This window comes from Theropithecus gelada, chromosome 1 (genome assembly GCF_003255815.1).
Source record: "Theropithecus gelada isolate Dixy chromosome 1, Tgel_1.0, whole genome shotgun sequence".
Classification (NCBI taxonomy): Eukaryota; Metazoa; Chordata; class Mammalia; order Primates; family Cercopithecidae; genus Theropithecus; species Theropithecus gelada.
This window is the reverse complement of record NC_037668.1, coordinates 8,565,479-8,687,374: the sequence shown is the minus strand read 5'-3', so window position 1 is coordinate 8,687,374 and position 121,896 is coordinate 8,565,479. Positions and strand designations below refer to the sequence as shown.

At 43.5% G+C, this 121,896-nt stretch overlaps 2 protein-coding genes, 1 long non-coding RNA gene and 1 other non-coding gene across 8 annotated transcripts; 3 read left to right on the top strand and 1 right to left on the bottom strand.

The window, feature by feature from the left end:
* Window positions 1-532: 532 nt before the first annotated feature.
* Window positions 533-57,175, top strand: LOC112609018. Its single transcript, XM_025361301.1, has 4 exons — window positions 533-625; window positions 1,250-1,370; window positions 52,394-52,506; window positions 56,986-57,175. The coding sequence occupies exons 1-4, from the start codon at window positions 533-535 to the stop codon at window positions 57,007-57,009; spliced, it is 351 nt and encodes a 116-aa protein (XP_025217086.1). The 3' UTR covers window positions 57,010-57,175.
* Window positions 57,176-62,043: 4,868 nt separating this feature from the next.
* LOC112623043 lies at window positions 62,044-80,459 on the top strand. The gene is made up of 4 exons (XR_003119078.1): window positions 62,044-62,166; window positions 73,432-73,700; window positions 74,476-75,030; window positions 79,549-80,459. It is a non-coding gene; the product is annotated as an uncharacterized LOC112623043 (long non-coding RNA).
* On the top strand, window positions 66,743-66,846 carry LOC112615502. The gene has a single exon (XR_003117387.1). It is a non-coding gene; the product is annotated as a U6 spliceosomal RNA (small nuclear RNA).
* ATP1A1 (ATPase Na+/K+ transporting subunit alpha 1) lies at window positions 75,867-107,692 on the bottom strand. 5 transcript variants are annotated; one of them, XR_003119076.1, is made up of 23 exons: window positions 107,149-107,692; window positions 96,542-96,652; window positions 95,816-95,875; window positions 93,147-93,350; window positions 92,398-92,511; window positions 91,878-92,012; window positions 91,628-91,745; window positions 90,947-91,215; window positions 90,246-90,444; window positions 89,780-89,889; window positions 87,695-87,829; window positions 86,942-87,134; window positions 85,376-85,551; window positions 83,939-84,075; window positions 82,636-82,786; window positions 81,884-82,052; window positions 81,588-81,742; window positions 81,137-81,260; window positions 79,674-79,819; window positions 79,420-79,550; window positions 79,021-79,126; window positions 76,672-76,763; window positions 75,867-76,225 (listed from the first exon to the last, which is right to left on the bottom strand). XR_003119076.1 is itself a non-coding variant. In XM_025383173.1 (23 exons), the coding sequence occupies exons 1-23, from the start codon at window positions 107,158-107,160 to the stop codon at window positions 76,197-76,199; spliced, it is 3,072 nt and encodes a 1,023-aa protein (XP_025238958.1). In that variant the 5' UTR covers window positions 107,161-107,502; the 3' UTR covers window positions 75,867-76,196. The 5 variants fall into 5 exon arrangements, 4 of the variants coding, with proteins under 4 accessions (XP_025238958.1, XP_025238966.1, XP_025238975.1 ...); XM_025383173.1 differs by having other exon boundaries at window positions 79,025-79,126; window positions 107,149-107,502; XM_025383181.1 differs by lacking the exon at window positions 107,149-107,692 and adding an exon at window positions 106,426-106,801 and having other exon boundaries at window positions 79,025-79,126.
* Window positions 107,693-121,896: the final 14,204 nt, after the last annotated feature.

Below are 121,896 nucleotides of genomic sequence, written 5' to 3'. Positions count from 1 at the left end.
AGCAACATGTATGATTGTTCAGAGGATAGTATGTGATGTTCAGTGAGCTTTAATTAACCTGGCCCATGACACTATGTACACGCTTAGATCGAGAAATAAGAAAGGAAATTCAGAGCCCTCTTGCACTGACAGGTGATTTCAGGAGAGACAATGACATTAACATTGAGCCAGCTCCTGACTGTACAAAATACGAAACCATTCTTTTTTTTTTTGAGACCGAGTCTCGCTCTGTCGCCAAGCTGGAGTGCAATGGCACGATCTTGGCTCACTGCAACCTCTGCCTCCCAGGTTCAAATGGTTCTCCTGCCTCAGCCTCCCGAGTAGCTGGGACTACAGGCACGTGCCACTATGCCCGGCTAATTTTTGTATTTTTAGTAGAGACGGGGTTCCACCATGTTGGCCAGGATTTCTAATGTGACCAGGTAAAAGTAATTAGTAGGAGAAGGGAATGCTTGGCTTTGGAGGATTCATTTGCATTGCAAAGTATTTCCCATTGGTGGCTTGGCCAGGCATTTCTCTGTCCAGCTGCGTAATGGTCTCAAGACTGCAGAGCATATTCACGCACAGCATGGACACCACTTCATGTAGGGGCACTGGACTACCTAAAGTTGGAGGAAGGGACCCTGTGAGTAAGCATAACCTCCCCCTGGGAACTGCATGGCGGTGGGCCTGCAGGTGGGGAGGAGAGGGTGGGCGCTCACAGGGCAAGACAGAGGCTCAGCAAAAAGAATGTGTATTGTGGCTGATGCCACTGTCACCTTTCCAAACTTGTTTCTGAAAGGCATCACATGAAGAGGGGATGGTGACAGGGATGACACAGTCCCAGCTCCAGAAACACCATCAGCTGAACACAGGGGTTTTTCATTTCTGTGTTTTTTTATAGAGGTTTAGGGGGCTTAGTAAACCCCTAAGTCAACCTCTTTATGTGTTTTTTTTTTTTTCTGGGGATAAACCCCAAACCTTTTCTCAAATCTTTGAGGTCCATGGCCTCCCAATATGTAGAACCTTATGCTAATAACTGCTCCTGGGAGACCTCTCCTCAGGAACTGACTTGACCCACCTTCCTACCAATGTCACCGTGGGCAGAAGGAAGTCCCTAAATGTGCTCGAGCCTGTCTGATCCAGCTCCTGTGGGAGTCCGTGTTCCTCTCTTCACCCTGTCCTTCCCTTGTTCTTCTCTTCCTTCCCTGTCCGTCTTTGGCTTTGCCGCCTCTCTTCCCTTCCCATTGTTTTTCCTCCCTCCTCCTAGGTTCTCACATCACTTTCCTGTTTGCCTCTCCTACAATATGGATTTGACATATTCATCATTACAGCAAGTGCTAAAATTCCACTGTGCTTCATTAATCTGGAGGAAAATACTATGTCAGCTGGTAAGTGCTGTAGGGTATGCTCATATGTTTTTCCCGGGGTCCAGGATAGTGGAAATTTATCCGTTTCTATGAGTAACAAAACAGCAGGCCATATGGAAGGCCACAGTGAGCACGGGTGGTGGACGGACACAGGGAGGGTGGGAATGTGGATGGGCACCAGTCCTTGAAGCATTAAGTCACCCATCACGGACCCTCACAGACCCTGCGCTATTCAAGAACTCTAGTCAAGGAGGTTGAGTTGTAAAATCCTATTAGGATTGCCAAGACCAGAACAGTGTGACTTTAATAAGGTTAAAGTTTGGCATTTTTATGGCTTTCATTATGATAAGGTTTTCAGTCACATGACAGGGAAAGAGCTAGAGAGGGTCCGTGCAAACGTAGCCGGTCAGACCTTAAGGTGTGTCCAGGCATGGCCTCCTGCCAGCTCCCCAGGGGTTCCTCATGCTGCAGCGCCGGCTTTCCAGTTGCAGTTTCTGCCCTGCACGTGGAGAAAGCCTGCTTCTATCTCTGGCCTCTGGGACTAATTGGGGAAATGAATTCAGGCAGCTATTTTCAGACAGAAAGAGTCCTTGGCTGACTTAGAAGCAAATGCCCCATTCTTTGGCCAAAGGTGTCACCCTGACCTTGGTCAGCAATTAGGCCACCAGCCACAGTGAGAGCAGAAGAGATTGTTCCACTCCCAAAGAACTGAGGGGGTTCGATGCTTTGGTTAATACCCTCCAGCCTAGAATACATACTCTATGGTCCATCTGGATCTGTCCGTCCTTCAAACATCCGCTCCTCTGGGAGATCTTTCCTAATTTCATCCTCCCTTTCTGGCCCCAGGAAGAATTCACTGCTTCTCACGCCCATGGAGCTTAGGTCATACTTCTCAAGCAGCAGCTCTTTCAGTGCCGTGAGTTCCTTGAGAAAGTGCCTTTAGCCCCATTAGACCCGTAGCTTTCCATTCACGATTCACCTGTGCCTTGTTTTTCTTTGAATACTCAGCCCATAGTACAGTGCCTAACACACAGTAGCTGCCCATAAATGTTGACTGAGAGAAAAATTTAGCTGGAGACACATCCCTTCCACTGGGAAGAGGGCTTAAATGTCACGTCCTCCATGCTTGGATCATCTTTGCCCATGAAGAACAGGAGAAAGTTTAATTTCTAAATAGGTTACTAGTTTCTCGAAGTTGGAATTTACATGGGTTCATGTATCTATCACATCTACCATCACGTGTCCACTAGTGTAAATTTCAAATGCATTAGTAGTCTCATCTATGTCCATTGTGTCATGATGTCGACTTATTTAGAAAATTCTTTATTCAAACTGGACAATTCAAACCAACACCATCAATTATATACCTACCCTGTGTCACAGCCAGCACTAGGCCATTCAGAAATACAGAATTAAGAAGTCCCTGTCCACGAGGAGCAGAGTCTGGTAGCCAAAGAGATATAGTCAAGTGTTAAGTGCATATGAGGTCATGGTTTGCATGCTGGCTGTGTAAAGATAAGGACACAGCATGTTCCCTTGAGAAGTTTATGGTCCAGCTGAGGAGCTGAGCCACTCACTAATGAAAAACCCCAAATCGCAGCTGAGTATGTACCAGGTATACAGAGACCCCTTAGACCACAGCTCCCAGGATCACGGTGGGTAGCCCCTCTCTGGATCCACAGGTGTGTGAGAACCTCCAACGGCAGAAGGGCTTGGCCCTTCCTATTGCATGGAGTCTGATGGACTCCAAAGGCCACTGTGCTTTGGTGCAGAACTGGAGTTTTTCTTATGGGCCTGAGACTGATCTGAACCATCAGTGCTGCTATGGAGTGGAACTGACTCTTTAGCTAGGCCCTGGGAGAACCCCCAGTCAGGGTTCCTTGGATGAGGGATGCCCAGGGCTGGGCTTGACCTCCCAAGGTTATTTTGGACCGTAATGGGCCCTGCTTCCAGCACACCCTCGGCTCAGAACCAGGGCAGAACTGCACTGGATGCTACAGGAGGCAGGAGCATTGGTGGATGACCTTCAGAAGTAGGCAGTGCTGCTTAATGGGGAGGAATCGCCCGCACTTCACCTCCACAGCATGTCTCGTAAGCTCTGCAACTGGAGACCAGGGACCAGTAGAACTTGGAGGACGGCAGCGTGACACTGGAACTGGCCTCCCATGCTGCTCTGACTGGCTTCCCCCGAGTACTCGAGATGTGAGAAGACAGCCAAAGTCACAAGCAAGGGGTTGGGGGCTGAAAAGTGTCCCCTGCGCTTGACCAAGGGTCAAGGGACAAAGTAGCAGGGTCCAAGGAGGCACCTCTCTCACATAGAGGGGAGTCAGGCTCTATAAGAATAAGCGTTCTCAGTTGGAGGCCCTCCCTGCCAGGGGGAGGGAGATATCCTTGGCAGTGCTGCTCCCGGCCACCACAGTTCTCTCAGCTGAGCCAAGAAGCAATTCTCCTTTGCCCCTGGCCACTCCTCACTCGTGAGTGGGGAGCGTGACTCACATCTGTGGGGAGGGCAGGCGCAGTTAGGTGAGCCTCATTCAAATGCCAGGCAGACGCAAATAGCACGCTTTCCTATGAATAGCTTCCCCAGCTGTTCTGCGGGAGGCTGAGTGCGTCCTTATCCAAAGTACATTTGCCCTGTTCTTATTTATGAGCCGCATCGAGAACCATGGGCTGCCTACCTTTGGCCCCTCAAGGCCAGCTTTGTGTTCTTTGTTCCCTAAAGTCTCACCCAAGTGAAATATTAACTGGCGGTGGGACACAAGGGCCTGGCGCCTCTGAAGGCAGGGCAGGTGAAGAAGGATGCCTGGAGGGGGTGTTGTTCCCTGACCTGGAATTTTCCATTCCCCTTATGCTCGCATGACCAGGGCAGTGTTTTCTTCAAGTCACAAAATGAAGATGGCTGCCAGGGTGGCTGGTGCTAAAAAACCAGATAGTGGTGGCCATGGCTGTTAATGGCACCATCATCACTGATGATAATAATCTCAGTGGCACAGCGTGATGGAAGCTGTTAGGCCTGAGTGCCAGGAGGCCAGGGCCCTGGCCATGGTTCTGCCTCCACAGCAGCCTGGAGAACCTTGGGGAAGCCACTAGATGCCTTGGCCCTGTACTCCTCAGCTGTAACACGGGGAGGCTGGGAGCACAGAGGTCCTTTCCTGCTCTGACAGTCTCTGCGTTTATGAACTGCATTGATAGCTGGTCACAGTAGCTGTATTATCTGTGAGGAGTTATTAGGGTGCACCCTCTACTACCTTTGTACCTTTCTTTTCCTTCTTTCCATCTGCCTCACTGTTTCTTGGCCTCATTCCCTTTATCTTACTTCCTTCATCTTTATCTTCAGGCCAAGGACTTCTAAGCTAGACTACACACTGATTGAGTGTCTTTTGAATCAAGAGGGCCCACCTCTGCCACTTGCTAGTTCTGCCACTTCCTAGCTATGTGACCTAAGCCAAATTATTTTGTTTCTCTGCATATCAATATCTATAGAAAGGGAATCGGGTTAGGGCTTTTGTAAATATCACACATAGTGCCTTGTATATGAAGGTTCCATGGATAGAAGGCATGACTTTTTTTTTGTTTTTTTGTTTGTTTGTTTGTTTTTTGAGACGGAGTCTCGCTCTGTCGCCCAGGCTGGAGTGCAGTGGCCGGATCTCAGCTCACTGCAAGCTCCGCCTCCCGGGTTTACGCCATTCTCTTGCCTCAACCTCTGGAGTAGCTGGGACTACAGGCGCCTGCCACCTCGCCCGGCTAGTTTTTTGTATTTTTTAGTAGAGACGGGGTTTCACCGTGTTAGCCAGGATGGTCTCGATCTCCTGACCTCGTGATCTGCCCGTCTTGGCCTCCCAAAGTGCTGGGATTACAGGCTTGAGCCACCGCGCCTGGCTGGCATGACATGTTTAACACGTGAAAGCTGGCATGCATAAGGAACTCATCCTTCTTCCTGGAGACCTCCTTCTGTCTCTGTTTCTGTTACCAGGGATACTGTCCTCCAAATTACTGGGGTTTGGGCTTGATGTCAGCTTGCCTTTTTTGTCACCTTGTTCCCTGCAGTACGTGTCTCCAGAAGCCTTCCTTTTCATTCCTGTGAGGTCTGACAGTTGTGGGCAGAAGGCCTGCAGGTCCAGGGCTGAGCAGGGGCCTTCACCGTCTGCTGAGATGGGGGTACTATCTTTGGGAATCGCTGGAAGTTTTACTTACACAGGCACTTTGCCTGGGAGTGGTGAAGGAATTGGTTTAAATCATTGTTGACTGACCAGGATTTCCTGAAGGTGAATGTGGACCTCATTGACTGGGGTCAAACAGACCTGAGTACACTTTCTTGGACTTGCTGCTGACCTCCTTACTGTCCAGAGTCTACCTGGTGCATTCATGTTCCCTGCACACTGCAGGTTGTACATGAGGATATCTTTCAGGGTGACACTGGCTTGAAAGTTAAGGGAGGCAGCCAGGTGCAGTGGCTCACGCCTGTAATCCCAGCACTTTGGGAGGCTGAGGCAGGCATATCCCTTGAGGCCAGGAGTTCTAGACCAGGCTGGCCAACATGGTAAAATCCCATTTCTATGGGTGTGGGAGCCTGCACTTGTAATTCAAGCTACTTGGGAGGCTGAGGCATGAAAATCGCTTGAACCCAGTAAGTGGAGATTGCAGTGAGCTGAGATCACGCCACTGCACTCCAGCCTGGATGACAGAGCAAGACTCGTCTCAAAAAAAAAAAAAAAAAAAAAGAGAAGAAAAGAAAAAAGAAAGAAAGAAAAGTTAAGGGAGGCAGGTACTTCCAGAATAGCCCATATTACTCTTTGGGAAAAAATTTTTTTAAATTGCTTCCTCTGGAAGATGTTGCTCTGTGGGCACATAGCTTAGTGGAATATAAGCTGGGTTTCAGTACCCACTTGCCCCCTTAGTGCAGAGCCTTTGTGCAAGGTACAACCTGCCCAATCTTAAGTGAGACCTTAACTCCTATTCCAGACCCTGGCACTCACTCATTAGATTCCAAGTTCCATGAGGATAGGGTCCATGGAACTCATTAGATTCCAAGTTCCATGAGGACAGGGTCCATGATGAACCTCACTTCATCAGTGAGGCCCCAGGGCCTAGCAAAGGGCCTGGCACAATGCAGGTGCTCAAGAAATATTGCTGGATGTTGAATGTATGGATGAATGAATGAACAATGCCTTGTAGCTAGGAATGCCTGGTGTAATTGGTGCCAGAGAACTCTGAGGGCAATAAAGTGGGGCAGTTAACAGCATGTGCTTTGGAATCAGAAAAGACTGAGTTTGGATTTTGCCCTACCTCTTAATAGATGTATGATCTTAACTGAGTCTGACTTCCTTCATCTTTAAAATAGGGGTATAATACACCTAACCCATTAGTATTATAATGAGGCTTCGATGAGATGATATGTGTAAAGTACATATATTAGTGATTGGCCAAGGGTGAAGTTGTAAATGATGCTTCCTGGAAAGCACTAAGGATAGCATTTCCCCGGGGGCCTCCCCATCCGAACTGCTTTAGGGTTCCCATACCAAGTAGCCTTTCCAGTCATTCTCAGTGTGCATCTCGGATATGGAGTGAGGCGGCTTGTGGCTGCGGTGATTTGTTTGCTCTTGGCACCCATCCACACAAACTAACCGGGGCTCCAAAACCCATTAGGCACTCAAGCATTCAGTGCTTCATGTATTTCCCAGAAAATGCTTGATTTCTGTTGGTTAGATTACAAGTATCTCCCACGATTTACTGCTTCCCATTACTGTACCCCTAGTTGCTCTTTTTCTTGGTTTTGGAGACCTGCCACCATCGTTTAGCTGATCTCATGCTATCAGCAAAGGCAAGGAAAACAATAGCTTCTCTACAGGACTTTGCCCTCCCACAGGCTCAGGGGCCACAGATCCTACATGCTGGGCTAGAAAACGCACGTCCCCAGCTTCTGAAGATGTTCAGTTGAGAAATATAATACAGGCACACACTCACTGTTGCTGCATCTGTGTTTTTGAAGCCCACAGCAGTAGTCCAGCTGAGAGCACATCAGGAGTCTATCCTTCAGCAGTGCTGCAAGTGGGAATTTGTGAAAGGCTCTGCTGAGGAGCTGAAGAAAAGTTGCTAAATCAATTCAGACTGGAGCGGGAGAAGTGGGAGAGGATTTTTCTATCACTGGTTGCATACATCCTTGGGGACTTAAAGATGATCTTGACTTCTTTAAGCCTGAAAGTTTGCTATTTTAAAACATCAATATTGGCCCATGCTAATTCATCAAGAGATCAAGTGACTTTGCAGGGGTGGGCAGGTGAGGGGGAACTAGGGTGTGGTAGAGGGGAATGTTTATGGAATAATGAAAAGGACACAGGATGGGGGGCGGTGGGGGCTCAAAAATGTAGGTTTAATCTCTGTTTTGTCCATCAGTGGTTCTGTGATCAGTTGATGTGACTTATCAGCCAGGGCCTCTGTTCCTCTATCTGTCCTATGGGAGCAACACAGGGATGTGCAGAAATTATTTCAGGCCATAGATTTGAGTGCGTGTGCAGCACACAGAGGGTGGGAAGCCACTGCCCCTGCAGTTGGCCAGTGCAGGCAGTATTGGTTCTATAGCCTCTGCGGGGCCCAGGGGATGCTTCTGAAGAAGGGAAACAGAAAAGAGAGCTGTAGAAGATTCAGAGCCTTATTCCAGGCAGGTGCTCTCCTCTTGATGATTCAGCCAGGGAGCTTGTCCTTCCTGCCCAGATGACAGGATTTCATGGCAGGCATTAAAAAGCTTCTTCCATTATAAAGCAAGTCAGTTGTGGGTAGAAGGGAAGGGAGGAGGGAGACAGAGCAGGCTCTGGAGAACATGCAGCCCTAGTGTTGATGTTGGGTGAGATGGCATTGAAGCACAGGGACGGGGAGGTATAGAATGCACAGACTGCTAGAGGAAGAGGGGAAGGCAAAACAGGAAAGGGAGGTGAATCAGGCAAGCAGAGTGAGCCCTAAGGATACGCAGCTGAGCCCTGTTGGTAGCTGACATCCAGCTCCCGCAGAGAGTCTGAGTTTCCCCTGTAATCTGTGTACTAGGAAGGCAGAGCTCACAGGGTGGGGGCCCCCAGGGCTGGGAGCTGTGGGGGCAGGCTGAAAAAATTGATCAATCAAAATAATTTATATTTTAATAAATAAAAATTAATGCAATAAATCATGATGCACTAAAAAAGTTAAATAAAGACAGAATGTGATCCTGCAACTTGTATGACCTGGTCTCACTCATCTCACCCTAGTCTGAGCCCTGTTGGCTTTCACCTCAGCAACTGAGCAGCTTTTTGATGAAAACTTTCCTATTCAAGTCATATTTCTCAGAGACCCTACCCATGGTGTCTTAGTCCATTTTGTGTCGCTAGAACACAATAGCACAGAGTGGGTAATTTATTTATTTATTTTTTTTAAAGAAATTTATTTCTCACAATTTTGGAGGCTGGAAAGTCCACTATCAAGGTGCTGCCATCTTGTGAGGGCCTTCTTGCTGTGTCATCCTATGGCAGACAGTGGAAGAGTAACAGGGTGTGAGAGAGGGAGAGGACTCATCCTTTAATGAGGAACCTACTCCTGCAATAACTCATCCACTCCCCCAATAACAGCATTAGTCCAGAGCCCTAATGACCTAATCACCTCTCAAAGGTTCTACATCTCAACACCGTTGCATTGGAGATTAAATTTCCAACACATGAATTTTGGAGGACACATTCAAACCATAGCATGTAGTAACTTCAAAATGATTTACTCTTTACTGGGGTAATACCATTAGTGACTCCAAGTAATCCTCTGATATTTTCTTGTTAAAGAAATTAAGTATACATAACATTTACACCCATTTTATCCCTGCTGGGGACAGTCCACGGCTCCCAGGAATATGCGTGCTGGGTAAAAAAGGTGCACTTTAAATATTGGAAAGAGGATGCTTCATGATTTGATACATTGAAATATTGACTTGCACTTAATTGTTTGCAAATGGTTTTATTTGTATATGTTCAGTTTCCTGCCTCCTCATCAACCAGATATTAAAGGTTAGGGGCATTCATTCATTTGTGCATTCAGGAAACATTTTTTAAGCCTCTAGTATGTGCCAAGCATTTGCTTGGTGCAGGGAATACGGGGGTAAATGACACAGGCCGTGATCTAGAAGTACTCAAAGACTGATGGGGGAGATACTTGAAGGACAGTGAGGGTGATGAGGATGATGTTCAAGCATTTTCACAGGATGTCGCAGTGCACAGAGGTTGAATATGTAACAATACAGAGAGGGTTCCCTAGCCTGTAGGGATGTGTGGGCACTAGAACTTAGCTAAGGGAGGAGAGGAAGGAAATATTTCAGGCAAAGGCAACTAAATGTGTAGGTTAATGACTTCCTAGTACGCTCAGGGTGCCAAGGGATAAAGCGGCCAGGAGCCATGCCATCAGCACACCCCCTACAGGCCACTCCCAATAAATCTACATCCATTTAAAAATATTAGGCCTAATATGCTGGCTGACTGGATGCCCTTTGTGAGTGTATGTGCCGCACCCTGCCTTTCCCGCCCACAGCATTTATCACACTGCCTGTGGCTGCCAGCATCCTTGTTAGTGTCTCCCATTGGGCTGATAGCTCATGATGTAGGGATGGTTCTATCTTGCCCACTATTGTAATACCAGTGCGCAGCACAGTGTGTAGTTCCAGTAAGTGCTCAATAAAACAAGTGTTCAATGAATGAATGAATGAATAAATAAATAAATAAATAAATAAATGGAGGTAAAAGCACCAAGTTCAAGGACTCCCAAGTCACTTAGCGCCTAGATTCATTTACATTCCTTTTATGTTCTTTTAATATTATCTAATGTGTAGACTCTGGATGTAGCCAGTGTCCAATACACAATTTTGATGAATTATGATCCATTGACTGGGAACACTAGACGCACGGGCTAGGCCTTACCTAAGATCTGGGAGACCTCTCATCTTTCCTCTCCTGCCAACAGGGTCCATATGACAATCATTACTTGTGGGATGAACCTACAAGGTTAATAATTATATTCTTCTCAACATGACAAACTGCTATTGTCTTTATGTTTAGCTTTCAAAATAAAACTTCGAGGAATTAAGAACAATATTATACAATCATAAATAACATCAATGCAATAATTAAAGGGTAGTTTAAAAATTCTCTACTTCAATATTTTCTACCCATTCCAAGCAGCTAAGTAATAGATATTTTAATGAGGCAAATGTATTACTTATTAGTTTGTAACATTCAGACTATAGGGTTGACAATACCACAGCCTAGAGAAGTGCAACCTTAAGGCAGAGATGATGAAAGAATCTGTAATTGTTAAATCCTAGGACTTCCATTTACTTTTTATAAATCCTTGGCAAGTTACTTATTCTCTCTGAGCATTTCTTCATTTGTAAAATGGAAACAGTAATACCTGGCCTATTTACCTTAACCAAAGCTATTGTGGAGATCAGATGACACAATGAAAGTCAACATATTTTACGAACCACAAAGCGCTATACTAGTATGAAGAATTATTATTAGTTATTTGCTGGATCATATTCTTACAAAAAAGAAATGTGAATAGTAATCATACAAGATTCAAAATTGCTAGATTTCTAGGGACATGGCGTGGTAGATAAATTGCCCTTCTGCAACCCTTCTTCTTCCACCAACCCAGACCTAAAGACTAAAGAGTTGGGAAAATTGATAGTCTTCTAGAAACTTTGTTTAGTAAACCAAGTAAACCAAGACAGTATAGCTATTCGACTGAAGACTTGGAAACACTCAAAACTCTGTCAAGGTAATTTTGCTATAATCTTAAGCAAACAGGCCTGAATGTGATTGCCCATTAGAAAGCAGGAACATTCAATGTCTTCTGTTTTACTTTCCCAAGTCAACTGGGAGGTGGCAATGTGCCTCAAGTGTGTTCTACAGGGAACTCACACCAAAATTACCTGTATACTGGGGAGAGGGTCGTTGTATATTGGGGAGAGGGGAAGGAGGGCATTGTTAAGATGCACATTCCTGGGCCCCACACCCCAGAACTATGAATGAGAATCACTGGTGATGAGGGCTAGAAGTCTGAACTTTCAATACATACCCCAGGTTTCACAACAACTACTTTTTAGAGTCTGTCTGATGATGATTCACCTGGGGGCATCTCTTCATCTTAAGGCTAAAACAACTTTGGAAAGATTTCAGAGAGGAAATAAATAATTTAGGGAAAAAGGACTTCATCATAAAAAAATTAAATATGTATAGGATTGACTGTATGAAGTCATGATTATGGTTTATAAATATTTGAAAGGTTCAAATTCAAATGATAGAATCTAAATGTTTTATTCAGGTACCAGATGGCATAAGTAGGAATAATGATGAAATGACATAAGCAAAGAGAACTGGGGCCAGCTATCAAGGAAAACATCCTCACAGTGTAAAAAAAAAAAGTTATAGAATCATTTCAAATGGTCAAGTTAACCAAAATATTAGTCCATTTAGTGGAAAAAACCAGCTGGGCAGCAGTTGAAAAAACAACCAATTGAGTGGTTAAATTCTCTCTCTCTCTCTTTTTAAAACTATTGTTTTGATGTCTGAAGCTTTCTGATCCTCAGTCATATAAATCTAATTTTTACTTAATAAGTAAATGCGTAACTCATGAAAAATGTTTGGGTAGGAAGTGCCTGCTAGTCCTAGCTAAGACCTAGGTTTAGGAGAAGCAGAAAGTAAGCATAAAACTGCCTGGAGCGCCATTGCTTCCCCTTCTGGGAAGAGTGTGACATTCACTGAGAACTATGTGCCACGCTCTGTCTCATTTAATTTGCCCAGCCTTGTCAAGTAGATGTCATTTCCATTTCACGGATGAGGAAAGTCAGGCTTAAAGAGTACAAGTTAGTAGGAAATGAAAAACCTGAAATTTGAACCCTCATCCGTATAACACCAAAATCCCTGCTTTTTCTCCTCAAGCAAGTACTGGGTACAAAGCACTGTAGTCACCACTGGTATCTTCTTTCTGTATCTAAAGATTGCCAAGGTGAGCTAACAAGTAATGACTCATACACATGATCAAACTCTCTCCAGAGTGGGAAGCTCTGTGAGAAACTACTGTGTTTTTCTCAGTATCCTGCTATTGTCCACAAAAACTTGATATTTTTGAATGCTAGCAAGGACAGAGTTAATGGGGTGGCCTATGGAAGGGAATCCACTTGGGGCAGTCTTCCGAGCTGAAAGGAGGTCACAGACCCAGGAGCATAATAATGGAAATATGTCCCTCCCCATTACCACTCCTCCCTCCTTTTCTCTTCACCATCATCTTCCTCTTCTTCCTCCACTAACAATCTTATCCCCATCATCTCAACACCACCTCTATCATCACAACCACTGTCCATTGTCACCGTCATCACCATTATCATCAGCACTATCATTACCGTCATCAGCATCACCACCATCACTGCCACTATCTTACCATCATGACTGCTACCACTAGTACCACCATCACCATCATTGATTTATGGAGAAAAATTGAGTTTTCTGTATTTGATATTGTTCATGAATACTACTTACCACCACTCCCATCCCAAAGAACCCCAATAATACTCTGTGCTAGATAGTTTTTATAACACCAGCCACACTTTGTGGAGCATGAACTAGACCAATTATACCAACATAAAAACGAAACTGAACCGTAATTCCTCACCACAGTCTTAACAAAAAACAACCATGTACCAAATTATTAAGACTTCAAAACTCCTTTAAAAAGAAAGCAGATAATAAACAGATATAAAGGAAGCTCAGCTTTCTTCATACACCCCTGGGCAGCCCCTGAAGCAACAGAGTCATTAGGTTGAAAGAAAGAATCATCTGATAAACCCCAGACATCCTGGTGCCGATTTGTGTCTCTCCCTTTCTGGCCTGTGCAGAGCTCAGAGACAGCGTCTAAGAGGGCGGCTCAGAAGGTGCCTCAAACACAAACACATGACGAATACAGTTCTGTAGTGAAGACTTTAGCTCCACGGGGAAAGCTGAGACTCAGGAACCTGCTGGCATAAACAAGGGGAAAGGCTTGGTAGCAAATCAGAAGACTTGGTTTTGGAAGCTGAAAACTTACTTCGGCAACAAGAGTCCTCCATGGCTCCCTAATTGTGCTCTTGCTGGTGAGGCCTGAGAAGCCCTCTTGGGGCCTCTGGGGCTTGTAACCAGCCCTGCTTAGGTAAGTACACTGTGCAAATAAGCCCTCTGGGGCTTACAGACGTGTAAACAGCTCTCCAACTGACCTTCAGATACAAACTCGGGATTTAAAACACTAATTTCAGACCCATGAGTCCAGAGAGGGTCAGGGCTGGAGGAATGGGGGCCCCCAGAGAAGGGGTCACAAAATAATTCGTCAGTGAGCCGAAAGGCAAGCCATACGAAAGAGGGGAGGCAAATGAGCCAACGGGTGTGAAACCAGCTCCCCCAGGACCTGGAAAGAAATGGATAATCAATACAAGGGCAGTGATTGCTCCAGGAAGCACAAGTGTTGCTGACAAAGTTAAAGGAGAGCAAAAGGGAAAGGGATAATTGGAGAGGGAGGGAGAGGGAAGGAACGAACAGGCAAGGTTCAGAAGGGAGCCATGTAAGTTAAGTATTTTCCAAGAAACTTGTTGTTATAAGGGGCAAGGGGTAAAATTTCTTTGTTGCCTGCCCTGCCCAAAATCACAACGCAAAATGAAGTAGCGTTGCACAACGTCATCGATGTTAACACTGCTGAACTGTACATTTAGAAATGGTGAAGATGGTAAATTTCATGTTATGTGTATTTTATCACAATAAAAAGTAGGAAAAAAAAAACTAGGATTAGGTGACAATCCCAAAGTACTGGGATATTCTTATCAATAAAAGAAATGGAAGGTAAAGTCTTACTGAGAGCATGCATACTGAAAGCACTTGGCCATGTCTCCCCATTTCGACATTTCAGACATATCCAAGGCATCGGGGAGGAAAGCGTTTTCAGTATGGATTGGCAAAATTTCTCTTCTGTCTGGATTGTTTCGGCTTTATGTCTTGACCTACCCTTCCAGGCATGGTTGGCATGGACACTGGCTCCTGCGTCTTCCCCGAGAGTTCCCCGTGCCTTAAATCCTGCAAGAAATGACGCTGAGTCATGTTCTCCTCACAACGTGGTTTCCTTCAAAGGAGGAATTCTTCCTTCCTGGGTGATGCCCCAACTAAGAACCTTTGTATTGCTATAAAAAGAGGCATTGACTTTTCAGGGTTGTCCTTCCTCCGAAAGCTCTCTTTTTCCAGCATGGCAGCCTCCCTGCCCACCATTTTATTTCCTATTCTAACTGGTGAAGCCCACAGGGGAAAGAGCAGCAGACTTTTGGGGTTCAGTTTAAACAAATGAGGTGGCGCAGTGAGGACGACTGGGAAAAGATAAAAGCTTCTAGATAATCTGTAGTTACCATCTAACTTCCTGCCAGTTTTCTAAAAGGATTATGTATTTTCATTTTAAAATTTTACAATTATCTGTTATTTTATGCAAAATAGGCACATCAGCCAGGTAGACAATAAAGTGAGTTTCTAAAATGCAAAATCCATTTCTCCACTGACTTCATCATGAGACTGCAGATGTGTTCCTACAGGAAAAAAAAATCCCCCGATTATTGGAGATAAAAATGTATCACAAGAAGAGATTAAGTTGAGGTCAGTTCTGTGGCAAACATAGTAATCCGTTATTCTAGCAAGATTCTTACCTGCCTGGAGTCAAATGGTGAGGAATAGGGTGATGTGGTTAAAGGGTCACAGGATTTGGAGTTAAGCAGTTTTGGATCCTAGCTCTGCCTCTAACAGGTATAATGTTAGGTCAGCTAAACTCTGAGCTTCAGTTTCTATTCCCATGAAAAGATAATAGTCATACCTATTTTTGTAGGACCCTCAATGAGGCTTAAATGAGACAATGTTGCTGGCACAGTGGCTCACACCTGTAATTCCAGCACTTTGGAAGGCCGAGGCAGGCAGATTGCTTGAGCCTAAGAGTTCAAGACCAGCCTGGGCAACGTGGCGAAACCCCGTCTCCACAAAAAATACAAAAAATTTGTCAGACATGGTGGCATGCACCTGTAGTCCCAGCTACTCAGGAGGCTGAGGTGGGAGGATCTCTTGAGTTGGGGAGGTTGAGGTTGCAGTGAGCCATGATCATGACGACACTACACTCCAGCCTGGGCAGCAAAGTGAGACTCTATCTAAAAAAAAAAAAAAAAAAAAAAAGACAATGTGGCAAAGTGCTTGATATATATGATAGGTGCTCATAAATGATGGCCACTCTTAACAGCTCTCTTTCTTTTAGAAATAAGAACCACTTATATTAAGGGCTTATTGTTTGCCACTCGCTGGCTATAGGCCCTCTACATACCAATAGTGACTACTATTTCTTGCATACAGGAAATGTGACAGAGATTTATGTAATTTATGACTTCACTGATAATCCTTACAGCAGCAGCTCTGCACAGTATCATTCTCCCCTGTACAAATGAAGAGATGGAAGCTCGAATTCTCACATAACACCCTTGCAGCACTTGAGCCACTCCAGGATTCTCTTCTGCTGGTCACCCAGCTATTCTCCAGGTCACTGGGGTTACTTACAATCTTGGATTTAGGGTTGGCAGATTTAGCAAATAACAATACAGTATGCCTGGTTAAATTTGAATTTCGGATAAACAGATAAAATTTTAGCATAAGTATGTCCCAAGCAATATTTGGGACATACATTCAAAAGACAATTCACTGTCCTATATTTCATCTGGTAATCCTACTTGAATTCCATTTGCAGCATTCTCCCTGTTCCATTACAAATGATCACACTTGGAAACATTGGATGGTTCTATCCCATTTCCTGACAAATGGTGCTTCGCCTGCATTCTGTGCTCCCTGCACATTCTCTAAATCAGGGGCATCAAGTATTCACCAGGGTGTGTTTGAAATAGCCATATGTGCATTTTCATTAAAAATGAGAATCTATGCATTTATTTCTGCTTAGATCTGTAAATATTTTATTTGCTGCTGCTACTCAGTTAAAACCCCCAGTTTCATCATGTTCTGACTGGCAAGTGTTTGAGGCGTCTGATTTTAAAACAGCTCTAATTCTCTTTTAATTAGATATTTAATTTAACTGGCTGCTGATCAATAGTTTCAGGATATTTGTTTTCAGCTTCATGGGAATGGCAAAGGACCATTTGTGCATAAAATAGCCCACTAGTTATCTTTGTTTTCAGCCACGCCTTTGCTCTTACTGTTCTTCGTTAATGTCACAACTGTTGGCTCCCCAGCAAGTTAAATATCAGCCCTGGTAGAAGCTGATCTGATGAGTCCCCTTCTATATTGAAAATGCTGGTAGAAACACTGAAGTCAGGAAAACGGAGGAGTAAAGGAGGGCAGGGCATTGAGGAAAGGAGGCCAAGTGTAGAGCGATCATACTTGAACCTGCCAATCGTGAAGCAGGAATCTGTGCTGCCTTGGGAATAGAGAGGCTGGGGAAGAGTCTTGAGCCAGCTCTTTGGCTGTGGACAGGGAGGGGTCATGGGGAGTCTTAGCCCAGCTCACTCCAACATGAGACCCTCATGAGCCCAGGTGCTCCCATTTACTTTCTTCCCTGAATAAAAAAGAAAGGGATTTCTATATCCAAGGCCCTACCAAGCTGTGTTCTTAGGTAGAGCAAATCCATTGCATTCACGAAGCTTTCATCCCCAGACCTGGGGAAATTCTTAAAATGGTAAAGACATCTATAGTAGATCATTTCGGTCAGGTCTCGTCTTCTCTTTACACGTTTTCATACCTCAAGCTCCCACCCTTTCAGATTTCACACAGTTTTCCAGACAAATATCTGTAGAAATTCACAAACCGCTTATTCTGAGGTTTTGCACAGAGCTTATGGTAGACGTGATTGTGGCACAGATCTGGGTCACTGCCAATCCCATGTTCCACTCTTCTTCAATTTGTTTAAGACTCCTATTTTGAAGAATGAATGATCAGTTTTGTATATGTCTTTGCTTCCATCATCAGCACCAGCAGTTATCATTCTTGTGGCATCCATTTTCCATAAAGAAACACGAGTGTTTGTCATTCACAAGTTTCTATATGAAAAGCAGCAGGCCGGGCGCGGTGGCTCAAGCCTATAATCCCAGCACTTTGGGAGGCCGAGACAGGTGGATCACGAGGTCAGGAGATCGAGACCATCCTGGCTAACATGGTGAAACCCTGTCTCTACTAAAAAATACAAAAAAAACTAGTCGGGCGAGGTGGCGGGCGCCTGTAGTCCCAGCTACTCGGGAGGCTGAGGCAGGAGAATGGCGTGAACCCGGGAGGCGGAGCTTGCAGTGAGCTGAGATCCGGCCACTGCACTCCAGCCTGGGCGACAGAGCGAGACTCCGTCTCAAAAAAAAAAAAAAAAAAAAAAAAGAAAAGCAACAAACAGAGGGTAATGAAGCTGTGATGTGATGCAGGCACGTCGCAGCTGGCTCGGCCCATTCACTGACAACAAGATCAATGCTCAGAAACCAGATTCTGAATCCGACACATGACTCAGATTTATGCCTCTGGAAAATTAGGAATCATAATGAGTTATAGGTCTTTAGACAAACGAACTAATATTAAATGCAGGAGTGCCAAAGATCATGTATGTGGAATTACTTTGTATCATCCTATATCCCTGACTTGACTAGAACCAGCCATTTACCAAAGAAGCTTGTTCCCGGTCATTTTTCCACAGTGAAAAGGTAGGCGAGTTGAGGCTGTGGTAAAATAGTAATGCTAATCCTACTACCATTGCCCAGTACCTGTTATATACCAAGTGCTTTACATTAGATTTTGCCTCGTGGTTAGGGCTGAGCATCCCGGGTTTGAATCCTGGCTCTGCCACTCCCTAGCTGAATGACCTCAGAAAATTTAGTTCATCTCTCTGTGACTCAGTGTCCCCATCTATACAATAAGGACATGAATCGTGTCTACCTCACAGGGTCATCACGAGGATTAAAGGAGCTAGTATTTGTGAAGTGCGTAAGTCAGAGCCTGGTATGTAGTAAGCACTAAGTGCCTGGATTTCATATATATATATATATCTTACACATATAATACATATACATACACACACATATATACATTCAAATATACACACATACTTATATATATAATACATATACATACACACATATATATATTCAAATATACACACACTTATATTTATATTTATTTATATTTCTATGTATGTATATTTGAATGTATATATTTGTGTATATAGTCACATACATGTATGTGTGTGTACATGTGTGTGTGAAAGTTTATGTGTTTGGTTTCTGGTTCACAGCCAGTTCAGCTGTCAAGGGTGAGACTCTGGGTGGGTTGCCTATAGAGAAAAGGCAGGAGAGACTTAACAGGACACCTCTCTTGCAGGGGCTCTTATCAACTCTGCATTACTTTCTGCTCTTTCCCCAAGCAGATGGTAGTCACAGGGACCCACAAGTCAAGTTAGATCTTTAGTAGAGTAAGTGATCTTTAGCAACTATATTAGCCTTGGCTAAAGTTTATTTATTCATTGAGGGCAATCAGCAGAACTTGGGCCAGGGCAGTCACCCAGAGGTTCATAGGTCAGATTCCCTGGGTCTGTTTGAGGCTAGATGTCTCTGAGTCTCTGAAATGCAACCATTTCTAATGTGGAACAGAGAAAGACACAGGCAGGGCGGGAAGGTGAATGCTGAGGAACTAGGAGGCCAAAGGGAGCCCCTTGCCCTGAGAGCAGTCTGGCAGGTGTAATGACAGAGGCAGGGAGCCACTGCCATCACTGACGCCCAGGTGTTTTACTGCAGAGATGATTCCAGATTGGCCCCTGATCTTAGAGCCTCTGGGTCTGAAGGTCCAGGACTCTGCTCTGTGTAGAGGAAGCCCATCTCTCCAGGCTTGGCTTCTGCAAGGGCCAGTGCTCTCCCTCCACCTCGCTAGCGTTCAACATCTCAGTGCATGGGTGGCTTCTCAAAAAGACCTGGAGGGCAGGCTCTTTCTGCCTCTTCTAGGTGGGAGTTGCACTGTAGGAGTGGAGATGCTGTCCTTCTCTGCTAGAGAATAAAGCAAGGAGTTTTGTGGGTGGAGCTAAGATCATTTAAGAAGCCCCAAAGGCTAGAATTTGGGGATTTTCCAAGTCAAAGGAGCCAGATGCAGATAAAGCATCCTGGGTACAGAAGCAAGAACCTGAGAACCGGGAGAGAAAAGCAAACACCAAGTGGGTTGAGAGTCAAAAGAGGGTTTGCTCTTCTAGACTGGGATGGCTCTCAGGTGGGGCAGCTGAGCTCTCCATGAAGAGCTTAAGGACACAGAAAGCCAGCAATCAATCTCCTGAGATCAACACATCAGCTCCCATGCTTCACTCTTCTATCCACATGGCCAAGCCATTGAAAGGAAATGATGTATCTGAACTTTACATCCCAACTGTAGCTACCAGAACCCTCAAGACAGGTCTGGATCCCCCAAAGTCACAATAGTGCCTGAAGGAATGAGGATTTTTTTTTTCACTGACTTCTTCAGGCTACTTCAAATGAGGTCATACCTTACAGTTAACCCTACTTCCCTCGAGTTTCTCCTTACTGTTAGGCCCTGTCCCGGGGCCCTCATCTGTCCTTGTTTCCTTCACTTTTGTCTTATGATGCCTTTGTAGACTCACCCTCTTTTTTGATAAATCACACACTTATTTTAAACTCATTGTTGCATAAATCCTTAAAGCAAGTGTACCTTTTAAATGAGCCTTGGCATAAATCTTTTTTAAAAAATCTATTTTTTAAATTTTTATTTTTTGTGACCGGGTATGGTTGTTCATGCCTGTAATCCCACCACTTTGGGAGGCCAAGCAGGGTGGATCATTTGAGGTCAGGAGTTCAGGACCAGCCTGGCCAATATGGTGAAACTCCGTCTCTAGTAAAAAACACAAAAATTAGCCAGGCATGGTGATGCATGCCTGTGGTCCCAGCTACTCAGGAGCCTAAGGCAGGAGAATCGCTTGAACCCAGGAGGCAGAGGTTGCAGTGAGCCGAGATCATGCAACTGCACTGCAGTCTGGGTGACAGAGTGAGACTCCATCTCCAAAAAAAAAAAAAAAAAAAAAGATTATTTTTTAATGATATAAATATACATAACGTAAAATTTACCACTTTAACAATTTTAAGTGGCATTAAGTACATTCATATTGTTGGGCAACCATCACCATCATCTATTTTCATAACTTTTTCATCTTCCCAATCCAAAACTCTGTACCTATTTAAAAAAACTCCCCATTTTCTCCTCTCCCAGCCCCAACAACCGCCATTCTGCTTCTCTCTCTTTGAATTTTACTACTCTTAGGTACTTCATGTAAGTAGAATCATACAGTTTTTATCTTTTTGTGTCTGGCTTATTTCATTCCAGTTTCATCTATGTTGTAACATGTATCAGGATTTCCTTCCTTTTTAGGGCTGAATAATAGGCCATTGTGTGTATAGACCATATTTTGTTTATCCATTCCTCTGTTGATGGACACAGGTTGCTTTCACCTTTTGGCTATTGTGAATAATGCTGCTATGAACGTGGGTGTACAGATAAGGAATGGGAGATTTAAAAGCACCCTCTTCTTCCTAGGCTGTCGCCGCAGTCACATTTGGTAGAGGCTCTACCATTGTTAGGCCACGTTCCAGATGTGGGGATGGTTTCTTCAAATCCTTTCCTGTGCAGGACAAGCTGAAGTCCTCCCTAATTGTTTCTCCTTAAGCTTTGAGCAAATCTACCCAAGCAACCCTGCAATGAATCTGGAGTCAGGAGGAGTAGGAGCAGCCAGAGGTGAGGGCCCATTGGCTTTTCTTTCGAGCTGCAGACAGATTACAAATGTGCAAGTGCAGGGAGAGCCGGCTGGCTACTAAGCTAAGAAGGGCAGAGAAGAACAAAGCCCCTGACCACCTGGAACAATTAAAAAGAAATGAGTGTGTGGAGTGGGGGAGGGGGGAGGGATAGCATTAGGAGATACACCTAATGTAAATGATGAGTTAACGGGTGCAGCACACCAACATGGCACATGTATACATATGTAACAAACCTGCACTTTGTGCACATGTACCCTAGAACTTAAAGTAAAAAAAAAAAAAAAAAGAAAGAAATGAGTGTGACCCTAACCATTTGAAAACAATAGTGGTGACCTGGAAATAATAGAATCAGTGACAAAATGTGGACATAAAATTTGTCCTCCAAGTTTTCCAAGTGGAGAGGCAAATTTTGAAATGTACTTGCTCTCAGTTTCTGATGGGTCTATTTCACATGCCTCTGTGCTGGAGTGGGAAGTTGTTGCTCCCAACTGTACCCTGTGGTCTAAAAGCTTTAAAAAGAGCCCTATGTTGCTGCAAACTCTGGAGGGACTGAGGTACCCGCTGGAGATGCCCAGGGTTGCCTGCACTGCCTCGTGCTACAGCCTCTTTGGTCATGGAATGGTTCTTTATTGTCTCAGGAGCATTTGGGGTGACCTCTGAGGGCTGTCCTGTTGTCAAGCTATTCCTGAGAAGCGGTGAGGTTTCCTTCCTAACAGAGGGTTGGGATTCCACTGGTCCTGCCCCAGCTGCACCCCGAATGCCGTCAGCTCAAGCGTGCCAGTGCGCTGACGGAGCTGGCAGGTGACATGCAGCTGTGAAGCATTTGTTGTAGGAGCAGAGTCACAGATGGCAACATAGCCCATCCTGCTGCATTGTTCTCTTTACACCATTTTCACGAGGGAGGGGTGGGGTGGGGAGGGGGGCATATTTATAGTTTGTGCTATAAACAAGCTAAGTCCTGGGCAGCTGCTGTCCCTCAGCTAGTTTGACTTGACAGTTTTGAATGTGAACACACACTGAGAGGGTGGACAGGATCTCTCCCTGAAGAGCTGTGGTCCTTTTCTTCTGGGCTTGGGGTCTGGAGGCCCCAGTGGGCATGAGGCACATTGAGCACAGCTACCTGCCTTCCCAGTCCTCCTCTGTTACATCCGATCTTTCAAATTATTAATCTTATAATAATTGTCTTTCAGATCATTATTAATGTTACATTGTTACTAATCATCTCCCAACTCAGAGATAGATCCTCAAAGCTTGTTGACTCCAGGCAGCCTTGGATGGCAGTAGTTTAGCAATGCTCCTGTAATATGGATGTCTCCACCTCAGGGCCCTTCCCAGCCTGCCACTGTGTGATTCTGTGATTCTCCTTCTTCTCAGAGTGCTCCCTAGATACTGGCCACTTTGGAGGTGGTTGTGGGCCACACTTTATGGGCAGTACATGAAGCAGCAGCAGGTGGCGGGAGAGGCTGGTATGATATTAAGAGAGGCCTCAGCTACAACTCCCATGGAAGGGAATTTGGCAATTATCTAACAAAGTTACATATGTATGGACCCTTTGGAAATCCCACAGCTAGTAATCCATCCAAAAGATTTGTTGGCACAAATATTAAAAAGATGACACTCCAGGTCATTCATTAGATTATTGTTTAGCAGTAAAAGATTAGAAAGTAATCAAGTGTTCATCAAAAGGGAAATGTTTGAATAAACAATGGTATATCCACATAATGAAATATTATGCAGCTGTAAAAAGAAATGAGGAATAATTATATGTACTGCTATGCAGCTATCTAGAGGCTATGTTAACTCAAGTTGGAAAACAAGTACAGTATTTTATTTTTATTTAAGAAAAGGGGGATGTAAATACATATATTTGTTTTTGATGAAAGCATGAATCATAAAATTTAAGGATTACTTAAGGGAGTGAACAGGGTAGAGGTGAACTGAATGTGAAAGTGATAGTCTAAGCTTCAGGGCCCCTTACTCATATAGATCTTTTTCAAGGCCCTAAGAGAAGCCCCTAGTAAATTTTGTATAATTTTTCTTAGAGGCATTGCAATTTAGATACGATTTCTTCTTTAGACACCTTCAATTGTGCCTCACTTGCAGGAGGTCCCCCCCAAAAATTTGTTGAATGAATGCATGAAATCAAATATGTTGATGATAGGTCAGCCCCACCACATTTTCACTTTTTGATCCTAGTCCTTTTTTTATTTTTTAAAATAATTTTTAAAAAATAGAGTCAGGGTCTTACTTACTATGTTGCCCAGGCTGATCTCAAACTGCTGGGCTCCAGGGATCCTCCAGCCTCAGCTTCCCAAAGTGTTGGGATTACAGATGTGAGCCACCGTGCCCGACCTGATCCTAGTTCTCATGGAGAGAACAGGAATTAGAACCTCTTCCTCTTCCACACACCCTTACCCAGCTTTCAAATATTTGGACACAGAATGTTCTGTTCTCTAACAGTACCAACAATGGTTCTTCCTGATATATCACTGTGGGGCTCCTTTTAATCCTGATATTTTCCTCTGAACAAGCTTCAGTTTGTTGTTTTTTGGTTTATTTTTATTTTTTAAGAGACAGGATCTTGCTCTGTTGCCCAGGCTAGTGTGCAGTGGCACGATCACTGCTCACTGCAATCTCAACCTCCTGGGATCAAGGGGTCCTCCCACCTCAGCTGCTCAAGTAGCTGGGACTAAAGGCACATGCCACCGTGCCTGGTTAATTAAAATTTTTTTTTGTAGAGATGGAATCTCACTGTATTTTCCAGGCTAGTCTCGAACTCCTAGGCTCAAGCAATCCTCCCACCTTGGCCTCCCAAAGTGCTGGGATTACAGGCATGAGCCACTGTACCCAGCCCAAGCCCATTTTTTAAGACCTGGTAAGGAAGACACAAACTAAAATAGGACCTTTGCTTCAGAATTGTCCTCAGCACACAAATACATACGGATGTTGTCTGAGAAGACTAACATCTTCATTTATCATCATCAAGATTCATTTCATATGCAGTGTCTCTTATTTGTTCATTTATTCATCTATTCATTAATTCAACATTGATGTTCTACCTCTTACCTACTGAGCAGTAGGCCAGCTCTAGGGCATACAAAATTGAATAAAGTCCATCCCCATCTAACTTAGTTTAGACTTCAGAAAAATGTTAAAAATTGGACAAGCTGAGTGAAAAAAAAAATGCTTTGAGATATCGGCACTGGCGCTTTTTGCTGTGTGATCTTGGATGCAGTATTTAACCTCTCTGAGCTTTAAGTTCCTCCTGACACAATTCCCCAAAGAACTGCTGTAAGGACTGAAGATAGAACATTTGTAAAGCTATTCCAATGGCTGGAGTCTAGTGGGACCCTTAGCTAGTTAATATTATTTCCCCTCTGGAAACTCCCAGTTGGGCTCAGGGAGGCTTGGGTTAATTTTGGTGGAAATGGTTAGGGACTTGAAAAGGTTGGCGCGTGGGAGGCAGTGTGGGGTGGATCTCAGGCAGCCAGGTCAGCATGTGGGTTTCGGACCCACGCCAGCACAGAGGTGGAGAGGGAGGGTGTGTCTGTATGCTGAGGGTGGACAGGAGGGAGGGAAGCCTGCTCAAAACCAGGCCTTGTCCTGTGGGCAATAAATAAGGATTGTTTGTTTTGATGAAAATAACTAGCTTCTGGAACTCTGAGTGCTGTTCTGTACGCGTTCCCATCACTTCAGGAACTTACTGTGTCTCTGTTTGATTGAGCCTGGGCATGAGATAAAACACGAGGTCATCTGCAATGGCGCTGGTGCTGTGGCTGTATCAGCATGGCTCTGGGTGATTCTTCGGGGCAGGCAATAGTTCAGGGAGGACTTACAAGCAAGCTCTGGTAAGTGGTAAGTGGGGCTGTGCCCAAGAAAGCGCCTCTGCATGCATTCTTACAGAATGGATAAGGAGGGCTGGATCTGCCTTCTCGTTCAGCACAGGGAGGAAGGAATCAGGTGCCCACTTGCGACTCTGCTTTCGAGCTGGACTAGGTGGGCTGCTCTGAGGAGGGAAGGGGGCAGGAGCAGGAAGGGACAGTGAGACAACCTGCTCCGTCCCACTCAGGACACAGCCCTCCCCAGCCCCAGGTTCCACTGGAGGAGTCTCTCAAGTTTCTGTCTCAACCTCCTTCTGCCTCTCCACCCTCCCCTCACCCAGGCTCCTGCATGTCAACTCCCCACCCACTGCCTTGAATCTTGGCTTGAGCCTCGTGTCCTTCCTTGTCTGCACCTGGTGCTTTGGTCCAGGCCTTCTAGTTTCAGTTCTGACTGTATTAACATCTCACCCCTCTGGAACTGCGTGAGTTTCCACCCCAAGACCAGGCCTACGTGTTCTCATGTCCAGCTTGGGCCTCAGAGATACATGGCGAGGGCCTGTTCTCTTGCCCCATCTGGGCAGGGAGACTGGACATCAACACGCAGCTTCTGTTTTTTCTGCCTGACCTCCTTTCCCTCTGCACCGCTTCCAAAGCCCTCTCCCTCCCTCCTTCCCTTTCTTCTTCTTCCCCTTCCCCTTCCTTCCTCTCCTTCTTTTCTCCCTGCCTCACCTTCTGTATCTGCTACACTGTTTGACCACACTAAGGCTTTAGCCCTAGCAAGCAGACAAGCAGAGTAAGCTCAGAGGCCTTGACTGAGACAGGGCTCCTTCTGGGAGTGGTGGGTGGTTGCCCCTGGGCAGCCTGGGCTGAGAGGTCAGCAGGATAAGGCCTCGCCATAGAACTATGTGGAATCTCAGGAATCTGCTGCGGAGTGAGTATGTCCTGAGGGAAGAGAGCCTGCTCTGGCCTGAAAGCACTGTGTGCGGCTCCTCGATCTGCACAGTGGTTCAGTCCACCCCACTCCTAGGTGGGAGGAAACTGTTCAGCCTTCCTTCTCTTCCATTCCGATCTCCCACTACCATAACCACACTAGGGGGAGGGGTCTGAATTCAGCTCATCTCAAAGCAATTTGGAAAGACAGATGCAGGCTGCCCGTGGTGAGTCTCCGGAAACCAGCTTTCTTCCCCTGGCTGTTCGTGTTGGCATCGGGTGGGCTGCATAACCAACATTTACAGAATTAATGGGCTCTGAGTCTCAAGTGAATACAGCAGAAACAAGAGGGGCCATGTCACTTTACATTGTGAGACTCAGAGCATGGAATTTCAGTCTCTCTTGATCTGATCTGTTTACTCACTTGTAAAGTAGGGGAAGTTCTAGAGCAGGACAAACAGGTTAAATGAGATGAGGGTTGAATGCCGAGCAAAGCTAGCAGCTGCTCAATAAATGTGGCTCCTGGAATGACAATTACAATTATTGCCTGCTGCCAGGGTAGCAGCGGGCAATGGCATCAGTGAAGAGCTGGAACCCATAAGCTTCAAGCTTTGGTTTTTCTCCATTCTCACTCTGGTGAAAGTCCCAGGAAGAGGGTAAGGAAAGGAGAGACTTCAGGATTCTATTCTTTATGACCTAGGAAAGGAATGGGCCATCTTCTTGCCTCTGTTTTTAAAATCAAAACTAGCCCTGAAGAAGATTTAGCTCTGGGTCCCAATGTGGCCTCTGCCTCTAATTGTGTAACTTTGGGAAAATTACTTACCTCTCTAACCTAACTCTTTATTTATCTGTGAAATTCCTATCTCATAGGAATGTTGTGAGGATTGCATGAGTTAATACCTATGGAGAAGTTAACACAGGGCCTGTGGGGCACAGAGCAGGCGCTCAATAAATGGTCATTATAGTTATACTTAATTGCCATTTTAGGAACTTGAAGTCTCAAGAGATGACAAATAGTCAATTCTCAAAAAATGAAGAAAAGGAAAACTGGTTTCTTCATGTTTGCTAACCCTATCTAGAGCTATGGTTTGGGCCTATAAATTCACTGTGTTTAAATCCTCATTGCACTGATTTCTGTCTTCTGGAAAATGACTTCACGGTGTTTATGTCTCTGAACCATCCTGTCAGAGAAGATCTTACTACTCCTATTTTTTTTTTCTTTCAAGATGGAGTCTCGCTCTGTCGCCCAGGCTGGAGTGCAGTGGCGCGATCTCGGCTCACTGAACCTCCCCCTCCCCAATTCAAGTGATTCTCTTGCCTCAGCCTCCCTAGTATCTGGGATTATAGGCCCCCACGACCATGCCTGGTTAATTTTTAAATATTTTTAGTGGAGAGGGGGTTTCACCATGTTGGCCAGGCTGGTCTCGAGCTCTTGAGCTCAAGGGATCCACCCACCTCAGCCTCCCAAAGTGCTGGGATTACAGGCATGAGCCACCGCATCCGGTCTACTCTCACTTTGTTTCCAAGGATAGTCAAGTGAAGGAGTGGGAGTGGAGAAGGAACAAAGAAATCTGTAACTGCTTGTGATCAATTAGTTGTAAATATCAATACCACTGCAAGTGGACCGGCTAATACTTCCATTTTAAATATGAGAAGGCAGAGGTTCACAAAGGTGAAGTGATTTATCTAAGGTTTTATGTCTGGTTTGTAGAGAGCCAGGACCCAAATCCAGACCTCTCCCTGCAGACCCTGGCCCTTCCTCTGTCCTGTGCCAATGCCTTGAGGGGACCCTTCCCACCGTCCCCTGGGCCACACCCTGCTCCCCTGACCCACCGGGCTGCTGAGATCACCTCTTTCAAAGGGTCCGCTTTGGTTCCACTTTGCCATTAGACTAAAACTTTGGGACTCTCAAAACTGACAAGTCCCAGACATTATGATTATGAAACATCACAGAATGCCCCTGGGATTTTATTGTGTTAAGTCAACAGGTTGCTTCTATTTGTACAACAGAGAAACTATCAACGACTGGGCACTTCTATGTCTCTTGACAAAATTCCCGATGCTGCTATGTATTTCACTCCTTTCCCTTTTGCCTGTCTTGTACTTCTCTCTATTCAATTTCCTACGCAAAGCAAAAGAAGCCCCCAGATTGATAAGATCCTCATTTAATAGAAGGTAGAAAAGATTAGTCACAACAGGGCTCAGAACTGACCCAATTTTTCTGCAACCTGAGCCTCCTGCGTAAGATCCCTTGGTGGTTATTAGCTTAGCCTGTAAGATGCAGGCTTTGCAAAGTGATGTGGCATGTTGACGATGCTGGAAGAGCAATGTTTGGCCTGCATTCCATAGAGAGAGGCAGAGCTCAGAATGCTGCAAGGAGTCAGGTCAGCTCTGCTAAGGGCAGAGCCCATCACAAAGCCTCAGGTAGGGGTCTGTGGTGGGCAGAGGTGGTGCAGAAGTGAAGTGGGCCAAGATGAGGCTGCTTTGCAGAGCATGTCTGGGAGCCAGTATTTCACCAGTAGCCAAGTGCTCACCAGCTCCATCAGCCTTCATTTACCAGCATCTTATTGAGTGTTTTCTCCACTGTGCTTCCACAGCAATTCACTTGCAGCTCGTCTAGAGCATGTATTTTGTTCTTCCTAATATTATTGTCAGCTTTTTTATACTCTTCCACTAGATTTTAAGTTTCTTTAGATCAGGAACTGTCTCTTAATCATCTCTGGCCTTTGAGCCTTGCAGAAGTAAGTGCCCAGTATGCATTTGTTGAGTAACTAAATTAATGAATCAATGAATCAGTCAATTACTCAATAAACATTTATGAACTATATACTCTAGTAGGATCTTGGCAGGATGACTGCTTTTCTGAGCTAGAAGCTCCATAATGCAGGCCTTCTTATAAAGAAACTCTCCTTCTTTGTTACTTGACTATCCCCTAAAGTAATGAAACTTACAGGCCACAAGTATGGAAATGGCTGATGCAAAATGATTATAATTTAGTAGGTGGGATTAGGTGCCTATGCTGTGGTTGAAATATAAGAGTTCAGTTATCTTTTAGCGAGATGTTTTTAGAAGTTTGGGAGGTTACTTATGCATGGGGAGCCCAGTCCCTGAATGACTGGTCATTCTCATTAAGAATCAAGATGATACCAGGTGGCCCCATAAGAGATAGCCAATGTGGCTATTTCTTAGGATTGGCTGCAACTTTAGAACATCTCTTTACTTGGTGTAGGTGGCTTAGACTGGGACCATATTTGGAAGTTCTGTTCTTCCCCCACGTGGGAGGATCTGATTTTCTTAGGTGAGAATGACAGGCTATCAGAATGCACCCCCATAGATACTTTTCACCTTTAGCTTGTACCATGCCCTAAATGAAGTGATAAGAAACCATATTCTTTAACACACCTTTTGCCTAGGTGTCCCCGCTTCCTTTCCTAATAGATATTTGGAGGATGAAAATGGAATTTAACTTAAGCTTATGTTCGTTTGTGTCCTTATATAAAGGGCCACTTGCTAGAAACTGAGTTCTGAAGCAGAATATTAAAACAACTACCATTTAGTGAGTTTTTACCTGCCAGTCACTGGTAAGCACTCTGCATGCATCATCTTTCTTTAATTCACGAAGTTCCACTATGAGGTGGGCATTTTAATTACTATTGTATAATTGAGGAAACTGAGTTGGTGGCAGCTGACTCTAACTTTTCCAAGGGTCACCAGGTCCCACCCTGAATAAATGACAGAGCCAGGATTCCATCCCAAACCTATCAAACAGCAATGCCATTCTCATTGCCACCATGTTACTGGGTGCTGTGTCAGTGGCTGTGAACATCTGAGGATGAATATCTTCTGTTTCCCCTCTAGAAGCTCAGGGAACAAACTTGCTAACATCACAGGAATGTGTCTCAGCCCTCACTCCATCAGATATTCCTATGCAATTGCACTACAATTTCACCTGGGATTCCTTGGGCATATATACCCTATAAAGGTTAACTCAAAGGGAAGCTGAAAATATCCTGTGTTAAGACTTAGATTAGATACTAGGAATTTTTGTTTTTTCCCTTTGATGAGCTGAAGGCCCTTAGCTGTTAATGGCTTCCCCAAACTCACTTTTACCATTCGAATCCAATGACATGGGATGTTGACGGGCGAATGTGTGTTTTCCTGCCCATCTGGTTTGGCTTCAGCACCTGTGAGACAGGTGTGTGCAGGGAATTTTAGCAGTCCTTTAGAGGAACAGTAGGCAGGGGTGGGCCATCAGTCGTGGCCACTGAATGAGGCTGGAGCTTCAACTATGTCTTGGAGAATAGCCCTTACTACATAGTGAAGGGCTCCTGTGACCTTAGGGACAGGCTTGTTGAAAACCAGTGAGACAGGATGCTCAGGATGTGGAAATATAGCTCCCTGAAGGAGGTGAGTGACCTTCCACATACTTCCATTTCCTTTTGTCTTGGAGTGCTCTTATCAGAAAGCCATCTGACCCACAATTTCTCCCCACCTCAGTCAATGATGTTGGAAATTCCTTTAGGATGTGAGGTTTAAAGTGCAACTGCCCCTTGAAAAGACACCCTTCCGTCCACGTGACCTGTAATACTGTTCATATTTGCATGGAGGTTTACAGCAGTATGGAAGTATTTGCGCTTCCTCATCTCACTGTGAATGCTCCTAGCAATCCATAGGCAAGATACCCTGTTTATGTCTTGGTTTATGTAAAAGGTGAGCAAGGTAAAGAGAGCTGGAGTGACTTACTCCCAGGCAGTAGGTGACAGTGATAGAACTGAGACCTGGAGTTTATGGTTCTGAGCCCAGAGCTCTTTTCACCACACCAGAGCTACTTCAGACTTAGCTATATTTGTGTACACTGAGTTATAGGTGGCCATTGTCCCAGCAGCTGGTCTTGCTAGTAGAAAGAGAGGGAAAAAGCCTGGGGTACCTGCAGGAAGTGGGACCTGAGGCGACACAGGGAGGACTGAAGGTAGAGAACGATGCAGGAAGGGGGTGGCATCCCGATTGTCAAGTGGTGAGTCTGCTTTTAGCTCAGAAGTGGCCACAGGAACTCCTCCTAGTCCTTTAAGCCCTTAAAAAAGTTTTTGTTATTGTTATGACTTGCCTGGAGCAGTGAAATGTTTTCTCCAGCTAAGCAATAATAGAAGACAGTGAGAAGATGCCAACTCAGTGATCCCATGGGAAACCTTCTGGACTGTGGCGTTTACACAAGAGATGAGGTCAGAGAGGTGGCTACCGGCTTGGTGGACTGAGAGCGCAGCAGAGCACCCCAGGGGCTGCAGAGGCCAGATCCCCAGCTATGGGGGCACAGGCAATCCTTCTCAGGCACGAGAGGGGCGGTGAGGGAGACTGTTTACATTTCTTGCCCTGGTTGGTTAAAAACAGCTCAATAGCACCATATTGTGTATTCTTGATAAAAAGAAAGATAAAAGGAGCAAGTGCCATTGCACCCAAGCTCATGCTTTCTTCCTCCTTTTGCTCCTTCATTCAGTCCTTCTCGTCTGTTGAGCATGTGGGAGAGCGCTGGCAGGTGCTGGGAATTCTCAGATCCTGCCCTCAAGTAGCTCCCAGTTTAGATGGAGAGGCAGACAGGTCAATAAAGGAATTGTAATTCAGAGTGTTAAAAACCCAAAAAAAACATAGAACTAGGCAGAGCAGCAACAGGAAAGCGACAGAATTAACTCTAAGAGAGGTATCCACAAAGGCTTCCTGGAGGAAGAGTCATCTGAACTGGTACAAACCCTGCACATGTCATGAGTGTACAGTTAATGAATTTTCACAAACTGGAGTAAAACCATGCACCCAGAGTAAAACTAGCACCCAGATCAAGAAACATGACTAGCATCTGCCACCATCATCAAGGGGTAACCACTCTCCTGACTACTAAAGCATAGGTTAGTTTTGCCTATTTTGAACTTTACATAAGTGGAATAATTCTGCAAAAACTCTTTGGTGTCTGAGTTGGAACTGAAAGAACAAATGGGGATTTTTCAGGGCACAAGGTAGAAGAGGCCATTGTGGGAAGAAGGGGAAGTACAGTTACTTGTTGCTTAATGATGGGACACATTCTGAGAAATATATCATTAGGCGATTTTATCATTGTGTGAACATCATAGAATATACGTACACAAACTTTGACGGTATAATCTTCTACACACCTAGGCTACCCACAAATACTTAACCACTGTGCTACAATTGCCTACAATATTTGGTATCATAACACGACAGTATTCCGAAAGGTATAACTTGAGTCCGTGAGCATTACCGTAATTGTAACGCAATGGGATGTGTGTAGCTAAACATACCTAAACATAGAAAAGGTACTGTAAGAATATGGTATAAAAGATAAAAAATGGTGTGCTTATATAGAGCACTTACCGTGAATGGAGCTTGCAGGACTGGAAGTTGCTCTGGGCAGGTCAGTGAGTGCATGGTATGTGAATGTGAAGGCCTAGGACATTACGGTACCGTAGACTTTATAAACACTGTACACTTAGGCTCCACTACATTTATTTAAGAAATTTTTTTTTCTTCAATAATAAATTAACCTTAGCTTACTGTTATTTTTTACTTTATAAACTTTTACATTTTTTAAAAACCTTGATTCTTTTGTAATAACAGCCTTAAAACATGAATACATTGTACAGCTGTACAAAAATATTTTCTTTCTGTATATCCTTATTCCCTAAGCCTTTTTTTATTAATTTTTTTAACTTTTTAAATCCTTTTATCAAAAGCATAGACACAGCACACACATTAGCCTAGGCCTAGACAGGGTCAGGATCATCAATATCACTCCCACCTCCATATCTTGTCCCACTGGAAGGTGTTCGGGGCAATAACATGCCTGGAGCCATCATCTCTTATGAGGCAATGCCTTCTTCTGCATCCCTCCTGAAGAACCTGTCTGGGGCTGTTTTACAGCTAACCTTTTTTTTTTTTTTTTTAAAATAAATAGAATACACTCTAACAATAAAACATATAGTATTGTAAATACATAAACCAGTAACATAATCATTTTTATCATTATCAAATGTTACGTACCATATGTAGTTATATGTGCTATACTTCTATACAACTGGCAATGTGGTATGTTTGTTTACACCAGCATCACCACAAACATATGAGCAATGCATTGCGCTGCGAACTTAACATGGCTATGACATCACAAGGGGTTAGGAATTTTTCTGTCTATTATAATCTTATGGGACCCCCATTGTATATATGTTCCATCATCGCCCCAAATGTCATTATGTGATGCATGACTGTCTCTTAAAGCGGAGAGGTGAAATTACATCATGTGTGTGAATACTGTTGACTTTCAGCACTGTTGGGCCACAAAATTCCAAAAACTGTTAGGAAAGAGGCATGAAATGAAATAGGAGAGGAAGGCAGGGGGAGCTAGATCACCGAGAGCCTTCTATGCCAGGCGGAGGAGTTGGGCTATGAGCCTGGAAACCTGTGATTTCCAAACCTGGCCGGCCATTGAAGTCACCTGGGCATCTGTTAAAGCCTACAGGTCCCAGGACCTACTGTCCGCAATTGGAGCTTTCAAAAGTTCCTCCAAGTTTATGCCCAAGAACCCAAAAGCAAGTGCAAGAAAAACAAAAATAAATAGATGGGACCCAGTTAACCTAAAAAGCTTCTGCACAACAAAAGAAATAATCAGCAGAGTAAACAGACAACCCACAGAGTGGGAGAAATTATTTGTAAACTCTGCATCTGACAAAGGACTAACATCCAGAATCTACAAGGAACTCAAACAAATCAGCAAGAAACAAACAAACAAAAACAGATAATCCCATCAAAAAGTGGGCAAAAGATGTGAATAGACAATTCTCAAAAGAAGATATACAAATGGCCAGAAAACATATGAAAAATGTTCATCATCACTAATTATCAGGGAAATACAAATTAAAACCACAATGAGAGGGCAATCTTAAGGATAAATAAAAAGTAGAAATCAGGCACACGGCTAATTAATAATACGATTCAAACTGGATCATGTGTCTCACTGGAAACCAAAATTTAGGGAGATAAGTTCCCTCATCTTCATATGAAGAAACTGAGGTTGTGAGTAGTTTGGACCCAAGGTTGAATTGCAAACAAATGTCAAAATTCAGATGGATAGAAACTGGCCTTTTCTGCAGCTCTGTTCCGTGACTATGCACAGCCAGTCACTGAAGGAAGCCCAGCACGTTTTGACTATGATGTGTGGCTCCATATGTACTTGTTGGGATTGGGCTGGAGGTCAGGCCCAGGGTCAGGTGGAGCCAGGGGTATTGCTTTGCTGAAGAGTCTTCTACAGGCCACAGCAGGGCAGGGGAGGACTGGCTATCCTTTCTAGAACTTTTGCCCACATACACATCAGGCTGTTGGGGGTGCAGCCTTGACCTTGGATACTGGCTTAATCTTCTCATGCGTTGAGTTGGTCTGGGAAAAAAAAAATCTAGAAATGGAGTAAGAAAAAAACTAGCACAGATTCCTTTAGCAATGTGTGGCCAGCAAGGTAAGCAAGATGTACTCTGAGATAGAAGAGATGTCAAAGAAAATACCAGATCCACCTGACAGAGGAATCGTTAGCCTGCCTCTCCCTCAGTTTGCTAGTTTTATGGCCCTCAGAACCCTGAAAGAATTACTGGGGCATCTGGAACCCAAGGTTTCCCAAAGGAACTAATTACAGGGTTTTTGGAGCATATACTAAAGATAAGACAAGTGACTGGATTAACCAAACCTAGGGGATTGAGGTAAGGTATAATGGCAGGCACACTGGGCAACTTTTAATAACCATAGTGTCAGCATCCTGCTTCCAAAAGGGCCATGTCTCCTAGTCCAAACTCAAAGGCTGGGGCCACCTTGTAGAGGAACAGGAGGGCATGACGGCCCCACATGCCCCTTCCCAGGGTGCCCTTTCTTGCCTCTGCCTGCTTCTGGGTGAGGCCTCCTCCTGGTCACATCACAGCAGGTCCACAGAGGACACACTGACCCCTCTTGCTCTCCGACCCTTATCTCAACTGACTCCTGAAAAAATGATTTCTCTCAGCACACTCTGAGCAGTTAGGATGCGTAAAGGGAGTGTAAGTCCTGAAGAAAAGCCCAATCAAATGACTTGAAGCCAAAAGGATGGCAGTTCAAATGTCTACATCGTCTGAACTGGACAAGTCTGACATCAAGCCCAGAGTTGGGGCTGCTGTAGCTTCCACTTTGAAGTGGTTATTGTTGAGCAGTGACTCAGGGAGGCAATGGAGAGTGGAGGGAGAAAGAGGCAAGGCAGCCAGGATCTGGTGTCCCTTGTCCTCACAAATCCAGCACCAAAGTGACATCAGTGGGGCTGAGGCTGGGCTGGGCCTAAGACTGTGGCTGACTGCATACCCCTACACACTAGGGATGAGCTTCCACTCACATTCTCAGGCTGTTCGTTGGCCAAATGGGTCTCATCCACGTGAGTTGCATCCTCTGGCTCCGTCGCTTCCCTCCTAGCACTTTCTGGTAGAAGCCCTAGGTTCTTCTGATCAAGGCCGCCCTTGCTTTATCTGGACTGAGGTGTGAGGAGGTGGTAGGGGAGCCCAGTTTGAATCTCATCTTGGACTTCCACATCTCCTTGTCCTTCCAGGGGACTCACGTCAAACTATGTCCCCAAATTCATCACATGGAGGTGAGTGGCAGGGGAAGGTCTTCATGTGTGTCCTAGTTCATCATCAACATTGTTACTCTAAGCACAAGGCATCTTTTTATACTCTCCATCCATCTTGTTATTGGACAAATAGGACCGATGGATGAAGCTCTTGTGGGAGGTTTCACTCTGAGATGCACAATGCTGATGTGCATCTCAAGAAAGAAAGCAATGACAAAATAAGCGTTGAACTCTACATGTATCTCATAAAGAATAAAAACAATTCATTGACATTCTACACATTTTTAAAAGCAAAGGACCCTGAGGACACATGTGACCTGCACTGTCGGGTTGCTCCTGTGTGCACTGAGTAGCCTTCCGCAAAGAAAAGCAGAGGGCCCTTGTGTGTGGGCTTCTAGTGGCATGCGAGAAACTGTCCAGAATTCAGAGAGAAGAAAGAGAATGGGCAAGGGGGTACATCAATAATCTAATGGCTGGGAATTGTTCAGTACTGATAACAAAAATAAGTAAAGTGATTGAGGAAAAGAATAGTTGTTTTTGTCGATTTCTCCTTGTAATTAAATAGAGAAAATAATAATAGCAACAACAACAATAATAATAAAAGTATGAGTGGACTGAGGTGTAAAGGACAATTATGAGTGCTAAATGGCTCAGGGCTTCTTTGCTTGGAAGAAAATGGGCAGAAAATGGTGTGGCTGCTGTAGTAAGTAACCTCGGAGACGTGGCTGGCAACAGGACATCCACTTCCAGAAGTCTCATAAGCAGAGCTCCAGCTGGGACACAAGTACAACAGAAGGTACCTTTGGAGACAGGGAAATAGGAATGCCATTGAAACACAATCACGCCCATGAGCATGGGTGACATGCCTGTGTCCCTGGGAGTCCGGTGGCACTGGGTTTGCCTCAGAACTAGCAGGAGACATGTTTCTCCCCAGGAGCCAGGAGCAGAAAAAGCTGGTGAATACTACCAAGCGTGTGAATTTTCTTGGGGTGCGTTTTTATTAGTCAGTTGTTCCCTCTCTTGACCCTCATCTCCTGGCTCCTCTACACATCTGATGGGGGCCAAATTCATGTTGGACTTCATTCCTCCTGGTTACCTGTCAGTGTTGTAAATCAATCTGATAAATGAAAACCTCCAGGAGTCAGCTGATTATGGTCCTTGAGCATACTGCAGTGAAGGGAGAGAGACAGAACTGGTTCTAAGTGCAGAGAAGTGGAAGAAATGGATACAATACAGCAAACAGGGCCGGGTGTGGTGGCTCATGCCTATAATCCCAGGACTTTGGGAGACTAAGGAGGGCAGATCGCTTGAGCTCAGGAGTTCAAAACCAGCCTGAGCAATACGGCAAAATCCCATCTCTGCCAAAAATACAAAAATTAGCCAGGTGTGGTGGCACACGCCTGTATTCCCAGCTGAGGCTGAGGCTGGAGGATCAGGGAGGCTGAGGCCGGAGGATCGCTTGAGCCCAGGAAGCGGAGGGTACAGTAAGCCAACATCATGATCTTGCCACTGCACTCCAGCCTGGGCGACAGAGTGAGACCCTGTCTCAAAACAGAAACAGAAACAAAAGCAAACAAACAAACAAACAAACAAATACAGAGAACAGGCCTGGCGCGGTGGCTCAAGCCTGTAATTCCAGCACTTTGGGAGGCCGAGACGGGTGGATCACGAGGTCAGGAGATCGAGACCATCCTGGCTAACATGGTGAAACCCCGTCTCTATTAAAAAATACAAAAAAAATAGCTGGGTGAGGTGGCGGGTGCCTGTAGTCCCAGCTACTCAGGAGGCTGAGGCAGGAGAATGGCGTGAACCCGGGAGGCGGAGCTTGCAGTGAGCTGAGATCCGGCCACTGCACTCCAGCCTGGGTGACAGAGCAAGACTCTGTCTCAAAAAAAAAAAAAAAAAAATACAGAGAACAAAATAAAACATATGAAATAGTTAATTCAGCTTTTCAGGAGAATCAGAGGAGGTTTTACAGCCATGAAACAAGAGCAAGTGGATAGAGAGAAGAACTCTTGCAAATTAAGAATATGACGTTAAATTTTTTTAAATTTACTGGAAAGATTAGAGGACAAAATCAAGAAAATATCATAGGAACTCAAATGAACAAACGGACAAAGAAAATGAAAACAGAGGGAAATACAATAAATTTAAAGAATCAGCCCAAGAGGACCAACATCAGCTTAACCGGAGTTTCTAAAAGAGAAAAGAGTAAAACCTGAGGTGAGGCTATGATAAGATATAATGCAAGAATATTTCCCAAAGCTGAAGCACATGTCTTCAGAATGAAAGAAGACATAGATCTTTACTACATTGAGTGAACAAAATCTCATATCAACACACTTTATTGTTGAATTTCAGAACACTGTGGAAAAAAAACAAAACAAAACTAATAATCTTTTGGAGAGAAAAAGAGGTTCATACAAAGGATCAAGAATCAGAAAACTGGCTGGGCGCAGTAGCTCACGCTGGTAATCCCAGCACTTTGGGAGGCCAAGGTGGGCAGATCACCTGAAGTCAGGAGTTTGAGACAAGCCTGGCCAACACGGTGAAACCCTGTCTCTACTAAAAATACAAAAATTAGCCAGGTGTGGTAATGCGCTCCCGTAATCCCAGCTACTGGGATGGCTGAGTCAGGAGAATCTCTTAAAGCTAAGAGGCAGAGGTTACAGTGAGATCCCGCCACTGCACTCCAGCCTGGGCAACAGAGTGAGAGCTCTGTCTAAAAAAAAAAAAGAAAAAGAAAAAAAAGGGCAAAAGACTCAAATGGACACTTCTCCAAAGAGGATGTATAGATGGCGATAAGCACATGAAACAGTGTTAAACAGAATTAGCTATTAGGGAAATGCAAATTAAACCACAATGAAATACTATTGCACATTTGTTAATATGGATAAAATAAAAACACTAAAAATACCAAATGTGAGCAAGGATGTGGAGTAACAGAAAATGTCATATGCTGCTGGTGGGAATGCTGCTGGTGGGAATGAAAAATGGTGTAGCCATTCTGGAAAACAGTTTAGCAGTTTCTTATAAAGTTTAAGCATAAATTTATTATACAACCCAGTAATTCTGCTGCTGGGTATTTACTTTAGAGAAATGAAAATTTGTGTTCCTGCAAAAACCTGTACAAAAATATTTATAGCAGTTCTATTCATAGTCTCCCAAACTGGAAACAATCAAAATTTCCTTCAACAGATGCACACATAAACAAACTGGAATATACAGTGGACTACTCAGCAGTAAAAAGGAATAAACTCTTAATACATGCAACCACATAGATGAATCTCAAAGGCATTATACTGAGTGCAAGAAGCCAGTCTCAAAGGCTGCATTGTGACTCTGTTTCCAGGAAGATAAGGATGTGCTTTTCTCCACTCTTCAAGAAACGTAGCCTAGAAATCATGTATAAAACAAGCATAAGAAAACTGAGGGGTTCAAAGAGCTAAAAGCAGAACTACCATTCAACCCAGCAATCCCATTCCTGGGTATATACCCAGAGAAATATAAAGCATTCTACCATAACAACTCATGCATGCAAATGTTCATTGCAGTAATATTCACAATAGCAAAGACATGGAATCAACCTAAATGCCCATCAATGACAGATTGGATAAAGAAAAGGTGATACATATCCACCATGGAATACTATGAAGCCATAAAAAAGGACAAGACTATTTCTTTTGTGGGAACATGGATGGAGTTGGAGGCCATTATCCTTAGCAAACTGATGCAGGAACAGAAAAACAAAAATCCAAATGTCACATGTTCTCATTTATAAGTGAAAACTGAGTGATTAGAACTCATGAACACAAACAAGGGAGCAACAAACACTGGGGTCTACTTGAGGGTAGAAGGTGGGAGGAGCAGAAATGACAACTATTGGGTATTGGGCTTAATACCTCAATGAAAAGTAATCTGTAAAACAAACCCCCATGACACGAGTTCACCTATGTAACAAACCTTCACATGCAACCCCGAACCTAAAACAAAAGTTAAAAAAAAAAAAGAAAAAAGAAAGAAAAGAAAATCGAGGGTTGAGAGAAGAAGGCAGACCAGCTAGTGACCTTAGGATTTGAGGAACAACAAGGGGTTGAACTTCCTGTGATTTTTTTTTTGTTTTATGGTGTTGTTGCTGTTGTTGTTTTTTGCCTTATATATCCAAATATGGGTGCTGAAGAAACTGACAAACTAGAAATGCTGATGAATGCAGACTAAAAAAGCTCCAACAAAAGTATTTTCTCTCTAGCCAGACAACCAAAGAAAGGGCAGCTTGACCAAACAGAAACATTTTAGAAATTAACTGCTTTACTGTTGACAACCGTTGTGAAAAAAACAAAAAACTTGTAACCTCCCTACCAGCAATGATCAAATCAGGAGCCTAAACATTTAACAGGCTGTAAGAAGTTGCCTCTCCTGCTCCCCACTGGGGTAGCGTCAGGGCTTACAGAGAGGCAGGGCTTTTCGTCATTACAGAGTAAAGAGGCCATTCACCCCCTTGGTGCCTGTGGTGGCCATGTAGAGATCAGTAAGAAGCAACCCTACCCCACCAAGCCAGGAGGTTGTCGGTGGAGGCACAGTGGAGTTAGAACTCCCACCCCAGCCCAGCAGTGATAAGGAACCCCAATCTCAGGTCTCAGTGGAGGCCAGGTGAAGAGCCTGGTCTTCCATGTCCACCTCGCTGTAATAAAATAGTGCCTCTCCCCCATTTTCCTGCCCCAGCAGTGTCAGAGAAAATAGCTAAAATAGAAGACTTAAGTAAGATCCTGAATCTCATAACTTAATACCCCAAATGTCCAGATTTCAATAGAAAATTATTCATCATACCAAGAACCATGAAGATCTCAAACTGAATAAAAAGAAAGTGATCATCAGATGCCAACACCAAGATGACAGAAATGTTAGAATTACCTAGCAAGGATTTTAAAGGAGCCATCATTAAAAAGCAATTATAAAAATTGAAACAAATGAAAACAGAAAGTAGTAAAGAAATAGAAAGTGTAAAGAAGAACCAAATGAAAATTTTAGAATGAAAAAATACAATAATGAAAGTAATAAGCTCAATGGGCTCAATAAGAAAATGAAGGAAAAAGAGGAAAAACCAGCAAGTCTGAAGATAGAGAAATTACCCAAATTATCATCAATGTGAACAACAGAGAGAAAAAACACTGAGAAAAAAATGAATAGTCTCTGCACTTGTGGGACCATAACAAAAAATAAAACATTTTGTCATTGGAGTGAAGAGGCGATAAAGGGCAGAGCTGAAAAAGCACTTACAGAATCAATAGTTGAAAATTTCCCAAATTTGGCAAAATACCACAAAACCCCTATAGACTTTTAAAGCAGATTCTAAAAGTTTTATCCAAATAGGATAAAACCAAAGAAACGTATGTCAAGACATATGTTGAGCAAACTTCAGAATTTTAAAAACAAAGAAAAAAGTCTTCAAAGCAAAGAGAAAAATAATACTTTACTCATAAGAGAAAATCATTCAAATAACAGTGGATTTCTTATCAGAAACCATGGAGGCAGAAGGAAGTGGCATAACAGTTTTCAAGTGTTGAAAGATGTTAACTCAGAATCCTATATCCAAGGAAAACATCCTCAAAATGAAGGGGAAATGAAAACATGCTCAGTGAACATAAAGTCAAACTAGGAAAATGTATCACTAGCAGACCTACTCTAACAGAATGGCTAGAGAAAGTTTTCTAACAGAAGGAAATGATAAAAGATGGAATCTTGGAATGGCAGGAAGAACAAAAAAACATGGTAAGCAGAAATATGGGTAAAGATTCCTCTTGAGTATTTTAGATTTGGTTTGATAACTGAAGCAAAAATTATAATACTGTCTGAGGTGGTTCTAAATGTGCAAAGGAAACATTTAAGAAAAATATAATAAGGGGAGGATAAAAAGACATAAAGGGAGGCTAAGGTTTCTATACTTCATGTGTACTGATAAAATGATGGTCTATCTGTCACAGAGTACAATTTTTAAAAAATTGATGGCAGCAGTAGACTATGATATGTATATGTAACACAATACCAAAAGAAACCATTGAAAAAGCTATATAAGGAGATACAGGCTGGGCACGGTGCCTCATGCCTGCAATCCCAGCACTTTGGGAGGCCGAGGTGGGTGGATTACTTGAGGTCAGGAGTTTGAGACCAGCCTGACCAACATGATGAAACCCTGCCTCTACTAAAAATACAAAAATTAGCCAGGTGTGGTGGACGCCTGTAATCCAGCTACTCAGGAGGCTAAGGCAGGAGAATCGCTTGAACCCAAGAGGGGGAGGTTGCAGTGAGCTGAGATCGTGCTACTGTACTCCAGCCTGGGTGACAAAGCGAGACTCCATCTAAAAAACAAACAGACAAAACAAAACAAAAACACAAAAATCTAATCAGCATTTATAGAATACTGTGCCTAACAACAGCAGAATATACATAAGTTTTTTCAATTGTCTGTGTAACATATCCCAAAATAGATCAGATCCAGGGCCATAAAATAAACTTCAACAAATTTAAAAGAAATCATACAGAGTGCGTTCTCCTGACCACAATAAACTCAAGTTAGTGATCAATAACAGAAAGAAAATGGAAAAAATGACCAAACACTTAGAAACTAAACAACACACTTCTAAATAATACATAAATCAAAGAGAAAGTCTCAGAGGAAATTAAAAAGTACATTGAACTAAGTGTAAATGAAAATGCAACAAGAATTTTTGTGGGACACAGCTAAAGCAGTGCTGAGAGTAAAATTTATAGTACTAAAAGCATACTCTAGAAAAAGGAGGAAAGTATCAAACCAATAATCTAAGCTCCTGTCTCAGGAACATAAAGAAGAAGAAAATAAGCCCAGAGCAAGCAGAAGGAAGAAAATCATAAAATTAACCACAGAAATAATGAAATTTAAAACAGAAAAACAGTAGAGGAAATCAATGAAATAAAAAGTTGATCCTTTGAAAGATCAATAAAATCAACAAACCTCTCTAGCAAGACTGACAAAGAAAAAAGGAGTGAAGACACAAACTATTAGTATCAGGTATGAAGCAGGGCATATCACTACAGACCATGGAGGCATCAAATGGTTAATAAAAAAAGTATGAACAACTCTACACACACAAATTTGACAAGTTACATGAAATGGACAGATCTATTCAAAAATACAAACTACTGCAGCTCACCCAATATGAAACAGATCATTTGCATAGCCCAAAGCTACTAAATAAATTGAATTAATTGGTAGTGAAAAAATTCCTAACAAAGAAATCTTCAGGCCCAAATGGTGTCTTTGGAGAATAAAAAAGAATAAAGCAGAATTTACTTCAATTCTACAAAATCTTTTCCAGAAAGTAAAATAGGAAGGAACCTGTCCTAATTTATTTCATCAAGCTGGTGTTACCTGCATACCAAAACCAGACAAAGACAGTACAAAAAAAGAATATTACAGAACAGTATCTCTCATGAATATAGATGCAAAAGTTTCTAAGAAAATAGGAAATGGAACTTAGCAATATATAAAAAGAATTATTGTATTGCTAAATAGAATTTAGCAAATATATAAAAAGTCACCAATTAAGAGTTTATTCCCGAGATACAAGGCTGGCGCAATCAATGTAATTCACCATGTTAACAGACTAAAAAAGAAGGAGAAAAATTAGATGATCATATCAACTGATGTAAAAGAAAAAGCATTCAACAAAATTAAATGCCTATTCATGATAAAAGAAATTTTTTTGAAAAACAGTAATAGAAAGAAACTTCAACTTGATAAAAAGCATCTATGAAACACTTGCAGCTAACATTATATCTAATTGTAAAGACTGAATACTTTGTCTCTAATATCAGCAACAAAACAAGGATGTGTGCTCTCACCACTCTTATTCAACGTAGTGCTGGAAGTTCTGGCCAGTTTAATCAGGCAAGAAAAGGAAATAAAGGCATATAGGTCAGAAAGGAATAAATAAAAATGTTTCTATTTAAGATGAAATGCTTATTTGCGTAGAAATTCCATGGTATCCACAAAAAGAACATCCAAAACTAATCAGTTAATTCAGCAATGTAACAGGGTGTGAACAAACATACAAAAATCAATCATACATCTATATACTAGCAGTGAAGACTTAAACACTACAACTAGAAATACAGTATCATTTGCAATAGCCTTAAAAAAAGGAATATTTAGGTAAATCCAACAAAACATACAAAACTTAAATTCAGAAAATCACGTGACATTGATGAAAGAAATCAGACAACATCTAAATAAATGCAGGGACATGCCATGTTCATGAATTGGAAAATTTATATATGTATTTCCTGTGTGTGTGTGTGTGTGTGTGTGTGTGTGTGTGTGTGTGTATATGTTCATAAAACCCATCTCCTGCAAAACATAAATTGGAAAATTTAACAAAGATGTCAATTTCTCCCAAATTGATATACACTTATTGCAATAAAAATCATCTCTCGATATTTTCAGGGAATTGTCTCCAGGACACCCTCCTCCATACCAAAATCCTTGGATGCTCAAGTCCCTTAATAAAAAGTCATGGTATTTGCATAAAACCTAAGCACAGCCTCTCATATACTTTAAATCATCTTTAGATTACTTATAATACCTAATACAATTAAATGTATGTAAATAGTTGATATGTTGTATGGTTTTTATTTGTGTTTTTTTGTTGCATTTTTATTATTATTATTATTTTTAATATTTGGTCCTTGGTTGGTTGGATCTACAGATGTGAAACCAATTGATAGAGAGGACTGGCAGTACCTATCAAAATCCTGAAAGATTTTTGCAGATATGGATAGAATCATTCCAAGATCTACATGAAAAGACAAAGGAACTAGACTAGCTAAAATATTTTGGAAAAAAAGAACAAAGTGAAAGGAAACCATCTGTCACATTTTAAGACTTACTGTATGGCTACAGTGATCAAGACTTTGTGGTATTGGCAAAGTAATAGACACATAGACCAATTGAACGGAATACAGAACCCAGAAAGAGACCCATTCAAATATGCCAAACTGATTTCTTTTGGTCACAGCTTTACTGAGATATAGTTCACACACCACACAATTCATCTACTTAAAATGTAAAACCTAATGGTTTTTAATATATTCCCAGAGTCGTGCTACCATCACCACAATCAATATTAAACCACTTTTATTACCCCCCAAAGAACTTTGTACCCTTTATCAGTGATCCATACTTTTCCGCAACTCCTCCTACTAGCCCTAGACCAACCACTAGTCTATTTTCTGCCTCAATAAATGTGCCTATTCTGGACATTTTATGCCCAACTGACTTTTAACAAGAGTCAAGAGCAACTGCTTAGAGAAAGGAAAGCCTTTTCAACAAATGATGCTGGCACCAATGGACACCTAGGGGCAATAATCAATCCCAGCCAACCAACTAAATAACCAATATTGGCCTAAGTTTCACACCCTTAAGCAAAAGTTAACTCAAAATGGATCATGGACTTAAATGTAAAACACAAAAATATAAAACTTTTACCCTAAAACTAGGAGAAAATCTTTGAGGTCTACAGCTAGGCAAAGAGTTTTCAGACTTAATACAAAAAACATAATCATGAAAGAAAAAATGATAAATTGGACTTAATGAAAATTCAAAATTTTTATTCTATAAGAACTCCTGTTAAAATGATGAAAAGATAAGCTACAGAATGGAGGAAAATATTTGCAAATCACATATGCAGTAAAGGACTAGTATCTAGAATATATAAAGAACTCTCAAAACTCAACAGTAAAAAAGCAAATAATCCAATTAGGTCATGAGCAAAAGACATAAATAGACATTTCACTGAAGAAGATATACAAATGGCAAATAGCACATCTAAAGTTGTTCAACATCATCAGCCATTAGGGAAAAGAAAATGAAGATGACAATTTTATCACCACACACCTATCAGAATGGCTAAAAACAGATCATGATAACATTAAATGCTGCTGATGATGGCGAGAAACTGGACTACTCACATATTTCTGGCAGGAAAGTAAAAATGTTACAGCCAATCTGAATATGATTTGTCAGTTTCTTTAAAAATTAAACATGTAACTACTATATGACCCAGCAATTACACTCCTGGGCAATTATCCCAGAGAAATGAAGACAAATGTTCATACAAAATCCTGCAGACTAATGTTTATAATAGCTTTATTCATAGAGCCAAAACCTGAAAACAGCCCAGATATCCTTCAGTGGGTGAATAGTTAAACAAACTGTGGGACATCCGCACTGTAGAATAATACTTAGCAGGTATACACACAATAATCTAGATGCATTTCCAGAGAATTATGCTGAGTGAAAAAATCCTATCACAAAAGGTTACATACAGTATGATTCCTTAAATATAGCATTCTTGAAATGACAAAACTTTAGATATGGAGAATAGATTAGTGATTACCAGGGATTAAGGAGTCGGCGGGGGTGGAAAGGAAGTGAGTATGGGAATAAAAGGTCAATGCGGAATCCTTGTGCTATTGGAAATATTCTGTATCTCGGCTTTATAGTTTTGCAAGATAACATCATTAAGGGAAATTGGATAAAGTGCACATAGAATCTCTGTATTATTCTTTACCACTGCATAACCTACATTTATCTCAAAATTAAAAGTTTAAGGTAAAAAAAGATTACATACTCAATTATTCCATGTGTAGGATATTCTTAAAAAAATAAAATAAAATCATGGAGATGGAGAACAGATCAGTGGTTATCAGGGGTTAGGAGAGCTCCTTTTCTATGATCTTGCAGTCTGAAGTTGCCATACCTGAAGTAGAACCCAAGTCTTCTAATTTCTGAGAGCATGATCCCCAAAAGCCAGGGAAGATGGCCATTTTAGTATCCAAGGGATGTTTTTGTCCATCTAGAGAAAGAAGGATTTCACAAGGTAACTGATCATTCAGGGGTCCCACAGTGTGGTTAAGCAGGACAGCAATAAACATCCTTGGGTGCTTCCTGTCTCCTGCATTTGGCTTGGGCAAGGAAAGCCATTTGCTTTGGAAACCAGCCAGAATTAAGCCTAGTGAGAATTAAGTCTACCTTCATCAAGAAGCCATCTCCCTCAGGCTTCTCCAGGAGGTGATTTAGGTCCTTTGGTGGGGGCTGATGTATCTGTCAGACTCTGGGGCAGCTTAACGCTCCTACCAGAAAGGACACTGCTGTCAGGGGCAGGACCCCTGGCTCCCAGTGATGGCCCTATCGCTTACTCCATCACCTCTCCAATAAAAAGCAGGGGTCGGACTTGCTCTTGGGCCCTTTCAGCCCCTGTGTTCTGAGATTCTGACAGCTGAGATCTCTGAGGCCTGCAGCTACCCGGGGACCACTGTAAGCACCCCAAGGGCAAGGCTGGGGCTGGCCTCCAACTCTGTGCTCAGAGACAAGTGAAGGCACAGCTACGGCAAAGAGTGGGTAACAGAGGGAATGCCGTGTCATCTGATCCGTAGCTGATTAATCCTTTGAAAACGCACTCTGAGGACATGTCCGTGAAGGACGTCACCGAGGTGGGGGAAGAATGCAGCCTGTTGTCTGGGCCCAGGACACAAAGGCCTGTCTGTTTGCACGTGGGCACTCCTGATCCAGGCCGGATCAGCTGCTCTTGTTTCCTCCTTCGCCATCACAATACAACTACAGAGTTACAGTCTGCCCTTCAACCCCCGCCCCAGGAGAACTGGGCAATGGGATTTCTGCCCACTGGGTGCCCGCTGAGCACAGTCAGTAATACCAGCCTCCCGGCCCACTTGGCTCCTAGTGAGTCTAGAATTTCAATAGCCTGCTGCTCCCTGCCCTCATTTACTGCCCTCTCTCATCTTCCCTTTCTCTCACCCTCTCAGGCACACGTGTGAGTGGCAGATCCAGGGTGATCTGGACCCTGCTGATCATCAGTGAGCCAAGCCTGGAAGCCTGAGCCATTACCAGCTGGGTGGTGGCCAGCTGTGGCTCAGGGCCACTCTAGAAACACTTGCCTTGGGCTGCAGCTGCCCTGGGCTACTACCCTGATCCCTAGGAAACGGGACATGGGGCATTCTCCTGAACAGAGCCCCTGCCAATGCCCAGCAAGAAGCCAGTGTGGCATTGGGATCAGAAAGCCTGGAGTGTGAATATGGACTCCGATGTGCCGACTTACAGAAGAAGCATAGGCAAGGTTCTTAGTCTCTGTAAGTCTTGGTTTCCTTGTTTATGTAAGATGAAGATAATCATTGTTACCCCATAGGGTTGTTGAGAGGTTTCCACAGGCATTCAAGCAGTGCTTAGCATGGGGTAGACATAGAGTAAGCACTGAAGTCATACACACACACACAAACACACACACACAGACACCAGACACATCAGCCACTCAAGATCATTCATTTGCTCATCAGTTATTGAGTGCCTTTTATGTGTCAAACACTGTACAAGACACTTGAGAGGAATCAGTGATCAAAACAGACAAAAATTGCTGACATCATGGCATGCAACTTCCAGGGCAGGGAGACAGACAAGAAACAATAAAGGTGATAAACAAGGAGAGTGTAATAGTATAGTATGTCAGAGGGACTGGGGCTATCAGGAAAAAGAGCAGGGTAAGAGGAACGAGAAAGTGGGAGTAGGGGAAGGTCCAGTGTTGAACAAAGTAGTCAAGAAAAGCCTTATTAAGAAGGTGACATTGATATAAAGATCTGAAGGAGGTGTAGGAGGGAGTCAGGCAGATTTGGGGAGAAGGAAGTTCAAGGCAGAGGGAACAGCCCTGCAAAGTGCCCAAAGTGGAAGTGTGCCTAGTGTCTCCATGCAATAGGAGGAGGTCAGCTGTGCTAGGAGAGTGAATGAGGGGGGATACTGAGAGCTGAGGAGAGGAATGAAGGGAGGCTAGATCCAGGAGGACCTTTGCATTGTCTGCTGGGGCCGCCTACCAAAGTTCCACAAACGGAGTGGCTTAAACAACAGAAAAGTACTAAGTTCTGGTGACCAGAAGTCCTTATAAGGTATTGTGTTCCTGAATTTCCCAACAGGTTTTTTCTTCTTATTCCTCTGCAGAAAAGTATAATTTGGGGACCCTTCCTTTTATCACCTCTCCTCCACACGTTGCCAGGCAACACGGGCTGGGCTTCTGTGAGCTTTTCTTGCCTGCCACTGGTCCTTTCTTTCTTCCTTGAACCAGCTATTCAGGCCTCAGAGGTCTCTCATCTTATCTGGGTTTATCTGCAGCCTTCTTGGTGGGGGGTCAATGTGCATCTTATGGCTCCACTCCTTCCTGCCGTGAGCACCTGAGAATGGTCATATCCTTGCTAGTTTTCTTATCAGTCTTCCCTGACCTGAGAGGCCCTTTCCTGCCTTTGGTTTCATTTTAGTTGGTTGGTTGGCCCTGCCCTGTATCCAGCTAAACCCAGTCCGCTGTTTCTCTGGATGGGTATTTGTAGAAGGATCAACCCTAAAAATCAATCCAATTATTATAAATACAAATCAATACTAATACCCAGTGTGGCCGGGCATGGTGGCTCATGCCTGTAATCCTAGCACTTTGGGAAGCTGAGTCGGGTGAATCACCTGAGGTCAGGAACTCGAGACCAGCCTGACTAACATGGCAAAACTCTCTCTCTACTAAAAATATAAAAATTTGCTGGATGTGGTGGCATACGCCTGTAATCCCAGCTGCTCGGGGCGCTGAGGCAGGAGAATTGCTTGAACCAGGGAGGTGGAGGGTTGCATTCATTGCATTCCAGCCTGGGCGACAGAGCAAGACTCCATCTCAAAAAAGAAAAAAAAAATACCCAGTGCTACAGTGCTAGTGATGGTTCCCTTGTGGCTGGTCATGGCATATATCATTCTAATGATTTAGGAAAGCAGTTTGGTAATATGTATGAACTATCATGAGATCTAAGGGTGCCTGTACCCTTTCATTCAGGTATCTCACTTTTGAAAATTTAGCTAAAGAAAATAAACCTGAAGAGGAAAATACTTCATGTAAATAAAAATATACATCATAGAAATTTATAACATGGAAGACTTAGAAAAAATAGCAATGACTAATATTTATTAACTATTATGTACCATGCATCATTAAGTTCTTAATATATTATTTCACCTAATCCTTGCTACATCTTTATAAGATGGGAACAACGAGATAGAACCTGCAATGACCATGTAACTCCTATAATTTCCTCAGGCACCTACCAAATGCTATAGTTTGGCCTACTGGCCTTGAGAACTACCCTACAGCTACATTAATCTTGATCTTGTACTCAGCCCTTTCCTGCCCCTGCCCCTCCCTCTGATAATTAGACTACCACAGGGTAAGTGCTATGACATAGCCAATTAATGACAAGAATCACTACTGATTCTTGCAAGCTCTCCTCCTCCCTCCGTATAGAGTTAGGTTAATGACTCTGACAGGACTTTAAGTGAATTGGTTTGATTTTTGTAATTGAAAAAATTCGGGGTGGGGCATTACTTTAATTCCAGCTCCTCCTTCAAACCTTCAAGATCTTCTGGATCCCAACTCTTTTGTTTAATACAGTAACTACCTCTCTCAAGTGTTTTCACTGTAGATCCCACAGCACATGCACAGTTCCAAGAGACCCTCTCTAGGTTCGGATAATAGTGCTGACACTCTTCCTTTCCTACAACCATTTTGAAAAAAAAAAAAAAAAAAAGGCTCTGTGCAGTGGCTCATGCCTAAAATCCCAGCACTTTGGGAGGCTGAGATGGGAGGATTGCTTGAGCCCAGGAGTTTGAGACCAGCCTGGGCAGCATGGCGAGACCCCTCATCTCTACAAAAAAACAAATTAGTTGGGAGTGGTGGTGCATGCACTGCCTATAGTTCTAGCTACTTGGGAGGCTGAGGTGGAAGGACTGCCTGAGTCTGGAAGGCCGAGGCTGCAGTGAGCCATGATCACACCAGTGCACTCCAGTCTGGGTGACAGAGCAAGACTCTGTCTCAAAAGAAAGAGGAAGAAAGAAAGACGGAAGGAAGGAAGGAAAGAAGGAAGGAAGGAAGGAGGGAAGGAAGGAAGGAGAAAGAAAGAAAAGAAAGAAAGGAAGGAAGGAAGGAAGGAAATAAGAAAAGAAGGAAGGAAGGAAGGAAATAAGAAAAGAAGGAAGGAAGGAAGGAAAAGAAAGAAAGGATTAAAGTACTTATGAACTCCTCATGTAGTAAGCCCAAAATTGAGCTTTTATCAGCTATTTGGTAGGTCCAAACAATGGGTTGAGTCCTGGGTTAGTTCTTTGGCAAACTGCCTGAGTTACCTGACCTTGAATAGGCATGATCATCCACTTCACAGAATTGCTGTGCAGATGATGAAGTAGGTGACAGTGCTTGCTGCAGTACTTGGCACATCACACACATCCTCAACACACATCCATTCATTCATTCACTCATTAATTCAAGCTGGCTTCTCCTCCATCATTCACTCAACATATGTTGCTAGGAATGTAGATGCAGAGCAGAACTGGTCCTGAGCAGATCCCTATGCCTGACAGCTGCTGGTGAGTGTGGGGTCCCGGCCTGGATGCAGAGCCCAGGTCTGACTCAGCACTTGTAGCCCCCACAAATTTCTATCAGGAGAGGCTGGCTTCCTTGCACCCTGCCTGGCCACAGCCAGCTGCCTTTTCTCCAGTGGTGCAGAGAGGGAGGGAGGCATGAAGTGGGAACTGCTATCCTGGCAGAGAGACTGCCTTGGCCTGTATGGGGCCATATACACTTGAAGAATTAAGCTTTTCTGGTTTAGAGTTAGTCTATTCATCTTTTTTTTTTTTTTTCCAGTGGAAACATTATGTTTATTGAGTATATGTTCTTCAGAAGCAAGGAGCGTTTTTCAATCTAAAATTAACACTCCCTTTTAGGAACGATTATTGCCCACAGAGATTCCATGCTAAAATCACAATCTCTTTAGTGGCTATTTTTTTTGAAAAAAGGAGTGGGTCAAGTTTCCTGAAGGAAGTTGCTGTGAGCTCACGTAGGTTAATTATTTTTCCAGGGGCGCCCCCTCCTTGCCCATCCTCTTATCACCCACCAACAACCCTAACTTGTCACCCTTATTCTAGACATCAAGCTGAGTCCTTGAAGTGGTTGGAGGGACAAAACAGAATTCCTGGAGACAGTGTCCTAAGGGAGTGCCAGAGGCACTCATTTGTTTGACAAGTAATTTTGGAGGCAGGTGCTCTTCCTTGTCTTGGGATCTTCCAGTCAACAAGGCTGAAAATCTCCCTGCCTCCTAGAGCTTGCTTCTGTGGAAGAAGGTAGTTAGCAAACACATGAACAAAGACACGTTCAGGGAGCTGAAGGTGCTGGAAAGAGGAGGAAACAAGGCTTTGTGGGTAAAATACTGTGCCCATTGTTGTGCACTTTGTAGGGGACAGAGCCAGGACTCAATACCACATGGATCTGGCACTGGAATTCACCTGACTGCTACACAGGCTCTCCTGCATAGCTAGTGCTTCCACACCAGGGGTGATAATCAGACCTTACCTTTGCCTAGTATTTTATACTCTTCCAAGCAATTTCCAGCACATCGCCTCATTTCACCTTGCAGCATTATTATTTCCAGCTTTTCCTCTGAGGCCTGCCACGAATGCAAAGGAAAATGGTAGGAGCAGATCCTCTAGCAACGGAGCCAATTAAGCTTCCTGCAAATGTAGAGCAGCTAAATCCCCATGACATGAAGGACCAAGAAAAGCCTTGAATTGGCCATGTCTAAAGCAGAACCTTGTGGGCCGGAATTTAAATAGGCAAAGGTCTTTTCTTTCTCCTCCTGTGACTTACAGAAACTAGTTCTTATTCAGTCTCTGCAATGTGGAAAAGAGTCGCTGATAGCGACTCTCCTGTATTCTTAGGTGCTGTGGGGATGCTGCAGCAGCGCTCTGTCCTTCCAGTGTCTCCAGGGAAGAACATCTTTCTCTCAAGTGAACAGTGCTTATGCCTTCAAGCATCCAGTCTTAGCAATAAGGTCAGCGTTTGACTGTTTACAAAGTATTTTGGCCTACTTGATCATGTTTGACGCTCACATAATCCCACTGTGTAGCTTCTCATAATCTTTGTAACTTTTGGATGGGGAAACTGAGGGTCAGGCTGAAGGCACCCAATGGGTATGTTTCTGTGGGAATGGCAGACAAGCTGGGCCTTGAGACTCAGGATTCCTGACACTAAGATTCCTCCTCGCTCTGCCACTGAAAGGACGCTTGCTTTTGTGCTGGCTTTAGAAGGAACACTTTCTAAAATGTGTTATATATTTGCCTGCCTCTTACAGCAGAGGACACTGGGGGTAGGGAGTGTGTGGGATGGTGTAACATTTTCTTGACGAATATAGGTATTTTTGTGAACACATAGCTCTCCATTCTGCATAGCATTGTGCCTGGGTATTACTTTTTCTTACTCGACCTTTTGATATCACTGGACCTGCTCAGCCCTTGTCCTCTCTTAATTTTGAGGATTCCAATCGAAAGATGCCTATTACAAACTGTTGCAGGCAAATTCAGTAGGAGTGTAAATTGCCATAACTCATCTGATGGGCAATTAGGCAATGAGTTTAAGAAGCTTTAAAAATGTTTGGCTAGGTATAGTGGCTCATGCCTATAGTCCTAGCACTTTGGGAGCCTGAGGTGGGAGGATCGCTTGAGGCCAGGAGATTGAGACCAGCCTGGGTAACATAATGATACCCTGTCTCTATTTAAAAGGAAATTAAAAAAAATTTGAAGAAGTTTATAATTTTTGATCCCATAGTATCCTAAAAGAATATTCAGAAGTGTGCAAAATTATTTCTGTATAAGATTATTCATCATGGCATTATTTATAAATTTTGAAATGGAAAGCAACCAATGTAAGGAACAATTAAACACTGATTAAATAAAACACATGACGTCCATGTGATAGAATATTACATAGCCATTAAAATTGCAAAAAATCCAATCAAATAGCACTATGCTATATTCATAATGTTTGTTGTAAAACAGCATGCACATTTGAATTACAATTTTGAAAAAAGTAATAAACACAAGTAGAAAAATAAGAGGAACATACACACCAACATTTTATAGGAGTTACTTCTGCATGTGGGGTGATGGGTAGTTTTTTTTTTAATGCTTTTGTATTTTCTCTGTTGAACATCTTAAACATGTTGAACATCTTAAAACATCCTTTTGACATCTTAAAAACATGACTGTTCTTATTTAGGCATGAAATATTGGCTACATGCTGAATGAACCATCGAGGTATTGAGTAAGGGCCAGGCCAGTGGGTATGGCTATCAGACATGAAAGTGGCTCGATGAGGCTGAGAAAATGTTTTTGTTGATTTCTGAATTGGGGGCTCTGTTCTGAAAGTCTCAAAAAAGCTGTTATGGAAGGAGAACTATTCTTTGCCTTAAGGATTTTAGTCTTGCTGGAGAGAAAATAGCCCATCAAACTATGAGAGAGCACAGGAAGGAGGGGGTGTCCATGTGGGCCCCACAATGACAAGAGGCAGGAGCTGTGTGTGGGCAGCTGGGCCTTGAAGGGCAGATGGAAAGTCAATAGGAGGAGGAAAGGGGGTGGCAAGGGGTGGCAGGAGGAGTTTCCTTCTGCTCCTTCCCTAGAAATCCAAGCCGCTTGTTGTAGCTCTGCTTGGACCAATGAACCCCAGAAGCTGTGTGCTGGGTCAGAGTAAGTGTTGCCAGACCATCTGTGAGGAGTCTGACCCAGCCTGGCATGCCATAGGGATAACCATGGAAGGGCACGGCCCTACCCAGCACCAGCTGGGAGGGAACCTGCCTAGCTGCCCATTGCCCTGAATAAATCTGAATTTGGGTTACAGCTGCCAAAGCAGTTTGTCCGGTGCTTGTGCTGTCCTGCTGAGCAGCCCGGTGCTGGCTGGGCAGGAGCGTGGAGGGTGCACGAGGTATGGGCTGAGGCCTCACCGTGGCATCTGCTGTCTGGATAAGAATTCCAAGTCTCCATGTGTCCCTTTATGACTGATAATAACCCTTGGGTTGTGGGCAGCAGCATACTCATAGGAATACTAAGTGCACACAGTTGCATGTGCCCTAGGCCACCACCCCTACCTCCCCACATACACACACACCAGGCCCTGAGCATCTTTAGATTGGTGGGTCGGTGGCAATGCAGCCCCTGTCCCTTCTTGTCCTCATCCCACAGCCCAGCATGGAGGTGCCATCCTTGTGAAGCCCCATCGTGGCTGACTAGGCTCCTGGCAGCTCCGTCTTCTGGAGTGAGTCAGCCAGATTCTGGGGCCTTTGCTGCTCTGAGAACCTGCCAGAGTTGAGATAAGCTTCTGTCTTCCTGGGTGATTTGGGGAGGTCCATGCTCACTCTGCTTACCCACCCCAGCTTCCTCAGCTTCAAAAGAAGGATCAGGCAGGTGAGAGGAGTCCCCGGCTTACCTCAACCTAAATAAGCCACAAAGCGAACTGTGACAAGGCTTAACTGCCAATTGTAGTTGTTAATGTTGGTGTGTTTTGTAGTTAACTGCCAAAAAGGCTTCTAAGAAGATGAGATGCTTTTATTCATTCATTCAACAGATATTTATTCGTTTAATAGATATGCATGTTAAGTGCTAGAAGAAATGGGAATGGAGAAGAAAAGACCCAGCAATTCCACTTTCATATATATGCACCCAAGATAATTGAAAACATATGTCCACACAAAACTTGTACATAAGTGTTCATAGCAGAATTATTCATAATGAACAAAAAGCAAAACAACCCAAATATCCATCAACTGATGAATGGATTAATAAAATGAGATGTATCCATAGTGAAATATTATTTGACCATGAAAAAGGAATAAAATACTGCTAGATGCTGCAGCATGGATAAACCTTGAAAGCATTCTGTGAAGTGAAACTAACCAGATGCAAAAGGTGTTATTGCATGATCCCACTTACATGGGATGCTCAGAATAGACAAATCTCTATAGATTTTTATAGACAAAAAGTAGATCTAGTGGTTGCCTAGGGTTGAGGAGGTGGTAGATAGAACCGAGGGGGTAAGAGGCATAGAATTTCTTTTTGGGGTGTTGAAAATGTTCTAAATGTAATATGGGGCTTACCTCTGTGAATTCAACTCCAAGTTGAGGGGTGGATGAGCATCACTCAGTTGGCTGGGCTCTGCCCTCATTGCTCCCTTTGGCTGGTATCCCAGGGGGCGTTTTGATTGTAAGTGGGCTTGTTGTGGTGGCTGCTAGACTACAATAAAGCCTTAGTTTCTGTAGATGAAGGCTAAGGCATGAGGTCAGACCACGTGCAGGGCAGTGATTCCTGTAATTGCTAGAAAATCAGGCTATCACAGGCATTTACTCCTCCCTCTTCTGAGCCCGTGAAGGATGGATTGGTGGCAAAGACACATGGTGTGACCTGATAGGATATGCCCCTGCTCCACAGCCTCCCCGTTTCCTCAGTCCTGCCAGACAACATCTGGGCAAACCAGCACAATCCAGCCTCTTTTTTTCCATCACTATCACCCCAAGTAACTCACCTTTGCTCTAAACACCCCTGCATTTTCCTGCAATCATCTCTTTTGTTCATGCTGTGTCTTCTGCCCTAAATGAACTTTCTTCGTCATTCCCTGTTAAAATTCTACTCTTCTGTTAAGATGTGGACTGAACATCATCTCCATTCTTCCCACCATCCAGCATCAGGATGCAACTCTCCCTCTTCTGTGACTCCCATCACACCCATTATACTTTGTGGCTGGGTGACAGCACTGTCGCCCTGCTCATCTTCCTATTGTGGTATTTCTGTCTCTACCATGGATGGTGAGCTCCCTGGGGGCAGGTATGCTCTACAATGTCGATATGTATCCTTCATGGTGCCCCATTCAATGCCTTGCACGTGGTATGTTTTCAGAAAATGTCTGCTGAATTATGGTGTAGGCATTTTTCTAACCAGATGGGCTATGTTCTGCAGAAACTCAGCATACAGGAACTCACCATTAATGAGTTTCAAACAAGGGGAACTGATTTCACAAATGGTACCTGTTTGCAAGATTTTGAGCTCTCTCCGTCCATTTGCTCACTTAGGGCTGCATTCAGTGGTCAACCTCTGCATCTCTGTATCTCCCTGTGCCTTCCCTCAGATCAGCTAGCACATTGCTAAACGCCAGTAGCTTCTGCAGGATAACCTAAGTACGAGGTTTGCACCACTACTGGGAGTGCTCTAAGGGCTGAAGAGGGAGCTGCTAAAATTGAGAGATTTTCAGTTCATTATGTTCTGTTCAGTTAAGCCATCAGTGATATTTCTTCTTTAGACCTTTATCTTTTCTGCCAAACATAAAAATATTCCAAGCATTTGCACCCATATTGGTGAATTACAGACAGTGACATGATGAATTTTTTTTTTTAGCAGAAAACTGTTGTTTTTCCTCTGTGTGATTTGTAAAGGTCTGTTGTCCTTTTGCAGAGAATTTTATTATATGTTAGTGCCAATTTGTTTTCCAGAGGAGCACATCTCCAAATTTATAATGAAAGGCAAGCAAAGTGGGACTTCATGGCCTTGGCTGGACACCAAGTGATAGCTAATTTTTGCAGCAGGGAAGACGAAATAACAAGTCCCTGGATTGCAATTTTGGTTTCTCCTTCTGTTCTCAAACAAAATTGTTTAAATAATAAACTCTTGTCTTCATCATAATTATTAGTTAATGAATGCATGTCTGTATTTCAAAAGTATATTTTTATTTTTTAGATCTTAAATGTCATCCTAGGATTGGCAAATACCTTTGGGCTGCTGACCTTTGATTAAGTCAGAAGATGCTGGTGAAATGAATTAATAGTTCATTTAGCCAAATGAACTATTGGACAAACAAAAGTCTAGTTGACCAACTGTTACTCTTTAAGGCTCATGTTAGCGACCATCTGATTTTTAGCCAGTACAGAGAAATGATAAGGATGTCCATTTGGTAGAACGAATGAGTTACATTTAAAACTCTATATTTTATATTTACTTGATTAACTTGATTTGCTTGATTACAGACTCTGAAATAAGGAATGTCATTGTAACATAACTCTAGCAACCATTTTGGAATCTCGTTTGCTGCCAAGAACAAATGAGGATCTTAATTTATTCAATTTCTTATGTCAGAATATAAACTTTACACAATCCAAAAAACCTCTTCCCATGTCTCCAAATGAGGATCTTAATTTATTCAATTTCTATGTCAGAATATAAACTCCACACAGCCCAAGAAACCTTTCCCATGTCTCCCTCCCTTCCCTGTCGTGCTTGTTCTTGTCTTCTCAGATCCCTCCTAGTGTGGAGACTGTACCTTGCACACATACACACTCACACATACACACACACTCCTATCTCCATTCTTTGAGGACTCTGATCTGCTTCAACCTTCAAAGGTGCTAATGGGTTAATTTATTTATCATTCGCCCAAGTCACATACCATATTTCCTCAAATCTAAAATGACATTGATTGCAAGATGCTACATTCATTTATGTACCATTAAAAAAAAAAAGAATCCAGAGATTTGTTAGGCCCTGATGTTTAGAAATGATACAGTGTGAGCCTCCCAATCAATGAAATGTATTTAAATTTTGAAGGGAGGCTTTTGGAGGCAATACCTTAGTGACTCCAATGGTAGAGTGTCAGGCATCTTGGCGGACTGCTGGGGGAGGGCTTTGGAGTCAGATGATGACTGTGTGACAACTACACATCATTTAGTAAGCTGCTTATTTCACATCTCCAGTGGGACTGGCTCTAGGTGTGAAGATCCAGTGTATAACAAAGTGAAACATCCACAAGAAACATGTAAGAAGAGGTGTAGATCTGTCTATAGGAAATTCACAGATGTACTGTGATGCTGCAGAAATCTCATTGACCAGAGAAGCCTGTCACACAAGTGTTCTGAGAACAGTCTATAGTCAATCTCTTTGCCTAGGCACTGGGCTGAGGTAGAGACTTGAGTTCTAATTTTTGTTTTGCTGTTAACTAGTCCAGGGGCCAAGTGTCCTAGGTGGATGGTTTTTGTCCTTCGTCCTCAGTTCCTTATGGGAGGCGAAAGTTAGAGTTCCTCAGGGGAGGCGAAAGACCATGGGCCTTGGGCTTCAATCAGGATAGCTCCACTTTTATGTCTTAGATACTGTATGTCTGTGATTCCCTATTTTTAAAAAATGTTCCTCTGCAAAATGAAAGCTTGAAAGTCATTGATAAAGATGAACTTTATCCTTTTTTCTACTGCTAAAATTCTCAGATTTATTATTTCACTTTAAAGAGGTAGATTATAGAGAAATATTAGATGCTTTCTTCTTTCATGGTAGCATCAAGACAGGAGGGCCAAGGGTTATTCATGTGAGAGGTTGTTCTGTTCCAACTGCTTCCTCCTCACTATTCCTGCTGCGGCCTCACCTATAAGTGAGCCCTTGGGAAGGAAGCAGATTTGCCCAGTGTCTTAGTCTCCTATTGCTGCTATAACAAGTTACTACAAATTAAATGTCTCAAAACAACATAAATGTATTATTTTACAGTTTTTCAGGCTAGAACTCTGACATGGGCTAGAATAAAGGTGTTGGCAGGGCTGCACTTCTTTCTGGAGGCTCTAGGGAAGAATCCATTTCCTTGCCTTTCACACTTTCTGGAGGCCACATTTATTCCTTGGTTTATGACCCCTTCTTCCATCTGGTGAGTGAGTACTTTTCACATCTCTCTGATTCTCTTCCATAGTCACATCTCACTCTGATTCTCTTCTGCCTCCCTCTTCCACGTCTAAGGATCCTTGTGATTACATTGAGCCTGTTAAATTCAGTATAATCTTCCTATTTTAAGATCACTTGATTATCAACCTTAATTCTATCTGCAATCCTAATTTCCCTATGCCATGTAATTAACATATACAGAGGTTCTGGGGATTAGGATGCAGTCCTCTTTGGGGGCCATTATTCTGTCTTCCACACCTAGAAATAGGAGTTGTAGTGTGATAGGGCTCGTGAGAATCAGAAAAAAAGAAGTGACACAAAACAAGCTGCAAAGCTGTAAGCTAGCCTATTTTGAGTTGTGACCTTATCCCCATGTTATTGCTAGATAATGTTTATCAAACAAGGGACCCAGGGAGTAGCACATACATATTTCATGTGGGATTGGTGTCACAGGCTGAGTTTCCCAGAAGCCAACACAGAGATGGAAACTTCCATGAAGGACATTTATTAGGAGTGGTCTTGGGATTAACACCTTTGAAACAGAAGGAAAATGATAAACAATTTGTGCAGAGAGAGAAGTTGGACTGCAAAGCAGTCTCAGCAAAGGTATCTGTTGACCCCACAGGGAACTCTGAAGGTGGGGTGAGGGTGCTAGACCAGTAAAGCTCATTGGATGTGGGCTGCTCCAGGAAGGGGAACGGGGTGTGACCTTGAGTGAGGCATCTCTCTTCAGCTAAGGCACTTCCTGGAAAAGTCTGTCTGCCAGCAAATCCCCAGCAGCTTGAGGGAATAAGTTCACCAATCCTAAAGAGAAATCTGAGTGGTGCATTCCAATGCCCACTACAAAAGGACTCTAGTGTAGGGAGCTGGTCAATGAACTGGGGGGAACTCTCCAAGGCTTAGGTCCTAGAGCAGAGAAAGTGTGGGTAGGAAATGTAGGGATTTTCCCAGACAGGCAAAGAGTTGATTCAGAAAAGATATTTTTTCATCTTCTACCTATACCCCAGTTTCTGCAGAACTCTGAGGCTCCCTACCCATAGGGAGACAGTCTGCCTGCCGGTCACCTCCTGCTCATCACTGGAATCACAGACAGAACAAGTGGTGGCAACACTGGCCTGAAGATTCCTGACAGTGAGTAGATTTACACAGACTAAACAAGAAGCCGGACTGAGTTTGGTTTAATCTCTCACCCCAGAAACCCACATGCTGACAGCAGAGTCAATTCCACAGTGTTTATGTGCCTTGGTGGCTGCTGCTCATGGTGGCTGTTTCCCATGATCACATCTCATTATTCTTTATTACCTTGTCATCTAGAGGAGGAAGGATATCATGATCAATATTCTGTGAATTCATAAATTATTTCACTTCTTCCAGATGAACTCTGTACCCTGGGTTCGAGTAGGTACAGGGACGCATTATGACCCTGGCGTCCCTCAGAACTCTACACAGGGCTGGGAGTCTAGGTTAGCCTTAAGTGAAAGCAGAATAAGTGTCTTCCCGATTCAGGGTCACCAGAAAAATCCTAACCCGTGAGAACCTTCCTACCCTGTTTTCTGATGTCTGAAGGCCCACCATTAGGGCACAAAATTTTCAACTTCAAGCTCTGATCTCAATTAAATGTAGACACTCTCAGAAAGGGTCACTATCTCTCAATGAAAGCACATTTTAGATGTTTTCCTGGGGAAAAAAATGGGATATAAGTAGCAATGCTCCAAGTACCAAAACCTCCCTAAGTCACCTGTGAAAAGCCATTTGGCAATAATACCGAAAGCTTTTAAATGTTCACACTCTGACCTAGCACTTTCACTCCTGTGAATGTAAGCTAAGGAAACTGATCTCAATACTGAAAGGACTTTATACACAAGAATGGGCCAGGCGCCGTGGCTCACGCCTGTAATCCCAGCACTTTGGGAGGCCGAGGCGGTGTTGAGGGGGAAGCACCTGAGGTCAGAAGTTCGAGACCAGCCTGGCCAACATGGTGAAACCCCGTCTCTACTAAAAGTACAAAAATTAGGTGGGCGTGGTGGCAGATGCCTGTAATCCCAGCTACTCCGGAGGCTGAGGCAGGAGAATCTCTTGAACCTGGGAGGCGGAGCTTGCAGTGAGCTGAGATGGCGCCACTGCAGTCCAGCCTGCGCGGCAAGAGCGAGACTCTACCTCAAAAAAAAAAAAAAAAAAAAAAAAGAATGAATAATTTATAATGGTGAAGCTTTGGAAGCCACTTCAATGTTAAACATTTGCGAGATGCTGAGAGAAGTGACAGCGTTATCAATCCAATTTTTTAAAGTCCTGTCATTAAAAATTGTAGGTAGGAAGCGTTTGTAATAACACAGTGAAAATGTTCATGTTACAAAGTGGAAAACAACCCTGGATTCAGGTTATTATGTGTGTTTTACCACAGCTGTGTAGAAACAAATCCATACACATGGAAATCGAATGAAGTGAAACGCATGCAAATGGTAATGATGCTGTGCTTGGGGCAGAATTGGAAGCAGTGTTAAAGTCATTTATCATCATTCGTGTTTTTAAAATGCCGTGTGATGGCTGCAATACTTCTGTAACGAATGATGTTTAAGCACAGAGCCCTTTACTGGCCGACGCGCGGGTGGGAGATAGCAGCCGCGCCCACGCTCAGGTGGCGGCTGCAGGCAGGGCCGGCTGGGGCCGCAGCGGGGTCCGCTCCCTACTGAGGACCCTCTGTTCTTCTTGCAGACGTAGGTCTGGCCGGGCTTGGAAGCGTCACCCAGCCTCAGGCCGAGGACCCGCCGCCAAGCGCCGCCTCCGCGGGATGGTCCTCGGCAGCCGCCGTAGCGCAGAGACGAATCCGCGCGCCCCCAGGCTGCCGCGCGAGCTACCAGGAGGCTTCTACCTGAGCGGCGTGTCTTCAGGACTTGGGCCTGGCCTCCTCGCCTGTGAGATGGCACTGTGGCAGTGCCCACCTCGTGGGCTGTGTGAGGGCCGAGTGAAATAGTGCATATGCGGTAAGAAAGTGCTTTTCACGGTGCCCTGTCCTAATATGGGCTGCCAGCCTAAGTACAGAGGCACAGTCCCAGCCCAAAGGCCAGTTTCCAGCTGAGCCCCTGTCGGGGAGACCACCAGACGGAACAGCCCCAGTCTACACTCCTGCACCGAGCGGGGGACAGTGTGGACGGCAGAGAGGTCTGAAGTCCCTTTAGAATAAGGATAATGCTTCAGGGTTGTTAAAAGGATTAAATGAGATGATATCTAAAGGGATTAGCACAGTGGCTGATGCTAAAATAAATCATTTTCTCTACTGCCACTGCCCTTAAAACCAGACGCCTGCAACAGCCGGCCGGTACGTCTCCTCATTTGTAAACTGGAGTTAGCAGGTGTGTTGTGAAGATTGAGAAAATTACGCATAGGCAGAACCTGGCGTTTAATATTTGGGAAATGGCAGCAATTCTTTCTTCACTAGATAATCTACAGGCTGCACTGTGGTAGGCACATATGCTTAGCACCGATTCTTATAAGTGCCGGTAAAGAGAGAGAGAAGACGTATTGTGTAAGTCGAAGGAGCCAGCCGTGTCCAGGCCGCAGCAAAACCTCAACAGTACTGTACCAGGGCCCTCTTCTGTGAATGAATCTCCTCTTTGGCCTGTTTGCTGTCTGTTTGCATTTGCTGCACCCGTCAGTTCCCAGACCTGGCCTCTAAAGCCAGGAGCTCTAGGATGCTTGTCCCAATCCTAGAAAACAAGTACAGCACACACCAACAGTAGCACCCCTAAAAGCCAGCATTACTGGCAGTGCAGGCCCTGCAACCCGTAGGTAAGTGGGACACTCTAAGCTTGTTGGAGACAGCTAACTCAGGGCCTGATTAGCTTACTCCCACCTCCTCTCTTCAGGAAATCAGACTGTGTAAAGTAAGAGAGAAAAGAAAATTAGCGTAAGTCTATTCCATTGTCTAATGAAATGTGTTTCACTTGTGTTAAAAGTGAATTGCGGGCTGGCGTGGTGGCTCATTTGCCTGTAATCCCAACACTTTAGGAAGCCACGGCAGGCAGATTGCTTGAGCTCAGAAGTTTGAAACCAGCCTGGCAACATGGAAAAACCCCATCTCTACAAAAAATACAAAAATTAGCAGGATATGGTAGCTCATGCCTGTAGTCCCAGTTACTCTGGAGGCTGAGGTGGGAGGATGGCTTGAACCTGTCAGGTCGAGGCTGCTGTGAGCTGTAATCACGCCAGTGCACTCCAGCCTGGGTGACAGAGTCAGTTCTTGTCTAAAAAAAAAAAAAAAAAAAAAAAAAAAGTGAATTGTAGTACCAGCTACATTTATAGAGCCCTTTGTCTTTACAGTCATGGTGCTAAAGTCTCTGATCTCATTTAATCCTTACAACCACCCTCACAATGCTCTGTCCATTTTACATATCGGAAAACTAAGACTCAGGTTAAGAGAGACTTGTTGAAGGTCACAGCTAGTAAGCTGCAGAGAACCAGAAAGTGAATCTGGGTTGACCTTGACTCTAAACAGTTTGCTTTTAACAACTATACTCCTTTGAACATATTTACCCTATTTTCTTCATTAAGTAAAATGCTTTCTGTGTCTTAATTTTCAGAACCTCTAATAAAACATTTTGCAGAACATATTTTCTAAGTATCCCTGATCCCCACAAACCAGGCTTTCTTCCCTAATCTTTTAGTCATTGCAAACATGTAATAGATGCATGCTGAGTTTGTGAGCTTGGCACCACACATGACAGGCTTTGGTTAGGGAATTCAGCTACAAGCAACCAAACCCTCAGAGCCAAAGCCAGGGGTGCTAGGACCCCTGGCCCTGCAGTGGCCCTGATACGGCCTTTCCATCCCCACAGTTACTGGGACAAAACGTCCTATGCTTTCAGCCTTATGTGGCTCCAGAGGTAGGATTTAATTTTTTAAAAATCTGCAATACTGCAGCAGAAATGTAGTTATGAGTCAGGGATGTGTACGTGTGTGTGTCTGTGTGTGAAAGCCAGTCTCTCAGCACCAGCTAAAAATGTGAAGCAGCAAGTCTGTGCTGGGAATTGAGGACACCATATGCTTGTATTTCTAGGTCTTCCTAAGAATTATATAACTGCCCCCAAAGCCAGGGGGCAGGAGCAGGGCCAGCCGTGGGAGACGTTTCCAAAGAGGAATGCTGAGGAAGGACTGACCTTGAGGAGACAGGGAGTTTGCCAGGCTGTGGAATGTTCCCAGCCTTGGGGCTTAAACAAAAACTGTATTCAGAGGGTGAGTGCTCTGTTGAGAACAAACCCTATCTGTCTCCTGCTTTGTCTCGGGGCTTCTCAAGGTGAGCCCTTTCTCTGCAGGTTCTGGATATTGAATTTAGAGGTGGGCACAGCTGCCAGAGCAAGGCCCTGGTAATCCTCCCAGCCATCTCTAATTAGCCGACTTCAGGGATCCCCCCGCCCGCCGCCCTTCTCCGGAGTCCTGAGGGTTAGGCAGAGGGGAGATAAAAGCTCTCATCTATTCATAGAATAAGGCTGCAGAAAGGCACCCTGGGAGGAGAGCTGTGGGAGGGAATACAACCAATCAACAAAGGTTTATCAAGGGCTCACCCTGTGGTCACCCTTGGGGGAGGGAGGTATCTGATTGGCCCCATCCTGCTGAGGGCTTCTTTACGGTATTCTTTCCTAGAAAACATCCTCCCCACCATCCTCGCTCCCCGCTCCAGATCTTACTTGACTAAAGCCCATTATTCTTATAGGCCTCAGTTCAGAGGCCTAAAACCCAGAGCAATGTTTTTCAAGCTGTGGGTCATGACCCATTAGTAGCTTGTGTAATTAATTTAGTAGGTTACATTGAGCATTACTGTCCCCCATACCCTCCAAAAAAACAAAAACAAAAAGAACAAAGGAAATAGAAAAGAGGCTATCTGAGCACACTGGACACCATGAAGTTAAGTGTTGTTTCAGTTATGTGTATACTGGATCATGATATAAAAAGCCAAATTCTTACTGGTGATTGTGATTTAAAAAAAAAAAAAAAAAAAAGATTCAGAAACTCCTGGCTTAGAGGCTGCGTCTGTCCGTATCCTTCTCACTGCAAGTGTCAGAAACCCTGGCTCAATCTAACTTAGATGAGGAAGACATTTATTATCTCACTTAAAGGGAAGACTAGAGGCGTTGCAGGCCCCAGGGTGGTTAATACAGTGGCTCAACCCTGCCACCAACAGTACCATGCCTTCACAGTGGGTTTTATCCTCAAACTGGTAGTAAGATGGTTACAGAAGCTCCATGTCATATCCAGAGAACACTCAGTGGGAGGAGAGACAAGAGACTAGATCTTTTCATGTCTCTGAGGAGTGAAGAAATTTTTCTTGGAAGCCCTCTGGCTGAATTCACTCTCTCAGTAGAGAATTGGTCACAACTGTATTCCTAAATCCATCACTGGCAAGGGGGTATAGGAGTCTCATGAGTAGATGAGACTGAGCAGGAGATCCCCCTGGAGCTGAACGTGGGAGAGAAAGGTGGATACAAAAGTGATCAAAAAGTAGGACCAAATGATAGAATGGGAGAAGATGCTTGCAATGTCTAAAACTGATTAATATCTAGAATACACAAGAAATTCCTACAAATCAGGAAAAAGACAGCAACCCCATAGAAAAATGAGTAAAAGATATGAACATGCAATTTATAGAAGAATTAACCCTAAAATCTTACGAAATATGATAAAATGCTCAAAATCATTGTTAATCATCAACAATATGAATTTAAATGAGACTTTACATACATTAGACTGAAAACAATTATTAATAGAAACCTGTGAGATCTGAGAAAAGTGAAAAAAAAAAAAAAAAAGGAAAAAAGGCCAGCTGGATAATTCCAATGATTGGCAGGGTGTGAGGACATGGGAACCTCACGCTGCTGGTGAGACTGTGGACTGGTGCAGCCATTCTGGAGGGCAGTCTGGTCTTCTTGGTGAAATTATGTAAATGAATATATCGTGTGACCCACAGTTCTGTCCCAGGGGAAATTCTCACAAAGTGAGGATGTTCCTGCAGTCTTATTAGTGGTGGAAGGGAGTTGCCCACCACTTGAGTGTCAATTATTGTGGAAAAGAATAGGTCAGATGCGGGGCGGGCACACAAAAAGCACTGTGCAGCAGTTAGAAGCAATGGATCAGGAGTACTCATAGGAAAAAAAAAAAAAAAAAATCTACTTGGTGGTTATGAGCTTTATTGAAAGTCATTTTCTGTTGAACATGCATACTGAGATGTATAATGGGTGAAACGATGTCTGGGATTGTCTTAAAATACTTCTGAAAGAAAGAAGTAAGGATGGAGTAGAGAGATTAGATAAAACACAGTTGGCAAAATGTTGGTAAAATTGTTCAAACTAGGTGATGGCTACATGGAGGTTTGTGATATTATCTTCTCTACTTTTGTGTACCTTAGAAAATTTTTATGATAAAAGTTTAAAAGTACATAGACACACACACAAAACAATACCCATGTTGCAAGAACACATTGAAGTAAGAAGATAAACATTAAAATGGTTGGTTACCTTTTAGGAAAAGAAAGGAAGAAGAGCTGAGTGTAGTGCAAAAAAGTGAAGAGTGCTGGCTTAAGAAGCACGTATGCTAAAATTGGAACCACACAGAGATGACCATGACCCCTGTGCAAGGATGCCGTGCAAATTCATGAAGCATTCCATATTTTTATAAGTAAATAAATGGAAAAAAATGTAAAGGAAAAAGGTCCAGAAAAATTGGGATACCCAAGTGGAGAACCGTTTGGATAAAGACCAAGGGGAGGGCATGTACATTTGGCAGGCAACCAGCAGGGCCTGCCTGGAGCCCATCTTTATTTTCCCCAGGAGCCTCCTCCCAACCCCTGAGGCTTGTTAGGCTCCTCCTGTGGTTTTCTGTGGTACCAGGGGATTTTCCTATTCTGGCACTTACCACACATCATCTTAAGACCTGCTCATTGCACTGTCTTCCCCACAAGACTATAACAGCGAGTGGGCCTATGTGTTTGTTTTGCTCAATTCCATGCCCCCAGCATGTGGCACAGGGTCCACCATTCTGGGTGCGCTCTAAAATCCATTTAGTGAAAAACAGTAGCCAATGTTTGTTGAGTATTATCTCACTTTATTCTACAACTCTGTGAAGTAGGAAATAGTATTTTCACCCATTTGATTAACAAGGAAATGGAGGAGGCTCGGAGAGGTTAAGAGACTTGCCTAAAGTCAGAGCTAAAGTGTGGCAGAGCAAGGATCCAGGCAGACCAGCTGCCATTAGAACCAGTGTTCTCAGTCTCTGCACCATACTATCTTGAAGAGGGATGGAGGCCAGTGGTGTCGAGGAGAGAAGCTAACACACTTGAAATATTTTTCAGTCACCATCAGACACTCCCAAACCAAGAGCTAATGTGGTGGTACAGGCTCTAGGAGCTGTGTGGTTGAGAAGGGAGTGGAGTGATCAGAGAGATAGGGAACACTGGAAAAGAGATTAATAGAATGTGATAGGAAGTGATTACAGTTGAATCCAAAGGCATCTTCCCTAAATTGTTATGGGGTTGAGATGGTAGGCTGAGGCCCAGCTCACACTTATGGGGGTGTCTCTTGCTTTCTAGGTAGTTCTTAATTAGTAGTTCTCAACTGGGGGTGATTTTGCCCTCCAGCGGACCAACATTTGACAGTATCTGAATACACTTTTCATTGTCACAAATGGAGGGAGAAGGGTGGCTAATGACATCTAGTGGGTAGAGCCCAGGGAGGCTGCTAAACATGCTAAAAATGCACATGTACAGGGTAGCGTCCCCCAAACAGATTCATCTGATCAAAATCTTAACAGTGCCGCAGTTGAGAAACCCTGCTTGAAACCCACCAGTTCTTAACCTGAATGATAGTTCTGACCATCATTCTGGTTCCACAGTCTTTCTCTCTCAGCTTCCAGAATCTCTAAATACAAGGACATGGCAAAGACACAATGTTTTCAAGAGAAGCCTGAGTGTGGGCTGGGCCTAGGGAGCCTCACATGATGGCATTTCCTTTGATGGTTCATTACAGCCCAGGGCCACTGTACCATCATCCTGCCTTTCTACTGTCTGATGCTTAATCCCAGTGGTGTGCTGGTTAATGTTTAACAACCAGCTCTCTGGGAAAACAAGTCCTGGTTTGTAGCATTTGGCAGTTTCCATGGTGCAACTATTCCAACCTTGGCCAATTTAATATTAGCAATGAGAAGTCACCTTGTTTGCAAAATTACTGAAAATTTAACAGATGAGCTGGTGTGAACCAGCTCCTGCACACCACTGCTTAGACCCCACCTTCCAATCTTTTATGTTGTCATAAGCCACATAAATGCGTACCCATTGAGTCAATGGCTTAACACAATAAAAGTGGATTTCTCACACAATAGTGTGATATGTTGTTCCTGATAGAGTGGTTCTCCCACATGCCCCTCCTCCAAGCAGCAGCTCAGGACCAGGCTCCTTCTGTCTTGGCACTTACTTCCTCTAGAGCAGTGGTTCTCAAACTTCAATATGCATCAGAGTCATCTGGAGAACTTAAAATGCAATTCCCCAGAGTTTCTGACTTAGTAGGTCTGGGATGGGACTTGCAGATGTGCATTTTCTAAACCGTTCCCAGTCTTTGCTGATCTTGCTGGTTGAGGGACACATTTTGAGAATCATTGCTCTGAGGCAGTGATTTGATTTTTTTTTTTTTTTTTTTTTTTTGAGATGGAGTCTCGCTCTTTTTGCCCAGGCTGGAGTGCAATGATGCGATCTCAGCTCACTGCACTGCAACCTCTGCCTCCGGGTTCAAGTGATTCTCCTGCCTCAGCCTCCTGAGTAGCTGGGATTGCAGGCGCCCACCACCACGCCCAGCTAATTTTTTGTATTTTTAGTAGAGACGGGGTTTCACTGTGTTAGCCAGGCTGGTCTCGAACTCCTGATGTCAGGCGGTCCACCTGCCTTGGCCTCCCAAAGTGCTGGGATTACAGGCGTGAGCCACTGTGCCTGACCTGAGGCAATGATTTTTTACCTTGGCAGCGCATTGGAATCACCTGGAAAGCTTTGTTAAGTCCTGATTCCTGGTTCCACTTCCAGAGTGTCTGTTTTATTTGGTCTAGGATGCAGCCTGACAATGGGGATATTTAAAACTCCCCTGTGATTTCAGTCAACAGCCAATGATGAGAACTGTTGCTTGAGGGCCTTCCTGTTTCTTCCACCATGCATCTGGTGGGTACACAAAGAGAGTGCTTTTTTGTGGAAGGGCTTATGGGCCAGGCCTGCAAGTGATATGTACATCAGGTGAGCTCCTATTCCGTTGCCTAGAACAGTCACGTGGCTGTACCTCCACAAGTTGGGGTGAGAAATGTGTTCAAGGTGGGTGCTTAGGAAGAAGAATGGGTATGGTTTGTTGAACAACTAATAAGTTTCTGCCATGCCTATCTATTAGCTACTCATTTGGAATAAGTATACCTAGCTAGCTGCTCAAGTGTATGGACCCACAAGAATCTGATGAGTCCACATTAGTATATGGGAGTCTCTGGCTTTAGGGTATGTTGAGGTAAAAACCTCTAGTGGCAACACAGGGTTCTTTTATGTCCCTAATGGGAAGCAGCTTGATCTAGTGGAAAGATTAAGGCTTATAGATATGTGTTCAAACATACTCTCAACCACTTCTTACAGGCTATTAACCTCTCAATTTCCCTCTCTGCAAAGTGGGGATTGTATTTACTTCTAGCTACTTCATAGGATGAAATGAAATAAAAAGTCCCCAAAATAGTGCTGTAGGCAGTAGTACATGTTCAATAAATGTTGGTTTCCCTTCCCTTAGAAAACATTGCCTTGTTGGCACCAGTGATAAGGGAACTGGATTGGGTGACCAGCAAGGACTCTGGGCTTCTCTCCTGGCACATGCACATCGGGTGAAGAGCTGGCTGTGAGCATTTTGCTGTCTCTTCTTTGGGAGAGAACCCATACACAGAAGATTTTTATAGTAAAGGATGAATGTTTGTTTCTGGGACAATATATAGTTGGCAATAATGTCCTCAGATGCTTGTCATTTTAGCAAAACTTTAAAAACTTGTAACTAGGCTGGGCACTGTGGCTCATAGGTATAATCCCAGCACTTCGGGAGGCCAAGTTAGGAGGATCTCTTGAGCCCAGGAGTTTGCGAGTAGCCTGGCAACATGGTGAGTGAGACCACATCTCTAAAACAAACAAACAAACAAAAACACCACCAACAAAAACCTACAAGCAGTTTTAAATAGAACAATGATTTATACTACAAAGACATTCTCTGCATTTACCGAATAACCTCTTTAAACAGCTCTTCTTTCCTATGCACAGATTAACTCTACTGCATCAGAGTCCTAAATGGGAAGGGAAGAGATGAGAAGGGATGAGATCCCTGCTTCTTATAGAAGACAGGGCCAGAAGGGACAGTGTTAAAACTTCTGTCAGCTGAAGGAAAATCATGAACACAGAGGAGGCCTCTCCACAGCCCACAGGAGGCAAAGGACACATCCCTGTATGCAGACAGCCGCAGCCTGGGGGAGCAGATCTGCCCATTCACCTAACAGGAGAGGCAATGCCGAGCTTGCCTGGGATTAGAGCCTCCCACCTTCTTGCTCCCCAGTTACACAAGTTGCAGCTTGATCACCTGGCAGCTCCTGGGGGCAAATCCATTTGAGTAACTGTTCAACAGCATGTGCTTAATTTCCAAGAAACTTTCCATGATCTTATGTTTTAACACCAACTCTAACCTTCCCTGTTGTTTTTCATAAAAACACTGCCCTTCTCCTATTCTTGGCCCCTGCTAGTGCTTTCTACCACCACAGTGAACTGCCCTAGCATGTTGGGAGCCCAGGATTCGAGCCTGTCTGGGTTCAGGCAGATTCGCCCAACTCTGCCACTTTGTGGCTGTGTGACTTCAGGCAAGTTACTTCACTTCTCTGAGGCTCAGTTTTTTCACTTGTGAAATGGTCATAGTTTAGGACATTGCCTGGCATGTAACAACCACTATACAGTAAGTAGCTACTTCCATTAGGTGGGAACAGCAGTGCGTTCCCCTGGGTTTATCTTCAGGAAACATCTGGAGCAGAGTTTGGGGTGGAGATGTGTGTGTGGGCGGGTGTAGGAGGTGAGTGACCTTTTGTTGAACTATGATGAAGGGCCAGTCACTGTACTTAGCCCTTTCCACATTTTCCTTCACTTAGTCTTCACAATAGCCTCATGAAGTAGGAACGGGGGTCACCTCCATTTTACAGACAGGCTTGGAGAGACCACATGACTTGCCCACATTATCCACCTAATACGCCCAGTATCCAGGCCTCCCAACCCACTACTGAGACTTACACTGTCTCCAGGCACACGGGTGAGGGGTTGGGGCTGAAAAGGAAACCCAGCACTTGAAAGTCTGTGGGCACAAATCCTGTGTAGCCCCACCAGCAAGCCTGAGCCCAGCCAGGAGATGCCTCCCACTGTGCACGCCCGAACATCCTGTGCACTCAGGTTTGCATCTAGGAGGGCAGCACACAGCGTAGCTGGTGGGAAATGTGAGACCCACCCATTCCAGTCTTGTTCCAGCCTTGCCGCCTCTTCTTAACCACAGGATACCATGGACAAGTCCCTTTGCCTCTATGCCCTCCTCCTTCACTAGGGAGTGTTGACCCCCTGTGCTAAGTGCTTAGTTTTCTTTGTGAGGCACTGAGCTGAGCACCAGGGATAACATGGAAAGAACAGATTGGCTTTATGACCTCATAAAGCTTAGCAGGAAAAAAAAAGGGATATTAAATTAATAGTTACATAACTGAGTAATATAGATAATTAGAATTGTGAGTTCTTTGAAGAAATATAGAGTACTTATCAACTATCTGATGGGAGATTCCAGTCTAGTTGGGGGAAGGGAGGGGTTTCTTGTGAGAGCATTAGAGGCCCAGGACGGAGACTAAAAAGCTCTGGAACCAGGCAGGTCCAGGGCTGATGTTCCTCTTGGTGTCTCTGTCTTTGTGGATCTCTTTACCTAGTACCTTTGCTTGCCATGGGTCCCCACTCAACTTTCTAACACCCTAATTCCATGCATGACTCATTCTTACCCTCTCTAACTTCAAAGTCTTGAGAGAGGAGAGGCCCTAACTCACAGATGGGTAGCAAGTCGGGGCATGGATTTCCCTTGGCTAAAGTGGCAGCCCTAAGCCAAGAAGCAGACTCAAAGTGATAGTTAAATGTTAAAATGATGGCTGTTTGGGCAACAGAAAAATATGCATGCATCCATTCATTCAGTAAACATCCATAGCATTAGATGCTGGGGAGGATATAGCCTGGTCCATGTCATCTAGGAACTCATAGTCTATCTGGGAACAGGCAATCAACAGAAGTGGAAATGCTACACTAAGGTGTGCAAAAGTGAGGATCCAGACCTAATGGGTATTCACAGGGTGAGTGGATTTGCCAAGTGAATGAAGGTCGGGGGTAAGGTGGGTGGGTTGGGAGAATGCCAAAGGGACTTATAGGATGGCAGAAGAAAGGGTGTATGGCACATTAGGGGACTGCACAGGAGTTTGAATGGCTGAGCAGAAATGGGTTTATGTGTTGGAGTCCAGTGTGAAGATGGATGGTGGAGAGGGGCAGCCATGTGGGCTTGGAGGGTGGATTAGAGCATTAGTTCTTAGATTTTGCTGTGCATCAGAATCACCTGGAAAGCTGCTTCTAACAGATTGCTGGGTTTCATCTCCAGTTTCTGATTCAGTAAGTCTGCATCAGAATTTGCATTTCTAACATGCTGATGCTGCTGGTCCAGAAACACTTTGAGAAATGCTGGATTAGAGAAAGGCAAAAATTAGGGATACCACCAAAAAGCTGCTTCAGGCACCCAGATGTAAAGGACACCGGCAGTAGAGAGAATGAATTATTGAACAGCAGCCACTATGAGACTCCCTTTTATGCATAATTTCACTTAATCCTTTTAACAGCTCTGAAATATTCTAGAGTAAAGGAAGCACAAAGAGGCTTAATTATGTGCCCTTTGTCATTCAGTGATGGGTCACTATCTGTGTCTATGTTAAAAGACACAAAGTCTACGTTCTCTACCACAACATTGGAATCCACAGTAATTGGGTGAGGGGCAGAGCAGGAAAAGAGAGGGCTCGCTCACCTCTCCGGTTTCTGCCTTGAATAGTAGGGTGCTGAATGTCATCACTGCCTAAAGCATATTTATTTGTGGAACCTCAAACTTAGGCTTGCCATTGGTACTAAGACTCAAGTATGCTGTGCTCTTTCTGAACAAATGCAGATGTCCAGGACATACTGGATTTGTACATCCAGGGCTCAGGAGAGGACCAGATTAGAGCTGGAAATCATGCCAGGAAGAGTATGAAGCAGGGAGACAAGGTGTGGAGGCCCTCCCTGAGGAAGCGAGGGGTCAAGCCAGTGAAGAGGGGGCTGAGAACTAAGGAGTGCACAGAGACAGTGACAGAAAGGTGGGAGGTCTGGTTTCCGGAAGTGTGTGATGGATGGAAGAGATGCAGCAGAGGTCAAGGAAGGACTAAGATGCATCAGGAGGTCAGTATGAATGACCTCAATCAGACAATTTCTGTGAACTGGTGTTCATGGGAGCTGGAAGAGGCAGAGGGATGATTGGGAGGTGAACAATTAGGAGTGGCAGTGACTCTTCTAGAAGTTTGTCCATGAGGGAGGGTGATAGCTAGAGAAAGGGGTAGGGGTCAGGATGTGAAAGGGATAAGACTCCAATTTAAATGCTGAGAATGACCTTAAGAAGTTGAACATATCAGTGAGGGCCCATATATTGAAAAAGGTATGTGGTCAAAAGTGTTAGGAAGGCATTTAAAAGGGGGGTCAGAGACAGAGATCTGTAGGGAATTGACAGTGCTGAGGGCCATTTTGAGAAGCTGCTTGTGAATCCTCTGGAGTGATTTTAGCTGCTAGTGACAGGGCCAGGAGGAGAGTTTGAGCGTAGAGGTAGAAATGACAGCCCAAGCATTCCTGCTTTTAGAAAGCTAGGAAAGCTCTAACCCACAGCAGGCCTGGCTTTGGTGCCAGCTTTACCCCTGAAGAGCAGCTCACTTACCTGCTCTTCCTAAATCAAATGTTTGGCTGTAAAACTTTTTATTCAAAGGATTGTCACATAGTAAAGGGCAGAAATGTTCTGGTGGAAAATCGAGTGGGAAGTTCAGAGCCTGCCTTTTGCCTCACTCCCTCCAGGGTTTCCCCAGAAGACCAGGGCTTCTTAGAGCTGTCAGAGAAACACTGGCTTAGCTTTCTCTGGGGTCCCCTCATCAGAAGCTAAAGTCTCAGTGTTTCAAATCTTTTGCATCAGGAAATGCCCACGACCTCCATCACAGCAGCTAAGTGCACTGGTCTTCTCCAGGGATGCCAAAAGTAGACATACAGGGAGTCGAGGTATGGATACCACCAGTGTGCCAGCCTGAGCTCACAAGAGACGTCTTGTGTGACTGGCCCTGCCGTCACAGCTGGGCCAGTAAAGTGCCTTCCAGGAGGATCTAGCTGCTACCTGACTCACAACCCTCTAATCCCAAGATCTTTTAGTTCTGTTAGTTTCATCCTAGTTTCCTTATCTTGGTCTGAGCAAATGACACATTTTAAAGATGACTTGCAGACAAATGTAGAGATCATCCCAGGGGAAGTGCCCCAAGAAAGGAGAGTCCAAGACCACCTGCCCCTGGTGGGTTCTGCGGCTGGAGTGGGTGGGTGCAGCAACCACAGCCCCAGTGTACAGGAGTCACTCCTGCCCTCTCCCCCATTGGCCCAGCTTGGAAATGCACAGCAACCAAGCATGAGGACTGAGTTAAGCTTTTCAGAGAAAAAAGACACTATGATCATCTGGCAGATCACGATCAGTTTGGTGCCAGAGGTAAGGAGTTTGCTTGTTGTGTTTGCTTGGAGGTGACACTTGGCAGTGACAGCCTGGGAGAAGCACCAGCAGTTAACAGCACTCTGCACCACTCATGGCTGAGACTGAGGGGAGCCTTTTACAGCAGCTCTGAAAGCAGGAGGTGTTCTCAGACTTGACCCTGAAGTAAACACATCTCTTTCACCTTTTTCTTGAGTGCCTGCTGGCACATAACCACTTGCTGAAATTGTGTCATTGATGCTAAATTAGGAACACATTATATGGAAGGAAGGGAACCACTTCTCAGCACACATGCCCAGGCAGACTGTGTGGGATAGATTTCTGCTTCTCAGATAAGCCCTGGGCTAGACATACTTGAGAGGTGGTGGTGATCTCTGGAGGGAAAGCAGGAAGGCTTCAGGTCTGTGTTTCAGACTGGAAGAGAAGGGCCTCGTCTGCAGTTTATTATACTCTGAGGCTCTGGAAGTCCTTTAGGCAAGGTGCTTTTCCATCAAAAAGCCAGATGCGAAAGCAGCAGGTGGAGTTACAGCCCTATCACCCCAGGCAGCAGCCAGAAAAAATATGTCAGGTAAACTCACCTACTCCAAATAAAAGAGCATGGGCAGAATGCTTCCTCTTAGCCAGTGGTTTCCAAACTTGAATGTAAATCAGAATCACCCGAGGGCTTATTAAGCCACATTGCTGATGCATCTCTGACTCAGTGGGTCTGGGCCCACCTTCCTAGCAAGCAACCAGGTGATGCTGATAAAATGCTGGTCAGGGATGCACATGTTGAAAACCACAGCTCCAGATCACATAGACATCTGTACCAAAGAAGTGACGAGGGCACAGACAAATTCCATTATAATAGCCATCTTTATTTGTAAAAATCCAGATATAAAATGTATTCTTTCAGTCTTTCCGGGTGTTCCTTTTTTACAAAAACAAAAAGGCACATAAAAACCTTCCCCGCTGTCATTTCCACAGATGGATGGTTTTCAGGCAGCCCTCCCCCCTCCCCCCATAGAGCTACATGCTTCATTCCAGGACGTCTCGCTTCCCCACATGCTGCGGTGCTTTCCTACCAGGGTAGAGTTCCAAACTCCAAGACTGAAGTACACAAAGAGGGGGTGGGTGACGGATGCAGAGTATGTGGCCTGATGCTCCACGGCGTGCAGGACGGGGGGCTAGTAGTAGGTTTCCTTCTCTACCCAGCCTGTGGGTGGCAAAGAGACAGATAAGACACACAACAGTGAATCTTCCACGCTCCAGCATTACAGAGGGAAACGGATGAAAACCAGCCTGAGGATGACGGGGGTAGGGTGTGTTAAAATCCAAATTCAACATGGGACCTCAACTGTACTTATTTAAATGTTTTTTAGGAATACCAAGTTACCTGGAAAGATGGTTTAGATTTCTGACAAGTTTTCACTAAATCATACTTGGTTTGTATTTTAAAGTCTAAAACATGACCAGTCCTCAAACTGTAACTGAGATCTACATTCTGAAGATGTGACTATGGTCAGTTTGCTGGTCCAATCACCTTAGCTAATCAGACTGACCACTGAGGGAGCCCAGACACCTCAAGGGAAACAAAAAGCCAACAGAACTACAGCCCCTCCCCGCTTCTCCTCCAACCAAAGTCAGAATGCCCATAATTACCGCCAGGGCGTCTCCTGATGATGAGTTTTCTGACTTCGTCATATACGAAGATGAGAAGGGAGTAGGGGAAGGCACAGAACCACCAGGTAGGTCTGGAAATAGAATGAGGTACCAATTTATACGCACGCGAACACAGTTCAAATAAAGAAAGAGAAATTGCACGTCACCACAGTGACAACGAAGTAATCAGTCTGAAAGGAGAAGCCAAGTACAGTCACAGTTAACTACTGAGTCATTAACAGAACAAATAAAAATGTCTTAAAACAGATTGCTTGCTGCTCCATGTGCCCAGGGCCTAGAGACGCAGAGGAAATCAGTCTGCAGACTTTGTAATGGAATCCCTACTCATCTTCAGTTTGGGTTTCATAAGAGTTGGTTTATAGGATGAGCAGAGTACATTTTCTGTTAAACATCCCAGAGCAACTGAACATTTTTTTCTTTCTTTCATTTCTAAAGTGTTTAATAAGCTTTTAAGACCATCTGCCTAATATCCCAGCATTTGAAGATAAAGACCTGCCAGTGTGGGTCAAAACCAGTTTATTCATTCCCCAAATTTGATCTCTGACAACAGCATTTGGGATATGCAGCTCTATTCTGAGTCCTAGTCCTGGGGACTGAAAAAAGCTGAGCCCAAAGACTTCCAAGGGGCCCAGAGGCTGAGCCACACAGTCTCCAGCCTGCTAACAGGCTCCAGGCAGCCTCCATGATCACCAGCTCCCTGCTATGATGTGAGAAAGGCTGTCCCTGGGCAGGACTCTGGTGGGTCTCCTCTTCTTCCTGTGTCTGACACGGCAGCTAAGAGAGATGACCTCATTTGACTCAGTCACCGAATAACTGAACCACCTTCCAAAAATGGGCAGAACCTGTCAGAACAATCTCTTTGGTGGTGGCAAAAAAACCAAAAAAAACCAAAAAAAAACAAACAAAAAAACACCATGGAAGGACCCAGAAGATGGAAATGCCCCCTTTACAGTGTGATTTTCCATCAGCCCTTTTGGAAAGCTCTGTGACCTCTCCCAGCCCCTTCTTGATACATAATGGCCCAAGCTGACAGAATTCAATTTGGAGATGCTGGCCCCTGCTGTACACCAGCTTTGTGTAGGGAGCTAGGGATGCACAGAGAAGAAAGACACTGTGGCCCATGCCTTCTAGATTAAAACCTAGCAGGGAGGTGAAATGATAAGCAACAAGTAATGCCAGAGAAGCACAGGCCCTGGAGGGACAAGCTCTAAGGAAACTGGCCCTGAAGGGACTATCGGGATTGGCAGGGTAGGAGGGAACAGAAGGAGGGATGTGGGGAGGAAGCATCCTTACCAAATACAAAGGAAGAGGAAGAAAGTCGAATTCACCTAACATGAGCTTGGATGGGTAAGGGATACAAGATAAAGCTATAAAGACAGGTTGGGACAATGAGACTGACTCTGGATGCCAGTCTCATCTTGCACCACAGATGATGTCTGCACATACCCCACAGAAAGTGAATGAGGCTGATGAGTTCTGGTTACTTTAGGGATAAGATGAGCTAAAGGAAGTGCTGGCAACAGGGGGATTGAGAGATGGTCCAGACGGGTGTAAGCAAGGATGGGGACAGTGGTAATTCAAAGGAGACTAATGCTTTAAATCAAAAGCTTCGAAGGAACTTGTAAATGGATCCCACAATCTGTGGCTTTGCACGTTTTAATCAAGTTGCAGCTGCTTAACCTCAATCAGGTATCAGTTACCAGGTATCACCAAACATAACCAATGTTGCAAAAAGCTAATGGAGTTTGTGATAAACCCTCTATTTGAAAATTCAACTTTATCTGAAATGCAGAGCCATTCACTGCGTTTAAGGCCAAAGACTAGCAGTGTTTCCTTTCATCAACTCTACCCATGACTGATTATGAAGTAAAAGGGACCTTAGATCTGCTTCTCCAACCTTCTTTGAGAGCAGAAGATTCAGAGTCCCAGAAAGGTGGAGGACTTGTAATGGGACAGTGACTAAGTAAGCAAATCAAGATTTGAGCGTGGGCGCCTAAGCTCCAGGGTACCCCCAGTTGGCCTCTAAAGACAACTGGACTACAGCTGTAGTAGACCTGAGTGTTCAATGTGGTTTGCTGTTCCATGGAGCTAAAGCCTGTGTGGCTTTATCTTACCTTGGGCCAAATCCTAAGCACTAGCTGCTATCATGGAAGCCTCAGGATTTGTTAGTCTGATTTACTGACATGTAAAGCTTTCCCAGTTTTCTGATCCATGGGAATTTTTGTACATACCACTAAAAATTCTGAAAATAACAGCTATTACCACAAATAATGGGGGGACAAGCCACATATACTATTTCATACTTTTTGGAGCTACAAGAGGATCAACTTACTTGAGGGGATACATCCTAAGAGCAACACCCATTCCAGGGCAGTAGGAAAGGAAAGCAGCCAGGGCTGTCTCTTCAAAGAGGCCAAATATCAAGATCTTGTTCCTAAAATCAAAGTGGGGGAGAAAAAGCTTAAAAGATGCAAATAAAGGTTTATCTTTTAATGCTATGCATTAAAATGGCAGATCAACATCTTTATGTATTAGCTGTACTTGAAAACTTGGAGGTCAGGTGAAAAAACTAGAAAATTACATTTCTTGCTTCCTAAATTTGCCCTATAAACTAGGGATTCCAGAAACCTGGCTATATGTGTCACATGTTGAGTTTTTGGCAAAGGGTTTACAAATCACCAGTCCCCTTCTTTGAGCCAAGGCCCTGATATGTCCTTCATTACTTACTTCATCCCCTGCTGGAAGACCGAATTCCTCCTGGTCTTACAAATGACCAAGTCGGCCCACTGCACCACCACGATACTGACGAAGAAGGCTGTGTGGCAGGTGAACTCCACGATTTTCCTCTGCTCATAGGTCTGAAATGCAGAAGGCAGAAGATGAGCTCTGGCTCTTCACCTGCATGGCCGGTGGCAGTGTGGCCTCAGTCTTTTGGGGCTTGAGGAGCTCTGACATTGGTCAGGTCAGAGGCGCCCACTCACCCACTGCTGCCCGTAGCTGTCTTCTACATCGTTGATCCAGCGGTCATCCCAGTCCACTCGGAGGCCCAACAGGTGAAGTGGGAGGAAGCCGTTCTCAGCCAGAATCACAAAGTAAGTAAAGAAGCCGCCCAGGGCCTGGATCATACCTAAGTTGGAAAAACATCCCAATTACTAGAACCTCACATGCAACGGTACCTGTATAGCCTTTAGCTGATTACTGCGGCGGGCCTGGGAGAGCACATATGGAGGAGTGTTTCCCACTGGTTGATAAAAGCACAGGGAAGAACTGCCTGGTCACTCACAGGCTATGAGGGATGGGATGGAGAACCCCAGAGGTACACTCCAATCTCAGGGCCCTCTGCTTTTGGAGTCACTTTTTGGAGCTTACACAGAGACACATGTGCCTTGCTCTCAAAATGCCCACCTCTGTTACTTGACTGGCTGCTTCTAAGGGCATGACCCTCAGGGGAAATCCACTTCCCTACTTTTTAATCTCTGACAAATGATAACTTCTTTTCCATCTTTCAAAATTCCTACATGCTGCCATTTTTCTAGCCACTGTGGTACCTTCTGACTCTCCTTTACACCTTCAGGACCCTCTTCCCCTGGCATCCAATTTAACCACACTGCTCCAAGTTCCTCAGGGCAAGGTTTCATCCTATACCACCAGAGACCTAGTCTTCCTTCCTCTCAAAAGTAGGCCTCCTTGGAGAAGGTCAGGATGGGCCACCAGCCAATCACTTTGTTGCCAAAAACTGTCTAATGAATCTTTGCCATAATTTCCACAATGTTCTAATCTGTTCTACTTTATCCAAGTGTTCACAGTTATGTGACCCATTAATCCAGGAGAATAAGACATTCATGGTGGCTTCACCAGGTTCTCTTGAAAGAACCCTAGGCAGAGGATTTAAAAACAAATGGCATGCTGATTGCCCACCACCTAGACCACCTGTTAGCTAGTCATGCTCCACTGTGGGGGCAGAAGTCCAGCATAAGGTGGATGGAGGATCACCCTTTGGTGGTGACCTACTAGCCAAACCCTCAAACACATATACTTTCTCCAATGCCTAACTCTCCATCCAAGTGAGTGACAGATAAGTGTGTATCTCCAGGGAAAGCAGCCTGTGTGTCAGCACACACAATTCCTCAGAACCATGCCTCATGTTCCGCAAGGCTCAGTGAGGAAGGACATCCTCTTTTCTCAGGCAGAGTTGAGACCAGTTCCAAGGTGCTCAGTAGAGAAAACCAGTTTCCACAAAAGGTAACTGGGCAAACAGCAACAGATGTATTCTCACATGGAAGATAGTTTACAGAGACTCCACAGGCTCACCCTGTTAGGGCTCATCCTAGACCTGAAAGTCACCCTGGATTTGCAGTCTCTGAAATAAATCACAACCTGAAGAGGACACCATCACCTCAGATGCCTTAGATGTGCCAGCTTCCCACTCCAGGCTGCAGCTTACCAATCTGCCCATAGGCCATGCTGATCAGCCTCTCATTCACAAGTTTGTCTGTTTTGGGATTTCTGGGCTGTCTCTTCATGATGTCACTCTCAGCCTGCTCATAAGCCAGGGAGATGGCAGGAACCTGGGAAGGGGTGGGGACAAGGAATTTAATTACTAAAAATAAGGAAGCTAATATGGTGAACCTTTTGTTATAAAATTCTTGCCCTCCCATTTAAAAATCTTTTAGGTGAAGTACACAAAAATAAAGATTCCCATCTGATGTTAACTGTTGCCTTGAAGAGCAGTAATACTGATTCTGTGATGCGGGGATTGGGACACACACTGGATATTGGTCCTGAGAATTTCTTTTCCCAACACCAGCCTCATGGATGCCGGGAGCACAGTGCCAGTGAATGAAGACACAGTTCACACCTCACTACTATTGATCTGTGGCTGTTGCGACACTCACCATGTCAGTGCCCAAGTCAATGCAGAGGATGGTGACAGTCCCCAGTGGTAGTGGAATGTTTGCAATAATAAATATCAGGAAGGGGGTGATCTCGGGAATGTTACTGGTTAAGGTATAAGCAATGGATTTCTTCAAGTTATCAAAGATCAGACGACCTATGAAGAAGCAAGATTTTTTACTGTTAGCTTATGAGAGAAGCACATTGGAAACTGAACATATCCAAGAAATATACAGAAATGGATGCTAATGGGCAGTATCTGAATAATATCTTGGTGTACACCTTAAACAGCTCTCACCTTCCTCTACTCCAGTCACAATTGAGGCAAAGTTGTCATCCAAAAGAATCATGTCAGCAGCTTGCTTGGACACATCTGAGCCAGCAATCCCCATAGCAACCCCAATGTCTGCTTTCTTCAAAGCTGGAGAGTCATTCACACCATCACCAGTCACAGCCACAATAGCACCCTACCCCAGAAAAGGGAAAATGGGTTAATACCAATCACTGTTTCTAGTGATGGAAATAGTGCGACGCATGCCCCCTCTGAGCACTCATTACAGACACTACTCCTTTCCTACTGAGACTATTTATGAAGCCTGAGAACCATCATAGGGAAGTATTCACACAGGCCCTACACCAAATAACAGAACTGACAAGTGACAACAAACATAGCCCCCCGCATTAACAAGGGCTACTCAAAGTAATGACTCTGGTGGGTGGCACTCCAGAAAATCCCATTCCTGTATGCATGCCCAGTAGTCTCCTGACCACTCACATCCCTACTGCAAATACTAGGACCCCATATCAGATGACTCCACGGAGGGGTCAAGCTCTGGGACACAGTGGGACACCTGGACTTTAAAGTGCTTCTGTCACTGCTAAACCATTAACAAGACACCCTCTCTATGCCTGGGAGCTTCCTTCTGGCCTGTTTTATACAGAGTCTAATACAGCGAGGTTTGCATCCATCAACGTTGCTGTGTTTCCACTGGAACTCCAATCCCTAAAGCCAACAGTGCCCAAAGCAGCCCGATCCTTGTGCTGGCTGACCTGTCTCTGGCAGCCTTCCACAATGATGAGCTTCTGCTGAGGGGAGGTCCTGGCAAACACTATCTCAGTGTGGTACTTCAAAATGTCATCCAGCTGCTCGGAGGTCATGTCCTTTAGATCACTGCCATGCACTACGCAGGCCTTGGCATCCCTAGAATTAGGACAAAAGAAAAAAAAAGTCACTCATCACATCACCAGCACGTGTCCATCACCTCGAGAAGGGATATTCTTATGCAGATCACTCTGTAAACAAAACAAAGAAGGAATTTTCCCCAGCATGTAAAAGCTATTAAGTGTTCAGTACTTTACAGGTTACAGAGCATTTTCATATATTTTATCTCATTTGAGGCTCATGACAATCTTTGGGGCAGGCCTGTCTGTATTCTTTCCCTACCTTTATAAGACATGCTGAAATATAACCAAGTTTTAGCTGGGTGTGGTGGCTCATGCCTGTAATCCCAGCACTTTGGGAGGCTGAGGCGAGCGAATCACTTGAGGTCAGTAGTTCGAGACCAGCTTGGCCAACATGGTGAAACCCCATCTCTACTAAAAATTTAAAAATTAGCTGGGCGTGTTGGTGGAGGCCTGTAATACCAGCTACTTGGGAGGCTGAGGCAGGAGAATCACTTGAACTCAGCAGGCGGAGGTTGCAGTGAGCCAAGATCATGACACTGCACTCCAGCTGGGGCGACAGACTGAGACTCCATCAAAGAAAAAAAGAAATATAAGTTTTAGACAGTGGCAGCGCTGATACAAGACCAAACCCTCCTCTAACCCTAACATAGGGTGAAAGGGTCCTAAACCTTAAAACGAAACCAATTTGCTATTACCTATTTTACTTCATTGCCAAGTGTTTCCTGTGTTTGCCTGAATGACCTAAGTAATTGTCCCTTCCTTATTTTATTTTGTTAGTGTGGACCTGGAAAGTGTCAAGGTGCTAGGTGCTAGGCAGTAGAGCTCAGTGGTTAACAGCATGAAATCAGAAGCTAGACTGCTGAATTTACTATATGACTTCACCAGTTCTGAGGTACTTCAAAAGCCTCTTGAATCCCTAGCTTCCCTGCTCTGCAAATAATAGGTCACCATATCAAGCTCTTAGAACAGTAAATACCATCTAAATGCTAATTATTATGACTTGCTCTTACTTAAAATCCTCCTTAGGAATGACAAGGTTGCTTTCTGGCAGTGCAGGTACATTTCCTACTCAGAGCAAGCCTGGATGCAAACCATTATAGAACCACACTGAAGATTTTAAACCACCACTACTTGCTCAGCAGACTGTGATTTGAGCTTCCTGCCTTACCTGGGGTTCACCTGGCTGACTGGGATGTTGAGGCGGGCAGCAATGTCTTCTACGGTCTCATTGCCTTCTGAGATGATGCCCACACCTTTGGCAATAGCTTTAGCTGTGATTGGATGGTCTCCTGTGACCATGATGACCTGTAATAAACAAGACAATGTGTTGAATGCAACTGCCAAGTAAATGACCTTAAAGTCTTATATCCAGTAGGCAAGAGTAAATACTAAGGATGATTCGGCTTAGAGTATCAAAAGTAAAGGAATGCAAATATAAAACTAATAAACATCGATTAGCCAACGATATAAACATATGTATCCACAGAAAGGAAACACAAAGGCAATACTCAGGTTTTATCTTGGTACACGATCACTAGCATATACAATGTCTATTTTTCCTTCTACACAGTCACATAAAAATACTCGAAAATTACTAAACCAGCAAAAAAAAAAAAAAGATAAAAATCTGATGCTGGTGGGACTGTGAAGACACCACATGCTACTGGCTAGCATTCTCAAATTGGCACAATTTGGAGGAAAAGCAACATGTGACAAGAATTCAAAATTGTTATTATTTTTTGATGCAGTGATTGTACTTAGAATATACTTTAAAAAGAGGTAGTCAGAGTGGTGAGGACATAACTTCTACAAAGCTTTTCAGGGCAGTATTAATCCTGAGAGCAGGCCAGGTGTGGTGGCTCACGCTTGTAATCCCAGCACTTTGGGAGGCTGAGGTGGGCAGGTCACCTGAGGTCAGGAGTTTAAGACCAGTCTGGCCAACATGGTGAAACCACATCTTCACTTAAAAATACAAAAATTAGCCGGGCGTGGTGTCGGCTAATCCCAGCTACTTTGGAGGCTGAGGCAGGAGAATTGCTTGAACCTGGGAGGCGGAGGTCGCAGTGAGCTGAGATCGCACCATGACACTCCAGCCTGGGCGATAGAGCGAGACTCTGTCTCAAAAAGTAAATAAAATAAAATCCTGAGAGTAAAAAACGGAAACAAATCACATACCCAGCAACAGGATTATTAGTGCACTTGAGTAACATTCAGCTACTTAAAAAAAGACGGATACACAGAGGACACCACACACTCACTAACAAACAGTTAACTGAAAACACAGAAGATATGCCATTCATTGCATAAGGTACATTAATTTAGAATAATGCAATGTTTTAAAACTTCAAGTCTTTTGCTGTTTTTACTTTGCTTACATTTCTTTTTTAAACAACTGCTTTCCAAAAAATTTTTAATTTCTTGTGTGTTTACACCATCATTTTAATACTATTTGGTCTTTTCTGGGTGCAAGTAAAGCTTTGGAGATAGAAATTAATACTCCAGGTGAGATAAAACAGTGGCCGTCCGGACCTCAAAGGGCAACATTCACTGAGTAGGGTGTCCCAAGGCACTAAGAGATGAAGCCAAGGAGGCGCCTGGGCACTACCTTAATTCCAGCACTTCGACATTTGCCCACGGCATCAGGAACGGCCGCCCGTGGAGGGTCAATCATGGAGATGAGCCCAACAAAGCACAGATTATCGATAGGGAAATTCACATCGTCGGTGTCAAACTGGAACCCTTCAGGAAACTGTTCATCTGGCAGAAAGAGGTGGCAGAAACCTGCGAGGAGGACAGGAGCCTTTGAAAATTTCAGTGACGCCAGGCAGTAAGAAGGACAACAGCAGCCTATTCAGCCCGCCTACCTTTCTCTGGAATGTTTACTTTGGAAAATTTTTAAAGTCTATATTTTTATAACAGAGTGAGGGTTTTGTTTAACATTTATGAACGACAGAGTCACTGAAAGAAAAAAAGCATTTGAAAGAGAGAATCCATCACACCAGGCCTCAGAGGAATTGGAAATTGTTTAATGTGGAGAAGACTGAATTGATAACACTAATTTTGATCACCAGGATAGGGTTCTAGACTTGCCCACTGATGATGACACTAAGTTATTTGGATTTGGCAAATCATGGAGTTACGTGCCTCAGCTGCCTTCTCTGGAAACATCAAGGCCATACCTCTGCTCTCTTGTTCATTTAACTGAAACATATTACCGAGCACCAATATGGGACATCATACTAGCTACTTTTGAGGATAAGCACAGATCAGATGCATTCTGCCCAAGGGGTTTATCATCTAGTATAGTTAATACAAAAATCAAGATAATGTCAGACACTCTTTTCAATGTTGTATGGGGTTACAATGATCTTTAACATGCCATGTAGACTCAAAGAAGAGAGACTGCTTCCACTCTGGGGTGGTGGAGGTAGTGAAGTGAAAAATACTTAAGAGAAGATAGCAATCCTTCGGTTGGATAGACACATACGAAAGATACCATGAGTTAGATTTACCCAAGTTAAGAAGAATAGGAAGCATTATATAAATAATGAACGTAGTATCTGTCAAGCTACAAAGTATTATAAATACCGCTTCCCCAAATACATTAGACAATGGGTAAAGTGAACTTCTCAGCCTCAGCAGCTGTCAGGGTAGAAAAAAATAGATAGCATCTTAGACTAAAAGTTTACCGTTAGTCTAGTTTCTGAGCTGAGCACATAACTGCTCATGTAAATTCACACCCATTCCAAAGCAGTCAGGAAATAGTATGTCTAACTTAGACACACTAAGAATTAATTACCTTTAATTTAATTAGGCTTATTATTTATGTCCATAGCAACAAAGATTAGATAAGAAAGATCCTCTTCCACCATTGTGTTTTTTTAAAAAACAAACAGAACTGACTAGCATGAGACCAAAGGTCTAAGTACAAGTCAGAAGCAAACCATCAGGACGTTGTTTCTCACAGCCCAATACACTGAACATTTCTCCAGCACTTATTGTTTTCAAAATGATAGGGGGCAAATAAACAAGTAGGAGGATTGCCCCTGAAAGACACAGAGGAAGGTCAACAAGACATACAGGTTCATAGGATCACTTGTTAACTGTCTACCAGACTAGGTTACTTGATAGAAACGTGCCCAGGTACTTTGTTACCAGGTTGTCTGCATACCTAGGACTCGTTCTCCGAGGCCCCCCAGCTCCAAATAGGCATTCTGAAAGGCGTCTTTCAGCTCCTCATCCAGGGGCTGCTCCTTGCCGTGGAGGAGGATAGAGCTGCAACGGTCTAGGATCCTTTCTGGGGCACCCTTCATCACCAACAGGTGTCGGGGCTCTGACGTGTTGGGGTTCTTATGAATGGACAACTGTGAAGGATTGTTGAGATATAAACATTGATGGTTGGATGTGTGGCAGTCCATGGTGGAAAACGGAGCTTCACTTACTATTTAGTATTTGCTATAAAAGACCCAAGATCCCTTCTTTCTGAACTCTGCAGTATCTTATACCTGTACCATACTCTGACTGCTACAGAAAAAAAAAACGAGCACTATGATGTATTCATAAATTCCTGACACTTGTTCACATTAAAAAATAACACATACAGAATTTCAGAACACAGGGATTGGGGCACACTTGCGCACACACACCTCCAGCACCCTCCCCACATGCCCACACCCACCCCACATGCCCACACCCACCCCAAACCAAAAGTATTCAAAAGGGCTCAACAGTGTTTTGCAAGAGGCTTCATTTATCCTGCTGATATTCAACTAAATTATGACATTCTATATGTAATCAAGGGTAAAATTTAAAGCTAAAGCTTATAAAACTCCAAAGGGAGAATATTTCCTCTTCCTGCTCATGTACCTCCCCTCTTTGTCCCCCAGCTTGCCCTCGCCCTCCGTGTACCCATTTATCTTCAGACCTGGTACTTGTTGGTGGAGTTGAAGGGTATTTCGACGATTTTGGCGTATCTTTCTCTCATCTCCTTCACGGAACCACAGCACAGCTCTATGCACTTTAAGAGTGCTGACTCAGAGGCATCTCCTGCAACTGCCCGCTGTGAACAGAGACATCATCTGTAAATTATCTCCAAAAAATTTCACTGAGGCATCACTGAAAAACAGGAAAAATAACTCAAGACACATTCCAATCTTGTCAGAGGTAGCAAAGGATGGGCAAGAAGGAAGCAGCGGTGTTAAGTGGGACAGGAGTCCCTCTAGCCCAGACCACTGCTGTTCACAGTGCTTCAGACTCAAACCCCAATGTCCTTCCCCGGCCCACAGTAGCTTCTAGTGAAAGAAGGCTGTGCGAAGGTATCACCTTCCCTAGAAGAGGTATAACACACCCTTCCAACCTACTGCAGTCTATTTCTTCTATCTTCTCCCGGCCTACTGAAAAGTCTCAAAGCCAATGCTATTCCCAACTACCTATTTCTGGTTCCTTATCTGAAAATACCAAGTGAGAGACTAAACATTTATAGCACCTTTCATTACTGTAGAATTCATAAGAAAATGCTTAGGGTCTCAGGACTGGGGACAAACTGCCTATGTCAAGGGCAAAGTAGAAGACTTTACATTCTAATCATAATTGCGCAAAATTAACTGGGCCTGAAGGATGTGAACTGAAAGGTATTACCAGCTCCAACAGTAATAAAACCGAACCATGTAACATTTTAGTCAAAGCCCACGCTTCAGGTGACACATATTATCTGTGATACGTGATGACACACTTATATTTTGACATACTGAAAGCATTTTCAGTTGTAAACAACTTTTATATAGGTAAGCCTTTTAGAACTTTAACATCTAAGGTTGCATATGCAGATGAACAGATCAATGCTCAGAAGTATAGCAGCTCCACAGAGCAAGAAAGTTGGCTGGGTTGGAAAGAAACACAAAATAAGTGGGGGACATTTTAAATAAAAGCCAGCTATTTTAATAAAAGCAAAATAGGGCTGCTTCCCCCTCCCCACTTTTTAGTAATAATGCCATCAATATGGCCCAACTCCAGAAATACTTGGAATACAGCTTCTGCTACCTTTCTGGGGTTTTTTAATCAGGAAAGATTTGATACTTGTGGAACCTGATGCTCAAAGCCTAGAACATTTCCACTTTGAGGTAAAGAAAAACATGAAACACTTATCTCAAGTTTTATCCCCAAGATAAACAACATTATCCTCAAATCAACATCAATTCAATGCCAAGAAAATCTCCTTTGCAGAATAAATGAACCCTATCCTCACCACAGAAGGCATCTGAGTTACATCCGAGCCACATTCCCTTTGGCAACTTAGTTTATACCCACAACTACTACAGGCAGCTTCACAGAGAATGTGGGACCCAGAGAGCCTCACATAGCTTTCTTCTCCTACAGGACTTTGTACAATTCACGATCCTTCTGAGACTGCATCTTCACTTGGGCAGCACAGTAAAATCTCAATCATTTCAAACTGCATCAGAATTCCACAGGCTAAGGCTGGGCTTATTTTGGCCTGGAGCTTATTTTTACATCATTAGTAAACAAGCTAAGAACCAATAAGATAAGATAAGCTGAGCTATTTCAGGAAAATAAATGGCTTAAAGGATTTACTGGAATCTACTGTATCCTAATATGCAAATACGATTATCGAGTCACTACAGCCTTCAGCTCTCACTGTCCACTAGGTTAGGTGATAACATAAACTCAGAGTAGTAAAAGCAGATGAATTAGGTTTTTCACCAATAAAGACTGTCTTCCATCTCTTCCCATCCCACTTTGGTCAGATTTTTACTGCAGCTTCCCTTTTTAATCAACTTATATGGAGCACGGGGTCCTATAATACATCAGGATCTACAGGCAACACAATGTAAGTTACAGCAAAGTACTGCACAGACCACTCCAAGTGTTCTACAGTGAACAGTCACACAGACCACAAAGGTAATCTGCTACTTTTAACACTCAAATGGCAGTTCTCATGTGCTGTCTACACCCCTCCAAAAGGCAACCCATTATTAACTCTTGAGCCTACCTTAAGAATAGGTAGGTTTTCCTGGTTAGCCTGAAACACTGCCCTGTTACAAAGACCTGCAATTCTGGACAGAGCAAGCCAGGTAGCTGAAGTCTTGTCAAAAGAGACACCTGATGGAGGCAAGAAAACACAACAGGACAATAATGCATTAACTTCAAAGGCTATGTTCTCAGTTCTCCTATTAAAGTCCTACAGAAATTTGCAGTGATACATCTCATTTCCCAATTAATGAAACCAATCACATTTTAGGCATTCTTCAATCACATTTGTAGGGCAATTTAAAATTTCTGCTAACATGCAAAAAATCAAAATCCCATACCCTTGACTCTTCACTAAATGATAAAAAGAAAGAAAGAAAAAGCTGTCATGAGCATTAAAAAAGAAATTTTTTTTTTCATGCAATTTCTTAAAAGAAAAAAAACCAAGTGGAGCAGGTGGCTGAGGTGTGTGGTAGCCCTGGCCTTACCACTCTGATTCTCTGTCGTATCAGCTTCATGGATTTGATTGTCAAACCACATGTGGGCCACTGTCATCCGGTTCTGAGTCAGAGTTCCAGTTTTATCTGAGCAGATGGTGGATGTGGACCCCAAGGTCTCCACAGCTTCTAAGTTCTTCACTAAGCAGTTTTTCCTCGCCATGCGTTTGGCGGTAAGTGTCAGACAGACCTAAAAAATATAAGGAAGATTATTACTTCACTCAATCAGGTTGGAATTCTACACAGATTCTTGCTATACCCTAATGTGGAAGAAATTAGTCTAAAATTAAATCTCTCCAACCTTCTTCTGAAGTCTGAAGAAAGAGTAAGGGGAACCCATACATGAGGCTTCCCCTTCCTTCCAGAGAAGCAATCTATTAAGAAAAACAGTAACAGGATTCTACCCTATTCTATCCCCCTACTTGATCCCAAGTTCTTCTCCTTTCTCCACTGCACTGTTTTGGACCACGTGATAATTTAAAAGCAAAATGTATGCTTTGGGGTTATCTTACGTATAAACAAATGCTGAGGTTTTCTCACTGTCAAAACTCACCATATGATGTGGCTCAAAAAAACTGTATCAAACATCCAGAATAAAACATAAGTTGGCAATACCTTAGAATAGGATAGCAGAAGAATGTAACATTCATGCAAGCTGATCTGAGTCAGGGTGACCATCACCTGCCTCTTACCGTGACAGTGGCCAGCAAACCTTCCGGCACATTGGCTACGATGATACCGATGAGGAAGATGACAGCCTCAAGCCAGGTGTACTCAAGGATGAGAGAAAGGATGAAGAAAGACACACCCAGGAACACAGCCACACCCGTAATGATGTGGATAAAATGTTCAATTTCTGCAGCAATGGGGGTCTGGCCTCCTTCGAGCCCAGAAGCAAGTGTGGCAATTCTTCCCATCACAGTGCGATCCCCAGTGTAGACAACAATACCACGTGCGGTGCCTTAAAAAGAAGGGGAGGAAGAACTGTACCTAATTGTATCTAACCTGAAGGAAGCCACAGATTTTACACAATTACATAGCATGGCTAAAAAAGAAAAAGAGTTGACAAAAGCACACTTTTAAGGGCCAGACTTTTGGTTGTACATGCTGCTTGGCAAAGGGACTTCTCTCCATTAGCAGGACAGCAGCTCCAACACCCATGCCAGACTGGTGTTGTTGACAGAAGAGGCAGGTGGAGGGAAGGGAAACTGCCACAAGGTTTCCTGCCAGCTAGGAAAACACCTCTGCTCTGTGCTTGACACAAGTTGTCAGAAATGGAGCCAATAAAACAAGAGATTGTGCCTATGGTTTTGATTTTGTTAATGCCCAAGAGAAATACCACACAGTGCTCAAAGTGCCAAAAAACGGCCTACCTTCAACACAATTGGTTGAAAAGAAGGCAATGTTCCTCGTCTCCAGGGGGTTTTCATTTGTGAAATCTGGAGACCTAGTCTGGGGTTCTGATTCACCAGTGAGTGAGGAGTTATCCACCTGTATGTGAGGAAAAGAAGAAAAATGTCATGTGAATACACTGCCTTATCATGGGCTACTGTACCCCTCAAATCCAGCTGCCCAAACAGCAGAGCTAGCTAGCCATGAGGTTTGTTAAAATAAAAGATCTACCTTGCAGCCATTTGCAGATATGATTCTGAGGTCAGCAGGAATTCGGTCTCCTCCTTTTACTTCCACCAGATCCCCAACCACAACATCCTCTGCATTAATGCTCATTTTCTCACCATTTCGAATCACAAGGGCTTGCTTTGGAAAGGAAACCATTTATACCGTTAGTATACCAACAAAGAGAAGGTAGTGTCCAAAACAAGAAAATAAAATTAAGAATGGTCTATTATCCTAATTACCTATACTATTCACTTTTTTATTTACACAAGTTACAAAAGCTTGCTCACCAGTTTAAGAGATATTGCTGTAACAGTGTGCCTGTATTCAGAGTTTACATCGAAAAGAAAGGCTACCACTTTTTGGGGTAGAAGGAAAACAGGTTGTTTTGGGGCGGAGTAGAAGACATCCATCTCTCTGATGGAGTCATGTAATATTTGGAAAACCTTAACTTCACACTAATTCACAGGCTGACATGCTTGGGGCTGTCAAGTCATCCACTGGGGAAGGACAAAGTGTCTGGTACCTGAGGGACCATGTTTTTGAAGGATTCCATGATCTTTGAACTTTTAGCTTCTTGATAGTAGGAGAAGCAACCAGTTATGATGACAACGGCTGATAGCACCACACCCAGGTACAGCTGGAAAGGAAAAGACAAGTTAGGGCCCGTGGCTCTACACAAGAATTAGGGGCATTCAATTAATTTTTTGACTGAATAAAAAACAGATTTTTAATAGAGAAACCAAGATTTCAGAAATATAGAACTCATGTTTTCTTATTTATCCTTCTAAAGACCACATAGAAAGGGTCAGAAATGGAGTCAGTCACACCAACACTTGACCACTAACTGGACTTTTGGAAATGTTCTAGATGCATCAGTTTCTCCTGCTTTACAAAACAAAGATTGTTTTTCAACCAACTTGTGGATTTTGAAAAATGGCCACCAAGCATTTCTGGACAGGTGGATGTGCCAACATTAATGCTGTGCTCTGCCATCCAGTGGGTGGCGGCCAGGGCCTGAGCAGAGCTGCCTGCTGACAGCAGCACATGCAGGTGGGCATCCCACATGTAAGAGCATCTACAACGTGGGTGGTAGAGAGAGGAACTGGAAATGAAGGAAGAATGGATAGGCCTCGAAGGCAACAGCTGCTGACACTATTCCTCAGTGTTCATAACCATTAAGTAAAGAGTGGTAATTGAGAATAAGTGGGAGACAAAGACGGAGAAGATATCTGATGTGTACTACAAATCCATGTGCTGAATTACAGAACTCACATTATCATTTTGAGGTTCCTCTTCTGTAGCAGCTTGGATGCTATAAGCCAAGAAACAAAGAATCGCTCCAATCCACAGTAACATTGAGAACCCCCCAAAGAGCTGCCGACAAAACTTGATCCATTCAGGAGTAGTGGGAGGGGGAGTGAGGGCGTTGGGACCATCTCGCGCCAGGATCTCAGCTGCACGAGCAGATGTTAATCCCTGAGAAGCAGTGGAATATAAATAAGGCAAACTGTACCAGCACTTACAAGCCAACATACCTATCTGATAGCTGGACAGCTGCAATAAGGATTTAAGGAAGAAACAAAATGTCCCAAGCTAGAGAGCCAAGGTAAAACCTAGCAAATTCCTCCATGAATAATTCTACTGATGAGCCAGCCTCCAAAGGGTTCAGGCAAACAATATGCCCACGTTTCCCAAGGAACCCGTAACACCCAGATTAAAACTCTTTAAATTGATCCATCAATAAATTTGAATTCAGCCTGGTTTCTTCTAAGTTTTAGATCAAGGGATTAATGCCAAATTGCATTTCTGCCAAAAAGATATCTACTTTCACAAATCCATTCAGTTTTGCAAATTAACAGCTTTGAGTTTTCTATGTATTGATTCTGTGGGGAGGGGAAAAAAACCCCTCTACAAACATCAAAGGAGAAAAAACTTCCTGTAGAAATCCGTTGGGTTAACAGCCAAGTTTTAAATATACAGCTTGATTCTTTGCTTGTCTGGCAGGGCTCACCTCCATGTGCATTTTAGCCAACTCCCAATAAACCTGTTGACTGAAAAGTACTCACTGGAAAAATCTACTCTACTAAAGCCTGCTATTTTTCTAATGGGTCTTAAACCCAAGATTCACTGACAGCAGGCAATTATATATAAGCTCTCATTAAGAGAGGAAAATATGATCACTTTTATACTCTCAAAATATCAAGTCAAAAAAAATAAAATATTTTTGTCTAAAGAATCTATTTATCTGTATTTTGTGCTCATGTTACCAAACATTTGAGTGCTATCTACATGCCAGGAACTGAATTCAGTGTTTTAATTAACTTGTTTAATTCTCATGACAATCCTTTTTAAGGCATTATTAACCTCATTTTACAAGGAAGGAAATAGACCCACAGCATTTGAGTAATGGGCATAGGTCGGAGAGAGCACACTTCATTAAGACTCTAATAAAAACCTAAGTGAGATGTGAAGTGGCAACAGAGACTGCCTGGCACACAGTGAGCAGAGTCACTGTTGGCATGTTGTTCTGAGTCGAGTCGAGTCGAGGCCTCCTCTTGGAGCTTAAAGTGCCTGTGTCAAGAAAAACGCTCTCAAACCACGTTCTTCTCTACTCTTTCTTTTTTCTTTTCTTTTTTTTTTTTTTTTTTTTTGAGACAGAGTTTCACTGTTTCACTCTTGTTGTCCAGGCTGGAGTGCAATGGCGCAACCTCGGCTCACTGCAACCTCCACCTCCCAGGTGTAAGCAGTTCTCCTGCCTCAGCCTCCCGAGTAGCTGGGATTACAGGCACACACCACTACACCCGGCTAATTTTGTATTTTTAGTAGAGACGGGGTTTCTCTATGGCGGTCAGGCTGGTCTCAAACTCCTGACCTCAGGTGATCCACCAGCCTCGGCCTCCCAAAGTGCTGAGATTACAGGAATGAGCCACCGCACCCGGCCTCTTCTCTACTCTTACACCACAACAATCAACACAGAAGATGACTTCTGTGACCAAAGGTGTGGCGGTTTCTCCCCACCACCAAGATTTCCTCCAGTTCAATTCCAACACTATCTACCTGGAAAATCAGAAAGGTGGAACAAGATTAGAGTCTTGCCTTGTGGCAGGTGAAAGGAGGGCAGGAGAGAGATCCTGTTTCTTGAAGCCTGACACCGAGGTCTAACACACCCAACATTATAACAAAAGACTGTAATAAGGGCTAAGGGAGTTATGAACCAGGAACTGTGGACAAAAAACAATATATATCAGAACACCACAGTACCCATGGCTCTTGATGCCTTACTGAAAAAATACTACATATTGGCTTGCTATTCAAGTTATTCCCAGACTTTTCAGTGATTATCTGGAAATAAGACATGCTTAGACTATTTACTTTTATAACATTTGTTACACATTTAATGTCAAAATCCTCTAGATAACAAGGATACATAACGTGTATTTTATGAAAAGGTTTCTTTAAATTTTGTGCAAAACAATTTACAAATAAATGATGGAATAACTAAACAAATGATAGTATAACCATAACACACTGCAACGGACTAGCTGGGAAAAGTGCAAAAATGTGAACTGTTGAAGATTCAACTAGGTGAAATATTCAACTGAATTTAACAAATGTAGAAAAATAAAGGGAAAATGTATCATCAAAAGGTCAAGGCATAAGCATGGCTTTGAAGCCAACTGCAACTCCTGGTGTTCCCACTTACTGGCTCTCAACTACTATAAAATAGGGAGAAGAAAATAACATCCACTTTCAAAAAGTTTCAGGGAAAAGAAACAGTAGCATATAAAAGCCCAAGCTCTGTGCATGTCACATAGTAGATACGCAGATGTGTCTGTCGTTTTCTTACTAGAGCCCCTGAAGTTAGACCTGTATGCAATACAGGGGAAAGTACAATACGGAAAACTAGGATTTTGTACAACAGCCTTCAAACTAGAACATACCCGGCTCAAGTCTGTTCCATATTTACGATGAAGTTCATCAAGGCTAAGTTTATGATCATCCTAAGAGGAAAAAAAAAAACAGAAACAAAGAAAATAAACAGTGTAGTATAAAAAAATGACAAAAAATAGCATCACTCATTACTATCATTAAGCTTATTAAACGAAGTGCAGATGTTTTCTTCAGTGCAGAAGTTGGTACACTTTTCACCATTGCTTCGTGGCTTCACAACCATACAGCTATCATTGACAGCTCTTCACTGGAGAATGGCTGAAGCTGAGTGACGGTGGCCCATTACTACTTGCCGCAACACTTCAGAGAAACCCAGCAGCTCTCAGGGATCTAGTAAAACCTTATCTGCCTTCTCTGATGACTAGGTCAATTCTAGACAGGTTAAGTAGATGGAAGCTTCCATAGCCTGGAGAGGCTGAATTTCCCAGTGTTTGATATAATACAGAGAAAAGCAAAGACTCATGATATCAACCTAAGTTCCTTCTGTTGATCTGTGGTTATGCCAGAGTGACTGCATTAACTTTTCCTATCCTCTAACAGCTTTTAAAAAGAAAATGTTCAATATTAACCTCTACGACAAGATGAGATCTGTACAGCTGCTATGATCTCTTTTAATATAAAGCAGTTCTTTGACTGAAGAATACAGTGAGGTTTGGGGGATTAAAAATCATGGATTTTTAATAAGGATGGAATACAATATTCCTCCTAGTACTTACCATAGAAACTTCTTTCTTCAGTTCATCCATGTCCCTGTCTTTTTTGCCCTTTTTGCCCTTTTTATCACCTTGTTCTGAAACAGCTGCAGGCTCATACTTATCACGTCCAACCTGTAGGAGAATATGGGAAAAGTAAGGCTATGAATTATGACCTCATCTGAAACTGAAAATTCTGGAGCAGGGGATTTTGGTAGTTTTTAAGGTAGTCATAATTTGGAATAGTCATTAAGATAATAGTCAAGAAAATGTATGCCCGTATATTGCATACTACATAAGCAAAGCAATCTACTATTAATACATTGGCTTAAGATACATTCTCTCCATCCAAGAGCATTAAGACCAGTGGGAAACTCTTAACACCTCTGAAGCCACCGGTAGGCTTCAGAATGGCCCTGCCAGCGCCACTTCCATTTGGGGTTAATGAGATTTTTGCTATCAAAATCCCTATTCTGCAGCCTTCCATCTTCCCTACTGAAAGACTGAAACTAACTTTACATTATTAATTTAGAGTGCAATATTGTGCTTATGAGTCCACAGTCTCAATCAGACAGGCTTGAGTTAAAATCCCGGGCTTTACCACTTACCAGCAATGTATCCTTAGGCAAGTTACTAACTCCTACATTTCAATTTCCTCTTCCATAGCATGGAGATAAAGAATACTGCCAACCTCATTTTGTGTTTTTAAGGATTAAAATGATACAAGACATCTAAATGCTAGTACTTTTATATTATTTATATTCTCTGCTTTGCAAATACATTATTACATATCAAATTTAAATATCTTTAGTGCTTACATAAGAACACTCACCTTTACCAGCTTCTCATGTTAAAAAGTCAGCCTAAGACTCCTTAAAATTCTTTGCATAAGAGATTAAAAAAAAAAGGGAGCCCCCACCCCATTCTGTAGCCTGAAAATAAAACCTCCAAATGGAAGTCTCTGGAAATGTTTTGACATAAGCAGGATGTAGGAAAAGCGTGTGCATTATCACATAATTCACAGGATCCACCTACGCCTCTCGAAAACTGGAACAATTTTTAAAGAAAATGTTGATTCTATAGTTTAAATTTAGATTGTTCCACTCCCCCACCCCTGTTGAAAATCCTTGAGCTTATCTACACAAAGCCTGAACTTGGTGCTCCAAAGCTGAGAGGAGCAGAAGAGCCCCTTGTTCCAGACACCTCCCCCTGAAGCAGCCTCCCACAACTATAACTTAAGGCCAAAAAGTAGACATTAGCAGTTTTCTTAAAATGCATGACATATGGTGCTATTACTATTATTTTGTGGTTCTCCCTTACTCATTTCTAACTTTCCTAAGTGCCTTACCAGCTACTAAAGCAGTAATTAGTAACTCGTGTCCAGATTGTAATTTTATTGTGCTGAAATCAAAAAAGAAAATCAAAAAGTCTATGTGTGTTTCAGTCATAACTAATATAGTTGCAAATAAAATACAGTGTTCACTTAAATTTAAAAATATGCTCTTAAGACTCCAAGGAGAAATCCTTCTCCAAATTCACTGGTGTGGCCCCCATGTAGAGACATATTATTTACCTTTTTAACTTCTGTGGTCACGTGTGCAGCACTACTTGACTAATAACTTCTTCCAACTGGGTGGGTTCTTTAGTTTCTATCTTATCTATTAATGAAGCAGGTCTAAAGATAGTCAACATTCTTGACATTCTCTCCATTATGGAGCAACCACATTTGTTGGTGCCTCTTTCAGTACAGCTCTTGGTGCCAGAGTTTAAATGCAAAATAGTAACACATACAAATGGACAAATAAAACAAAAAGGAAAAGGCAAGTCATCTACCAGAAAGGAACCACAGCTAAAGTAGTATTTCCTTCATACCTTTAATGAGAAAGCACAACACTTAAAAACCATTTTAAAGACATTGACTAAGGATCTCTGAAAGATTTATGTGACCACTCTGTATTGATTTCTTTTTTTTTTTTTTGGGATGGAGTCTCACTCTGTCGCCCAGGCTAGAGTGCAGTGGCACGATCTTAGCTCACTGCAACCTCCACCCATGGGTTCAAGCAATTCCCTGCCTCAGCCTGCCGAGTAGCTGGGATTACAGGCACCTGCCACCATGCCTGGGTAATTTTTATATTTTTAGTAGAGACGGGATTTCACCATCTTGGCCAGGCTGGTCTTGAACTCCTGACCTTGTGATCCACCCGCCTCGGCCTCCCAAAGTGCTGGGATTACAGGCGTGATCCACCTCGCCCAGCCTGTATTGATTTTTAAAATACAGCTCACAGATTCTCTCTGAGCAAGTTGAATATCGCTGAAATATATTTCAATAAATGAAACAGTTATAACCCCTCAGCTTCATCATCTGGATGCTTTGCTTATTCTCAGACTTCCAGTATCTTCCACTCCAGAAGAGAGAGGATTACTAGAGCAGCTAGGCTTTGAACACGTTCCAAGGTTTTACCCCCACTTACAAAATAAATGTCTTGCCCATAGCTTCACCACTATCAATGCTAAAGTTAGTTGGAAATCTAGATTCCCTAATAACTCTCCCTTTTCTTTATCCATTCATGCTAGGTAAGGCAAAGTTTTAAATGAGGCCATTTGTGAGTGAGACATGGTAAGTATTAACAAGTGAAACTGCTTTTTCTTCTAAATTTTAGTTTTTTCACTAGGCAATGTGTGTCTAGAAGAACCAGGAAGCTTATACAATTTAGTTCTTCTTCACAAGTAAAATAATAACTTAATATTAGCTTACCCTGGTGGGAACCAAATATTACCTAAGTCCCTATCAGTCTCAATTACCGCAGTCTCAAAGCTGCAAAATTCAGAGTCAGGGAGTACACACTGGGTGAGATGAACAGTGGTAGAATCAGGGCAATGTTTCCTTATTATTTTTTAAGGCATTTGGGAAAAACAAAGGTCATGGGAAGGGTGAATGATAAATACGGCATTTCCTCGATCAACTACAGTGACCTTCCTGCTCATCTGGGCATTGGGCACACACTTCTACTTTTTCAATTAGAAAGTTCAGGTCACTTCCACCCTCCCAGAGGACTGGGAGTGATTAATCCTCACTCTCACCATATTCCATGTAAGGGCACCCCCGCCCCTTTGAGCATCTCTGAGGAAAGGTACAATGGAAACTCAATGGATTACACCATTCTCTAAAGGGCCACTCATAAAAATGAAGTTGGGTTATGGTTTTTTCCCCCCCTTCCATTCTAACTTAGGAAGTGGAAAGTCACAGCAAGGGCAGGGGTTTACCCACGGTGACAGAGCTTAGCACAGCGTCATCATTTCATCCTGTGCTTCCCATGGATTCTATCCTCTCAAAGATTAACTAAGCATTTTGCTATTTGATCTGGGTAGAGGGAAAAGGTGCCCAAGAGATAAGAAGATAAAATTCTTGACAGGAGGAACCAAGGTTAAAACATGTAACAAGGTTCACTCACTTAAAAACATATACCGGATCCTCACAGTCCTCACAATGAGTGAGACATCCCCAAGACCTGCTAGAGCTAAAGATGTTCCTTCCTCTTTTTTGGCAGTTAGCCATTTAATAGGGACAGGGTTGGGGATAGATATGACAGATGTAGAAATTATCCCAAAATAAGCAGGAGCTTCCATCCCAGAGGTGTATTGCTTGAGGTCTGTATAAGCTACAGCCACCACCAAAGGCCTTCATACCCATGCCAAACACCAGCCTCCAACAGGGCAGGATGTGAAGGCTTTCTCAACCTGCATTTTCCCCACCATATCAGCACAATGTCCCGTGGCCAGCAGGGAGCTCAGAATTCTTCAGACTTCTGAAATTCCTGCTGAAAAAGTCTAGAGGGTACTTGAAAGTTCAAGACCCGCCCCCAATCCCTTCAGACAGGTCTGCTAATGGTGTTGAGTCTGTCAATTTATTCTAGTGTTGCCACATGCTGGCTACATGACCTTTGCCTGTTGGCCTCAGTTTCCTCATCCCTAAAATTGGAATAATACTTGGTATAACTATTAAAGAACCTAAAGAAGGCATTTTCATAGTCTGATTAGTCAAGAAACCATCAACTCTGAAAAATAAAACATCTAAAAACTGGACTATTTCCAAAGCCCACAAACAAAAGCTTTTGACTGGCAAGAAGGGCCAGGACAGCAAAAGGAAGTGCCCCAAATGCAGCCCATTTCAGAGTTGCCAAGAAGAGTGTAGAAATGGCACCTCTGGACACGATGTGGCAAATACCACTTTAGCAGGGAAGTTGTGTGATGGACTCTGACCCTGCTGGTTCCCTAGAGGCTGCCAAGTCTGGGCTCCCCTTAATATAATAGGTATGGGGGAGGGGTGCTTTCTCATTTTCCTGGACGATACATTTTTAAATCATCCAACACCATTGTGTATGTAAAAGTATTCGCAAAGCACTACACAAAGGCTATTTATTATAACTTGGTCTTAATTAACATATACATTACTGCCATTTTTCACTTTCTACAAAAATTCTTTTCAAACCATTGAAGAAAAAACTCCTTTGGCATTATTTTTCATTTGATCTTATCAGTGAAAACTTAAAGAAAATAACAGTCAAAAAAATGATCTGGCCCAGTTTATTACATCTCCATTTGCTCCTAAATGACTAAGTAGTTTAGTTTATGTGCAAGGAATTGTGTAGCCAGGGAGTGGAGGACTAAGGGATGGCCGGGGTTGAGGGAGGACACTGTCATAGTACCATGGCTGCTATCCAGTCCCAGCAGCAGCACATCACTGCAGGAGCAGCAGTTCTCTGCAGAGGAAGAGGAGGTGAGCCTGAGGGGCCACCATACCTTCATATTCCTTCTCTTGCCTATCCAAATAAGCATGCTGGAGAATATAATTTACCAAGGCCAAAGCAGTAGGTCCCTTTGTGAACCCAGTTTAGTATATCCAAACTTGGGCAGCCCATCAGCCAGCAAGGGTCAAAGAACAGTGACAGATCTAGCCAGCAAGTTCCCTCAACCCAAAAGAAAATGACTTGACCTTCCTCCCCAATCTGCCTGCATGTCAATTCTTAATGAGTCTGACAGCCTACCCTACCTACAGTAGTACATATCCATGATCATTCAAAAAATAAAAATTCTAAAAGGTGTAAAGAATCAGTGCAGTTTAGATATACTTTTGTTTTTACAGTTATTAAGACTCAGAAAAAAACTTCAGCTTCTTCAATGGAATATTCTACCTCTACATTAGGCACATGGGTTATGAAGGGTTAAAACTTTCTGCTTATTCCTTAACTCTCCCTATTTGCTGACCACCTTACCGCCTTTTTTTCATTTTACCAGAGTGCTCTGGTTTGAGACAACTGATTAATAATCGGCATATGCGTTATGAGAGGACCAGAACAATTCCCAGTAAGTCCTGATCACTCCTCAATTAGTACCCTGAAGCTTAGGCTAGGAAGGAAAATGACTGCCAGGCTGAAAAGGATAAAGGCTGTCCAAGGCCCTAAAGAAATGTCACATGAATTGAAATAATAAAACAAATATGGTGCCATGGAAGCATCACATGGAAGATAAAAGAAACACACAAGAGGATAAACCCCAAAGTACATTAGGGACCTGCCCCTTCCTGGTAACAGACTAGAAAGAGAAATCACAGCTCACTGATCCACACAGCAAGGCCCACTGAGTCATAAAATCTTACACTGATTATCAGGCCCCCAAACAATACAAGTCCCAAAGACAAAGCATAAGCTACCATGAATCAACTTGTCAAATCACCGAGACAGCCAATAGTCATTACTAAATAGGGTTTGAATAAAACCAGAAAGAGATCACGTGCAGATATATTTCAACATAAGTCACAAAGGAACTAGTGAGTGAGGTCTAAAACCAGATAAAAAGATTCACTGTAAAGTCACAAAGGAACTAAGGAATGCGGTCTATTGGTGAAAAATCCCTTTGCTCAGGACCCAAATAAAAACCAAACCAAAGAGAAAGTGTAGGGTAAAGGGTACTTCTTTCCTAACACAATCTGCCATCCAAAACACCAAATAAATACGAAGAACTTCTTGTGGATTCCTCACAACAGTTTTCAGCACAACTAATGAGGTGAGTCATATGCAAAGAACAGTCTCTCTCTGACTCCAGCCAAAGAATACACACTTCCTCTCATACACTCAATTCATAGCAACGTGAGAAAGTTCAGACCTGACTAGGTTCCATATCCTTCCTCCAAAATATATAAATGAAGGAGAGTTTTAAAAATGAGTGAGTAGGTTTTACAGTTCTCTCTACTGCACATTATCATGTACTAGACATGTACTTTCAGTGTAATCTAGAATTGGACAGCTCTGGCAGGGATGGGAAACATTTTGCCTGGTGTTTTGTTGTCCAAACCCAGCCACTCTGATTACTGTGAGCCCATCTGATCTGACACTCGGGTTTCTTCTTCTAGCCTGTTGGCTGGCAGAGAGCCCTGGGCAGCTAGAAGAAGTCAGCACAGCACAAATGTTCAGGCTCCCTCTCATCACAGAAGGCCGAAAAGCCCATTTTATTTTGCAAGACTTGGAAAACGTAAAAATGATCATCAACTGCAAACAAAGTCCTTCACCTGAAAAGTGAAAGTAGACAGAAAGATGCTATTAAACAAGAGATTTGCTTGTTGAGCAAAGATAACAGTTGCAGTAATGTCAACTGACACCTCTACTTGACTTTCCTATGAAGGGCAATTAACATTATTTCCCATTATTTTCAAATCTTAGTATGTTCTCACGGTGAAGGAAAAAACTGCTCTCTAATTTTGAAAGGGCTAATGACTTACTGAACGAACAGCAAACCCAGTCTGTAAAGATTTGATCTTCTCTTGGCTCTAATTACTGTACCTATGTAAGCCCAATAACAATAGCCACAACTCAGGCTGGCACGGCACTCCTTCCATAAACATAACATAGATTACTTCACTTGATCCCCAGGATGAGCATTCTATCCAAGAGCCAGATGAGAAACCGAAGCTTCAGGGCTTTTATTTTATTTTTTAAACCTGTTTGTTTTTGAGTGAAGAAACCAATTTTACTTTACCATACAAAATCCTTCAAAGCTATTTCAGTTAAAGCCTTTCTTATTCTTAAGTTTAGATATATTTAAAAGAATATAGCCTGATTTGAATAGAAAGTCACTTATCTGTTCATGTGTTGCTAAAATAATCAGAAAACAATGACTGAGGGTACTGGAATGGAGCATGGATGAGTGCCAACTCTATTGTGCTATAAAATGTTGAATTCACTTTTATTTTTAAATGCAATTTAGGAATAACGTTCCCAGAAATCTGTATATTTGAAGTGTTAGCCCTCATCTGGACAACTGGATGTTTAAAGGCATCTTTTTTTTTTTTTTTTTTTTTTTTTTTGGGCTCTCAGGTTTACCACTCTCTCCCCATCTTCCCAGGTTTAGGAGGCAGGCCTCCCCCTTTCCTACCCTCCCACCTGAAGGTGAGTCACTAGAGTGTTACAAGCTTACTGGCAGGGAACACTACAAATTAACAAACAGTAAGTTACCAAATGGGGATACACCCTTATAAAAGGGTACAGAAAGAACCCAAGAAGCAGAGAACTGTTACACACTGAACAACTGACAGGCAAAGGGTGAGGCACAAGTGCTCTCTCCTCCCCCCAGCTCTAGGCACTAGTTCTTCCTGTAACTGCTCCACTAGCTCCCAGCCAGGCCCGGGCAACTTTCCACTCTGAGGCCTCTGCCTTACAATACTTTAAGTCTAAAGTACTAGCTTTATAGCAGCCAGAGGAGCTTTAGTCACACTTTCAAGCTGAGCTCCAAAAGGGCAGCTGATAACAGTACCATACAACCAGGATTTCTGCTGACATGTGCATCCCCCACTGCCACCTTCACTGGAACCTTTTTTCTCTGCCCCTCTTTAAATCACGACTCATAAGCTATGATTTATCTTTTAGGTAACTAATATTCAAACTAAATCCAGAATGTAGTGAAGGACCTGGTGAGACTCCCTCTCCTCATCTTTTACACACTTGAGAAAATAAACTTTCCCACATTTCTCAACAGTTATGGTGTGTACCTTTGGTGAGTGAAACAGTTGCGGGTGGTAGGCCTAGTTGAAGGTTTAAGCCGAGTCATTGGCAATAAAACCCAGTACGAAAAAAAGGGACAAAATCCTATTTCATCCAGGAATGATTCAGCAAGAGCTGTTCTTTCATTTTCTTACCAAATGCTTAGGAACTAGACTTTTAAGGACATATAAAACCACCTGAATGAAATATCATCAAAAGCTAGGCCACAAAGGGTATTGAGGAGAGGAGGGGAAGAAATTTACAATGACCTTAAAAATTAGCTGCCAGCACAGGCTTCCTGGTTAACCAATTATCAGCAGGGCTTTAGTCACCACTCCACCCACATTTTAATCCCCATGTGGAAAAATCCCAACATGAAATATTCTTCTGAACATTTGGACGATCACAATAAGTCACTGAGGACAAACACACGGACAAACACACACACAAACACACAAGTAAACTAATGTTCAACGTATCAGAATACTCAAAACGCTAACTACCACCCAGCAGCCAAGCAGCTCATTATCCCAGTGTTCGCAGCTGTAATTTAATCTTGTGTTTGCTAGCCACTATACATTTTGTTGTAAGACATCTGGGTTTAAGCTCTACTAACTATTCAGGTGGGTTACTACCGCATCACTACTGTGCATGTGTGCCTGTGTGTGGTTAGAAAAAAGACATCTAGAAGCGTGGGCATAACTTAATTACCCAAACCATCTCTATGGCCTATTAATTCAACATCACAAATACCCCAGTTTCATCTGAAGAATAAGTTTTGAGTTCTGTATAAAGAACTCAATGTTAAAGAGTAAATGTATGTTCAGGCTTGAGGCCACAGGCTGTTCAAGAATCAGGGACGCCTGGTCTGTCACTAGTTAACCGTTTGACCTTGAGCAAGTCACTTCACCTTCCTAGGCCTGGGGCACACATCTGTGATCTCTAACCCCCCCCAAATTAGCTCAGGAAGTAAACTTTTTCTTTTTCCTTTTTTTAAGGGAGGAGAGACAAACAATGAGCTTTAAAGTGCTTGTTTACAGAAATGACCAAGGGTTTGATGGTGTGGTAAAAGCACAGGCCACTAACCCAGTCTCCATCAGGGGAATGGAGACGCCCTGCACTCCGCTCTGCTCTCTGATGCCACTTGACCTGGACCGGCCCTCCACGCTGTATGCTTTTAAAAGCAAGGCGAGTTGTGCATTTCCACTTGTGCCTGTTCTCCCCACCAGGTCCAAGCCTTTCAATTATCTCCTTCAAAACTCATTTAGAGTCCCCAAGGAGTGCAGCCTCCCTCTGCTCCTGTCACTCTGTCTACACCCAGAAGCCTCAGGACCTTCAAAGACCTACTCAGTGTCTGCACTGTGCTAAACCCTGGAGGCAACGGAGTGTATTCTCCCATTTGTATTCTCATGACATGGTCACTTTCAACCCATGAATTCCGAGGTTATTTTATGTAAATTTTTCTCAACTGGACTTTGGCTCCTTTGGGGTCCGGGACCCAGTCTCCTGCAGTAGCTACGGGTAATCAAGTCTTCGCTTCAGAAATGCAGGAAAGGGGCGTTGTGATGATATTCCCACCACGCTCCGCGCCGCTCTCCAGTCCCAAGACCCCTCGTTTCCTTCAGGAACCGCCCTTTGGTGCTTCCGCGACGCTGGAAACTGGCAAAGCATTCCTACCACCGTATTGCCTGCAGCCTTCAGTCCTTTTTCGGGTTTATTGTACCCTGAGGCCCTGATGGGTCTGCCTATCCTTCAGGGCTCGTCCCTTCAAAAAAAATCTGCACGCCTCTCCCCACCGTCGGATGACAACTCCAGTTGCCATCGGTGCATCCTGTGTTTACGGAAAGTGGCCCAATAAAACCCTCAAAAGTATACCTTAAAGGCCATCTTAGGGCAGTGAAGACACACCCTTTCTGGCACCAGCCCGCCCAGCCGGCTCTGCACTCAGGAGAAGCCAGTTTTTTCCTTGGGGGAGGGCGACCGCCTCTGCGCGGAGCCAGCTAAGCCCCAGCGCCTCCAGGAGAAGGAGCCCCGAACCCGAAGGCTGCCCCCGCCGGCGCCGGGGCCGCGGCGGGAACGGAGGCCCGGGAGGGGCCCCGGCGGAGCGCCCCAGGGGAAGGGGAGGAGCGCGCCTTTCCTCAGGGCACGGAGGGCGGAGGGAAAAGGAAGGAGAGAGAAGGAGGTGACGGCGGGCGCAGGGAGGGGAGCCGGGCTCAGGGATGCCGGCTCGGTCCCGGGGCCGCCCCGCTGCAGGTCGCCCCCCTCCTCCCGGCCCCGCGGCTTCCCAAGCACCGCCTCTCCGAGCCCCCGGCCCGCTCGGCTTCGGGGGCGCGCAGCCCTCGCCTGGGGTCCGCTCACCCGCCCCCGAGCAATGCTGCGCTCCAGCCCCTCGGCGCTCCCTTCCCCCGCCCCCCGTTACTGCGCTCCCTCCATTTCCAAAGTGCGTCGTCTTTTAAGCCTCGCGGCTCTGCCAGCCCACTCCGCGCCGCGCCGCTTCCTCCTCCGCCGCCTCCCGCTGGCCGCGGTCGCCCTCCCGACTTCCTCCTCTTCCCCTCGAGGGCTCCCCGTGCCCCCTCTTCGGGCGCGCCGGACACTCACCCCCTTCCCCATGGTGGCGGTGCTCGGTGCCCGGCGCCGGGTCCTGTCGCTGGAGAATCAGAGAGAAAAGCAGAGAGCAGCTCCCGGCCGAGCGAGCGGGGCCGGGGGAGCCGAGTGGAGGGAGCTAGGGCTGCCGCGGGGCGGGAGGGAGGGAGGGCGGCCGGCGGCTCGGGCCGATGCCGCCGCCGCTGTTGCTGCCGCCGCCGGGGCTGCTACCGCTGCTGCTGCCACGTGTCCGCCTCCTCCCGCCGCTGCTCTGCGCCCCAGACCCCGCCGCAGCTCCAGCCCGCGCCTCCTCCTCACTTCCTAAAATATGCAACCTGCGTGCTGGCCCCGCCCACGCCGCGAAACGTCACCGTTACCGGAGCAACCTGACACCGGCAGCGGGCCTGGCTCCGCCCCTCCCCAAACCCCGCCCACGGTCCCGGACAGCGCCTGCTGCGGCCAGTCCCCTCTCCCGGCAGGAAGGCGCCCGGGCCCGGGACTAGAGTGTCCACCGTGTCCTGGGAGGGCTGCGGGGCGCTCTTGCTGGCTGAGTAGCAGGAACTTGGCGGCCTTGGCCCTCCCACGCCCCTCCTCCCGCCGCCCTGCATGACCCGCCTGCTATGTAGGGCCCAGGAGGTCCGCAGTGGGTGCGGTACGGTCTCCGAACTGAGCTCCCCCAGTCGCCGCCGACCCGGCACCAGAAACCTTGGGCGGAACGGCTTTTCCAGCGCTTCGGGGATCTCCTTTGGGACTCAGGGATGCTGAAGGGGGCTGGCGCTCGGGTGTGATTGCAGCCAGGCCTGACTGAGGGACTCCGCCCCTCTGTGGAATCCAGGCCCCGCGCCCACCTGCGGATGGCCTCCCCAGGCGCTTGGTGCTCTCAGAGTGCCTCCTCTGACTTGGGGTCCTCTTTATCCACTTCCCGCTCCGTCATAGCTGGCATGGATCTGAACTGGCATGGCCAGAAGTTTCAAGCGCCCTCCTCCCACCACCTCTCTTTCTTCAAGATTCCAAAATGAGAATCCAAAGGGCGACCAGCGAATTCATTCACGCTATTGTGTCAATGTAACCTGCTTGCCCAGTTTGGGGATTCTCTTTTTAGGGAAGAAAATCCCGAAACCCAAAGGAATGCATATCTTTAGCTAGAGGAGCTAAATGAAGGGGGAGGCGTTTGAGGACTTGCCAGGTGCCTCTCCACGACTCCACCTGTCAGGGGAGCATCTCCAGCACAGCCTTGGGATCTCTGGTGGGGGAGGTGGGGAAGGAAAGTACCCCTCTCCCCGGATATCCCTGCTTCCACTGCACTTTGGGGCTTCTCTGTCGTTATAGCTTTTGCTTCTTAGCAAGAGGCTGCAATGGCTGAAGTTCTCCAACATTTTAAAAAACAAAGTATTATTAACAAGATTTGCAGGAAGTCAAGTATTCTGAGAAAGGCCAGGATATTGACTTTCTAAGCAAAGGTTCCTAAGTTAAAGCCAACTCTATCAACTTCAAGTATTCATGTAGCATGAACAAACATGGATATGACGCTGGAAAAAATGGGGAAGGAAGGAAAGAAAGGAAAAACTAGAAACTGTGTTGTCAGTTACATCATTAGGGTAATTCTCATCCCTTCTTAGAAGACAGTTTCTTACTGGATGGAGTCTGTTCTTCCTCAAGAATGTATTTTTAAGGGTTGATGTCTCCTACAGTGATCTAGAGACTTGGTTCAATCAGTCCAGGCCATGGAGAGCAGAGGAATTGTAAATAGAATTCAAAACCCTGACTGCCTAAAGAGCCCCCAAATTCAGAACAGAATTCCCTAGGCTGTTAATTCAACAGAGGGTTAGAGTGTTCAGGGATCCACCTCTAAGCTTCTAGAAAATGCTTTCTTTACATGCTCGGAAATATAACTGATAGCCTCAGTTACTGTACTTTGTAAGATGCTTTTGCTTGCTAAAGATAGCTTCTTTAAGATTAATTACTCCTGGGCCGGGCGCTGTGGCTCCCGCCTGTAATCCCAGCACTTTGGGAGGCTGAAGCGGGCAGATCATGAGGTCAGGAGATCAAGACCATCCTGGCCAACCTGGTGAAACCCCATCTCCACTAAAAACACAAAAAAACTAGCTGGGCATGGTGGCGCATGCCTGTAATCCTACCTACTCAGGAGGCTGAGGCGGGAGATTCTCTTGAACCAGAGAATTGGAGGTTGCAGTGAGCTGAGATGGCGCCACTGCACTCCAGCCTTGCGACAGAGCGAGACTCCGTCTCAAAATAAAAAAATAAATAAATAAATAAATAAATAAATAAATAAATAAAACAAAAGATTAATTACTCCTTGGGCCCTAGTCTGAGTGGGAAAAGTGCAGTGGCAACAACTAAATATATAAAGCAAGAGTCGGAACAATGTAGATTTCTCCTGCCAGCTGATCTTTTTCTCGCTTCATAAGTAAAATTCTCATTAATTCACTCAACAAAATAACCTTGATAGATCAAGGCACTTCCCTTTGTCTCTAGAGCTATTTATTTGGCAACTGAAAATTGCTGAAGGTCCTTTCAGGAAGATCCCAGAATTCTATCTGTGTTCCGGTGTGAAGAAAGGGCAAAAACTATAAGAAACATTATCTTAAATCTGTATTTTGCTTTTGATGCCACACAGTAATTTCAGATGCACAGTGCCCTTGAATTCTCACAAGCCTTTGAGGTAAAGAAAAAGGTAAGGCATGACCAAGACTGAGGTGCAGAAAGAAATCTCAGATGTGAGAGAGACACCTTGGAAAATGGATAACCAAAGGAGGAAAAGTCTTTTTTTTTTTTTTTTTTTAATAGAAAAAGCCTTCTTTTCTTCCCTTGGAAGAGGGCTTCTGAATGAAACGAAACTTTACAGATGAAGCATCAAGCTCCCTCATTTTGTGATGAAGAAACTGAGGCCCGGGGAGTAATTGTTATTGAATATTCCAAGAATAGTGGCAAGACTTTCAGGTAGCTTTTCTAATTCCAGTGCAGTGGACAAATTTGGATTCCAGAAGAGATGGTGAAGAAAGTAAAGACTCTCTATTCTGTCTGCTTCTTATCCTATCAACTCTTTTCAAGCTCCTAGCTTGGGGCACAGTTAAACTGATTGTCCTGGAGACTCAGCCATTTATAGACATTAAGGCTGCCAAGTATGGATGGCTTCGAGGAGAATTTGATCACAACTGTGGATGGTTGCTCCAGTCATTGTGAATAGAGTCAGCAGATGTATGAAAAATATGATGCAAGTCAGTTTTTTGAGCCAAGAATGCTAGCACTTTGAGTATTTGCTGAATTGAATAAACACACCATTGCAATTAAGGGCTTTAAAATATGAGTTGGAGTCCACACCAACTTAGCATTTTCCATAGGACACAAAAATTTGGGGGATCTATGAGCTAGGGATCTGTAAGGACAGAATTTTCTTTGGGTTTGGTGCTCCCGGGTTAGCATGGATACAGTCATAAGCATGCATCTTTATCCTTTACCTATTTCCCACATTATCCAGAATTTTCCATGTTATTCAGAAAGCCACTCTTGCTGCCTTAAAGTCAACTCTCTTCATCATTCAAAGTTCCTCCTAGCCATTATCTGTGCCTCCATTGCAAATCTCTGTGCCTCCATTGCAAATCTCTGTCTCCATTGCAAATTTGCATCCATTGCAAATCTATTTCCTTTTCTTCTGTTCAGCAGCAGACATATCGCCTGTCTTTAAAAGCACAGTTCTGGGTGCATTACTGACTATCAAAATCTGACAGCTAAATAATTCTGACTCCTATAACTTTTCCTCCCAGACTCTCCATTTTTACTTTTTTTTTTTTGAGACAGAGTCTCACTCTATTGCCCAGGCTGAAGTGCAGTGGTGTAATCTTGGCTCACTGCAACCTCCACCTCCCGGGTTCAAGGAATTCTTGTACCTCAGCCTCCTGAGTAGCTTGGATTATGGGCACGCACCACCATGCCCAGCTAATTTTTGTATTTTTAGTAGAGACAGGGTTTCACCATGTTGGCCAGGCTGTTCTTCAACTCCTGATGTCAAGTGATCTGTCTGCCTCAGCCTCCTGAAGTGCTGGGATTACAGGCGTGAGCCACCACGCCCGGCCATTTCTTAATCTTTTAGAAGGTTCCTTAGTATTCTTTTAAACATATTTTCTCCTGTTAGTGGTGGTTGAAAACTTCAAGTTGTGCCTCTGGGAAATTGGGAAATTTGAAAGAGTCCACATTTACTTGGTAACTATTATAGGTTATCACCAACCACAACAGAATCAAGTCCTTGGTGTTTTACTCAGCATCCCTTTAACCCAGCTGCCCTTTAAATAATTTGCTCTTATTAATAGCGTTCTTTGTAAATGAAACAGTAATAAAGGATTCTTTAGTTGTTTCCTGTGTGTTTTATACCAGATCCTGAGCCAGGATTCTGTCTTCTCCTTTAGCACACTCCCCCAATACAGTTCTACTCCCCTCACCCAAGTTCACAACACTATGTGATGTTACAACATGCTACATTTAAAAACTCACCAATTGTTTTCAGTAAATCAACAACTACTGAGGCATTGAAAAAAAAATCAAATGGTAACAAAGAAGGGATCTGGACTGAAAAATATTCCACTGCCAGAGTCCCATCTTCATCCAACCAACAGAGACGGCTTCAGGCAGGCTTATGGCTCAGAAAGGGCAAGCCCAAAGCGGGGAAGAGGTGGCAGGAGGTAACTGGCATCTAACCCTTCCTGCTCTCCAGGGCGCACAACCACAAAGCACTACGGAAATAAGTGCCATCATCGTGGTGGATAGATTTGCTATGCTTGGCCTTAAACTCTTCCATGGAAAAACAATTGAGAGAGTTCTGTGGAAGTTGGTCCTACTGGGAGTAATACTTTTCCATAGATGCCTTTGCATTAAAGCTGGGTTTCAGAGACTGTGCAGATTTTCGTTTCAGTAAAGAGCTACCTTAAGAGAGAGAATACAAAACCATCAAAAAGTGGTTTGGTTCATTTATAAGAATGGAAGTTTTTGCAACAGCAGAAGTAACCAAAAAGTAGGTCAGATGCAAAAATAGTAACCAGCTCAATTCATTTTTAACAGCTTATGTTTTACTCTGGAGGCTTCCATTTTGGCGATGGTGACCTCTACATGTGGACTCTTACAAATAAGCCCCTAAGAAGGGTTCCCCGCTTTTCCCCCCTCTTATAAAGAGCATACTCCAATCCTTAACTCTAGTTACTGTACAGTATTTAACAGAAGTAAGAACTAGTTCATGCAAAAAATCAGAATAAACATTATTGAGTATCTACTCTGAGCCTAGTGCAGTGCTTGTTGCTGTTGTATAAAGATAACTAAGACACATTCTCTACCCTCAAATACCTCACCATCTGGCATACAAGAAAGACATGCAAAGAGATATTAGTAACACAGTGAGAGGTGCTGTATGCAGGCCTTCATGGGGGCATGAAGGAAGAAATGGTCAGCTCTGCCTGCAGAATGGGAAAGGCTTCCCTGGATGGGATTGTGAAAGATGAATAGGAGTTCATTGAATGGGCAGTGTGTTAGGCAGGACCAGGGGGATGCAAGCAAAAGTAGCACATGGGCAAGGTCTTCAGGACAGAAACAAACTGAGTGTTGGAGGACTGGCCAGTAGATTAAAATGGCTAGAGCCTAGGTTGTGAGAGGAATGGCAGCAGGAAGTAAGCTTGGAGAGGTGAGCAGAGTCCAGATTGTGGAGGACTTGGATGCCGTCAAAGGGCTTGGACTTGATCCTATGGGCCATAGGGAGACACTGCGGGGTTCTAAGCAGGGGCGTGGCATGATCAGATTTGTGCTTTGGAAAGATTTCTCCAGTAGATATGCCTTCATAGCCAGCACATTTATGAAAGCTTCTCTGATCACATTATTGAATTCAGAATCTCAAGATACCTATATTTCCTTGTATATTTTTGTCATAGTATGCTGATTTTATTTTCTTCCTTTTCTTGTGCACACACAGGTAGCATGCCTTAACCCCCGTTACCATCCCTATTACCTACTACTTCCCTTGAACAGAAGCTTTTGAATTGCAGGATATGATGAAAAACTGGAATTAGGACATAATTTTAACAATTGGTCAACATATAACTCCCTAGCTCTCAGAAGATAGTTCAATTTGCGGGGAAGGCTCAGGCATTTTATCTGATTTCTCAGTGTTTTTCGCTAAGGCGAATTCCAAAGAGGCCAAGGACTTTGTTGGTGTCCATTTCGCTCAGAGTCCAGTGCCTGATGCAACTCCACTGACTAAAGAAATGTTAAGCTGCCTGGTAAGCAATCTCACATATGAAGACTGAAATTATAGAGGATAAAGAAAAGGAGGAAGAGGCCAAGTTAATGAATAATTTAGCTTCAATTGTCCAAATACTGAGGTGAGGGGGTTACTTGAGGCCAATAATGCGAGACCAGCCTGAGTGATATAGTGGGACCTACCTCAAAAAAAAAAAAAAAAAAAAAAGTTCTTCAAATAGTTCAAGTTAAAGATGTCCCTGCCTAAACAGGGGCATGGCTTTTTGTTTTTTTGACAAGTCCCTGTCAACTTAACATTTGACGTGTGGTCATGGACACAATGTTAGAGATAGCGGTGGAGATAGAGATGGTGGTGGCGGTAATGAAGGTGGTGGTAGGAGGTAATGGGATGGTGGTGATGGAGGTGGTAGACCCAAAATAGTTGATCACGTGACAGGATTCTAACCACATACCTTCTTCAAACAATGCGTATAAGCATGAAGCTTTTTATCTAGAAAAACTAACTTAGTAACTTTACCAGTGGGCTGCTATGAGAAACAATTGACACCATATACTTAAAGCACTAGAACATTGCCTGCCATGTAGTAACTGTTCAAAGAGTGTAAGCAATGATCTTGTCTTGATTCCAAATTCCTACTCAGTCTGGGAGATATAAAGTCCAAGGAAGAATGAAGGCAGTTACAAAAATTTGTCTACAGGAGGAGAGAATGAGAACAGAATTTACTTTATGCTGGCTCACCTCTTCCCACATCAATCTCCTTTATCCAACAAAGAACCCATCTACTGAAACACAGCCAGCCGAGTGCACCGAGTTGGGAGGTAGAGGTCAGTCAGCACTCCACCTGTCTGAACTAGTCTGGTTATTACCAAACTTCAGGCGAGGACCAGGAAAATAAGTCCACTAAAATATCAGAGCCGTCGCCCAGCTGATTGATTTTCACCTTCAGAATAAGAAGCCTGACTATCCAGGATCTAGACTGCACTGACTTCCTCAGGAGAAAGAAAGCATTGTCACCAAATGCAATTTAAAACCTTTAAAACCTTTTCTTCTTTTTCCTTTTCACTTAAATAAAAAGATACCATCTGCTAATGCAATCACTAATTAGTGAGGGAGAGTTATTCTAGCTTCCTAAGAACAAACCTAAGAGGAGGCTGAGTTTCAGGACCATCGCTCCTGCTCCAGGAATAAGCAGCCGAGTCAGGCAGGCACAGTGCTGCAGGCTGGAGCTGCAGGGAGCTGGCAGAGGCCAGGGACCCAGTTCCTTCCCCTGCCTCTAATCTCATAAACCAGAAGTGCTCAAACTCAATGTATTCTTTTTCCCCTCTCATTTTTCATAATGGAAAGAAAAAAACGCTGTTACAGTTTTGAATTAAGAAACAGTTGCCATCTGGGTAATTGAATTCTGCTTGAAGCAGGCCACCTGGTTCATATCAGTGGCTCTTGGCAGGTATGGAAGTGTCAGCTAAGGTCCTGCATTGACTTCTAAACACAGGCTCACATTCCATGAGCAGTGGAAAAACGTTAATTTCAAAATAGTGAGAGCGGTTTTATATCAGGTTACCTCAATGCATGGTAGATTTCTTTGACTGCAGACACATAAAATTATAGCAGTAATGATTGGTCATGTCCATTCCTAGCCACATGGTGCCTTAAAAAAACAAAAACTGCAAAGCCAGTTCCCTTTGGCTTCCTGTTTGGACATTCATGTCACAGAAATATGTGTGACTTAATTCACCTTGCTCTCCTAGAGGATTCAAGAGGCTTAGCGTTTCCAGCTTCTCCAATAGTGGAGAGAGGAGTGGGCAGCCTGGGAGAGATGTCAAGGATCTACCTTAGGTTTGGATGCCAAATCCTACCCTTCTCTGCGGCTTTCTTCATTGCCAGTTACTCCTGTTCCTCCAGGGGAAGCACAATCATGCAGCATGAATGGTTTGTGGAAGTTGCCATCGTGTTCCCCAACCTCAGACTCTCACTTATTAAGACAAATATGCACCTCCCCAGCCGGAGCTGTCTGGGCCAACGATGCTGTCCATCTACGTGCACAGAACTGATGCCAAGAGAAAGGGTTGGCTAGGACAAAATATAGCATAAAACAGAACTGCTGTGAACTTGGGTGGTCTTGAGCAAGTCCTTTGAGTCCATTTCCCATGTGTCTGAAATGTCTGCAACAGAATTGTGTGCAAGTGGGAGCTTTGCTCAGGCAACGTTGGATTCGTGAATTGAGAGGATAGCTATGCATAGGATTGAACTCTTGTTCACAAGTAGGTTGGGTTTTACAAAGAGCACTGAGCTTATGGAATGAGAATTCTACACCAGAAATTTCCCCTCCTCTTTTACAGGGTGGGATTGAGGCTGAGTGGATACATGTGCTTTCTCCAGGGTCACAGAGCTGCTGCTTAATGTCAAAGCGAGATCCCCAGCCCCTTCTCTTTCCACTGCACCATGCTGTTTCCTTGGCGTTAGGGGCCACTAGAAAAGAATCAATTCTGAGAGTAGAAATGTTTTGCTTCTAAACAAAAAAATGAGGCTTATCCAAAACATGTAATTTAAAAGGCCAGCTCCTTTAAAACAGAATTTTCCATGATGCCCTGTGTACTTCTGTGTCACACAAACACACACACACATACAGAGACACACACAAACTGTTTTCAAGTTGAGAGAATTCATGGAAGCATCTTCCTTTTAGCAAAATTGTATCAAGGTAAAAATATTGTTGTTATTATTATTATTTTTTTTTTTTTTTTTTGAGACAGAGTCTTGCCCTGTCACCCAGGTGGAGTGCAATGGTGTGATCTCGGCTCGTGCCTCAACCTCCCAAGTAGCTGGGATTACAGGCATGTGCCACCACACCCAGCTAATGTTTGTATTTTTAATAGAGATGGGGTTTTGCCATGTTGGCCAGGCTGGTCTCAAACTTATGGCCTCAAGTGATCTGCCTGCCTCGGCTTCCCAAAGTGCCAGGATTACAGGTGTGAGCCACCATGCCCGGCCTTGTCAAGGTAAGGTTAAATTAAAAATTTTTTACGGGTTTCCCAAGCTCAGGATTAGCTCCCTCAACTTCTTTCCCGAGAAGCCACTTCTCCGTCCAATGACAGTCCCCTGGGCCCTGCATCACACCTGCACAGGGGCTCCTCAGGCTGCTGGGTGATGTTGCTCAGCTCCACTCCATGGCCATCTTGGCTCCAGTAGAAGCCAAGGAGAACAGGAGGATCCTACAGAAAAATTCTGATGAGGACAGGGAGGGTAGCGGCTTGAGGGCCTGGGCCTAGTGTGCAGGTGGAGCAGGCCTGAGCAGATACTGGGGATGCTAACACAGCCTCACATAGCCTGGACCAACTCCCAGCAGGCTCACTCAGCCTCATGATCTCCTTTCTTAATCCAATAAAGGGCCACTTGCCTAAATTTGAAAAGGTGCCATAATATTATTTCATCCACAATATCCTGTCCTCAGACATTTAAGTTCATGAACTTCCTCCTCAAAACTAATTTCTGTCCAATAAGACTCTTTCAATATCGATCATGAATCACTAACATTTTAAGCCTCTGAGACATTATTGTCTCTTCATTCTCCTCCTTCTTGCCAAATGGACAGTATCTCAACTCTCTTGGCTCCTTGGCCCACTCTTGCTTCTCTCTCTGATGCCGTGGCATTCATCTATTCATATCCCTGCCTTTATGTAGAATAGCCTCTTCTCCTGACTTTAATCAGGTAAGACTCCATCTTCCCACATCTGAATTCTTGCTTAGAGTTCAAAAAAATCAGATTCCTCATGCTTTGGAATAGGGTGCTGGTGGGGAAAGTACAGATTCTAGGTCTACTTGCTGGAGAGGGATGCAGGGAAGCTGGAGGGACCTGGAGTCCCAGTACCCTAGGGACAGGGGATGTTGTCTTAGCAGCACAATTCCCCTCTTTCAACACAGGCATCAGAGATTCCTTGGGTAACCTCATTTTCCTTCTTCAGGCTACTCTTCTTACCATATCTCACTGATAATAAAAGATTAGGCTTTTGTAGGAGACCCATATTGTGATTTTTCCTGGGTACTCCCACAACCTCTACAAACATCAAGGAAACAGGTCTCTCCTAGGTACTTTTTTTGAGGGTATGGGAGCGTTGGCCAAATATAAAATATCCAACAATACTGCAGTACATTTCTGGAAACCACATGGAAAATCCTAAAACTGATCTTACCCGTGGGATCTGTGTTATAATTGGATGTTGCATTCTTGACCAAAGACTTGGCATCAGATAAATCACAGATACTAAATATGTCATAGAGGCAAAGATTCACAAAGATTCACAGTTTAAATCAGTAGTTCTCAACCCTGGCTGAGCCTTAGAATTGTCAAAAGATATTTTTTAAAATACCTAATGCCTGCACATCATTTGGGACCAATTAAAGCCAAATCTCTATGGGTGGGGTCAAGTAACCATTTTTGTTGTTGTTGTTTATTAAGAGCCAGGACCAAAAGAAAGACATAGTTGTCATTTGGCACTTTAAAAAGTTAAAAGAACCACTTGAAAGTAAGTGAAAAGATTTACTGATTCTCCAAATGGAAATTCAGAGATCCCACATTTGATGAATGTGCCATCTCACATGGTGGTGAGAGAGTGCATATGGCACGTGCTGTCCACCAACATGTGAACTAGTGCCCCTAGGTGCAATGCTCGAAGGCTAATGACTAGTGAGTTAATACATATTTACAAATATTTCATGATGAGCATAATGTCTCCGTATGGGGAACTGGTTTAGGAGTCTTCGGAAAAAAATAGGCATAGTCCCTGTTCTCAAGCATTGTTCAAGGAGACAAGAACACAGTGATTCTGAAGTTAGGCTTCCAGCAATTTAGCAACATGGAAACATTACCCTTTGCTGACAGTAGCATTTGTATCTGAAATGATCTCAACCAGATAGATCCAATTGTTTAAAAGTTTTGAAAATCTGCAGCTATATTCCAGGATTGTTCCCTTCCCTTAGTAGAAGGTTAGAGAGAGCTGACCAATGGAAGGAAAGCCTCAGGCTCACTCACACAGTGGGCCTCCTCCAGAGACACCCAGTGCAGAGAGGAAGGCAGTCCCGCAGGGCCAGCCACCCAGAGGCCCCAGGGAAAGACTGTCCCTGCGCCTTTCTCACCAGGTTTATGTAAGTAAAGAGGAAGATAAACCCTGCCAATCCAGGAGGTTGGTTTCTATTTCAGATTCCAGTTCTTTGCCATGAATTATATGATTAGAAGCAGGGCATTTCATGATGCCTCAGTATTTCCATTTAAAAAAGATGAATAGTTTCTATTCCTTACCCATCGAAACAAATACCTTACAGATAAATTAAATTCTGTTCAAAGGTATCTGAGCATTTTTATGAATTTTTTTCTGATTATTAGACTGACGTGTTTACTACAGAGAACTCAGAAATTACAGAGAAATAGTTATATAAGAAAACAAAACTCACCCATAATCACACTCATAATTCCATAATCATTTTAAACACAAGAAAACACAAAGAGCATTCTCTATGTGTGGTTTAATACCTGTTTACACAATGGTTAAGATTATATAATGAACATTTCTATGTATCTTAAAATGGCATTTAAAACAGATTATTTCATGGCTGTGTGACAGCCTGCTTTATGGCAGTGCCATGATTTGTTTATTCATTGTTAGATACACAACATAAATATTTTTTAAGTTTAAGGGAAGGTTAATAATCTAAGAAATTTTGGTTACTATTATTTATAATAATCCATTTGGAGATTTTAAAAATGTATGGGCATCAGTTGGAAATAATCTCAGAAGCACAGAAAATGAGATTTAAAAAACAATCAAGAGCAATTTTATTTTTAAAGGTCAATTCATTTATAAGAGACACAGAGAACATGCAATAATTGCCTGTAACTACATTTCCATTGACTTCTGAGGGGTAATTTTATCTTTAACACCCCCTGCTGGTTTGCCTTATGGTTTTAGTGTTATCACTTTCTTTTTTTTTAAAATTGTAATTTCATTAGAAGTCTGACATTTTTCCAGTCCTATTCTCTTCCTTCTCTCCCTCAAAAAGTAAAGTGAGAGGGGTATGAGCAAAGGAAAAACAGAACAATTGATTATTACTTTATAGAAATTCTCCCCTCACAACTCCAGCCACCATATGTAAAGGAAATAGGCTAGAGAACCACAAAAGAATGAGGAGATATACTCAGGCTTTCTTATAAGAACTTTGTAACCTGTTGCATTGCTCATTTATTCGAGGCCATTGCCATATACTCTATGTCTCGTATTACTCCACAATAATTATCTGAAAGATAAACCCAGGAACGTATGGATTCACAAGTCAGGGCCAATGTATGGTCATTCTTTTTTCTTTTTTCCTAGGGTTACAGGCAGATCAATTCAAAGCACTGCTTGAGATGGCACTTACCTGAACAGTTGTTTGTTCCACCAAAGCACCTTATAGCAAGTTTCCATCCTCTAATTTTACTTCCTACCACAAAGATCCTCTAATGCCCATGTGTGATGTAAAAAAATCAAGAAATAGCTATTACCTCATTTCTGATAGCTCTGGACTCCCTTTGTTCATTCAAATAGCATTTATTGAATGTCCATTCTGTGCTTAGCACTGATCGAGGCACGTGAACAGGATAGGTCATGTCCCTGTTTCTCTAGAGTTTCCAGCCTAGTGGAAGAGATAAATAATAGCAAAGGAAATAAACAAACAAACAAATAAGCAAGATAATACAACATAGTGATCAGCTCAAAGAGAACCATGAAGCAGGTGGTGGTGGTATGATAGAGTAACTTGGGAGGAGGCAAGGCGGTGTGGGGAATATTTTTGTTAGTGCGGTCAGGGAGGGCTGCTATTGAAGAGGTGCCCATTTACCTTTAGTCTTTCAACAAGAGTGCTGCAAGCTTTATTCTTCAAATCTTTTTCCTGCCATGACTCTCATGGCTTAGTCTAATGCCTTTCCACTATCCTTTCTGCTGTGGTATCCTGGGAAGGGTTTTCAGGGGCTCCATACCCCCAGCATTTCTCATGATAGCCTACTTCTCACAAATCTACATTCGCTTTACAATCATCTTTAATCCCAGTATCTCCATTATGGAAACATGAGATGACATTGGAAATAAAAGGGATTCCTATTTGTTTCAACTATATTTTAAAATGTGCATATTTGCATATGAATACAGATAATTCTATTGTGCTATTTGGGATTCTGCTAAAATCATCTCTTTGCAGAGGAAGAGTATTGCAACACCCACAGTAGCTTTCACCCTCACACAAAAGACCAGATTTCCAGAGAAAATGTTTCTTGGGCTACTTTAGAAAGTCCAGGGCCAGTAATGGTCTTCAGGGTGGTGAGAACTTCTCTTTTCAGCCACAACTGATGAACGTACATGTTATCTGGAGACAAGATTATAAATTTTCTTTGATGTCCTTGACTGGAGTAACTTTGGTAATAATTTTTAATCCCTGGAAAAGAGTTTTTGGAGTTTATAATGCTTTCCTGCCGTTACTCTTCTCTTGGCTGTAGCTGATTTAAGTATTTCTTGCCTTTAGATTCAAATAGCAGGGCATTGGTTCCATGTGTCAAATTCTGTGCGTGATAAATCCATTTTCTCTTTGAATTTTTGTGACAACCTCATTAATCATGTGTTAGGAATGGGGAAGCTGAGATTCAGAGGGATTATTGCCTGGCTCAGAGTCAGAGGTACAGAAAAGATTTCACTCAAGTCTTTTGATTTCAGTTCAACTGTGTACCTTTCAGGCTATAGCTATCTCCTGTCTATGTGTATATAGCACTGAACTAAGTCTTTAGGAAAGTAATATGACATTTAGTATTCAGGTAACCATCTTAATGAACATTCCAGTTTTATTGGGACCACTAGTTACCAATGGAACAAGACGTTGAATATGTGCATGAATATATAGCTATTAAATATGATTACAAACAAGAGGGCATATCCCTCAGTTGTTGGCTCCCTCTTCTCATATGCAACCCTGAAGAGACCACAGGGTACAAATATCAAATGTAGCATGAATTTATAAAATTATATATAAAGATATCATTTACTGAAGCAACAAGAGTGTCTGGTATTTTAGTAATAAAGAATGTATGAATCTTTACTGAGGAAAACATTTTAGCTCTATTGCTCTATTAAAGGAAAAAAGAAAAGACCTAAATAAATGACTAGGGCAATTTATTATTGCTATTATGTCATTTGTCTCCAGATTGTTTTACATAGTTCATGACAATTCCAATCAAAATCACAGTAGAAATTTCTGAAATTATGGTAAACTGATTTTAAAGTTTATAAGAAAGCATAAAGGTTCTTGAGTAACTAAGCAATTTTGAAAAAGAACAAAAGAATAGAACCATTTTACTAGAAAATGAGATTTGAGAAAGACATAGTAACTGATGTTATAAAGTTTAGGTGCAGAATAAGCAGAGACCAAAGGGAAAAATGAAAAGTCCCCAAATCAAACTGTGTATCTGTGAAAAATAAGTAATGATG

Bases quoted from the DNA above. Each gene is read 5' to 3' on its own strand.
- LOC112609018 (XM_025361301.1), top strand. From the start codon at position 533: ATGGTCTCAAGACTGCAGAGCATATTCACGCACAGCATGGACACCACT. The intron at 626-1,249 runs GTGAGTAAGCAT...CCCTCCTCCTAG, and splicing joins AAGTTGGAGGAAGGGACCCT to GTTCTCACATCACTTTCCTG. The intron at 1,371-52,393 runs GTAAGTGCTGTA...CTGTATTCTTAG, and splicing joins GGAAAATACTATGTCAGCTG to GTGCTGTGGGGATGCTGCAG.
- ATP1A1 (XM_025383173.1), bottom strand. The intron at 93,351-95,815 runs GTATGTTCTAGT...ACTGCTTCTCAG, and splicing joins ATGGAACAGACTTGAGCCGG to GGATTAACATCTGCTCGTGC. The intron at 76,764-79,024 runs GTAAGTTGATCC...TTCTATTTCCAG, and splicing joins CTTAGGATGTATCCCCTCAA to ACCTACCTGGTGGTTCTGTG.